At 33.6% G+C, this 141,679-nt stretch overlaps 17 protein-coding genes across 27 annotated transcripts in view; 4 read left to right on the forward strand and 13 right to left on the reverse strand.

The window, feature by feature from the left end:
- LOC132047165 (NADH dehydrogenase [ubiquinone] flavoprotein 1, mitochondrial) overlaps positions 1-2,640 on the reverse strand; it is a 2,754-nt gene extending 114 nt beyond the window's left edge. The window contains exons 1-2 of the mRNA XM_059438087.1: positions 1,138-2,640; positions 1-160 (exon numbers count right to left, since the gene is read on the reverse strand). The exon at positions 1-160 is cut by the window's left edge and continues 114 nt beyond it. Coding sequence (XP_059294070.1) covers positions 1,150-2,625 — 1,476 coding nt within the window. The 5' untranslated portion in view covers positions 2,626-2,640 and the 3' untranslated portion in view covers positions 1-160; positions 1,138-1,149. The remainder of the gene's footprint in view (positions 161-1,137) is intronic.
- A 2,311-nt stretch (positions 2,641-4,951) lies between these two features.
- On the reverse strand, positions 4,952-6,224 carry LOC132047910 (putative F-box protein At1g32420). Its single transcript, XM_059438883.1, has one exon. It carries the CDS (start codon positions 6,062-6,064, stop codon positions 4,952-4,954), a length of 1,113 nt encoding a protein of 370 aa, XP_059294866.1. The 5' UTR covers positions 6,065-6,224.
- A 3,001-nt stretch (positions 6,225-9,225) lies between these two features.
- LOC132047166 (ferredoxin-thioredoxin reductase catalytic chain, chloroplastic) lies at positions 9,226-13,043 on the forward strand. The gene is made up of 6 exons (XM_059438088.1): positions 9,226-9,425; positions 10,111-10,223; positions 11,274-11,323; positions 11,452-11,523; positions 12,202-12,262; positions 12,661-13,043. Exons 1-6 carry the CDS (start codon positions 9,320-9,322, stop codon positions 12,703-12,705), a joined length of 447 nt encoding a protein of 148 aa, XP_059294071.1. The 5' UTR covers positions 9,226-9,319; the 3' UTR covers positions 12,706-13,043.
- Positions 13,044-15,232: 2,189 nt separating this feature from the next.
- On the forward strand, positions 15,233-19,294 carry LOC132047168 (uncharacterized). Of its 2 annotated transcripts, XM_059438090.1 has the most exons (8): positions 15,233-15,297; positions 15,429-15,531; positions 15,674-15,801; positions 16,230-16,279; positions 16,401-16,903; positions 17,668-17,748; positions 18,747-18,809; positions 19,106-19,294. In XM_059438090.1, the coding sequence occupies exons 2-8, from the start codon at positions 15,487-15,489 to the stop codon at positions 19,160-19,162; spliced, it is 927 nt and encodes a 308-aa protein (XP_059294073.1). In that variant the 5' UTR covers positions 15,233-15,297; positions 15,429-15,486; the 3' UTR covers positions 19,163-19,294. The 2 variants fall into 2 exon arrangements, with proteins under 2 accessions (XP_059294073.1, XP_059294072.1); XM_059438089.1 differs by lacking the exon at positions 15,233-15,297 and having other exon boundaries at positions 15,381-15,531.
- A 235-nt stretch (positions 19,295-19,529) lies between these two features.
- Positions 19,530-20,883, reverse strand: LOC132047169 (zinc finger AN1 domain-containing stress-associated protein 12). Its single transcript, XM_059438091.1, has 2 exons — positions 20,622-20,883; positions 19,530-20,074 (listed from the first exon to the last, which is right to left on the reverse strand). Exons 1-2 carry the CDS (start codon positions 20,724-20,726, stop codon positions 19,604-19,606), a joined length of 576 nt encoding a protein of 191 aa, XP_059294074.1. The 5' UTR covers positions 20,727-20,883; the 3' UTR covers positions 19,530-19,603.
- Positions 20,884-26,066: 5,183 nt separating this feature from the next.
- Positions 26,067-28,174, forward strand: LOC132047170 (U-box domain-containing protein 40). The gene has a single exon (XM_059438093.1). It carries the CDS (start codon positions 26,387-26,389, stop codon positions 27,824-27,826), a length of 1,440 nt encoding a protein of 479 aa, XP_059294076.1. The 5' UTR covers positions 26,067-26,386; the 3' UTR covers positions 27,827-28,174.
- A 3,319-nt stretch (positions 28,175-31,493) lies between these two features.
- LOC132047171 (peroxidase 31) lies at positions 31,494-33,017 on the reverse strand. The gene has a single exon (XM_059438094.1). It carries the CDS (start codon positions 32,824-32,826, stop codon positions 31,864-31,866), a length of 963 nt encoding a protein of 320 aa, XP_059294077.1. The 5' UTR covers positions 32,827-33,017; the 3' UTR covers positions 31,494-31,863.
- Positions 33,018-37,667: 4,650 nt separating this feature from the next.
- On the reverse strand, positions 37,668-41,460 carry LOC132047172 (mediator of RNA polymerase II transcription subunit 4-like). Of its 4 annotated transcripts, none has more exons than XR_009412812.1 (3): positions 41,273-41,458; positions 39,145-40,489; positions 37,668-38,003 (listed from the first exon to the last, which is right to left on the reverse strand). XR_009412812.1 is itself a non-coding variant. In XM_059438096.1 (3 exons), exon 3 carries the CDS (start codon positions 40,464-40,466, stop codon positions 39,276-39,278), a length of 1,191 nt encoding a protein of 396 aa, XP_059294079.1. In that variant the 5' UTR covers positions 40,467-40,489; positions 40,926-41,113; positions 41,273-41,460; the 3' UTR covers positions 38,835-39,275. The 4 variants fall into 4 exon arrangements, 2 of the variants coding, with proteins under 2 accessions (XP_059294079.1, XP_059294078.1); XR_009412813.1 differs by lacking the exon at positions 37,668-38,003 and adding an exon at positions 38,306-38,564; XM_059438096.1 differs by lacking the exon at positions 37,668-38,003 and adding an exon at positions 40,926-41,113 and having other exon boundaries at positions 38,835-40,489; positions 41,273-41,460.
- A 729-nt stretch (positions 41,461-42,189) lies between these two features.
- Positions 42,190-51,913, reverse strand: LOC132047173 (uncharacterized). Its single transcript, XM_059438097.1, has 18 exons — positions 51,320-51,913; positions 50,642-50,833; positions 50,390-50,545; positions 49,865-50,158; positions 49,360-49,577; positions 49,181-49,255; positions 48,963-49,029; positions 48,063-48,385; positions 46,851-47,084; positions 46,563-46,750; positions 46,333-46,474; positions 46,130-46,238; positions 45,037-45,139; positions 44,773-44,944; positions 43,982-44,080; positions 43,826-43,884; positions 42,907-43,012; positions 42,190-42,648 (listed from the first exon to the last, which is right to left on the reverse strand). Exons 1-18 carry the CDS (start codon positions 51,552-51,554, stop codon positions 42,484-42,486), a joined length of 2,937 nt encoding a protein of 978 aa, XP_059294080.1. The 5' UTR covers positions 51,555-51,913; the 3' UTR covers positions 42,190-42,483.
- Positions 51,914-53,214: 1,301 nt separating this feature from the next.
- Positions 53,215-56,515, reverse strand: LOC132047174 (uncharacterized). Its single transcript, XM_059438098.1, has 4 exons — positions 56,092-56,515; positions 55,255-55,308; positions 54,677-54,736; positions 53,215-53,542 (listed from the first exon to the last, which is right to left on the reverse strand). Exons 1-4 carry the CDS (start codon positions 56,407-56,409, stop codon positions 53,417-53,419), a joined length of 558 nt encoding a protein of 185 aa, XP_059294081.1. The 5' UTR covers positions 56,410-56,515; the 3' UTR covers positions 53,215-53,416.
- A 2,271-nt stretch (positions 56,516-58,786) lies between these two features.
- On the reverse strand, positions 58,787-66,341 carry LOC132047177 (uncharacterized). Of its 3 annotated transcripts, none has more exons than XM_059438105.1 (10): positions 66,269-66,341; positions 65,553-65,703; positions 64,826-64,984; positions 62,810-62,869; positions 62,124-62,222; positions 61,160-61,252; positions 60,937-61,080; positions 59,588-59,695; positions 59,076-59,127; positions 58,787-58,986 (listed from the first exon to the last, which is right to left on the reverse strand). In XM_059438105.1, exons 2-10 carry the CDS (start codon positions 65,649-65,651, stop codon positions 58,952-58,954), a joined length of 849 nt encoding a protein of 282 aa, XP_059294088.1. In that variant the 5' UTR covers positions 65,652-65,703; positions 66,269-66,341; the 3' UTR covers positions 58,787-58,951. The 3 variants fall into 3 exon arrangements, with proteins under 3 accessions (XP_059294088.1, XP_059294085.1, XP_059294087.1); XM_059438102.1 differs by having other exon boundaries at positions 61,160-61,267; XM_059438104.1 differs by lacking the exon at positions 66,269-66,341 and adding an exon at positions 65,795-66,199 and having other exon boundaries at positions 61,160-61,267.
- Positions 66,342-67,588: 1,247 nt separating this feature from the next.
- On the reverse strand, positions 67,589-74,169 carry LOC132047175 (uncharacterized). Of its 4 annotated transcripts, none has more exons than XM_059438100.1 (9): positions 74,056-74,169; positions 73,272-73,430; positions 72,110-72,169; positions 71,374-71,472; positions 70,173-70,265; positions 69,950-70,093; positions 68,457-68,564; positions 68,028-68,079; positions 67,589-67,937 (listed from the first exon to the last, which is right to left on the reverse strand). In XM_059438100.1, the coding sequence occupies exons 1-9, from the start codon at positions 74,152-74,154 to the stop codon at positions 67,900-67,902; spliced, it is 852 nt and encodes a 283-aa protein (XP_059294083.1). In that variant the 5' UTR covers positions 74,155-74,169; the 3' UTR covers positions 67,589-67,899. The 4 variants fall into 4 exon arrangements, 3 of the variants coding, with proteins under 3 accessions (XP_059294083.1, XP_059294082.1, XP_059294084.1); XM_059438099.1 differs by having other exon boundaries at positions 70,173-70,280; XM_059438101.1 differs by lacking the exon at positions 73,272-73,430 and having other exon boundaries at positions 70,173-70,280.
- A 5,253-nt stretch (positions 74,170-79,422) lies between these two features.
- LOC132047178 (xyloglucan O-acetyltransferase 3) lies at positions 79,423-84,049 on the forward strand. Of its 2 annotated transcripts, XM_059438107.1 has the most exons (5): positions 79,423-79,525; positions 79,890-79,993; positions 80,254-80,552; positions 82,924-83,314; positions 83,472-84,049. In XM_059438107.1, exons 1-5 carry the CDS (start codon positions 79,515-79,517, stop codon positions 83,852-83,854), a joined length of 1,188 nt encoding a protein of 395 aa, XP_059294090.1. In that variant the 5' UTR covers positions 79,423-79,514; the 3' UTR covers positions 83,855-84,049. The 2 variants fall into 2 exon arrangements, with proteins under 2 accessions (XP_059294090.1, XP_059294089.1); XM_059438106.1 differs by lacking the exon at positions 79,423-79,525 and having other exon boundaries at positions 79,534-79,993.
- A 116-nt stretch (positions 84,050-84,165) lies between these two features.
- LOC132047911 (alpha-dioxygenase 1-like) lies at positions 84,166-95,938 on the reverse strand. Its single transcript, XM_059438884.1, has 8 exons — positions 95,666-95,938; positions 90,171-90,304; positions 89,776-89,989; positions 89,531-89,676; positions 89,219-89,446; positions 85,830-86,032; positions 85,177-85,420; positions 84,166-84,627 (listed from the first exon to the last, which is right to left on the reverse strand). The coding sequence occupies exons 1-8, from the start codon at positions 95,936-95,938 to the stop codon at positions 84,399-84,401; spliced, it is 1,671 nt and encodes a 556-aa protein (XP_059294867.1). The 3' UTR covers positions 84,166-84,398.
- Positions 95,939-106,425: 10,487 nt separating this feature from the next.
- On the reverse strand, positions 106,426-112,926 carry LOC132047180 (alpha-dioxygenase PIOX-like). The gene is made up of 10 exons (XM_059438109.1): positions 112,759-112,926; positions 111,975-112,238; positions 110,712-110,861; positions 110,154-110,287; positions 109,848-110,061; positions 109,308-109,453; positions 108,994-109,221; positions 108,649-108,851; positions 107,968-108,211; positions 106,426-106,845 (listed from the first exon to the last, which is right to left on the reverse strand). Exons 1-10 carry the CDS (start codon positions 112,870-112,872, stop codon positions 106,620-106,622), a joined length of 1,923 nt encoding a protein of 640 aa, XP_059294092.1. The 5' UTR covers positions 112,873-112,926; the 3' UTR covers positions 106,426-106,619.
- Positions 112,927-128,443: 15,517 nt separating this feature from the next.
- LOC132047179 (alpha-dioxygenase PIOX) lies at positions 128,444-134,160 on the reverse strand. Its single transcript, XM_059438108.1, has 10 exons — positions 134,010-134,160; positions 132,953-133,216; positions 132,107-132,256; positions 131,886-132,019; positions 131,307-131,520; positions 130,940-131,085; positions 130,622-130,855; positions 129,977-130,179; positions 129,123-129,366; positions 128,444-128,876 (listed from the first exon to the last, which is right to left on the reverse strand). The coding sequence occupies exons 1-10, from the start codon at positions 134,127-134,129 to the stop codon at positions 128,648-128,650; spliced, it is 1,938 nt and encodes a 645-aa protein (XP_059294091.1). The 5' UTR covers positions 134,130-134,160; the 3' UTR covers positions 128,444-128,647.
- Positions 134,161-139,273: 5,113 nt separating this feature from the next.
- LOC132047181 (WAT1-related protein At3g28050-like) overlaps positions 139,274-141,679 on the reverse strand; it is a 5,292-nt gene continuing 2,886 nt past the window's right edge. The window contains exons 5-7 of the mRNA XM_059438110.1: positions 141,351-141,509; positions 139,906-140,057; positions 139,274-139,807 (exon numbers count right to left, since the gene is read on the reverse strand). Of these exons, the coding sequence (XP_059294093.1) occupies positions 139,645-139,807; positions 139,906-140,057; positions 141,351-141,509 (474 nt within the window). The 3' untranslated portion in view covers positions 139,274-139,644. The remainder of the gene's footprint in view (positions 139,808-139,905; positions 140,058-141,350; positions 141,510-141,679) is intronic.

The raw sequence follows: 141,679 nt of genomic DNA on the forward strand, positions 1-141,679 counted from the left end.
CCGAAACAAATATTATCCATTGTACCAACAATGTAACGATAGTTTACACTTGACAATAAAAAGCAGCTGGATATAGGGAAGCTTTGCGTCCTGCTTTCCCCTCCCACATTCATACTTCTGGTACTTAATCAAAATTTATTCCATGGTATCAAACAGCAAACTGAAAAACAGAGACATGAAAAGATTATCAATAGCCACGACAAGTACAAGTAATTTAGTTATTGCAGACGCTGATGTATGAAAATTAATATTTGAAAGATATAACAAATGGGAAAGGCAGGGGTGTGGCGGTGGGGGTGAGGGATGGAGGTGGGGGCGAACCAATCTATTATAGTATTGTTTCAAAAATGATCAGAGTGTGAATGCTTCAAAATTAGACATCAGTGCTTAAATTTGTCAAAACGCGGAGCTGGTTACAGGAACTGTATAGCAACACAATAGGATGACTATTGACGAGATATACACGAAGATGGAACATGCGAAATGTTGAAGATCGTTGTGCTGTTTAGATCATTTTGATGTATTCAATCAGTTTATAACTAGTCACACCCTTCAGGCGCTTTTTCATTAGTTTCTAATTTTTTGAAGAGACATGTCTCTCAATTTCAGTGATCAAAGAACACATCCCCATGCATGCTTGCACAGGGTTGTCATGCAAAATCCACTAAAGCCGCCAGTGTTATGACTGTTGTCTGTTCCTGCCTTTTTTTGTTGGTTTTGTTTCTCTTATATTGGTCCCAAGAAGAGTTGCTTTCTCTAGGTTGGGTAGGAATTTTGGAAATTCATTGTCATGACAGAAATAATTGAAGTTGCAACGGTCAAGGAGAGGTCAGAAGTACTACAAAAGGGCAAAGGAGATAAAGTTCCTGAGAGGAATACCTTGGAGAACGTTGTATATGTTGCTATGTTTTTTGATAATCCAAACAATAAGAGCATCAAAAAGATCCATTTATCCCAACAAGAAAAGGGACCTAGATAAAAAGGGAGAGTATTTTACTGATTTGGAATTCAATCTCACTTTATTAAAGTTCACAGCATGCAAAGAATAAATCTTTTTAGATGAATGTTTATCACGTGTAGAATCCATAGTTATTATCAACACTATAATGTAAATGTAACACTGGTTTAAGAACCAACCTTTTAAAAAACTCAAGCAGCAGCAGCCTGTTGTAGCTCCCTATCTGCGTGCTCCCTGATCCTCCTTTCTAGCTCTGGTCTAAAGTGCCTAATAAGACCCTGCACTGGCCAAGCAGCAGCGTCACCCAAGGCACAAATGGTATGCCCTTCAATCTGTTTCGTCACCTCTTGGAGCATGTCAATCTCTTCCAACTTTGCATTGCCAACCTTCATTCTTTCCATGATCATCCAAAGCCACCCTGTGCCTTCCCTACATGGTGTGCATTGACCACAGCTCTCGTGCTTATAGAAGTACGAGAGCCTTGCAATTGCATCTACAATATCAGTTGACTTGTCCATGACAATTACAGCAGCAGTCCCCAACCCTGACTGCACAGCTTTGAGTGCATCAAAATCCATTAGTACATCCTCACACACGTTCTTGGGAAGCAATGGAACAGATGAACCTCCTGGTATTACAGCAAGCAAATTGTCCCATCCTCCACGAACACCGCCACAGTGCCTTTCTAACAGCTCCTTCAATGGAATACTCATTTCCTCTTCCACTGTGCAGGGCCTGTTTACATGGCCTGAGATGCAAAACAGCTTTGTCCCTGCATTGTTCTTCCGGCCAAAACTAGAAAACCACTCTGGCCCACGCCTTAAGATGGTTGGTGAAACAGCTACAGTTTCAACATTAGTGACAGTTGTTGGACATCCATATAGTCCCGCATTAGCTGGAAATGGAGGCTTCAGTCTTGGTTTGCCTTGTTTGCCCTCAAGGCTCTCCAGAAGAGCTGTCTCTTCACCACAAATATAGGCACCAGCACCAAAATGAATATATACATCGAAATCATAACCAGATCCACAAGCATTTTTCCCCAACAATCCAGCTTCGTAGGCTTCTTTCCTAGCCTTCGCAAGGCTCAACCTTTCATTCACATACTCTCCCCTGATATAAATATAAGCAGCTCTAGCCCTCATCCCCACTCCAGCAATCAGACAACCTTCCAACAACTTGTGTGGGTCATGTCTCATGATTTCCCTGTCTTTACAGGTTCCAGGTTCACTTTCATCAGCATTGACAACAAGATATGAAGGACGGCCATCTGTTGTCTTTGGCATGAAGGACCATTTGAGACCAGATGGAAAACCAGCACCACCACGTCCTCGAAGACCAGATTTCTTCATTTCATTCACAATCCAGTCAGAACCCTTGATGACAAGATCTTTTGTTCTGTACCAATCTCCTCGCTTCATGGCACCTTTGAGGTAAGGGTCATGCAATCCGTAGAGATTTGTGAAAATACGATCCTCATCTTTAAGGCCGCCAAAGTGTGTCTTCTCAGGAGGTGGTGGTGGTGGTGTAGGTTGGGGAGTGCCAGCAGTTGATGCAGCCTGAGTGCTAAATAACCTACCATGTAGGCCCCATCTTTCACCAGAACGCTGAGCTAATGCAGTCCTTTGCAGAGAAAGAAGGCCCTTTATAGGTGCCTGTGAGAAGAACATGAGACACGTCACTACATCACTAATTTTACTCTCATAAGAGGCGAGATTGAGCAAGCATAATTACCAAGAAATAATCGTACTGCACTAAGTGATGGGTATATACATCATGATTCTAGGAGATCATCCACAACCCACCTTTTTTCCTGGGCTTCGGATGGGGGTACACTTTGCTAAACTCACGGAAGCAGAATTAACAGATTGCAAACATAAGATCAAGAGAGTAACACCTCAAAATTATACAGAAAATATATTGTTAATACCTGATGCTAAGGGAATTGGCTAAAAAGGGGAAGAAACAAAAAGAACTTTCCCCTTTTGATGTGTATGTGTCCATTGGGTGGTGTGTGTGGGGGGGGCTCAGATGCAAGACATCTTCCACTACATTGTTTTAATAGTTTAGGTACTAATTTAATTTACATCTACCTCTCTAAAAAATTACATAAGGCTTGGAGCAACGTAAAGTTGTCTCTAAAAAAAAGGGGCAGGGCAGCCCGGTGCACAAAGCGTCCTGTGTTAGCAGGGTCTAGGGAAGGGCCGCACCCCAAGGGGTGTGATGCAGACAGCCTACCTTAATGCAAGCATTGGTGGCTGCTTGCACGGCTCGAACCCGTGACCTATAGGTCACACGGAGAGACAACTTTACTGTTGCTTCAAGCCTTCCACCAAAGTAATAGAGTAAAAATATTTTCTTTCCCCTGAAAATTGTTGCTCATCTCTCGAAAGGGCTTAATTCCAAGTATAGGGGCAGACTCCATAAATTCCTTGTTAACCAATATACATGTAATAACTCATTCTAAACTACAAAGTAAAACACACACACACACAGACAAACAAAGAAAAGAAGACACTAGGTACATGAATTTAAGAGTTCTGATAAGGAATTTAGGTTCAAAATACAAACTTTCATAAGCTATAGCATACTCAAATCTATAAAAATAACCCAGTTTTTTTTTTTTTTTTTAAAAAAAGCAGATCAATGAAGCAACAGCTCTCCCTGATAACTTATCCAAGCATCAAATAAGATCAAAGGCAATTAGGGTTTCTCCTCATTCTTCCAAATCAGTTAAACACTAACCTTAAAAATCCCATCTTTGAGACTATAAATTCGCATTAAAAATTCCTCCTCAAGAGAACCAAAAAAAAAAAAACTAACAAACCAAGAACGCATTAAAATGCATTTTTCACAATATATTTTCATTTCCATTTTGGTGGCAAAAAAAAAATATATAGAAAAATATAGATCGAAGAGAGGGACATACCATGACAGAAATGTGATGAATTGATGAAATTGAGCTGATTTTAGAGCAGATTAGGGTGAGATTGAAGCTATATTGTCTTTCTTAACAACACGAGAAAAAAAGAGAATGAAGCTGTTGTGATTTGTGAATCATGACGGTCCACGTAGTGGGCCTTGATGGGTAGCAAATATCATAATGGGCCTTCATTTTAGCAAGTGTCATAATGGGCCTTAGTGACAACGGCTGATTTACGGATTTAACCAACTAGCCTCTTTTTAGGCCCATCATTTAGAGTTTGTTCCTATTTTAAAAGTTGTATAATCCTTGAAAAATTATCCTTCCCGGACAAGGTTAGATTCAAATTTACTCAACCTTATATACAAAATAATAGACTGTTATCTGACATTTTAACTTACAAATTTTAGATGTCTAATTTTCTCATAAGATTTTCTGTTTGCTCAAAGGAAATTTTCAAACAATGATCTAAAAAAGAAAAATAAAAACAAGAGTTATTTACTAAACAACTATCCCAAAAACGAATAATCGGAAAAAAATTCACTCTGTGTACCAAGCTAATTTCTTTGGGATTTTAAGACATCTAGGGTATATATAGAGTTATTAGTTACATAAGTGGCATTTTTTCCCCATAAATAGTACTCTTAGACTTTGTATCAGTTTTAGCATGTATATATAATTCCATTATTTGAAATTGCATTTTATCTCTTGTGGTCTGCGCTCTTGCTCTCGATATATATACACACAGAGTGTCATACGACTTATACACTTGCAAAAGTCATAATGTTATTTTTTGGCTGCTATAACGAAATGTTATTATAGAGAACATATAATATAACATGCATACAGAGGATCATTGTTATAAAAAATTCTGACGGTATTTGACGTTTACTAAGAAGGCTATTTATATGTTTGCCAAGAAGGTATGTATGTTTGTGCTATATAATTTCCTTGGTAGAGTAAAAAGCTTAGTAATAAATTGTTTTAAACACATGAGACATAAAATTAAATCATACATCTGCTTTATGTTTAGAAATCAATACATTCTAAACCATGAAGAGGCCTACGCGAAGTTATCTCAAGGGCCAAATACTTTCCACAAGATTTAGCAAAACACTAATCGTATCCGTGCGACATTCTTGCTTATAGTTTCTATGTATCTCAACTTTTCTCCATTTCTTGATTCCAATGTCATATAAGAAAACGTGTGAAGTCTCAGTATCTGAAATCGATACAATCTCTCCCTTAGAATTGGCGGTAAATAAAGATGTTTTAGTTAACTCCAATGGTAGCTCAATTCTATGCTTCACCCACACATCTGTTTCACTAGTACCGTTGAGAACATACAAAAGAATTTTAGGAACGACCTGAAAATCCTTGTCATTTACAAGTAGCGCAACTTGTCCCTTTATTTCTACAATTTTTGGTATGTATTCTAAAGTATTCATAGATATCCTATAGGGCAACGCAATCATTCTGATTAACTTTTCCTCTCCAGTAATAATACTGAACACAGCAATGTCTCGTCTAAAAAAAATTTCACAATAAATGAGGCCGTTGATACAGACACAATTCTTCATAGAGAAAAATTCGGTCCAACCGGATATCTCTCTCCACGACTTGTCCACCCCAATGGTGAAAATCCAATATTTCACCCGGCTCCTGTATTCATAAGGAGCCATATACTCCATCAATACTTTATGTTTCTTGGTGGTGGGATCCAAACCGAAGAGGTAAGTAGTCGAATCGGAAACTTTTTCAATGTGTGGTGCTTTAGGAAGAAAGACATGCTCTTTTATGAAAGGATTGCAAATAGCAACATCTCCCTTGTGGTTCCATAGACAAACTAGGCCGTTGATAGAGTGCATATAGCGAAGATTACGGAAACATGGCTCATCCAAATACCGGAGGGGACAATTAGCTAAATCTTGATCTTCTTCTCTCTGGGATAAATTATATATGACATGTTTTGGAATCAAAGCTACGCGATTTAGAAGGAAGAATTGTGCGACCAAACTTTTGTGATGTGCTTCAATGAATGAGGATTCTGATATAAGAGAACAAAAGTATTTCGAAACACACCTAAAACGCATTAGAGACTTGGCAGGAACTCTTTTCAAAATTTCGATGACAGTCTCATCGGGAATGTACACATTATGCATGGCAATAATCTTGTCCTCTTCCATCTTTATTGCTATGTGAAAATTGAGCAAACTGTGAAATATATAAAGGTGTGTTTGAGTTGGACTGGGTTTGTACTTTGTATATTAATCAGGTTCCTTTTCCTTTTCTGGCGGCCAAGGGACTTGTAGGGTTCAATATCATTGGGCACTACACTGTTTTTTTTTTTTTAAAAAAAAAAAATTGTTTTTATTACGTGGGGGTAGGGAAGGGGAAATGGGGAAGGGGATTCTGATGTGGGGATTGAACCCCACCAACGTGAGGTGAAAGTTCAGGTAATCAACCAACTGAGCTACTAAATCCCTACCACTACACTGTTTCAAACGCTTATTAAACAATTTCTTTCCTTTCGTTTATTTTTGGATTGTTGATATTGAGAGTTAACAATCTATATAAAATATAAAGCTAGCCATAAATAAGGTGACGTGACACGTCTCTATGGCCACCATTCTCATTTATCTTTTTTCTCAATTTTTTGCATTTCTTTGCATTTACTAACTAATTGGATTTTAAAAAAAGACATGCATTAAATATTACTTTGCAAGGTTTACCTACGTACATGCAGTAAATCCTAATTCTCATTTCTTAATTGTTGCATACCAATGGTAGTTTTGTATACTTCTCTTATACTAAAACGTTACTTTGAAATTAGATTTTGAAGGCACTCTTAATAACTTGTAAATGGATCCTTAAATAACCTGTAAAGGGGGTCTTTATTTCCCCTCCACTATGCATGTATGTACATTAGCTATTAGTGCTTTAAATAATGAGTAAATAAGTGGTTTATTTCCCATTTTCTATGTAATCTGTACATATTTCAAACATCATATACTATAAATAGAGGCTAAGGATATATTCAGACATAATTTTTGCATTTTCTATTTATGCCATAATCATTTACCCATTTATCTTTTTGGCTTTCTCAATTTCAACTTTTCTTTTTATATTTTCTTCTTGGCATATTTTATTCCCTTGATCTTAAATTCTTTATCTTCCTCAATTTTCTACCTTATTGTTTGATTTTTGTTTTCTTGGTAATAGTATTAGAAATTTGTAAATCCGTTTTTCCTCCATGCATACTTATCATCGAAAATTACAGAGGCAAGTTCATTCATCTGCTTATAGATACTCTATTGTTGGCCCTATATATCTTTTTTTATCTTTTAATTGGTTATGATATTCTTCATGTATTGGGCCTTCATGTATTTTTTATTGTGCACTAAATAGTATTTACTGACAAATATATCATGTATGATTTTACTTTCTAAGATTTTCATCCAGTAAATTAGTTTTTTTGTATCCTATAATATTGATCCTAACTCCTAAAACAAGAACATAACATTTATGTTTTTAATTTGTTTTTTGACAATTTTCATTGGTAGTGCATCATTTTTTGCGATGCATTATTTCTCGCAGGATAAGGAGAAGACCAAACAATGGATTGATGAAAATAAGACTAAAAGATGACTATGGGGAGATTTCAGGAGAAGGACAGAGGCATTAACTACTTGACATGAATGTCTTTTTCGGTTATGCTTTTCCATTTGCTTTCTCTAAATAGTTTAAAATTAGTATTCTTTAAATTTGACTTCAAAAAAAATCATTTGATAATATCTCTTTCACCCAATGTAAGTAACCAATTTTCTTATAATTGAGATATTTTAGACGGCCTAATTTTATTTATACTAATTATTTAATTATTTGCTTTTTCTACTTTTTCTTGGCTTGATCTCCTCTTTGTTAAAATTGCTTTAGTTAGGTAACTAATTCTTTTTCTATATTTATTTTCCATTATTTTAGTAGGAGATTATTAGAGATGTAATAAACTGTCAAAGACCAGGAACATTGAAAAAGAATTGTCTCAAACAATTAGCTAATTATTTATTTCATCATAGTCTTTTTGCATGCCGATTAATCAATTATTACTAAGTTTTATTACTTAACTGAGAAGGTTTGGTTTAGTTTAACATATTATTTCAAAAATTAAATTCTATTTCTCAATATACAACTAAAAATTGAATTGAGTGTTTTAATTTGTATGGTTATTAGTAATAATATATAAGATGAAATCTACAAAATAAACCAGGAATATTGAAAAAAAAAATTCTCAAAAAATTAGCCAATTATTTATTTCATCACCTTTTTTTTTTTTGCATGCTAGCAAGAAGGATTTTGATGTCCCATATATTCTTTCAGTCAAAAGATTCTGTATAAATTATCTAAAAAATTATGAATTAAAAAAATGGTAGAGTAATGAAAGATGTTTGATTACTAAATTTGTTTCTTTTATAAAAATTCAACATTAGTATATGTTCAAATTTAATATTTAAAACTTTAATCCGTTAAGCTAGAAAAGCTGACGCGAAGTAAATACATTTTACAAAGAACAAAAGTGAATTCACTAGTGTCATATAAGGAGATGCTATTCTCTTTCGTTTTTGCAAATTATATGTCTTTCTGTTAATGGTAGATGAATCAATTATTACTAAGTTTTATTACTAAGCAAAACATCAAGTATACAAGTGTTAAGATGATGCTGGAGAGGCCCCAAATGACATTATAAGGCCTTTCATTTTCTACAAATGTTTTAGTTTCGTAAATAAAGTCCTCTTTTTTTAAGCCACCAATCACCATTTAGATTTTCTCCCTATTTTTAAGGGTTGTGCAAATATAGCCCTTGAGAAATTTCATTTCTAGACAATGTTAGATTCGGATCTAATATTAGCTCCTATATTACTCATCCTATAGACCTATATTACACTGTGGTCTACATTTGCAATAACTTACAAAATTTTAGATCATGGTCTAATATTTTCTCATCAAATTTTTAATTTGCTCAAAAAAATAAATTATAACTATGATTTAAAAGGTCTATAAATTGCAAGAAAAATAATACGTAAAACTTTTTTTTTTTTAAAAAAAAAAGGTCAATTACTAAATAAATGTTGTGAAAATTTCACTCCATATGGGCCACTTTAAAAAGCCCATTGATAAAAAAGATGTCCAAAAGCCCAATCAAAGTTGCCGTAACGTAATAAAGAACGGAAGCGGGTGAACCGAGTGGCTCTGTAATTTTGTCCGATGATATTGCAACGAGTGGCGCTCACACAACCTTTTCATTAATTAATTAATTTATCCTCACAATATATTATGTGAAAAAAACAACAAGAGAACAGATGGTATATAAATATCATTCTCAGTACCATAGAGATCTTTTCCCTTCCAAAATTGTGGTGTTTTAACAAAATCAACACTTAACGATGACAACTCTTCAAGCGTCCACCTCATACAGTGTTAGCTTTGGGATTTCATCTTTAGCCACTTTTCCTAAGCCTTCTACTCGTAGCCACCTTACCGTAGCCAAAAGTAAGTACTCATTTCCATTCCGTTGCATATTTTTGCAAATAAAATGCTTTGATTTATTGCTCGTGTGTCATAACTAGCTTGTATTTTCAGAGTTCGTGCAACTATTATGAATATTTTTTTTTCCGATTTTGAGATATTAATTTGTCTATGGTGATAAGATCCTTAAATTGGATCCACTGAGACTAATTGAATGTTAATAACTACCTCGAGCTTTTAAATTTTTGGAAATAAAATGCTTTGATTTATTGCTCCTGAGTTGAAACTAGCTTGTGTTTATAGAGTTCGTGCAACTATTAATTTGTATTTATTTTTTTTGGTTTACGTATTCACTGTTATTTTGATTTTTGAGTTATTAGTTTGTCTATGGTGATAAGATCATGAAATTGGATCCATGGAGACTAATTGGATGTTAATAACTGCCTCGAGCTTTTAAAAATTTTCTTCACATTTTAGTCTTGAGTTTAGAATATATATACTGCTATTATAGATCTTGAAGGCTCATTTTAGGCACTGTGGATAAGCATATATAGATTTACTTGTGATTTTTTCTGCAAAATGAAAATACGCCTTCATTCAGCTACATCAGAATATAATTGGGAAGATCAAATTAACAAAATCAGTACCAGTTTATATATTGATTTTACTGAAATGGCTAATTTCATTGACATGTTGTTTGTATATGTAGTGGAACCATCAGAGAAATCTGTTGACATCATGAGGAAATTCTCGGAGCAGTATGCTCGTAGGTCAGAAACATATTTCTGCAGTGATAAAGGTGTCACTTCTGTGGTCATCAAGGTACTTTCTTTTCCCTTCCTCATTTTTTAATGATCATTCGATTGCTTGTACCTGCTATAGTATATACAAACTTGTGTGTTTATGACTTTAGCACGTGTTTCAGATCATTTTTCCTATTTCAATCTCTAGGCATGGCACTTAAATTATTCTTTTCTATTTCACTTATTGAGATGGGATTGAGTTTGGGACAGGGCCTTTAGTCTCCATGAAAGCTGTCTTCTGTAGCTTCTTAATTTTGTTTTGTATTGCCGCTATAATTTTGTGACTGCTGCATTAGCAACTAAACAAAGTGGGTCAATGTCAACTCACTATTTCAGCTTGTGGGTTTACTGTGTTAGCTGGTAAGTAAGTTATTGTAGAGGTAATAATTTTTATGTCGAGAATTACCATTTCTTGCAGATACTCTTTTATGCTGTTAAATTGACCAAAAGTCATCAGAAAGTACAGTACAGTCAGAGGATGACAAGTTATACAATGTTTGGAACTTTAGAATACTCTCTCCTAAGCTATATAGTGAGAATTTATAGTAACTGTTTGGAAACTCTATTGCGATTTTCTTTCTCCAAGATAATAGAATTCTGTATTACATGCAGTTTTGGACAAGCTTTAAGTGTGTGGTATCTTTTCAGTTCCAAGAAAGTTGCTGTAGATGTTTGATTATTGTTGACTATTATTTTGTTGCTCAGAAGTGCTACCTTGGTTATCAAAAAAGTGATACCTTGGTTCTAAAGCTTTAATAGTTTTGCCCAGGTATCCTTCAGTTTATATTTAGGTTGAGGTTTGTTTTTGTGCATCTTCTAGGAACATATTTCTATGTTGGTTGGTGTATGTATAAATTGTAAACTGTGGAGCTGTGGAAATTCTTGAACTGAGGGGATATCAAAGACTTATAATGAGAGATAAGAGAGAACAAGTACAAACTGTTTATATAATAAAGGATGTTAGGATGTCTGAATCCCTACTCGCAGTGGTTTCTATATCCTTATTGAAACATCTGTTTCTACATCGAGAATAGAATTCAACTAATGGCATTCGTTGACCTATGCTTAGGGATTGGCAGAGCACAAGGATACATTGGGTGCGCCACTCTGCCCCTGCAGGTAAAATATTCATTCCTAACACATTTGTTTTTATGGTTTTCATGCTTTGCTTCTTACCAGTTACCACAATACCTTTATAATCATTATTACCATAACTGTACCATATTGTTGTCATTTTAATTTTCCAGGCATTATGATGACAAAGCCGCAGAAGCTCAGCAGGGCTTCTGGAATTGTCCATGTGTACCAATGAGAGAGAGGTAAGATGTTTTTGCTTGTATCCATAGACTTGGTTGTATTTTGGTCATGTCACACTTCGTTTTTGCTTGCTGGGAGTAAAAACAAAGCAGAAATAGGAGATCCAATAAATAGAAATCAATATTTTGGATTCTCTATTTTCTGTAATGACATTTTTCCTCCTTTCTCCCGGCGATACTGGATGTTGGGTTTGCCTCTAACTTTATGGTAAGAAAAGGCTTTTTAAGGGTGTTTTGCTTTGAGTTTTTCAGACCTTGAATATCTGAATAATAAATATTTAGAATGCATGAGAGACAATGATCACCAACTATAGTCATGGGTGCATGAATTTAAAATTAACTTGTCGGTTTCCCTTGTATGCTTTGGCTGTTCAACATGTTAAGGTCTTAATTGTAAAGAAGGGTTTGATTATATTGTGGTTTCTGTATGTATCTGCAAATAAAATCTTGTCCACTTGACAAGAAAAGGAAACCTTGATCGAAGAAGCCATTCAGTGTTTCTAGCTCAGTTACGTGTGCCATCATGTATATGTGGTTGTCACCATTTTAGTCTGAATTGTCTATTCAAGTAATCATGGATTTTAGTATTCTATCATCTATAAAATCGATTTTAAGCCTTGGGGTTAATCAACTTTTGTTGCTTTATTATCTTTCTAATCCTCCTTCAAACCTGCATTACAGGAAGGAGTGTCACTGCATGCTTTTTCTGACGCCTGATAATGATTTTGCTGGAGAAGAACAGGTAAACCAAATGCAAATATGCTAAGCTTGGTCTCTAATTACCTTCTTAGGTTTGAGTATTTGATCAATAGCTCTTTTCCTCTTTGTTGTTTTAGCTACCTTGAGAGGAGAGTGGGTTGTCTACTGAGGTAGGTCACTTCTAGTCATGATGGTTAATAATAATGAGGCAATGATTTGATATAAGAGAAAATGGGAGTCACAATTGGGAAAAAGTTATTTTAAATGATGGCATGTGATAGCATGAGTTTGCTTACTCTATCATTGATATATCAGACTCCCTGAATCTATGGTAAAAATAAAGGGTTACTATCATATGCTGTCCGTGTCTTATGACGCTTTAGTGTCTGTTTTGCCATTATATATGCTGCTAAGGTGAGTCTTCTCCCTTTTGTTTCACAGACAATTACTATGGAGGAGATTAAGGAAACAACAGCAAACATGTGATGCTCCAACATCTTATACTTGCTATGAACGTTACGTTTTTGTTGTACATGTATATTTGAGTAGTAGATGAAGAGCACATATCAAAGTTCTGATGTGACATGTTGCTGAAACCCCATCCAGTATATTGTCGAGGATTCTGATCTTGTCAAATGAGCTTGGATGGGTGAATGCCAGTGCAATTTATGCTAACTGTCGTGTGATGCATCTTGATTGTATGAGTTGTAATAGGGAATTCTGGGTGGCTTCAGCTAATGCATTTTCCTAATTTCTAAAAGCTGCTTAGTGAAGTTTTATGCCTGGTGCGTTATGTATTAATAATGAAATGGAGATATCACTCACCTTCCGAATGTAAGCCCGTTTATATGCAACGTCTCTCAAATGTGTTGTTGGCTCTTATATGGGCTGGCGAAAATGGGCTATGATTTTGCCTGTTTGCACTCAGCAAATGTCTCCCAAACGCGAGGCCAGGGAGAGAAATTTTGTGTAATCATCTTTCTTTGTTCGGTTTTATGAAGGGAGAAAAGGAAAAGAAAAAAAGGACCAATTTATTAGGTAAAGAGCTAAAACCGCCATCAACAACAACAACCACATACCCAGCATATTCCCACATGGTGGAGTCTAGGAAAGAGCTGATACCAAGTAAGAGGAAAATAAGATACAATCATGATAAAATTAAGGATCCAAATCGGTCTTCATTTTCGTATTTTGATTTTTCAAAACTGTTTGAAATGCTTTTCTTGAGCCAAGGGTCTATCGGAAATAGCCTCTCAACCCCATACTATGGTTGGGGTAAGGTCTGCATCGGTTCTATCTCAAAGAGCTTCACAAATCACCACATGGGAACCATTCTTGTACATTTTACTTGACTGGGAGGAAAATTGTTTCATCTTAGATGAGATCTGCTGGAGTAATTTCACCTTGAGGATCATATACCTGCATTTATAACTTAAACAAAAAGCACATTTCACAGTTGTATAATGAGTGAATTAATAAATACTATGATTAATTTTCCTTTTTGGGAGCTTGGATGTGTTACTTAAAAGGAAGTTAGAGAAAACTAGTGATTGTTTTGAAGTACCAATTACACTTGCCGTTATTTATGGAGGTTTCACATTGACCCCTATCCGGTGAATTAACTTTCCAAGAAATCACAAAAGAGGAGCTTGTGCCCAAGAATAAATGTTAAGGACCAAAATAGTTATAAAGGACCATTTAGATTTTTGTCTCTCCAAAAGCTATACTCAAAATTTAACTTCTTATGGGATCAAATTGGAGAAAATAAAGAAATAGAAATAAAGAAATAGAGCTAAGTGGGAGTAGGAGTGAAAATTGTAAATACTCTCTCCGTCCAGTTTTAATCGTCACATATTGACTTATACATATATATATATATAATATATAAAAATAGAATGACAAATTTATCATACTACCCCTAGTTATTGCTAATTACCTAATGATTAAAAATTAAAGCTTACCGAAAAAATGTGCAACCAACTAATTAAGTAATGAGTTTCAATAATTCACATATTCCCCATAAAAAGTTAGTTTTGAGGCCAAAATTTTCATATTAAGCTAAGTTTGTCTAGTATAATTTCAAAGTGTTGGAAAAGGGTGTTGAAGTTTTGACTTATTAATACTAAGGACCCGTTTGGCCATGAGAATTATTCACTTTTTTCTGGAATATTTTTCACTTTTTTCACTTTATAGTGTTTGGCCATAAAAATTTCAAATACAACTTAAAGTTGTATTCGGAATTTGGAAAACAACCAAAACCAAAACCTTGTTTTTCACTTTTTCCATTTTTTGTTTTGGACCCTTACTTTTGTTTTCAATTTTTACACTTAAAAAGTTTTTATGTTGATCTCCACTCCAACAACATTGAACATCATGTGCTAAAAGCCTCTAAAAGAAAAGAAATAGGTGAGAATTTTACAACAAACCCATATTTAAAAATGCTATATTTTTTGTGTATAGCTTAAGCCTCTGGTTATGTTTGTTAATTCACGTGTTTTGGGAGGGTAAAAAAATCAAATTAGGATTATTTCATTTTGATGGAAAGAAACCATTAATTTTGAGAACTCCATAAGCTAATCTCAAGTATAATTGCTATATTTCTGTTTACACTGGTTATGTTTATTAATCGCTTTGGGAGGTTTTACTAGTTTTTAGAAATTGGGGGCATATTTCATGTTTTTTAGAAAAGTACATTTCAATAATCAAAGATTATTTTGAATAAAAGCAAAAACTACAAACACATTCCTTGAGAACTAAGAAAACCCTAAAATTTCAAAAAAAGTGATATTTTTTTTTTTTTTTGGTTTTCTATGGCCAAACTTTTACTAAGGATAAAATTGGCAAAAAGTGGTGGTTTTTTAAAGTGGACAAGTAAAATTGGATAATTATTTTTTTAGTGGACAAGTAAAACTGGAAGGAGGAAGCGGTTAATAGTAGCGGCACAGAATTTCCAAGAATAATGAGTGGCGCAGTGCGTGTCATGGACTAGGGTAGACGCGCTCTCGACAAAATAATAAATGTGGAAAAAGAGAGACAAAAACTTATAGCGACCTTGACAAGTCTATGGAGTAAACCCAGGCATCTGATTCTCTATCAAAGCCCTAGGGTTCTCTCGTTTTTACTCTCTATCAATTCATCTTTTTGCTGTATTCCCAGGTTCTCTCGTTTTTACTCTCTATCAATTCATCTTTTTGCTGTATTCCCTTCAGATTTGTGTGTGTAAGCATTTGATCAAATCTCAGAAGCTATTAGCTGGGACAATCTCAAATGTCAAGGCCTCAGGTCACCATCACCTTAGGCCGCTCTGGTCAAGTAAGCTTTCACTCTTATTTTGCATCAGAATGCTGTTTATCAAGCATCAGACCTATGTTATGTTATTTAGTTTCGCCTTTCTTTTACATTCTCTTAAATCCGTTTGTTGTACATATTTTTGCGACTCTTAAATTTGCAGAAGGTGGTGAAGCGATCATCAGCTTCTCAGGGTTCTAGTTTTGGTCAACGGACATTGTCAAGAGGGAAAAGGTCACTAGGAGAGACCTACAGGACTGACACTGAGGATCCTTCTCTATCCCTTGGCAAACGGTACAATCTTTTGTTTATTGTTCTGGTAGAGCTAAATGTGAGCTCTGTCTAATTTATCTATTCAGATTAATGCAACAACAACACACCCAGTGTAATCTCACAAGTGGGGTCTGGGGAGTCTGGGGAGGTAGGATGTATGCAGACCTTACCCTGCCTTTGTGGGGTAGAGAGGCTGTTTCCTATAGACCCTCCGCTCAATGGAGGTGTAATTAAAGCAGGCTATTTCGGACTAATGCAAGTGATAGATAAAACTGTCAAAGACTTAATGAGCACCTTATACTTAAAACTGATTGTCAGTAGCATTTATATTGATTATCAGTCTTCCCTTTTTAAGTCTTTCTGTAATGACTGATGATAGTTGTGAAAGTTAGAGTGGTGTGTCTATTATGATTTTATCTGATAAAGGAAAATTTGCTGTCATTTGCAAGTGTGCGAGGGGAGAAAGATGCAGGAGGTTCCAGATATGGCAGACTGAATGGTATTATCTGAAATATTTGTCGTTTACGTGTTCTTTTAGTTTTTGGATGATTCCAGTTTCCTGTGTTATTCTTTGGTCTATCATGTTAGCTCATGTTTGGTACTGTTACTGTTATGTGAAGATGCACGTGTTGGGCAAAATGATCTCCGACTGAAACTAATGCGCAGAAGAAAGCAAAGGGAAATTCTTCTGGAGATAGAAAAAAGAAAAAAGGAACAGCGTAAGAGGATGGCAGGAAGTGTTCAATCTGCAGAACAGTTTCATAGGAGGCTTGTCACTGGCAGCCAACCATCGTCAGGAGCTAGTGAATTGCTTCAGAGGGAGGCAATTAGATCCTCCTATGCATCACAAATTGCTGGCGGTGTAAGGCCAAGATCTCCAAATAGACTTGCAAATAATTCTAAAGAAGTCTTTTCTTCGAGGAATATAACTGCAGCTCAGCATGTACCATCAGTAAGGCCAGCTGAAGCTTCAAGAACGGTTCGTATGCTGGGAAATGACCTCTTGGACCCTTTTCAGCTAAAAGGTCTTGCCCCTATGACCATGATGTCAGCATTGGCTGCCAGGAATCCATTGTCAGGTCTTCCCTCTGCAAATGGAAGCTTGCTGCAAAGCGCATATCCAGTATGAACCTACTTATTATTTATATTACTGGTTTTCTATCTTGAGTATTGCTGGTTGAATGCCAGTCTTATCTTGAACTGGATAACTGAACTAGGCATTCTATGTTGACATTCAAGATCATGAGCTCAGCTCTAACCTCTTTAGTTGTTGTCTTTCTGGGGATCAACACAAACAGTGTTACTTAATTAGCAGATCAGTTTTTATGGAAGATATTTTATCTGGTTCTAATCCACTCTGAGATGCTTCCTAGTATCTTTTGTCAGGCCAAAATGTTGTTTGTATTTTCTGTATATGCTGGAATTTAGCACTGCCTCTATTTAAAGCATTGGATTGCTGATGAAAGTTAAGTTGCTATGGGATTGTTTGATCATGTTTAAGAATGCCTTGGTGCTAATGCTCATTTGAAAAATTATATTGTCTGTTATCTGACTGATTTTCATCATTCTTGCTATTTTTCCTTCCTGCGACATAGCATTGTTTGCATTCATTTTCCTGGTACTGAAATTACAGTGAGTTTTTCTGTGTTGAAATCTTCCAAGTTGTTTATTCATGTGTTAATTTCTACATTGCTCTTCAACAAAGTCCAAATTAGTTGTTAGTTCTAACAATTTATGTCTTTCTCATTACACCATATTTTCTTAGCCACTGTGAATTTTAGTCTCATTTCCCCTTATGGCTGGGATGAAGGAGAAGGGAAGAAATATTTGAAAATGGACAGAGTATTATGTGAATATCTGAACATTGTTCTATCTGGTTTTGTACAGGATCAACCTCCTGCAAGTGTAGCCAGTCTATTAAATTCGCTCGGTTTGGGGAAGTACGCGGTCCTATTTCAAGCGGAGGAGGTGAATAGTACTCTTGTTAATTGATATCAAGTGTTTTAGTTTTTTATTTTTTCTTCGTTATTACATTATCTCAGCATTATGAACATTTGTAATCTCAATACTAATGTACTGTGGCAGAAAAAGTTTGAAGGTGGAACTAGATTTCATTGCAAAAGTAACAAGGCCATGCATTAAGTAGTTCCGTATTGGATAGACAACCTAATATTCTTTGTAAAAGAAAGATTTTTTTATGAGGAGCTAGTTAGAATGGTACTTAATATTCTGCATTAAATCCTTTCTCCTAGTGTACTGGATTCCTAATTGCAAACATATCTATAGGCTGCTCATTATTTGGAGAGATACCTTGTGTAACGTGATGAATATGTAACGTGACAAATCTTCTAATAGTTTGATCATTTGTCTGTATCACATATCAATTACTAGGTCATATGTTATCCCGTGATCTTTCTTATTTACTCTGTTTGATCTACCTCTTTGTCTGTCCTCCCAAGTCCCAACTAGGGATCTTGTTTTTAGGGCATTATGGGCCTTTATATTCATTACATAAATGTGTTTTTTTTTTCCTTCTTATTTTTAAAGTGTGCAATAATTATCACTGCTCATAAATGTGTTTTGTTGTTTATTATACTTCCTGAGAGGTATTGTGATTATGTGTTGAAGCTCTTCAGCTCTTTTATTGTCCTCCCTTTCTAACCATATGCTCATCTTGGACTTCTAATCCGACATTATTACTTGTGTAAAAGATAGTAGCCTCACTGCTATTCACAAATTAAAAGTTGCACCATTGACCTATAACGTTTTCAATAATCATCTATTTTGCCCAGCCATGTCTTTTATGAGATAGTTCGACTGAATAATCAGTCCATCTCTTTTATCTGTTTGTTCATATGCCTCACTTTATGTTTTCGTTTGAGTGATTTAGTATACTTTGCCAAGAATTTGAGAGATCCTAGTTCAACACCTTTCTTAGTGACGTGACGTCTGTTTACCCATTTCAGGTAGACATGGCTGCATTAAAGCAAATGGGAGATGGTGACCTGAAGGAATTGGGGATACCAATGGTACTTGTTTCAGTTATCTTATTTGGAAAATCACATTGTTCACAAATTCTACTGCAAGTCACTATGCTAATTTTGCTAAGCACAGTGACACCCATTCCCTTACTTCCCAGAAGATAAAAGGGATAATTTTCTCGTTCTGGGTGGGGAGAGGGCCAAATTTCTCTTGATTATACGCGAATTGTAGGCTAGGATGTGGAGAAGGCACAACGGGTTCCATGTGCCTCGTCAATTTTTTATTTAGTTGCTACTCTTATCCCATGTTAGCCTCTCATTGTTGCACTCCGGGTGATTTGCAGGGACCAAGGAAGAAGATTCTCCTGGCTATGCCTTCCCGAACCAGAAGGCCAATGTAGTATGGTAGTTATGTTTGTTGAATGCAATGCCCCTCTGTTGTTTTGAAGCTGAAGTTTTCAAACTGGCTGTTCTTGTGGAAATGTATATAAAGGGTAGTGGTAAATGCTCGAGTATATTGAAAGAATATATGTTGTACAAAAGATGGTATATAGCAGTGAAGTTCTCTCTTTGTTTTAGGGGAAGGCTGATATTTTCGATAGAATTATTCCAATAGAAAAAAGATTACTGTATTAAGTCTACATTGATGTGAGTCCAAATTGTTATGTCTTGTGAAAGTTGAGCTTATAATTGAAATGGAGTGCCCTTCTATGACTTATGAATTTATACCTTTTCCAGCCTTGTTGAAGAAAGGAAAAAAGGAACATATAACAACATTGTTTTCAATTAATAAGCACTTAATAGTGTAATTACAAAAGGACATAGTAATGTATCTGAAACAATCAACAAGCTTTAACAGATGGGTTAGTAGGGGGTGAAGATGATGAGGCACGATTCTTGTTCCCACAATCATTTCCACTTCTTGCCGCCAAAGCAGTCAAAAACTTGTTATTTGCTTCCGTTCGATCCTTAACCAACGGCTGTGATGTTGAAGAATTCCGTTTACAGGCGTGATCAGCAGGAAAGCGGTGTTTGAGGCAAACTTGAATCCGGCAAGTCTTGCAAGTGCTAGTGTTCGAGAAGGTCAAAACTTCCTTGCATCTCTTCACCGGGCAGGTAGGTTTCTTCTTCTTCTTAGGGTCACAATCCCCAGATTTCTCGTGTTTTTGTAATATGGCTTTATCATCTTCACCTTGAAAGCCGGTAGTCTCAATAGACACAGAACAAATTTCGCAGACCAAAACCTTTCGACTGTTATAGTCGGATTTTGGACATTCATGAGACTTGCAGGATCTGTGCTCCACACAAAATACCTGTATGATGGGTTGAATCACAACAATTAAATCAAAGGCATCCATAAGCTTAAATGCTTAATCTATATGAAAAATCTTCGATTACACTTTAGGCGCATTCATAACCTTGTAGTCAGGGTCGTTTGGTAATTGGTTAATATTATGCAGGTATTAGTAATATAGGGATTAGTTATTCCATCTTCTATCTACATAGATCATAACTTATATATATTGGTTATGCGGGTTTCTGAATTGCAAATGAGATATTGCATTAGTTTGAATTTTATACATGGCAGACGAATGCTACCATGGTATTACTTATGCAGGAGTTAATATATGAATAATTTGGCTTCTAATCAGCTGCCAAACGATCCCTCAATAAATTGTCTAGTTTAACAAATTATCTCGGAGATCCAACCTGAAGTATACTGGATAATTTCAAATCAAAATCATAATTCAGTGATTTATGTTGGAGCTCCATTAAAGTCAAAATCAAATCAGACCAGACGAATTGCTAATGCCAAAAATATGAATAATCATAGTGAATTAAGGTAGAGAAGTAGCAAACCTTTTGACAGGCATGGCAGGTAAAGGGTAGAAAATCGAGCTGATGACAGTCAGATAGTTGGCAATGTCTTCCTAAATCTGGGAAAGCTTCTGTTCCTCCTCCCATCTTCTTCTTTGCTTTTCTTTCTTCTCTTCCTTTGTCAGATTTTTTGTTTTTCTACTTGCCTGGAATGGAGTTTTCATGGCCATATATAAGAATTTATATTATAGGACGTTAGGGTGCTGGCTTGGGAAATAAGGCAGAACAATTTACAAGGCGGCTTTCCTAATGCATGTGTGAAACGAAATACATCAAACGAAGCCGTGAGGTAAGGCATACGCGCTTTCGTCATCAATTGGATCCGGGTCGGTCAATCTGCTCCAGAACGATCCAGAAAGTTCATGGGCCTGCTCTTCGGGCTGAAGCAGTGAAGCTTTCGTCCTGAATGATTAGTTAGTTAGGTGATGGAAGCCTTGGAGTCTGGGCTAAATTTTGGTGTTCTATTCTGGGCCTGAACTTTCACAACAAGGACCAGATAGCAAACACTGTACCCATTCAAGGCCCAAGAATGCCATAAAGTTTTGTTTTCGTCTGCGGGTATGACAAAGAAAATGTTTTATGAGATACTCTTGAGTCATTATCTAATACTTCCTTCGTTTGATTTATGTGAATCCATTTGATTTGAACGAGAGTTTAAAAAAAGAAGAAGACTTTTAAACTTGTGGTGTTAAATAGAGCACATATGGTTTGTGTGGCTATAAATCATTTGATGAAGGTAAATTGTTTCCAATTATAGAAAGAGGTCATTCTTTTTGGCACATACTAATAAGAAAATAAGTTCACATAAATTGAAACAGAAGGAGTATTTAGTATGGCATGGTGGAAACTATTTATTGAAGAAAATATTTTCTATTAAAATGAGAAAAATAACTTTCTTTACTTGTGAATGAAAGTTATTTTCTCTGTAACTATTTTAACATTTGATTACACATTACTTCCTCTAGTAACACTTATACATTGTTATTGATCTTTATTACTCAAAAACTTTTTATCAAAGCACCCTCCGATTTAATAAAATTATTATCGGTCTTTCATCTATATTTTTTCACCAAAAAAACACTAAAAAGATCCACAAATATTGTTCAAGGAAAATTATAACTTTTGTCTTACAAACACAATCATTTGTTATTTCTTTTCCTTTTTGGATAAACTCGGCAAAGGTTTTGGATTGTCAGTCGATTTGTACTGTTAGTTCGAACTCTTTTGCTGAATTTACCATTTCCCAAGTTTGTTACCATGCTTGGCTAATAGCGCAAATTTTTTCAGGCTAATGTATTTTAAAACAAGTTCTATTTTCCCACCCTTCCTCTAATTATTGTGTTGTTCAGTCCTAAACTAGACTACTACTAGAGACAAGATGCCCGTGCAATCATGCATGAGACATCATTGGTAAAATTCATGGGATTTATCAACCATAATGGCAATAGAACTGAGTGACTATGAAACATCATTAGTCAAATTCAGGTGATTTAATAACAATGAAAAAAGCAATTCAATAAGATGCTTAACAAATTCACATACTTCTTGGTCGTATAGTCAATTATAGCTCTTCCATACCAAAAAGAAGAAAAAAGCCCCTTACCAATTTGTAAAGTAGAAATTCCCTTACTTTTATAAAGTTAGTTCGAAAGCACAAATGCTCTCTTGTACTAATTTAAAGTATATTATACTATATCTGTATCTACTTTAGCTTTTAGCTTGGTGTAATGGACCACAGCAACCAAATAAAAAACCCTATTAGGCGCCAAATATGAGTATATGATATTCGGATATGGTAGATCAGATTAATATTACTAATAAAGATTTGTTCCAGATGTCGAGCTTAAGTTATTACCTCAAATGAAAAAATGACTCAGAAATTGGTAGGTGAGTAACTATTAACTTTTTCGAAGCAATTCAAGCCAGTTAAGGCAAAATAATTTATCAAGTATAAGCAACGTGCGTAAAGTTCTACAGATGTACTCATGTTAGAAAATAATTAATTTATTAGCACTAGCACAACAAATCTCTATTAAATGACTACTAGGTAATAGATATTTAATGAATAATTTGATGACAAAAATTTGCCGAGGGAATGAATATGTTGTCTCTTTACATGATTTTGGATAATTCTTATGCAATGGGTTAATTTCAAGTTTCGTTTTATTATTAAATGATATCAGATCATACTCATTCTTGATATTGATCTATGCAATGTTGAAATCTTATGTTATGTAATTCACGCTCCATATGTTTTAGTCCGTTTAAGTCCAAGTATATGTGAGAGAATGTTCACTGTGTCTCACGTATGATTACCTCCTTAAAGAATTTTCGATGTTAATTAGGTTTAAAATTCATTTTCTTTAACAAAATTTACGGTAAGGCAGAGAGAGAAGGCCACACACAAGAACCTAGTCCCACAGTAAAGTGTCCCTTTTCCAAAATCTCTAAACCAATTGGCCATTGAATATAGTTGCAGGTGCTGCTGGTTTAAACAAGGTTAATGTCCCACAATTATTATGAAAATGAATTGTCATTTGTCGTGGTAGAATAGATTAATTGAGTAAAGAATTTGTTTGATTCACTATAAAGTCAAAAAGGAGATCTCGCTTTTAAGCGGTTGTTAACAGATTGAACATTTCGCTTTTGAAAATTTGGGAGGATTTTTTGGTGACGTAAGGTGAATAATGACACTCGAAGCAAAGACAAAATGATGAGGAACCATCCAGAATATATGGTCTTTAATTTACGCTTTAATTGACAATAATTATAGGATTACAAGATAAATCGAGAGGGGGAGATTTAAAGAAGGTTTTTTTAGGCGGAGACTTTGAGCTGATTTAATTCAATTAACTTTGAAGATTAATTATATTAATATTCGATAGGTAAAGGGGTCAAATAAATTGAGATGAAGATACATATAGGAGTATTGGATTTTCCAATCCTCTCGTTTCATTTTCTTTGTGCAATAATTCATCAAATAAACTATTATTAGAAGCTATATATTAGGATAAGTCTTCGAATGAGGTTTCTGGAACAAATTTATAAAATTTATTTTAATATATAAAGTTTGTCCAAAAAGAATAAGTGTTTGGATAGTACGTAACAGTTGGTCTTTGTGAAGAAAATTCCTTTTCGTAAGATTCAAAAGACAATTATCTGATGAAATAGGGACGTGTTTTTCTGCAAACAACTTCTAGATTTATTTTAAAATAGTTGAATAAAACAAAACAATTCTTCCAAAAACATATTAAAACATCATCCTAACTAAAGAACAAACCATATACATTAAATTAGCACAAACTAAATTCAAAAAGCGGTTATGTAATGCATGAACCACCTAAGTAATTGTCCACGGAAAACATGAAGATCAAGAGCAGCATAGCTGGATCTAGTATGTAAGGTTCGAACGCAATAATTTTTGTTCAAATATATATATATATATATATATATATTAATTTTTTTACTAAATATCCTAAATATTTCATTGTAAAGTGTGTATTCAATCATTATTATATGGAGTATTAAATTTATATATTTTATATTTTAAATTCGAGTCTGAAAGAAGTGCACGCTAGAAAAAGGAAGAAAGAAGCTTAGCGCTCAAGCCGAGAAGTGTAGAAGCAAAAGAGCATTAATGAATAGCTTTTGAGAACTTTTTTTTAGGGAGTGCTTGCTTTTCCGAAAGATTTACTCGATGTGATTAATGGTTAATCTGAATTAACTTGGATCAATATATAAATATTACTTAAAATAAAAAAGAGAAAAAGAAAGAGCAATGATGAGACTACAGTCACTACACGAGCGCTGTTTCTTCTTGGAGGTTTCACTCAACAAATTGAAAGTCTCAATGCAAGGGTGTCAGTGCTCTTTTTTGCCATATGACTTTTTAGACTTTTAATATCACAAAGTTTATTTGCTGTTTTTTTCTGTGAAAGGAGCAACTCATGTGGTATCTTTAACCATCAAGAACGTACAAAAAAGTCTTAAAGACACCAAACACTCTCTTTCATTCTGTCTTTGCGCCAATTGCATTTACCTCTCAAGTCTCCCTCATTACATAATTGCTGTTAATCACTCCTTTTTGGTGAAGTTTCAAATACATTATTAAGTCAAAAGAAGTCCAAAATATTTAGTTTGTTGCACTTTAGTAATGGTAAAGTTACTTTGTTACTAATTTGTAGGTTTTCTCATTTTTTGTCAACGTTTAATTTGCTTCTCCTCCATCACATCAGTTCTTAAAAGTTATTCACAACTGCTGGCTGTTTGGATGTTTTTCTGCAAACAACTTCTAGATTTATTTTAAAATAGTTTAAAAAAAGGTTTATAAGTGAACAAAAAACAGCAATTTAATAAGCGAAAAAAAAAAAAAAAATTATGGTAAGCTTGACCAATTTTGTTCAAATATATATATATAATATATATATTTTTTTGGGTTTATTTATTCAATCATTATTTTAGATAATTTGAAAGAGTAGCGAGAGAGCAGAGCATTAATGGGCGCCCAATTATTTTTTTGGGATTATTTTAAGCACAAAAGCTTTAAATAAAAAAGAGAAAAGAAAAGAGCAATGATGGACTAATTAAATCTAAAAAAAATAAGCTGTTTTTTTCTTATAAGCCAATAACTCTTAGTTTAATTGAAAGTATAAATTAACTACAAGTTAGAAAAAGTTCTTAATTTTCATTTTCGATCTATGACTCAATTGGTCCATAAGCTTAAGAGTAGGTCTAGTTTTGTCCATATTACATCATGCTATCCTTTAAATTTGCATTTCGTAAACAAATTTAGTCCAAATAACAAAACTCACAAACAAAGCCCTAAAATTTTATGAAGATAACAATAAATTATCAGGTGACCGGAGTAGTAAAGACTAACCCCTGGGGATTCTCTTCTCCAGTTTCTTTTTTCCCTACGTTTCCATTTTAATCTCTAATTACAAGTTTACAATGAAAATCGTTTGTCTTGTTTTTTTCAAAGGGCTTAGAAAATACAAATTAAAGAAAAAAGTCATATGTGATAGAGCAAGCAATATAATAAGATAAATTAGTTCTGTAGTTCTTTATAAATTCGTATTTTAATTTTCTATTTTTTATATAAATTTTTTATTTTAACACATAAAAAATCTGAAAAATATTATTTTCTTCCATTCAAATTCTAGGTAGCTAATTCTAGTCAATTTATGTGATACACTTTCCTTTTTAACTGAATGATAAATATGCTTTTTCAATAATTTAACAACTTTTTAGCGTTTAAAAAGAATGATAAATATCCTTATTTGATAATAATTTAATAACTTTATTTTTTACATTTATTTCTTAAATTTCGTGTCTAATTAAATTATATCATACAAATTAGGACGGAGGGAGTATAAAAAATCGTTTCCTCCGTAATAAGAACAAGAAAATAAAAAACTGTCTTGAAACATTAGGCGCTACTTGAGTTAAAAAGCTCAATTGCAGTACGTTTGCCAAAAGGACAGGTAAAAACAAAAAATGGTTCAAGAAAATATGAAAACACAGCTCTCAGCTACTGAATTCTATTAACATCCAAATATCTGACAAATTCTCAGCTCCCTCTCTCCAAGTCATAATGTTTTCTTCAACAACTATCCTCTCTGCATTCAGTTTCAATCACATGCACTCCTATCTGAAGCTCAATATTGAATTTTGAAATCTTTTCCATAAACTCAAGGTTTTATTCATTCATATCTGAAGCTTAAAGATTGAATCTTTAAACCATTAACATGGGTACTAACAAGCAAAGATGGAAAATCTCTTTCCACAGATCTCCATCAAAACACCCTCCTATTCCAATAGAATTCATCTGTCCTATTTCTAATTCTCTCATGGCTGACCCTGTAATAGTTTCTTCAGGCCATACATTTGAACGCCACTGTGTTCATGCCTGTAAATCACTATCTTTTACACCTATTCTTCCTGATAATTCCATCCCTGATTTCTCCACAATCATCCCTAACTTAGCTCTCAAATCCACAATCCTCAATTTTTGCCGTTCTTCTCTTCTTGACCCTCCAAAACCCCTCAATTTCCTCACAGCTGAAAATCTTGTTTTTACATTAATGGCCACCCAAAAAGCCCAAAACCACACTAAAGATAAATCAAGATTCAGTAGTATGACTGAGCTAAATCGGGTACCTAGTCACATATCAACGAGTTCAGAGGAATCTGTGACACCAACAAGTGGACCCCTCACTTGTTACTCTTCATCATCTGACGTGGATACCATGAACTCAAATTCCATTGAAGAAGATGAACTTGTTGTAAAACTGAAGAGTTCACATATCTCTGAACAAGAAGAAGGTGTTATCTCGTTTAGGAAATTGACCCGAACCCGAGAAGAAACCCGTTTCAGTTTATGTACTCCTCGTATACTGTCAGCTCTACGTGTACTTATAACCTCAAGGTATGCTTCTGTACAAGTTAATTCAGTAGCGGCATTGGTGAATTTATCATTAGAGAATCGAAACAAGGTGAAAATTGTACGTTCTGGGATTGTTCCACCTTTGATTGATGTGCTAAAAAGTGGATTTCAAGAATCACAAGAACATGTTGCTGGTGCACTTTTCAGTTTAGCTTTAGATGATCAGAACAAAACTGCAATTGGGGTTTTGGGTGCATTGCCTCCACTTTTACATGCTGTTCGATCCGAATCCGAACGTACTAGGCATGATTCGGCTTTGGCTTTGTATCATCTTTCTTTGGTTCAGAGTAACAGGGCTAAGTTAGTGAAACTCGGGGCGGTTCAGGTGTTATTGGGCATGGTTAAAACGGGTCATATGACGGGTCGGATCCTGTTGATACTTTGTAACCTGGCAGCGAGCTCGGAAGGGAGAGCAGCAATGCTTGATGGGGGTGGGGTGCAGTGTTTTGTTAGTATGTTGAGAAAGGGAGAGTTTGATTCGGAGTCGACTCGTGAGAATTGTCTTGCTGCATTGTATGGACTTAGTCATGGTGGACTTAGGTTTAAAGGGTTGGCTAAAGAGGCTGCTGCTGAGGAGTTGTTGATACATGTTGAGGAAACGGGAAATGAGCGGGCCAAGGATAAGGCCAGAAAGATATTGGAGGTTTTGAGGCAGAAGGATGAAGAGGAGGAGGAAGTTGATTGGGAGAAGTTGCTTGATTCCGATGATGATATGAGTCAAACACGGATAAGTTCTTCATAGCTCTTGTTTGTTTTTGTTTCTTCATTGTATGCTGTTTCTTTATTTTTCTGAGAAATGGCTTGTAATTAGGCACTATGCTCTCTTCTCATAGCTGCTGATAGCATGATTTGGGTTTGGATTTTGGTTCTGCTCGTTGTGTCTTCTGAGATCATGTGACAGTTGACAGGGTAAATAATGTTGAAAATGTAAAAAAAAGATTCTGAACGGTGTGTTTTTGTATTTGGAAAAAGAGGTTGTCTTTGACATGAACTCATTGAGGTTGTCTACATGAACTCATTGAGGTTGTCTTTAACATGAACTCATTGTCTCCTAATACTCTTCCAGTAATGCTATCTTCAATTTCTTGTGTGCCTGAGGTTAATTCTATGAACTATTCGTGTTTGTCTCTTCTCATTTTGGTGCTCAAACAATGAACACAAGAAAGAAGACAGTACTAACATTTCCACATTCTTCAATCTGATGTCTTGTGCTTCTGGGAAGGTTAGAATTTCAGCACTAACATTTTTACATCGGGACTTTAGTGTTTGAGCAATTATTAAAATTGTAGGACAAGATGATATACTTGTGTAAGAGTTTAGATGTTATACTTCTGAACTCTGCTTAGCTCTTTTGTTCTCTTTTTTAATTTCCTTATAATGCTGAGTTTTACATGCGAAGACAATTCAGAAGATTCTCATTACAGATTTTTTTTTGTTTTTTGGCAAGTAAAGTATTTTACCAAAGGAAGTATTTACAGCTCAACAGAAGAGAAAAACAAAACTGTCACGCATGGAATGGACATAGTCCCAAACTCATGCACTAACAAAGACTAACACCCTGACTTAGAACCACCCCACAAGGAAATCAGAAACAAAGAAAGGTAAACCTAAAATCAGAAACAAAGAAAGCTAAACCTAAGGATGGAAGTTCATCCTCTGAATCAGGGGCGGCTCAATTAGATTGGTGGCCTAAAGCCAACTTAACGGGAGGCCTTGGGTTTGAGCCTCAGAACAAAAAATCTTGCTAGGGAGTGCTTCCCTCTTTAACCGGCCTTGCGTGTCTCGAAATAGAATTAATCGGGAAATTCCATACAGGTACCGAACACCGGATGGAACCGCGCTTTAGTGGCTTGGCCCTCTGGCCAGCCCTGCTCTGAATATATCTAGCTAGTTTAGGAGCTTGACTTGCCTTGAAATAGACTTCCTGTGTGATCAAGTGAAGAATAACATCCTCTGGTCTTTGTTTACTCTGAAAGAACCTGGCATTTCTTTCCCGCCAGAGATAATACACTGCAGCAGCCATGATGATTCTATAAACTCCAGCACCAGCACTCCTTCCTCCACAGAAATGAACTACCCATTGTACTCATCAGTCCATCCTAGAGGTGGCCTGTTTATCCCTTGCCAAACCAGAAGTCTTTTCCAAATTGAACCTGTTACAGAGCATTGGAAGAATAGTTAGTGAACACCTTCCTCCTCTTGTGCACACATCAGGCTGGTTTCAACACCCCATTTAGTGACCCTATCTCTTGTTGCTAATCTTCCATACATAGCCTATCTCAGTATGAAAATCCACTTTGGGGAGCTATGATTATTGCATATAATCTTCCTTCAATGCACTTTCTGATAGCCTCCCTGCAATGCTTAACTTCTTGATAGAAAACCTTTTCATATTCTGGATATCAGTCGAAGTTAAACCTGCAGCTCCCATACAGACAACTGGTTTCATAAAAAGACTATTGCTCCCTGATCTCTTGTACATTGCACAGTTTGTTCCTTTCAATTACTTGTTTTGATTGACGAAAGATATGAATATACGTTTGTCAGAGTGAAATGGTTGATCTTCATCTCTAGAAGAACCTTACAACTGTGTGATGTGCTTTCTTCATTTGAAGTCTCTCCTTGCCCTTTAGGATCTTTGTGGGAATTTGACTTAAACAGAAAATACTAATTGATAAATGTTCTACTTTATTATCCACATAGTAAGGGGCTGATCTTTGAATAGGAAATGGAGTGGACTGCAGCGTCCAAAATGAATTCGCTTATTCGAAAAAGGTAATTCTTTGAAAAATTATCTTGTGCTTGTGTTACATGGTTCGATACTGCATGAACTTCAGAAGCATTCCTTATTCAAATATACAATCCTGATTTGGGATTCACATGACTGAGAAATTAGAACTGGCAGTAAATATAATTGCAAAGCCATATGACTGAGAAAATAAAACTGGCAGTAAAATGCACTAACATAGTTCCTTCGAACATCTAGTTGGCTTTGATCAGCAGAACATGCATATGATTCTTGAAGATGAGCAATCCTCTAAAGCTTTGAGGTTTTTTGTTGCTCTTACTGGAGTAAACTTCAGACGATGCAACAATTAGGTCTCTTGAAAAAATGAAACCAACTTTAGTTATATTTACATTAACTTAGCCTACTTGTTTTCCATCAGCCGGTCAAATAGATGCCTTCGTCTTCTTCCTTTCTACATGTTTAATCTATTTTCTTTTCTCTTTTTGAATGTTCTTATGCAGTTTAAGAGTTTAGACCTCTATATTAGAAGATGAACTATTTATGCATCCTAATTTTGTGTATTATATTTGCTTAGATTGGCATTCAAAAAGTCACATATGACAGACAATTGGTCAAAACTTCTCATGGCTCGACAGTGGAAAAATGTTTCTTGATTATTAATCTGATGAGGAAAGTTTTAATGATTGGGGCAGAACCCAGACAATAGGGCGGAGATGACGGAACCGTAATTGAATGGCAATAATTCTCGTTCATTTATGCTGTTTTTATTTAATTAAAGTATTCCGATATAACAAAGCATAATGGAATACACATTATAGTCAGCAAAATCAAGACCTAACGCTTCCATTTATATATACCTTCTTCTATTTCATTTGAAGTAGCATACTTTAAGTTGTCATGTTCTTGCCAAATGAAGATGGATCAAACGGGTCATGTCCCAAGCCATCCAGACTTGTGTTCGATTCAAAATGAGAGTTCGAGCCTAGATTGATCAAATTCAGAACTCAACGCGCCCAAAATGTCTCAACATCTCATCCTTTTTTTATTTTTTATGTTGCTCATCAAAAAGAAAAAAAGTGAAAACTTACGTATTTTCCTATAATTTTTCCAACTTCTGAGTTTATATAATTCTTAATCTCCAAATTTAATTTTGTATGTTTAGATTTGAGTTATATTTTATATAAGTTGGATTACACTATTTTGACCCAATGATTTGATGACTTAGTTTTGGGTTCAATCCATCGAATCAACGAACAGGTTATAATACAATTTATTTAAACTAGTTTTGGGTTCAATCCATCGAATCAACAAACAGGTTATAATACAATTTCTTTAAACTTTGACTTAGCGACTTAACAAAATTGATTTGATTTTGACACCTCTTCCAAGAATCAATACCAAAGCACGTTATGTATCTCTAGCTTATTATTCATTTGGTTAGTGCCAGGTTAACTTGAGTTGGCCATGCCCCAGTAATAATCTGTGACAAAGGAGACACCCACCGGAAAGAAAGATCCCACCTTTTTGAACACTTGCACTCCAACTATAAAGCAACAAAACAATCCATCAATCAAGCATCTTGAACTGAAAAGGAAACATTTGCACACTAATTTCAAAAGTTGCAAACTGGAAATATATCATCCTAGCTGCAAAACAAAAGTGAAAAAGTTGCAAACTTTATTTACGGTTTCATTTCTTATTGAATCAAATTTGAGGAACAAACAACCTCGTACGTGCATCTCACCTGAATCAAATCAATGATTCAGTTTCATTATACACCATTCCAATATAATGTAGTAGTTCACACTAATCACAAGTAGTAGTTTCCCTCGAATACAATACAGACTCCAATGAGCAATTTAGCAGAACTCAGGGCAAAAAACAGAACTATAGGAGAGCTTTCTGATCTAAATAAATGATAAAAACATTGTATACATATTATAAGTTTCATCTTGTAAGTGATTAAATGCAAAAACAAATTCGAACCCAAAAAACATAAGATAATTAATCAACAACCCCTCTCAATTAATTCAATTGTTGAAAGCATCACACCTGTGCCTGATCTCACCATGTTTGCCAAATTTAACACCATGCTCACTTAACTTCTGCATAGCTGAACCAAACGCCTTAAAAAACACATTTTGATCTCTAATATACTCTTCAACAAAAATCTTCGTCCTCGGATCTGAAAACAAACCCCTATCTGAAGACAACAAACCCAAACCCTTAGGCAAGTTCTGATAATACATATTATCAAACTTATTAGGACTCATTACATCATTAAACACAGACAACGTTGGATCTTTCTGATAATTACCACAAGCATTTCTTAAAGCTTGAGCAAATCGAGGATTATACGAAGGGTCAGATAGATTTGAGCTGAATTCTTTACAATGTGAGAAACCAATTGTGTGAGCACCAGATAATGCAACCATTTCTTGAACTGTAAACCCTTTAGATTCAAAAATCTTAATCATTTGATCCATTGGCATTGTGGGTCGGGGCAAATTTCCTTCAACAGAATCAGCTTTAGAAACAAAAGAATCTTTACGGCCCAATTTAACTTGATAAAACGGGCCCCCAGTTTGGACAACAAGGTTACGAGCAGCAACAGCAAGTATGTCTGAACAAGAGACAACACCTGGACACGTGAGTTCAAGCGCGGTTTTGGCGCGTGTGATTACATCAAACCCATCACCAGGTAGAGATAAGTTGATTTCAGCGTCACGTTCAGCTTTGTTAAATGGTGTGGATGATATTAAGACGGAACTGTCACAACCGCCGACGAAACAGTCGTGGAAGAAGAGACGGAGAGTGGCGGCAGCGGTGGTGGGGGAAGTGATCTGTTTGTTTGTAGTTGTTTCTTGCATTATTTGTTCGAATCTTGGACATGATTTAGTGTAATAAGCAGTGTTGAGTGGTGAATGGGGGTTGGATAATGATGGCGTTAAAAAAGCAGAGAAGAAAAGGAAAAGCAGAACTGTTAAACCCATTATACAGTTTCTTGGCTTTCTGCTAAGCTATTTTTGATGCTCAACTCACTTGGGTTTGAGTTGAGTAGGTTAGAGAGAGAGAGGGAAGGGAAAGTGGAGGTTTTTTGGGTTTTGAGAAAATGGCTAAAAAGGGAGAGGGAGATAGGTAATGGGAGCAGCTGAGAAGTGTGGATTTGGGGATGGGAAATAATAGCTGGAGGGCTTCAATGGGGACTTCATATTTTTCACCTCTCTTCATTCAATGATCTGTTATTTTATTTTGTTTTTAATGAGACATGTTCTACTTTGAATTTCTTCCATAATTCTAAGTGCTTTTCTGTTTACAACTCAGCATTAGGTACATTTGAAAAAGGATTATTAACATCCAAACATTGTCGTGGAGTAAGTAAATAAATACTACTCCTATTACTTATTCATTCTAAACTAGAAGCCTTAAGTTTGAGCTTTGAAAATGAAATTGATTTTTACAGAAAGTGCTTCTAAAACAAATACCGGACATTAAAAGCTGAAAAACAAAGAGAAAAAGTCTACTAAATAGATGTTTTCAAAACCTTTTCTTAAGGTACATGAGTAAATGTTGTTAGCAAACTCCACTGTAGTGGATTAATTTAATCTATCAGTATTGAGGTAAATAAATTTAAGCTAAAAAGTTTTGTAAAAAAATGTCTTAGAAAGTCTCCTAAATAAGGAGCAAGAACGAAAATGGAAGGATAAAATATCCATCAAAGAAATGATATTCTTATACGTGAGTGAGGCAAAAGGAATATGGACAAAGCCACAAAGGAAGGGAAATTAGTGAAGTTTTTAGCAGACTGTCACATGAGTAAAATTTGTCAAGAGTATCCTATGAGGAAAGTAATATGGGGACACGCGCCATTACATGAACCACCAATCACGGGAAGTGAGTCGCTAGAAACATGGGTCCACATGGGAACCCGATACTCTGCATTGACCCGTCGGTGCGTTATATTTGGGTTCTTGTTTTTTGGACTTGATGAGATGGCAATTTTCAAGGACCAGCTAATTCAATATACTTAACAATTAAAGAAATAAAATAAATATTAAGTTGGACATGATAGGGTATTTGATCAATTTCCGACGCTACAACCGAACTTAAAACGTTTGGACATAAGTTGGTTCAAATTTGAAAAAGATAATATTTAAAGTTGAAAAATGGTCATCAAATATTTGAGTCAAGACGCTACACGTTACATTTTATGTAGATGTATTACTTTTACTGTTTCAATTTATATGACATAGTTTAACTCGTATAAAATTTAAGAAAAAATGAAGAATTTTGTAACTTGCAGTTTCAAATGTATCATTTTGTGTGATTCTAAAAAATTTAAACTTGTGATTGTAAATATTACATAAAATTTGTTTGATTATATAACTTCTTATTAAAATAAATTGAAAAGCTTAAAGTTAAATATTTTGCAAATATATAAATTTATCATTCTTTCGAGAACAGATTAATAAGAAAATAATGTCATTTAAAATTACAACAGAGGGAGAAATATTAAGGAAGTCAATTTTAACTATGATTTTTCTCAAATTCTTTTAAAAGTTTTGAGTTATATACAATGTTGACTGGTTTGGTTTTTTCAAATATAGTTTAAGTAAAATTTGAAGAATTTATACTCGAGTTCAAACAAAAACTAGGTGTTTCGGCCTCATGTTTTGAATCTCTTCACATAAATTAGGAGTGAAAGAGTATCAACCAAAATGTACCTTGTAATTTTAATCAAAATTCACTTAATTTGATTTTGAACATATAAATTTCATGTCAAATATTTTAGGGTTTAGCATGGAGGGGTACTGGGACAAGGTGAGGATGGGGATGCGTGTCATTAGCAGAACGTAATCCAAGGGTTAAAGCTCTAATTGAAGTTGATGAACATGTGATTTGTGACTTTCAAGTTGTACTATATTTCAGAAATTTCTGAAAAGAACAACCAATTCTTAAAAATGAATTTTCTTTTTTGGGCAAATACGGGACAGAGTATACATAAGAGGAGTATTAAGAACGGACTTGGCGGCGTATGTTGTACCCTTTAATCACATGATCTTATAATGGCCTTGTCCACTTTAATAATTGAGCTTCCTAATCATTTTTCAAAGTTTCATACATTATTTATTTTGTTTTGGGGTTGGGAGTCGGAAGCTTTATTTGCTGTGACATTATTATTCAATTTCTTTAATAAGTAGTCCTTTAGGGGAGAGAGAAGGTTTTTCGTTGGTCTGAAGTTTTTTTTTACCTATCCAGACAGTGTAGGTTTTCAACGTGGGTGTCAATTGACACTTCTTTGCACATGCTCTGTCATTGCAATGATCTATTCCCATGAAATTTCAAAAATTATCAGAGCTTGTCCGCCAAGGTTATAAACTCATTGAATACATCAGTCGCGCGTGCTCAGACCTTTTATTGCTTCAAACTTTCACGGCCTAAAAGGCCGTAGTCACCTAAAATAATAGTGGAATGGATCTATGATATTCCACCTTAACTAGATATTTTGAGTTCAACAACAACAACAACAACAATAGGTGAAAACATGACGACGTTAGCACTGACTCCTACCAAGGTAAAAATTAAAAATTCATAAAAAAAACTTTTCATTAATAGGCCTTATGCGACGTGACTTCGAATTATCGCAACTCTCATATTCCCTCTCTCTTCCTTTATTAAGGAAACGAAAAACATAATTTGTCTTCTCCTCCCTATTTTCCTCCTTTATTGTGGAAAAAGGAAAAAACGTAATTAGTTTTTCCTCCTCCCTTTTTGTTTGGCCCCCTATTGTCGATTAAATTAAATATCATCGGTGTAGGAGCGAAAAGCCAATTATATCACCGAATTATAGTTTGGGTGGCTCTTAGTAGTTTTTCTTCTGTACATTTGTAAGTAGTGCCGAAAAAGAATGTGCCACTCCATTATTGTTGCAGATCAGTTCGGCTGATAAGCTCCAACTTATTCATAGCGTATTTAAATGACCTTATTATTGTACCTTCTTTCCTCTTTTCTTAATTGCCATAAATCTTAATCGACTACTCCCTCCGTCCCGTGGCACTATCTGACTATCAGATTATTTCACAAGTTTAAGCAAAATAATAAGACTTTTGAGATTTATGGTCTAAAACAATCTTCAGATATTTATGTGACCATAAATTATTTCACAAAAGTGAAAGGATAATTCTATAATTAAGTCGTTTCTAATTATAAAAATGTGATATACATAGTAAAAAAAAATGATCTCTTATGACTACTTATACATTGAATAGCAGAAAATGGTCTTTTCAGAAGAAAAGTGTGCCACATAAATTAGGACGAAGAGAGTAGTATTGTTAACAAAGTGGAAAGAAATGAATATTAGCGCAATAAGTGGCACAAGCAAGATTTCTAATAAGGAAATTCAACAATATTTTCTCAATATGTTTAACTCCTAGAAATTCAAAATTATACCAATTCTCTTTTTCTCTATACATGTAGTTTTTGACAATGTGAATTTTTTTTTAAAAAAAATATTAAAAATTAGATGTGTTGCGTTGAAGGGGGATAACAGACAAGTCTTGGGGATAGGACGATAGGGAAAAAAAGAAGCTGGTCCCATGCCATGAGAGAACGAAACGTCCAGTTTCGTATTGATGACAGTTATCTAACAGCTCATGCACGGTTTTCTCTTATTGACAGCTACACATCTTGCTTGTCTCATTCTCCTTTTACTCATAAAATTTCCTCATCTTGAATTAAGTTCAGATACCTTTCTGTTTGTTTTCTTAAAATCCGAATACGTACAACTAAAAGAATTATTAAATACTATAAAATTTTAAAAATATAAAAATTAAATATTATTTCAGCAATATATTTGAAAAAAAAAATCAATATAACATAAGTAGATCACTAAATTGATAAGATATAAACTATTTAATATAGTATATATTTGATAACAATTTATAATGTATCTAAACTACAGACTCAAACAAGATTTGATTGAAAAGCTAATCGTTGGAGACCTCTCTCCCTCTTGCTCACCCCTCTCTTTCTTCCTCATCTTCTCCTCTTATACTCCACATACCCAACAAAATTTAAGAATGAAAAAAGTCAATATTCCATCATAAATTAAGAGAACAAATAGTAAAGAGAAGAGAATCAAAATCATGGAAAGTCAACGAATCACAATTTGCCATGATTTTTCATCCGTGGTATTCTTTATCAGACCCAAAAATATATATATTCATGGTATTCTTTAACTTCAGTGGTAATATTTAACTCACATAAAAGAAATTGTCTTTTCACTGGAAGAAACAAAAAACACGGACTCCAATGAGCATATGAATCTATGTTGTCTTATTCTTCCAGATAGCAGCAATAGAGTTGTGGGTTGTGGAAGAATTCAGGTTGGGTTTGTGGAAGAAAGTGTTAGTTGTTAATACAGAGTTGAGAAATTGATGTCTGAATGGTTATAAGACTTCCTCACAGATCTGAGCGAATCAGACCTCTTAAGATCCAATAAATGGTAAAAAAATTTAAAAAACAAATGCACTTAATCTGTTGAAACAAACAAATGAGGCCTTAGTCCCTTTATTTTAACCACACCAAAAGCCAATAGTACTACTATAATTTTGTTGAGATACAAGTACATTATTGTATCTTGTAGCAGTCCTTCAAACAAACTAAGGTTAAGAAGAGTATGAAACTATGTCTTGCTTTTCCCCCGGGTACAAGCACATTGTATGTTGCAGAAGGATACTATATTTTAGACTTGTAGTAGTCAGCAAGAAGTCAATTTAATTTCTTTTGAGAGTTTTGACTAGTTAAAAATCATTACTCAAGTGCCTGTAACACGTTATTCTGAGAACTCGCTACGTAGTTATCTTAATTGGTCAAAAGAATTGATTACAAGCAGAATGATAGAATCAATTTTTTGTCTATCACACTTCTATTTCTTTTAATAACTTTTTAATTACATAGAGGATCGAGAGAAGGGAAGGGACTGTAAGCGTTGGCATCACATCTTTTAGTTTAAGATTTGATAATCCCCAAACACACTTCAAAATTGATGGCTTAGTCTAACTGAACATAGAACTAGCTTGTTTAACCTGTCCATCAATTCCGATTTCTTCTAGCTGTATCCTTGCTTGAAGGTGATCCATAATACTACACTCTTGCGACGTTCAAGCACCTGCTCATAGTGATTAATCAAGAAAGATGTCTTTGGCCCTGGGTATAGGCTCTAAACAAAATTCCCGAACTGATTCAGGTTTCTCAAAACAAGAATTCTGACTCTGTGCACGGCATAAATGTACAATATGACTTGTAAATACAAAAGGAACAGAATCAGCAAAGCTGTTATCAGATTGATTGTCTATCTGTGGGCTGGATCTTAGTTTGAGACTAAGCGTAAAAAACATGAATTCCATGTCTGACATTCTAATATGACTTGTTGGAAACCATCATCACCAAGAGGAGCGAACCAAAAGTGAAGCAGAATGCGCAAATTATTACCAATATGACTAAAACAAACTTGGCTTCCTAAAGCCTAAATTTATCACATCAAATTAAAGGCATCAGAAAAAGGAATCCCTACTGGTCCTATTGAATTTTAAGTTCACTATCTGGATATCTGCTAGCTCCGACAGATATTTTTTTTCCTGATAACAGTAATTCCATGCCACCTAGCACACAGCTCAATTGTTCCATCAGTCACTTGCCACCTCCCACTCGCACCCGATACCGAGTAACTCTGTCCACCAAAGTTCAGATAAATGGGAATAAATCACTCAATGTTAGTTTAAACCTCCGAGATTTGAACCTGAGACCTCATGGTTTTCACCCCCACTACACTGACTACTAGGCCACACCATTGAGTTCTTGTCAACTCCGATAGAATCAATGTTGAAGATGCATTACTTTTGTTTTGTCTTCAAATATAAACTTGGAATAACAGAATGATCTTACTCTTCGGAGCGCAGAACGGAGAGCAGAATCATGACAGCTTTTACAGGTTAACTGGTATAAACAAAGAAAGAAACATTTTTTATTTTCCAACTGAAGAGAAGCTCATAGTTTGATCTTGACTCCACAGAAAACTGTTGGGATGAAATATGGCACATAGTTAGCAGGGAAGAGTTTGTTGAGACCCATATAGTTCCTGTTACTAACATTCTACCCTAGCTCTCTTTCTTTCTTGGGGACATCATTTTCAACAGGCATATCGAAACTTATAAAGAACCTAAACAACACATGCAGTAGAGAAAGCTAAAGACCTTGAAATTGAAACTAAAATGGCCCCCAATTTTGCACACAGAAGAGAGCAAGGGTACCTGTTGTTTGAGAGAAGAGAAGTCATCCAATAGTGAGGCAAATAAGAGAAAACGCTGCTCTGTGCAAGGAGAAGTAAGTATCAAGGTGCACATGCTGAACCTTTATTAGATACTCAAAACAGCTAACCACATCAATCTTCACTATCAGAGCTGGCGTCATCAGAACTATACTCGCTACTATCATCCTCAATATCAAGCTGCACATGCCGAACCTGTATTGGCTCGGGCATTCTTGGCAGTCCTGGAGGAGGTACTGGTCGTGCTGGTGCCTCCTCGACCTTTTGAAGTGGAAGAGAATCCACTGGAGGAAGAGCAACTGGATCGCCAGGCTTCCACCCAGGTGGAGGAAGTGGGAGATCAGTCGGCAACTCAACAGGCATACCAGGTTTCCAACCAGGTGGAGGGAGGAGGCCCTGAATTGCTGAAAGATTGGCAAGTGGGTTGCTTTCTGCAGGAGGTTCAATGAGTGGCTCCAAAATATTTTCTTTGCCTTCATCTGTTTTAGGTAAACCAATATCAAGATCAGCAAAATTATATAATTGAGATGCACGCATTTGCTCGTCCTGTGGGGCCGGTGGGAGTGCTCCCCGAAGAGGAGCCTGTCCACCACCAAATTCAGGTGGTGCAAAAGTAGTGTAGCTTATCCTATGAGCATATGACAATATGTCGGATAATTTCAACTGAGTTGCCACAGTTGTTACTGAAGATTCTTCAGTATCATTTTCCAACTTGGCCCGTTTGGGACGACGATAATCGGAGTAATCATCAACAAGATTGTCAAGAACACGCTCAGCTCCTTTGAGTTTGTTGGCAAAAGCAAGAATTGCAGAATCATTTGACCTAATTTCACGGGTGACTTTGTGCTTCTCATCTTGAAGATCAAGAATTTCTTGTAGTTCGGCAACTGCTTCAAACAGCTGTGTCTGGAGAGAAGTAAACACAGAGAGGATTTCTTTTGAGGATGACGGGCAGGAACCTTGTGGAGCCGGTCCCGCCGAAGGCAGAAATGAAGGAAGAGAGCCACGAAAAGCACTAAGCCAATGGGACCGGTTAGGTGAGACTTCAAAGAGTCTTGAAGAAAGAGATGCCATTTGAATGAGAAGAGACTGAGCTCTAGAGAGAGGTGGGAGAAGAGGAAGTAGCGTTGATGAGGTGGTAGTGGTAGTCAATACATTTGTCTGTTGATTGGATTGAGGAGTTTGCGACACTTGCGAGGAGAACTTAGGAGGAGGGGCTGGGTTTTGTACAGAAGGTGAACCGGGAGTTGGCAGGCCCAGCCGGGCAGGCGATTGCAAAAGTTGGTGTTGAACATTCTGTATCATCTTCAAAGACCCCGGTTGAAAAACTAGAAGAGGTGAAAAAACATGGTCAGTAAACAACTTTAGCAATGAAAAACAGTAATACTAAACTACAGAAAGAACAGCATTGTTTAATTGCCCTCCAAGGAGAGAGAGAGTTAGAGAGGGATAAGCACACACACATATGAAAGAGGAGAAAAGACTTCCAAAATTCAAACTTTTAGGTTAATATACTGAACATGCAAATTTTTTTATATAGCAAATATATAATGATTCAATTAGCCTGAAACAGAGAATTTAGGACGATATAAAGGACAAGCAGAAATAATATAATAAACAGCAGCGAAGCCAGGAATTTCGCTAAGGGTGTTCAAGATTTAATATATATCCATAAAAAGTACTTTATAAAATATATATATATATATAGAAAAAGTAACATAGCATTATTTAGTATAAGTTTCCGATAAAGGGTGTTCAACTAACCACTGGTTGGTCTATGTAGCTACGCCTCCGATAATAAAACAATTGGAGACCATCGACTGGCAGTAATCAGAAGCAACAGCAGAATGGAAAGTGATGTTGTAATATGCTCCAAAAACAAGTAAAATTTTCAGTATCAACATTCAATTTCCTAAGAAACAAGCGTAAGATTCAATTTCTGGAATCTGTATCTGTTACAAATTACAATGAATATTTATCATTACCATCAAATTTCAATTACTTCTTGCTCTCAAACCAATATAACTTAATGCCCATCAAAACAAGAATTAAGGCATTTCAAAGGCAAATAAAATAAGTAAAAACCATACATCTTTAATAATAGGGCGTACCTTCGTTTGTTGAAGAAAGCTTCTTTCAGATCGAACACAGACGAGAGAGATCTCAAGGACAGTATGATTTGAGGAATGATATGGGTCAAGCTTGGAACGGGTTGAGTCGGGCCCAAATTAACCCATTACCGATACTAATATTTACACAAATAGCCGATCAAATTCACTATTTACTTTTTTAGCCTATTTGGATTAATAGACATCTTTTTTTTTTTTTTTTTAAACCCGTTAATTCTGCAGTATAATCCTATTTGGTAATATATAGGGCAATTTGCACGATCAATTTTTTTTTTTTTTTTTTGACGAAGAAAGCTTGTTCAAAACTCCAAAACCTCGTATTTTCGGCCACCTTTTTAAGCAAAGGCTAAAAATTAAAGACCAGCAATTTGAGGGACAAATATTAAAGACCACCCCAAAAGAAGGGCCAATCCGCGCAAAAAAATGAAATATATACTTCGGTAAATATTTTCTATATATTTTCTTGTTATGGGAAAAAATATGTGAAATGTGGAAGTAAAGCACAAAATATGTTGGAAATAATATACTGTATTTGAGAAATGAAATACTACTATAGAAAGGGTAATGTAATTCAGTGTGTAACTGGTGAGTAAATACAACGTCCCATATTTGTGAAAAGTATTTGAATCAAGACATATAGTATGACATTAATCATTATCATAAATCGAATTTAAAAGAAATATCTGAACGCTGATTTAAACAAATGAAGTACTAAACTTTATAGGTAAATACTATAAAATTGGACCAGGAAAGACACTGCCAACCAAACGGATTAAAATGGAGAAACTCCAAGTAGGAAACACTCTGTAAAACTATATTAGTCGGACCAATGAGTTCTGGAAATTAGAGGCATAACGGTTTTCTTTTACCCTTCTTTGCTCCTGCAACTCAAGGAATGATTTCACACCTCGAAATCTAGAGTAAAAAATTAACCAATTCTAATCCAACAAAGCAGCTAAACACTATTTCAAGTGCAAGTGGAATTAATCATCTCATCATCAGTCATTCGATACAAGTATCCACTCTCCTTTGGCAAGAACTATAAGCTTGCCACCCAGAATATGGGACATAGAAAAAATGATTTACTTCATGTAGCCTAGCCCAATACAACGATTCGTGTGACCTAATTGCTACTCTAGCAAAACTGTCACTCGAAAGAGTGGGATCTCAAAAAGAATGAAGCATCAAATGAATCACATCTTTTTACGAGAAAACTGCAGAGCTGATCTAACTTGGATGTCTTTCGTGAATACATTTGTAACAGCAAAAAGCATGAGGACAAACACAACTTGAGCACTCATGATTCCGAAATGACTAATGCTATTGCCAATTTCCATCCAGCTTCCTTTGTTTTTGACCTGATACCAATCAGAAAACAAGTAATAGGAGTCAAATAGATGGATCCTAACCATGAAGAATCCCAAGGATCATATTCCTAGAGATAATTCAGTCAGAATGCATGAAAGAGAAAAAACTAAGAGATGTTAGAGATTGTTACAGAGAAGAACATATTGGTACTGGGAACCCTACGTTTTTCAAGCAAAACGCATTGGAATGACTATAGGTGGAAAATCATATGAGAATTGCACCATAAGAAGAATCAGATGACTGCTTACCAGGAAGAAGAAATGAATTGTCATTACATCGGAGCACAAGATCACTAGAAAATAGCATCCCAACAATGGAACTTGCACCAATTTAGTGATTGCACTAAATGCACATCTGCAGTTAATACCCAACAACAAATAAAAAGTTATACGTGGTGCACAACGAGTCTCAGCGAAGACAAGAAACTCCAAAATGCTTATGGTTGCATATCAATATAATTCTTCTTGGTCTTCTAATATTCTAAAAGCTTCTACTCATGTATCAATATAAGTTCCTATTATGTACTTTGTTCTCAGTGAAGATCAGGTAGTGCTTGTGCTCTGCAAATAAGACTAAACAAGATATGCTAAAGCTAAATTATGGGAGGATAAGGATACCTTGACTCAAGGGACCCCAAATGACCAACAAACCATTATCAGAGGACATCTGAATGTAAATGTAGGTAGATATAATGACGGTTCCGACAGCCACCAGAATGAAGATAGGAAAGCTTACCCTTTAGTATTAGCTAACATTTATTTTAAAACAGAAAGATGGCCCAGCATGTGAAGCCAAAGTGCAGTGGAAAAGGAGAAGAGTCGCATTGAAGGAGGGAGCATGTGATTTAGAAGCTAACATAGATACCCTGTGGAAGGAAATACAACTACAACAACATATCCAGTGTAATCCCACAAGTGGGGTAAACCCTGTGAGGGAAATAATATAAAAAAAATCGTTATATGAAAGTCGCATATGAAGAGTGTGTCTGAAAAGAGGATCTCGACCACAAGATTCATAATGCTGGAATAGTGAAGTGTAAATAGTTACTAAAGCAAAACAGATTAGTATAGGAATTGAGAAGCTTTGTAAAGTAAATGAGAGCCAGAGAGAATCTGAGAGGTTTTTCATCGACGCCATTAATAAGGAAAATTTGCAAGTTGTACTTACATGACAAGTATGAACGGTATCAACAACTTAAAAATAAGCAACGCTGCCATCAGAAAAGGCTGCAAAAGACAGGAATAGTCCCATGTATCACCATATACAAATGAAAGGGAAATAAAGAATAAGAGATGCAGAATAAGGATGTTTAGTTCCACTTACACTGAAAACAGTGATGAACCGATACACGGAGGAGATCTCAAAGCTTGCAATACTTGCAAAATTACCAGTTCCAAAGAATGCAATATTGAAAAAGACCATCTACAAAAGCGAAAATTACATCAGATTGGTGCAGCATATTACTAATATTTCAATTAACATTCCCTTTCTTTTTTCTTTTTATTTTTTTTTATTTTTTATTTTCTGGGGAGGGGGGGTTACTAGACTATATATAATCTTAAGAATTTTCCACCAATATTAAAAAAAAAAAAAAAAAAGAGATGATACAAAGAAGACAATTATTTGGTTCAAAACCAGAAGCAATTACAAAAGTTCAATTTCCAGAAGAGGTAGACATGCTTTTAGAATGTGTATTGACGTTTAATTTTGTGAGTTACATTAAATTGAATGGAAGCAATTACAATAGTTCAATTTCCAGAAGAGGTAGACATGCTTTTAGAGCGACTCAAACTCAAGGTTAAATTTGAAATTGTGAAGCCTTTTTTCCCTAGCTGCACAATTAGTTATGTGGTACCTTAGCATGTGGTCATGATCTAATTATCAATACACTGTACTGGTTATATAAGGAACTGGCGCGCACATGGAAGCAAGGAAGATGTACAGTAGCCTAGGAAGTTTCAATATAACTATTTGGATACAAAGACAACAGAGCTGGACGAAAACCCTATCACTACTCCCAAAGAGTTAAATTAACAAGGCTGAAAATGATGTCGCTGTCTTTCTTTTTCTCCATAACTATAACATCATTAACAAAAGCAGAACGTAAAACTTACAAAGGTTAATGGGATTCTCATATCAGATAACTCCAGGCACCTATTATCATCCTCCATGGATCTGACTGGAGTTGATGATAATCTGAACTTACTTATATGGAGATAAGCATTTTCCACCAGTATCCATGCTATAAGTGCAAGACCGAGAGCACCATAGAAGACTGCTTCATAGCTGCAGGAGATTCAAAAGCTTTTGACTTCTGATTCATAATGTTATAAAAATTGAATCTACTCCTAGCCTAAGCCAAAAAATGATGGAGATACCCGATTGATAGAAGCAGGAAGGGAGGTGCAACGCCGAGGAAAATGGAAGTCAGCCTGGATAAGAGACCAGTAGCTGAAAAGAGCGGGAGTATCATCGAGAAGCCTAATGAAACAAGCCAAATGATAAATACAGGGTTGTTGAAATGCTCACAAAGAACAAAAATATGTGAAACTTTCAATCAGGCTGAAGAACAGTAAAAGGGGAAAGGAATAATTACACAGAAAAACCAAGTCAGGAAAAGCTTCATAAGAGTTTATCATTAAAATGAACCAAAAGAGCCTGAAAAAAGAATGCAAGTGTAACAAAGGACAGTCTGCTATGCAAAATACATTACCATAAACTAGTAGATGTTTACCAAAGACTGAAGGAGAATATTATTTCTTTATGACAGGATGCAGCAGCAATTATTCCTAAAATCACATGGAAGGAAGTATTCAAAGAAGTCTTACAATCTCTTTGGAATATATGCAGACTTGGCAAAGGATAGGCACGAAGGAAGATAATGATTTGTATAGGCAATACCAATTAGTTGAGAATTTATTTTAGTCATGTTATCACATTTACTTTAGGTCCTATGCTTTCTAGGAGTCTTTTAGCCCTATTAGAGGTTCTTATGACTGTAGGAAATATAAAAAACTTCTAGTTTCGTAAGATGTTGGCCTTAGAGGAATTTAAATGGGCAACATAGCCAGCGAGGATTCATATAGAGAATCCCAATTTGTTTGGGCCTGAGGTGTAGTTGTTGCATGACAGGATGCGACCTACATTACATGGTCTCTTGTTTGAGTTAATGCCATATCTACCATAGGAAGCAGTTGTCCCAGAAGGGCAACTGTAAGACACAATGCCAGCAGCAGAAGAGAAATTCTGAAAAGTAAGTTTGGATAGTATGCCTTTTACTAGAACAATTATAAAGAAAAATGTAGAATCTCACCACTTTGGATTCAGTGTTCAACATCCCATTGCATTAATGAAACAAACAATTGAAGGAAAAATGAGTGTAAAGGTTGCATTAATTGTGTCCATGGGACATCCCAGAACAATTCTAAGACTGAGCTACACTAGCAGACGGATAAAAGCAAAAAAGAATACCAGCAATGGACCAATTCACCAGTTGGTGTAGGACTAACAATTCCTGCTTCTCTGTTCTATGGGTAGTTGAAAGCCAAACCATCAGAGATGCTAATCCAACCAAAAGGATCTACTCCAAACAAAGAAAAAAAAAAAATCCAAAATCTCTCAGTAAAAGTTTAAGATAATTTTAGACAACATTATTCGAAAACGTCATTGCTTACCTGCAAGTGAAAGAGCATGGGAAACTTGAGTTTCGTAGAGTCATGTGCAACGAGACTAAGCCAGTATCTGTTATCTTTAGCATGCAGTTCCACATATCGAAGAACTACGCCAATTGTGATAATCATCATCGCGCCAGCAACCCTATATAAGGAAGTTCAGTAAAACGAATTTCAATCGATATACAACAACTGGATCGGCAAGTTAAGATACTCAATAAGAAGTTACTTACACAAGCATGGTATTTTCTGGAATTTGAGGGGGCATGAGAGTAAAAGCCGACAAAAACCAACATGCCATCCATACAAAGATTGGTATTCCAGATCTTGTAGGTAATGATCTATACAGATAAAAAGGAACTGCAACCCCTGTGGTTAAGAAACACCAAGTATAGAGCTTTCTCTCAGTGAAGCTCTTCACCTGTAAGGTAACCACACACAATGATTAAAGAATCCAGGTGCTCAAGAACAAATCGGCTGCTGCCTAAAGAAACATACATAGACTGTGGGTAAAGCCTCACCAAAAGCTCAAGAATGATCACGGAGAAAACACAAGTTCCAATGAGTTTAAGATAGTAATCAGTAACTTTCCTGCACAAGTATCTGCACAATGCCTTAAGAAATGGATATTCACTAAATATTTGAGTCCACAGAAACATTGTCATCACGACATATGCGTGATAAAGGGGAGGAGATTTTTCAACCAACAGAAGAGTGCACACTACTCCCATTAACAGCCCTCCTAAAAGATGTACCTGCCATAGAAAAAGAATATAAGCAAGAACTGGGGAATCAATTGGTCAGATAACAATTCTTTCGACTATCACCTTATGAATGACTATCCAGAATATTCATCTTTTTTGTGGGAGGAAGGCACATGTTCTAATAACATCAATTTGTAAATGCCAAAATAATATAGTAAAGAGAAAGAATTAATACGCCAATAGAGGACCATGATTAAGAAATTCCCTTAAGAGAAATCCCGGATGAGGACATGATTCAATAGCCTTGGAGATCAGGCAGAATAGAGACAAAATATAAGCAAATATGGTCCTGAAGCGGGGAGCGACTGTCATGGAACATTTTAGAAAGAGCAGAAAGGAAAAATGTTTGGAGGTTGAAAGAAAAGAAAAGGCAAGAGGATTAATGTCAGGTGTCATTACTCCCAATTTTCCCTTAGATTTCAGTTTCTTTCCTTGACAAGTCTAACTTTCTAAAGCTTTGGTAGAAGACCCCCTCCTCCCACTTACAATGCATAGATAAAGTGATTACAATATCTTTCCGGCAATATGAATTAGATTTTCTTATACGATACAGGAACATGGGTAATTTTGGCGTATCAATATTTGCCATTAGATGTACTCTTATCTCGAAGAGGCAGCAGAACACTGGACAACCCTTTGAATATCTCCGCCTCGATTTAGAATCATATATCAACAGTTAGGATATTTTTATTGGTTTTAGTTTGAATTAAGAAAATTACTTGAACTTGCAGAACACAAATACTTTTCACGCAGAAATGCATTTATATGTCCAATTTCCTCCTCTCTTTTTCCTACCGATCTATCATCTCTCAACACCAAATTTCCTCCTCCCTTTTTCCTACCGATCTATCATCTCTCAACACCAAACAGACATATAATTTCTTTTGAACCTCCCTTTTACAACCCTCCTCTAACCAATGCATACAAAGAAATACACAAGGGCATGTGCATATAGAGCAAAACAAGTACCTTAACTGTACTTCTTTGATTAGGCACTTGCTCCTTGCTAAAAATATATGCAGGTAGGGATGTATAAGATTGCAAGACATGGAGTATCACATAGATCATCCAGCCAACATAGCCAAGAGTAATTACAGTCATCAGCATCAACCAATCATATGTCTGGAAATAGTGAAGTCCTTGAAGTGCCAAGCTCCTAAGCTGTTCAGATAGTTTCATTGCAGTTTCATACTCTTTGAGAGAAATCAGATGCTCGATTTGACGCAATAGTGATGAATAACTAGCCAAGGGTTTGAAAGGCTTGGTGTATAATGAGGTTGACTGCTTTAATTCTATATATTTGTCAAGGATGCTCAAAAAAGGAAAAGAAAAATCAAGACTGTTCTCCTTAGTGTTTAAAAGGTGAAAGCAGGACAAGCCCCATTTACATTTATGAAGCAGTTTGGCATGACAGTGTAAAACTTAATTTTATCACCTTTCCCCTATATTGGTCTAAAAATCAGATGCTCGATTTGGCGGAATAGTGATGAATAACTAGCCAAGCTTTTGAAAGGCTCGATTTGACTGCTTTAATTCTAAATATTGGTCAAGGATGCTCAAAAAAGGAAAAGAAAAATCAAGACTGTTCTCCTTGGTCTTTTAAAAGGTGAAAGCAGGACAAGCCCCCAGTTACATTTATGAAGAAGTTTGGCATGACAGCGTAAAACTTGATTTTATCACCTTTCCTCTCTACTGGTCTAAAAATTGATAACTTGTCCTAATTCTAATATATGTCACACTTCAATCGAAATTGTTCTACTGAAAGGTGTAATCACAACAAAAACAAAATTAGGAATATACACATGTAAGATGAGGGAGGCAGAAAGAGATTATAAGTGAAAAACAATCTAAGTTACTAGGGAAGGATACGTGATTTTCGAAGGAACTGATTGAGGATTTGCTTTGTATTGGCTAGCACGGCTTCAACTTCTTCTGCCTGGAAATAGAAGTGATTGTAAGACCTGCATTCAATCTCAATACAAATAACACAACAGTGCCAAAGAACCAGCAAACCGGTACATCTCTCCCAATCCACCACACAGTCATACTGTGCAAAATAGACTGGAAACTTATAGTAATGCAGCTACCTTGTTCAGATTCATGTACTGACGAGGCAGATTGCCAACCGAATTGACAGGACATGGCAGACCAAGCAGAGTGGACTGCAATTTTTAGGTATCATATCAGAGTCAGATTTTAAAAGAAGTTGATATGATAGAAAGGCACTGCAAAGATAAGACTTTTAGAAGAGGACAAGGTAATCGACCATCAGCGGTGCTATGTCAGCTTGATTAACATCCAACCTCGTCATGCCACTGAGGCCCCATTCTGAAGGTGTTTCTGTATCATGCAGATGGTCATCAATAAAGCGAGCAGTACTTTCATGATGGTCACTGCGGGAAATTGGCAAGGGATGCCCAACGCCTGCTCCCCATGCCACAAGAGGTGTATCCGTGTTTGTTGGGTGTCCATCTCCATGACTCCCTATACCAGAAATTGCTATGAATCAATATGCTACATTACACTGTAGTTGCTCAATCACAGAATAAACTTTGTAAAAGATCCAGGTAACTAGAGACAAACATCACTTGCTGGGAAAATGAAAAGAATTTTTCTATCATGGAAACAGTTCAACTTGTGTGCGTAATATATATATATATATATATATCAAATGATCATATCTACAAACAGTTTCCTATGCTGTGTTTACATGGTAAATATCTATTTATACTCATTAGGCAATTGAAAAACAATTGAGCGCCAAGGCCAACCTTTGTCGCTCATTCCATGATCTGCTGTAAATATATATGCAGTCTGATTGTCCTTGTAGTAGTCCTGCATAAGATTGTAAACCTTTTCCGCTATCTTGTCAACCACTTTAACATTATTTAGATAGATGGACGAGAAGGGCTTATGTGCATGACCATTGGAATCACAGCCAAGAAGGTGCAGAAAAACAACAAGCTTGTCTTGTTGTAGTAGCTGCTTCAATTTTGGGTCTTCATTGGACCTATTCAAGAGGTTCTGGAATTGATCGAATGACCACTCATCCAAAAAAGAAGCATCTGCATATAAACACTATCGAATTTGGTAAAATGACTAACAAGAACTGAAAAAGTTTGGTGGGCAGGTGGCTACACTACTAATATGGAGTAACTGATTCTTTCAAGGAGAGGAAATCAGGGCTCTACTAAATGAACCATAAAATTATTTTCGTAAATCACATAACCTTGTGAAAACTACTTGCATGTATGATATGTTTAATCAAAACAGATACTTTAGAAACTGTAACGCACCAGTTGCGAAATCCTCAAAATCATGTGGATACGAGTTCCAAGTGCTATGGGGCAAGGCCCCACAGAATATGGGAACAATATCTGGGCTACCATAGGAAAATGTATGCCGGCTTTGATTAAATACTGAATCGAACTCAACAGGATTTGCCTTCCAACCTGCGAAATTATTGAGCTTGTTGAGGTTGAGAGGCAGTTGCCTAAACAAGTAAAGGCATATTCTAAAGCAGTTCAAGAAATATATAAAAGACTTACCTTTAGTAACAGCACTAGGATCTTCATAGAAGCCAGCAATTATAGCAACATGTCCAGGTCTAGATTCTGTTGGAGGACGAGCATGTGATACTCCCCATCGACCTTTTTTCCTTATAATGCTCCTCAAAAATGGGGCTCTATAACCCCCCTCTGAATCTGGCTCGTAAAACTTATCAGCCCGTAAACCATCCGCTGCAATTTATCAACACAAGAAAAAGGTAATCACCCACTGGCCAATTCAATGCAACAACGACTACATACCCAATGTAATCCCACAGGTGGGGTATGGGGAGGGTAGAGTGTACGCAGACCTTACCCCTCCCTTGTGGAGGTAGAGAGGTTGTTTCCGAAACACCCTCGGCTCAAGCAACACATATCAAAGCAGTTTTTCGCAGTTTGAAAAAGAAAGAAGAAATAAAGAGGACATAGCAAATAATAGGGGAAGCATTACATAGCATTCAGAAAAAGAAAAAAAAAACAGTAACAACTAACAACAATCACATAATACATAACCGGAACACAAGAAACAACAGATAGTAACAGAAATCAAAGGACAAGAAAATGGCATTGCGTCAATTCAATGCCACTGGCCAATTCAATGCAAGAAAATAAAACATGAGCTTGAAAAATTTCATTGCGGCAAATCATCGAACAAGTTGTGTGCAAGCGCAAACGCACCAACCAGAAGAACTAGACGCTTAGCTGGAGCAACGAAACGAGGTGGGACGGGGTCCATGCCATGAACAATGGGAGTTTTGAAGTAAATATCGAAGATACTGAGCATATACACTGCATGAAGTACAACTCCAAGAACCACCAGCCATTTCTCTTTTCTGCTCAGCCATTTCTGCTTATTTTTAGCAGTGTTAATGGCGGATCTTCTACCATCTCCCAAGATCCCATCTGTCCTCATTACTATAAACTTGAAACTTTTCCAAGAAGCTACTATCAGTTAATTGGATCACAAAATCTCCAAGATTTATTATTTTATAACTATAAACTTGAACTTTTGTAAGTATGTTGATCTGTTGCGGTTCTTTTTGTTTTGTGTGTAAGGAATTTTTGTTGGAAAAGTTAGTGCAGATTAGTTACTAGTATTAACAACTCTGTTAAACCCAAAATTCCAGTTATTAGTGTGGTGATTTTGACTAATTCTGCGAACAGTTATAGGCTCATCTTGCGGCAATATTTTTATTCAAAGATGACCCAAAATTTTTAGACAGATTCAACTTTTGAAGAAGCGAACAATTAAAATTTTCTACTAACCGTTCACTGGAATATTTAAATAACTCCCCTGTCCCAATTTATGTAAGTAGTGGATAAGAAATTTAAGAAAGAAACGATTTTATTTCATATTCTATATGTATTTTATTTATTACAGATTTTTTAAGCAGTGTAACCTTAGCGTACATATTGTATTTTAGAATATTGTGTATAATTAAAATTTTCTGCAAAGCAATTAAGTAAACATCACTTGGTTTGGATTTAGAATTTAAATTTTAAAGGTTTCTACGTTAGTCTTAAATTAGTACATATTAACAATGGGATTCACAATCAAATATATATCTATATATATATATATTTAGTGAATTTTTAATACAACAGGTTTTGAGCAAAGTTCGTGAGTTCACGTGAACTCGAAGGCTCAAGGGTAGATCCGCCCATCTCACTAACGAGTCTATAGTGATATCCAAAACTCGCAAAGGTGATTTTATGGAGTATTTAAATAACAGTCGATAGTGTATAAATGTATGCATAGACTGATAGACATAATACGCCGCAAGCAAATTGACAATGGTTTCCACTAACAACGGAAATTGGACACTAACTGAACTTGAATTGATACTTTAACAGATAACAAGAAAACAGCCACAGGTCACACTACAACATTAACTTGCGAATCTTCTAACATTGGACGATCAAAAATCGAAGTGTCAAACTCAGTGTTTGAGGACAAACAGAAACGAGGACATGCCAATGCTCAGAAAACCAAGCAACGTGTGCTGAATCAAAACAAGCTCATTTGGTGATGCATTAGAATTGTCTGAAGGACCGCCTGGAGTTAGGGTAGGTGTTCCTACTTGTGCTCTCACAGCTAAATTAGCTATGAAGACAAGCATAATTGCTGCTGCAACAAACTTTTTCAGAGCCATCTTTGCCTATTTGAAAGAAATTAAGGTTCCTGCTCAATACTGTATGTCCCAGGTTCTCAAACAAGCTATTTATAGGAAAATGCATGCCTTTCAATATTGTTTAATTAATTGAGTCGCTGACATTATAAAGAGACAATTCCTAGCAAATTCTTTTTGTCCTTCTTGATAACTGGCAAAAAATTGGCAAGTGGCAGAAGCTGACGACTCCTTATATTGGAATTTCATTAATAAAGGCCGTTTACTGGCCTGACCAATCGATCGATGGCATAGATTTATTAACTATTGAGAAATGAGCTACCAATTACTGTTTGGATCGATTCCTTCCCAACACAAAGTAATTTCCCTCTTATTTGGATCTGACAAGCTAGTAATATGACTCCCACGGCTCATAAGAGTACCTCCTCTACTTTTGCATACCACTTGTATACTGACATTTTCCGACCACGGGGATAATAAACTTTAAAAAAAATTGATTCTTCTGCTCATCAGTAATTCACAAGTTGAAAAACTAATCAAAGAACTGTGTAATACCAAAAATGTTAAAATATAGGCTGACTGAACTACTTGCATCCATATAGGGAAATAGGATTCTCTTAAGATGTTTGTGAAAGATATCAGCCCATCATGCTTCTGAATCTTCATCCTGAAAGCTCAGATTTAATGTTTGCAACTTGAAGCCTGAACCTTGTATTGTTTCAACCAAACTGGAAGCCACCCCTGTAGCTTGTATTGTCGTTTGCTTTGTTAACTACATCAAATAACAAGAAAGATTAACCATGCTTCATTTCTTACATTCAGATAAAGGACTCAGATTTCAATTCTGATGGAAATAGATGGTAACTTTACCGTCCACTTTTATACGCTTGATCTATATTGTCAATGAAATTCGTACACGTTTTGGATTTTATGTAGTTTGTATGTTAAGGGAATAGCAGCTTCAAAGGTTAGCTTTGACAGTGTTAGGTTTTCTACAGAAATATATATATATATATATATATATATATATATATATATATTTTATTTTATTTTTATTTTTATTTTTTTATGACATAGGAACCCGCGGCTAACCTTAGGATGCGCACGGGAGGTAAACCCAGCCTCAGTGCAATAGCTCGCACACCACACAGGAGAGGTAACCCGCACTAGGCAAGCCCCGTGTGACAAGCTCGACCCAGAAGGCAAATCCCTACTATTGCAGGCAGGGGGTTGGTTCCGAACCTGAGACCTCCATTATGAAAGCCCCATGCTCAACCGTTTTAACTTTTAAGGATTAAAATGTGATAAATACTTTAACAATCATTTTTTTGATAACATGGGAACTCGCAGCCGCTACCTTTCGGATGCGCACAGGGTAACCCAGCTCCTGTGCAATAGCTCGCAAACTACACAAAAGAGGTAACCCGCACTAGGCAAGCCCCGTGCGACGAGCTCGATCCAGAAAGCAAATCCCCTGCTGTCGTAGGCAGGGGGTTTCGAACCTGAGACTTTCATTATGAAAGCCCCATGCTCAACCAACTGAGCCACCCTTACGGGTACTTTAACAACCGTTTTTGACAAATAAATTTTATTCCAGCTCTTCCACACAAAGTTAACTGCTATTGTTCATTTAGATAGACTGTTACACTATCATTGCTAGAGAAGCTCCAAACACGACAAAACAGCACAAGACAATCCTCCTGGTAGTAGTCCACTATGTTGTATATTGAATTTAGAATACCAGTAAGGAACCTAAAGCATGCTTCGGTGATTTATTACTTTATGCACTATCTCGAAGGTGCATTATGCTGATAAAGATGTCAACTTTATATAGCAATTTTTCCTGTAACAGAATATACTACAGTTAATAAGTCAATTTAAGAGAAGTATTCTATATTTAAATCACCTCGACGCTTGCAATACCCTCAACAACTTGAACTTTGAGACCTGTAATGCCTTCTACCTCCTGTATACATATGGACAGACAATGAAGGTCAAATTACAACTGTTCCTTTTATTTTATTTTTTGATAAGGTCAAACTGCAAGTATTCTTTGATTCTAATTATTAGCTAAAATCTAATGTTTTGGAACAGAGATGGAGAAGCAGATAGAGCTCTTCATCAAACATTCACAAAATCAATAGTTCTCTCTTGCAGCATTTGAACACCAATAATCTGATGAATATTTATACCTGTTCTTTGATTTTAGGTTATAAGATTTCAGACATCCCTCATTTTCTTTCTCTAATTGTTCTTTACAGTGTAAAGACCCCGTGTTTTTATCTCCCATTACAATGTAATTGAGAGTCTTTCTGGTTTTCAACAAGTACCATTAAAATTACAAAAATAAAATAAAAATGCAGAGTCTCCTGCAACTTAAACTACATTGTATCTAACACATAGACAACTGAAGTCTTTTGCGGAAGAGTGGACATATTGGTTATGTCCAAGTAAAAAGTTTTGAACTTTACGTACTGAATTTACCTCTAAAGCGTTAGTCACATTAGGAACGGCAGCTTCATTCATTGTTCCTTCTGCCTGTGATAAGAAAGGTATAAATTCAGTTACCATTCACAGAAGAATCCACCACACGTTAAAGGGTTACAAGCGACTTACAATTTGATAGAAAAATGAAGCAAAACTAGCACATTGAATCACTTCTGATTCTTCTCACCAGTATGAGACAATCAATCAATTAATTAACTAAACCTCACTCCCAAACTGTTGGAGTTGGGCTATAATAATCATGTATGCGCGTTCTCATCTGAACCCATTTCATGCCAATATGAGTAGAACAACACTGAGCTTATATTTATTAATTCTAGAAGATTCATTTTAAATCCACCCAAAACGGTGCCCTTTATATTTTCTTTAGTATTATATATATATATATATATATATATATATATATATATATAAAATCTAATTCATTTTTTCTTTTTCCGACATGCTTGGAATTGCATTTCCTTGAGCCGAGAGTCTATCGGAAACAACCTCTCTACCTCCTAAGGTAGGGGTAAGGTCTGCGTACACTCTCCCCTCCCAGGACCCCACTTGTGGGTTAACATTGGTTATGTTGATGTTGTACACTGAGCTACTACCTAACCCTCCTCCTTTATCCGAACATAGTGAATTGAATTTTTTTGACAAAATTAGACACTTGACAAGAACCCATTTCATAACAATATGAGCACAGACTGAAATTCATTACTACCAGATTAACTATTCCTACACTAGGCATCAACCCTCCGAGTTCACATTGGTTGAGTTTTTTGACAAAAATAGGAACTTTCCTAAAATAGAAAAAGAAGAGGGGGAAACCTGAAAGAACATAGTGAGGACATCGGAAGGGGAAACGGAAACAGAAACAGTCTGATCAGTGGTTGTAGTCGGAGCAGTAGAAGCTTCATCTCCACCTTGTTCGGCAACAGCAGTATCTTCCTCAGTTGCAGAAAATATCCTCCAACTTCTCGAAGGTGTCTTCGCTTTCACCAAACTTGAAGAGCAAGAATGACCGCCGTTAATGCTCCTGTTACTTTGAAGTCGAAGGAATTGAATTGGGAAAAGCTGGGGAATTGAATGGGGAATTTGAGAATGAGATTTAGCTCTGCAAACGGAAAATGCTGAGACACTGGCCATTCTTTTGCTACTTCCTCAGAGTGATTGTTTTACTCTTCTTATCCAGAAGCCAAAGCACAAATGGAAGGGGACTACGGATATTTGGGACAATAAATGATAAGTCACTAAATTTTGAATATAATAGTTGGGACTTTGAACATGTGAGTACCAAAAATAAACATTATTCCCTGCATTTTAAATTTCGATTTATCACTTTTCAAGCTTGTTTTTTTTAAAAAAAATTGGGTGTGTTAAAATACTCTGTATTTTAAAATTACATAAAATGAAGGTATTTTTTGTGACATTACATACAATGATTTAGAGAAAAATAAAATAAGACATTATCTTTGTGTTTGATTCAAAATCATACATGTTTTACCCTAAAGCATTAATGCATCATTATGTTTGCGATAAGTGAAGATTTTTAGTAACTCCCGAATATTATGTTAAAAATTTAATGGAAAAGGCAAAAATGCCCCCTGAACTATTAGAAAATATCTAAAATACCTTCATCCATCTATTTGGATAAAAATACCCCTCAGTTCAACTTTTTGGCTTATTTATGCTCTTTGACTAACGGTCAACACTAAATTAAAAAAATATATTTAAATTACACATGTCATTTTATTACTAGTCCAATTTTCTAAATCTGAAAAAATTGGATTTTTATAAAATTTGGAACAACTTAGTTTTTTTTTTAAAATGTAGTAAGCCCCTTTTTTGAAAAAAAAAAATCAGGATTGGATTTTTATTAACAAATGTGGATTTTTTTAAAATTTGGAAAACTGATTTTTTTTTTTTTTAAATATGGAAAATTGAATTTTTTTTTATTAAAATTTGGATATTTTAAATCTGAAAACTGAATTTTTTAAGTAAAATATGCAAAACTAATGCTCCATGGTTTTCTTCTAGATTTAAAAAAATAGTTTTCTGGATTTGTTTTTTAAACACGGGTTTTCCACACTTTTTGTAAAAAAAATAATCATTTTTTCCAAATTTTATAAAAATCCGATTTTTGCAGATTTTGAAAAAAATCCACTTTTTCCTTCTTTTTTATTTTTTTGTTAAAGTGTCCTAAAAATAAAATCATGAAATCTAAATTTTTTAGGTTAGAAAAAAATGAATTTCCCTTATTTAAAAAAAAAATCCAGATATTTTAATTAAAAACATCACGCTTTCCATTTTTTTTTTTAAAACGGGTTTTAAAAAATTATTTATCCTGATTCTAAAAAAAAACCATTTTCAAAATTTAAAAAAAAAAAAAAAAAAAATTCCAGTAATAAAATGTCATGTGTAATTTAAATAATTTTTTTTAAATTTTTTAGTATTGACTGTTAGTCAAGGGCATAAATGAGCCAAAAAGTTGAATTGAGGGGTATTTTTAGCAATATAGATGAATGAATGGTATTTTTAAACCTTTTCTAATAGTTCTGGGGCATTTTTGGCTTTTTCCGTTAATTTTTTCACAAAATATTTGGGAGTTGACTAAAAGTGCACCACTTATGCAAACATAATGGACTATTAATGCTCCATATAAAAAAATATGTATGGTTTTAGGTCCAAATCCAAAGATATTGTACTATTTTGGTCCTTTTCTCCAATGATTTTACTCAATTTTGGCGATTGATTTACAACCAAGGGGGTTTTATTGTCTCATTAAATAGGTAAAGGAATATTGTTTCTCAAACCTACAAGGTTAAAGGTCCTTACGGCAAACAATAATATACCTAGTATAATCCCATAAGTGAGGCCTGGAAAATTCCTTTTAAAGGTTAAAGGTCCTTGAGGAGGGTAAAAGTGATATTGAGCCTGTTCGGATGGGCTTAAAAAAAGCTGCTTATAAGCTGATTTAGATAAGTTAAGCCAAATGAGTCAAATTATTTTTTTGATTTTATTTTAAAGACAACCGCTTATGTCGGCCTACCCAAACACTTAAAAAAACTGAAAACAACTTATAAGCAACTTATAAGCCAATCCAAACGGCTCATTCTCTTTATTTCTTCTTTCCATCACTCTCTCAAGAGGAATTCCTATTATAGTTTTTCTCCTCGTCACTTGTTTTACCGATTTATCTGAAATCTAGCCCATAATTATATATCTCATATTTGAGTGTCACAACATTTTCTTTGTATGAAATCAACTCATCGAAATATTAGTACATTGAATCATATAAAGGAAACCTAATAATCAGTTCGGTACCATTCGGTTGGATCGGTTAAGTCTTGCTTTTAAGAAACCACTGACACCCCTTGATAAATTCCTTTTCACATAAGCAATACAGGATAGACCACCATTTAAATTTAAGTACTAGGGATACTAATTAACTTAGCATAGTGGACAATAGTACCAGTAAGACTTCAAAGTGCTTGAATATTACTTTAAAGAAGAAACCTGGCACTTGGACCAACTAATTTCCATTGCAAATGAGACGAGATTAATTAATCAGATCATATATCTACAAGGAACAAGACATGGTTTTAGACCACCAAAAATACATTACACGTCTTGGGGGTCATTCATCCTTCCCAAAATCCCAACAAGTTGAGGTAGGTGGTGACTTAAGTTATTTCATGTCACATTCCACTTGAAATTCACCATCTGCAAGAAATTTTTCTTATCAGATTCTTCACGGGAAAAGATAGATTTATTTAAGCACAAGACAAGGGGCCACAAGAGAAGACACTTACTCTTGAGATACACGGCTAAATTTGCCTGGGCATCGGCTTCGGTGTTGAATTCCTGATATGTGAAACAAGTAAAACCCTCAGAATGGGATGACAAGATAGCTTTTAATGTCTAAAAAGAAAGGAACAACTATGCGTATAGTGAATATGTATAAGTATAATTCTAGGCTCTTCATGCAGAGGAATGCAGAAACAAAGTGAATTAATAGACTGAAGAAGCAAGATTGTTTACTTCTAGCTACAAGGTGATGAAACCAATTTCATAGAACGCATTAACAAGAAAAGAGAAACTCTATACTGCAAAAATTAAACATGACATTCAAGCACCCACCACTTGCACTGTTTTTGGTCACGGCAGTCTAAAAGACCACACATACAAAATTACACACGCTATTTCATTTTCATCACAGAAACAACATGCAGATGCAAGATATAATGAGGGCATTGAAAATCCAAATTCTGATAGACAAGCTCAGTAAGCTCCAAATAAGCAAAAGAGGAAAAGTTGGCCATACTCTGTCCATATGGTTGATCTGGAATGACATAAACTGATCTTTAAGCTCTTTGACAATCTTGCATAGGTCAGCCATATTCTGGTTCTTACATTTCCAGATTCCTTGAGCCTGTTCCAAGATATAAATTTGTAAAGAACGAGAGAGATCGTCCCAGTCTCCCAGAAGCAGTTCCAGCAAAAACATAATACTGAATGCAATATAAATAGCACTGCATGATCTCAGCAAAAGTTCACACAGGTGCAAGGGGAAGAATAGCTCACTTGTGAAGTGGTTTAGGTATCTCTAAGGATGGAGTGGGTGAGGTACCATCAAGAAGGCAAGCTTATACCAAATCGTATAGGGTCTTTATACTCACTCTTAAACCTGTCACTGTAAATTGCAAGGGATCTCTTTTTTCCTATTTTTTACTTTCTTTATCTTTTTCAATTCAGCTGTTGCTTTTCTTCTCTTTCTTTTACCGTTAAATCATTTCTTTTCCTTTTTTATTTTCTGTTTCCATTCCCTAGACCCCCTCTCTTACATAGATTGTTGTTCTATTTTTCCAATTCTTTTTTTCTCTGTTTGCATTTTTTGGTTTCTCTTTTCCTTTTTTAATTTCTTTCCCCCAAACCCCATATTCCCAAAATAGTCAAAACACTTTCTTCTGCGCAACATAACAAATCCTTTTTCTTTTTGTCATAGTTTCTCCAAGCTTAACAATCTTCTTCTCCCTCACGTTGGTTTAAGTCGTTTTGACTTATTAGCTGAGATAATTCCTCTTTCACCTGTTATTTTTTGGAAATTTTTACCTGGTCTATAAAATTATTAGGACTTATATGTGTATAAGAATAACAGGATTTTTTTAATATTACAAATATAAAAGATTTTATTATAAATGTAGCCCTATGGGATAACAAGGGATAATTGCAATCCCACTTTAAATGCTTTGAACAAGACGCTACTACCCTTAATTAAGCTAATAACTCGGGAACAAAATTTTCACCATCTTGTTGAAAAAATGAGCATGTTAGCTTACAAAAGTTTTCAGAAACCTTAGACCACAGAACCACAAGGTTAATTAGTGAAAAACCATGTTTCTCATCATTTGGAATGGCCCACTTGCTTGGCACATTGGTGTCGCCCGGTATTTATGAGCATGTCTTAGACAGTCTCCAATGGCTAGCACATAGCCGGAAAAAGCTCTTTAGCAATTGCTCCAGAACACAGTGGTCTCGTCAATTACCGAAGGGATGAATTTGACAGGATATTAAAAGTGAGATAGCAGAAATAGTTGACTAATTTGCTGAAGGGAAAATGGAAAATAAAACAAAAGCAAAAAAGCAGAAGTAAGAAGAAAGAGTAAAGAAGACCTGCATGCAGACAAGTTTTGAGTCGCCCTTAACTTTTATGTGCTTGAAACCTTTCTCAAGAGCATATTTTAGCCCTAAGATTACGCCTCTATATTCAGCAACGTTGTTAGTTGCGTGTCCCACACCTTCACGCAACCGGAAAACCTACAGAAAAGAATTACAAGTCGAAACCCTGTAAATTTGTAGTGACAAATCACATCTTCTAAATGGATAGGGAGCATACCATACTTCCATCTGCAGCACGTAGCACAGCCCCAGCCCCAGCTGGTCCAGGATTCCCCTTTGAAGCCCCATCAAACTCAAGAATGCATGAGCACTGCATGTGGGGGGGCTGAAGGTATCAATTTACAAAATGTTCCTCCAAGTTAGAAGCAAAGATCAGATAGATATAGTAGACATGATATCATGACTAGGGTAAGTGCCAACAGAATTAATACACTATAAAATGGCTCAAAACATAAGTTCCAAGAACCTTTTTCTAGCACATAAGAACAAAGTCCAAATAGAATCTTTTATGTTGTTTTTCTAATCAAGTAAACCCAATTTTGTGTGTTCTACATTCAGGATAAGTAAGCTTGAATGTTATTTCAACAGAAAATTTCTTTTCCCTGTGTTCTTTTTGGCTCCTAATGGGAGTGCTCCATGTGAAATAGGTTAGTATGCTGCAAATCCATTTACATTCTAAATGTTGATGAGTGCGTGTCGGATCCATCAAAAGTAGTTTGGAGGATCCAACACGGGTGCGGCACTTTTTGAAGAATCTAAACAACATATATTAAAGTAAATTTTGCCACTAATCTTCCAACTTTGGAGCAAAGTTGCACATTGTCCTTCACAGTTTGATTTAAGAGTCACTTGGTCCCCCTTGGTTCAGCAGTTGCCGAATCAGGACTTTTCAACTTTATAGACTGAGAGAATAATCTCTCGTTCTCAAATTACTTTGAGTTCTTTAACCTTTTATTTTGCAAATTAGCTCCAATAAGCATCACTTCCCTCACTACTGTGCGTCCATCAGCAGCAAAATATAGGAGCAGCCCTTTCCAAGGCTAACTCCACCCCCCCCCCCCGCCCACACACAAAACCCCAACACACACACACAAAGAATGTCAACATGCAGATGAAGCAGACAATGGCAAGAATTTAAACATATTGATACAAAGAATTATTAGACAAAAAAATTAACTTACACAATATGACGAAATTGGGGGCACTTCTAGGAAATTGTCTAATTTGGCATGTTTTTGCTGACCAGCAGCTGAAAACGAAGGAGATGCCACCACCTCCATCTGAATGTAAGGAAAAAAAATCACGTGAATATCAAAGACACTACACACGCCTTTTCATAATAAGTTAATAACAAAACTTTTTTCACACGCTGACTCAGTTTAACTTAAAAGAGTATATTAAACAAAATGAAGGACCAAACAAATTATCATAAGCCCAAGACAAGATTAACTAAAACTTGTGAGTTGAACCATCAATAAATTTGAGCTCTTCGGTTAAAAAAATCAGTGTTATACTAAAAACGATAAATGTGAACCATAACTTTATTACTAGAAGCAGCAAAACAGGCTTATCCTCGACATTTATACCGCCATAGATGTGTATCCTAATTTCACTTCAAGAGCTATTGAGGAAGCCACCATCCCTATTAGTTTCTTATTCCAGGAAAAGCACGAGCCTAAGAATACACAATATCCAAAATTTCCATCCATCCTACTTCATAACATGTTAAGGCAGTAACTGATGATACAGTTGCTTTGATGACTGAAGGTGGGCAAAAATTAAAGTATATCAGTTATGAACCTTTCAAGGAAGACATACCCCATCTAATTATTGCAAGAATAATCTGGATTGACCATTAAGAGATTACCTGAATCCTCTTTTCCTGAATATTCTTCCCGATTATTTTATCTTTTGAAGAGCCAGGTTGCTGCAGAAACAGAAAAAAATTAAAAATCTCCACGCATGAAATGGTCCTTAATGTAAAATAATTACTAGAAAAACATGCTATATGTTTCTTTTTTCAAGGCACAAAATGTAGTATATACCATAGACTGCTGAATTTGACAGAGCAAACGGGGACAGACATTTCAATAATTGATTGCTAAAACATCTAAGCCGTTCAAGTTGGGTAAAGCTGAAAAATGTAAAAGCAGTACTATGTACACTCCGTAATTACCAGTAAGTGCCTGGAAGACATGATGGGGGAAGATGGCAATGACAAAGCAAGGAAAAACTAACAATTCCAACAAGTGAATGAACCTATCATCGATATCAAATTCAGATCCCAAGAATTTCATATGCAAAGCTATTAGGAAGCTCCCGTGACCATAAGGTAACAGTAGTACAGTTCTGCATCTGAGACAGCTCCATCCCCCACCCCCAAATACCGAATTAGACTTGAAGCAATACAACATATGCCAGTAGCATTATCACCAAGAAGGTGTGCGCCACAAATAATAGGCAGGTATGGCAATGCTACCATGTACCACATAATCGGATAAACACTTCAGAAAAAAAATCTACTTCAGTTTATTCACATTAAGCTTTTCAATAGTATTCACCTTTTTTCTTAGCTCTCAATAGTATTCATCTTGGTTTGCTCTCTTATCTAATGCAGCAATGAAATGATTCTTCCCAGTCCTCCACCTTTCAATTTTTAATTTCCTATACATAGAAATCTGATTCAATATTCACTTCCCTTCTCATGCATCTTAGCTCAAAGTTCTGCTGAGGTAAAAATTTATCCAATCACATCAATGTTATGTGTCATCAGTTCAAAAATCACCTTAAAGAATCATTGCTAGCAAATATAGTATTAATTTAAACCTCTAATATTCAGAATTTTTTTGACCAAACACAGGCCTCGGTTCCTTGTTCATTAAAAATTGTATAAGCTAAGAATATAATCATTCCGGAGCAATTCTTCGAGTTACGCTGGTCCGCATATGATTGTAGATGACGGAGTGATATTCTCCTCTTACAGAATACAAGGCACTTTATTATTTGGAAGTTATCCTACACCGGAAAAGTTAATCTCATGAGTTCAAAACCATTTCTGCAGCGCCAGATAGTTGTGTTATGAGAAGAATTGGAAGCGCACCCCAGGGTGTGGGCCTAGTAGTCAATAAAGTAGGTTGAGAACCATGAGGTTTCAAGTTCAAGTCCCAACAGATAAAATCACTAGTTGATTTCTTCCCATCTGTCCTAGCCTTGGTGGACAGAGTTACGTGGTACCTGTTGCTGGTGGGAGGTGACAGGTATCCCGTGGAATTATTCGAGGTACGCGCATGCTGGCCCGGACACCACGATTATCAAAAAAAAAGGAATTGGAAGCAAAAGATAATAGAGAATGCTGAAGAACTACACGAAGTTGTTCTCTTATGTCAACAATCAGATGAAAGTGAAGCAAAGAGGAATAATAAGATGGATATTATGTCAAAGAAACAAATAGCAGTTGCATTCAATAACACAATTGTCCAATTCCTTTAGAAAAAAGAGCTACATGGGTGCACCGGTGCCACACAAAAGAAGATATCAGAGCTAGGCAAAAGGCATACATCTAAACATGTAAAAACACACCAAATGGAGTAGATACAACATGTGAATCACTAACACTCAGTTGCCGAAAACATAGTTGGAAGATCAAAAGAAGGAGCAGTTCAGTCTGACCGAGAATAATCATGCAGTCAGTCAAGGTTAGCGGCACACTACTATGTGTCTAAATCATGACAACAAAAGGATTGTTATGAAACTTAAAAAGCCGGACAAGTTTAGGCTGTTTAGCATCCACCATTAGCCAAAATTCGACCCAACAATCATCAAATAGATACGACAGCCATGTCTAATGCCAGTTCAATAACAGTAAAATGATCAAGTTTCTAACCCGAAAAGGGCATGGGATGAGTATCCCAAAGAGATCATCACGAACATCACTGAAATCCATAGAATACATTGCATTTTTGAGTCCATGAGAGGCCAGATACTCTTCAGATTGCTTAGCCAGGTGATACCCTTTATAAACATTTATGGTTGGTTCACCGACCTGAAGGATTAGGAAAAATAAAAAATCTATTCAAAAAAGAAAAAATAAAGCACCTAATAATATTATCACTTGTATCTAATCAATCAAGCAACTAAGACTCAACCCTGAACTAGTGGGGTTGACTAAATTTTACCCATTTTGCTCTTATTTTTTCATCATTGTGCAGAAGTGGAATAAGGGCCCGTTTGGCCATGGATAATCTTCACTTTTTTCCGGAATCCGGAATCTTGTTTGGACATAGAATTGTTACAATTTTCCGGCATTTGAAAAACCCCAAATAGCCGTTTCCACATTTTTCACTCCAAATCACTCACAAAGATTCAACATCTTTCCAAGTTGTATTCATGTCCAAACACAACTTCAATTTCCAAATACCATTTTTCAGCTTTTTTCCAAATACTACTTTTCCTTTTTGCAAATTTCAATTTTTTTATGTCCAAACACCCCCTTAGGATCTTCTTATACTTGAGCTCTAAATGACCCAAAAAAGGTAGCAGTCCAATACATAACCCTGTCTATGGCCCAAAAGCATAAAGTATTTAACCATAGAAGGTAAAGGAAAACATACAGATGTTCGTAGCAGAGCTTGCAAATCACTCAGGTTCTTATAGACCGCGATCACATCCCCTTTACGCACCACATAAAAAGCATCCTTTTCGTCCCCCATTTATGAGTCCCAACTCCAATGCCTTTACTTGGCTTTGCAAATTACTCCACCACTGTATCAACACAAGACGGTATTACTTAGTAAAAGAAACAGAAACAAATACAAGTCCAAATTCCACTCGTGATAATCGATTCTAGACCCACCGAGCAATTTAGTGGCCGTTTGCCCATGAATATATTTTACTTTTTTCTGGAGTTGAATTGCGGAAATCATGTTTAGCCATAAAATTCTGGAATTCAACTTGAATTTTCCGGAACTTGGAAAACACCAAAAAGCTTTTTCACTTTTTTAACTCCAAATCACTACTCAGAAAAATTCAAAAACAAGTCCAATTTGTATTCATGGCCAAACACAAGTCCAATTTCCAAATACCATTTTTCCTTTGAAAACCAATTTCACAATTTTCATGGCCAAACGGGCCCTTACAGTCTACATATAATGTATGCATGTATGATCAGTGTAGTTGAGATAGTACTACTGATAGTGTGTGATACTCAATTACTATATGATTTAGGGCTTTTTTGTAAAAAAAATCCCCCGTCTATCAGGCAGAGAGATAATGAATTAGGGTTTTAAAAACAATGGAAAAGTGAAAGAATAGAAGGGAAGATGCTTACCGAGCAGAGGAGGAGAGTGAAGTGTAATGGAGTTTTGTCAGCACAGCATCTCTCGACTCAAACTTTCAGTTTCTGTTTAACGGGTGACGTCCCTTGATTTTGGGGCAATTTGCAGGATTGCCCTTCGCTGGAGGTGGTCTTTAATTTTTACCCCTCAAAATGCTGTTCTTTAAAATTTGCCCTTCAGGCATGGGCACACACAGAATTTTTGCCCATATATGGGCTAAGGCAGAATTTGTATGGGCAGATTGGCAAAAATTCTGCCTAGCAAAATTTTAGCTTGCGATTTTTATTTTTTTTTAATTGAATTGTGGTTCTAACTCACAATCTCACAAGTAAGAATTTAGTTCGAATCAAAGGTTAATACTTAAAGGATTCTCCAAGAACCAATAATTTGTCTAACCATCCAATTTGAAGGGCAAAAATTAAAGACCACCCCAAATGAAGGGCAATCCGCGCAAAAAAACAGCTGATTTTGGTCCGAAACTGAATATTTGGGCTGCTTGGTGGTTTTTGGGCTATCCAGGTACGTCCCTTTCCGGCCCAATAATTATTACACCCCAACAACATACATTTATGTTTATCTTTTTCCTCAGTTTTTTTGACTCATTTTTCTGCTAAAAAAATTACTATATTTACGAAATTACAGAAGAAAAAAAAATGTTTACCGACGGTTATATCATTCCAAAGAATTATTGTTACTATACCACCCGTTCATATACAGTTGTGTCGTTCCCTCTTAATAATTAAGCAATTACACTTTAATCACTAATTGGTAGAATTCAACAGCAAATTCAACTACTACACTTTATTTGCTTTAATAAAAAATGTGTAATTGGTAAGCTTCCACATCACAGGGAAAAACTGAAAAAGAAAAACCATTTAAATGCGTCTCGAACCATAGCCAATGGTTGATTATTCATAGTTCCCGTTGATTTGAAATCCCATAGGGTTATATGTCACCTGTCTAAGAACGTGCCAGAGGGAACACGTAAAATAGTTGTCTAATTGTGACGCTTATCTTAGTTCATAGTGAAGCAGCAGACTCAAGACTCACTTGTAAGCCAACAAATTTCCTTCACATAATTCAAGTGTTCTGAAGGCAATACAGAAACCATTTAAATGTAAACACTATGGATAGAAAAAGAATTTGCAGCAATGTCAAAAACGCAACCCTCTTTCAGTGAGTATTTTCTTTCTCCTCCTCTCGTCTTATCTCTGTGGTTTATTTGAATACGTCAGTTATACTAATTTAACTAGGCATACAGTACTAGTAAGACAGGTTTCAACGTGCTAGAATATCACTCTAAAGAAGAAATCTGGCACTTGTCCCAACCAATTTCCATTGCAAATGAGACCAGAATAATTAATTCGAGCGTGCCCTAAGCCTAAGCTTCTCCAATCCAGATACATAATTAGGTTAGAACAGAAATACAGATACATAATTAGGTTAGAACAGAAGCTACTAAAATCCAGATACATAATTAGGTTACATGCACATAATTCAGATCATATATCTACAAGGAACAAGACGTGGTTTTGGACCACTGAAAATCCATTACACGTCTGTCTTGGGGGTCATTCATACTTCCCAAAATCCCAAAAAGTTGAGGTAGTTGGTGAGTTCACATTTAAGTTATCATGTCACATTCGACTTGAATTTCGCCATCTGCAAGAAAATTTTCTTATAAGATATCTCAGGGGAAAAGAGAGATTTATTTAAGCACAAGACAAGGGGCCACAAGAGAAAGACCCTTACTCTTGAGATACACAGCTAAATTTGCCTGAGCATCCGCTTCGGTGTTGGATTCCTGATATGTTAAACAAGTAAAACCCTCAGAATGGGATAAAAAGATAGCTTTTAATGACTAAAAAGAAAGGAACAATTATGTGTGTAGTAAATATGTATCAAGTAAAATTCTAAACTCCTTATGCAGAGCAATGAGAGTTGACAGACTGGGGAAGCATGATTATTCACTTCTAGCAACAAGGTGAGACAACCAATTTCATAGAGCCCATTAACAAGAAACCACTTGCACTTTGGTCACAGGAGACCACACATACTCACACTATTGCATTTTCATTACAGAAATAAGATGCAGATGCAAGATATAATAAGGACTAATCAAAATTCTATAGACAAGCTCAGTAAGCTCCGAATTAGCAAAATAGGAAAAGCTTGGCATACTCTGTCCGTATGGTTGATCTGGAATGACATAAACTGATCTTTAAGCTCTTTGACAATCTTGGATAGCTCAGCCATGTTCTGGTTCTTACATTTCCAGATTCCTTGAGTCTGTTCCATGATAGAAATTTGTAAAGAACGAGACATTGGCCCACAAGCAGTTCCAGCAAAAAACTTAAAACTGAAGGCAATAAAAATAGCACTGCATGAACACATACGATCAGCATAAGATCACATAGGTTCCAAGGGGAAGAATAGCTTCACTTTGGAACTGGTTTAGGCATCTCTTAGGATGGAGTGGGTTAGGTACCATCAAGACCCATAATTTCTATCGAACTAGGTGGCCTGAATATGTCTCAACTCTCAAATCCTATAGGGTCTTTATACGCACTCCTAAACCTGTGACCGTAAAATCTCTTCTGCAAAACAATCAAGTTAAATCCAAAATAAACGCTACGTAAAATAAATTTCTTGCGCTAATTATTAACCTACACCTTTGTTCTCCAGCATTCAACTTGGGATGTTGAGAAGCAAGTTTTCCCAAGACAATATGGGGAGCCAAACTGCTCACTTGCTGCTGCTCATTCTTCTACGCCACATCATCTCTTGGCTCTGTCATTTTTTTAATATAACCGAGGAATCCCCAAGGGTCAACGACGCGCAATTAGAAACATGGTGGACAATTCTTAGCTTTTCTCATTTCTTTTTAAAAGCTTCCTTTGATCATTTCTCCCTCATCTTTTCTTAACACCTTGTTATAGTATTTTATGACTAGGTATGTCGCTGACCTAACCGAAGTTTAATTACGTTTTAATATCTTCTAAGGTTGTTTTCAATGATTTTAAGTGATTTTGAAAAATCTAATTCTAAATAATTTGGGATGCAGGTGCCCCAAAAACTAGTAAAAAACCATGTTTCTCATCAATTGAAATGGTCCATTTGCTGGGGCACAGTGGTGTAGCCCCGGGTTTGTGAGCATGTCTTAGAGCCTGTTTGGATGGGCTTAAAAAAAGCAGCTTATAAGCTGGAAACAACTTATAAGCCAAAAAAATAAAAATAAAAAATTGGGGTAGCCCAACTTATTTTTTTGGGCTTATAAGCTGAAGCTGTTTTCAGCTTATAAGCTGCTTTACATAAGCTAAGTCAAACGGGCCCAATTAATTTTTGGGCTTATTTGAAGCACAAAATGATTTTAAGCTAGCCAGCCAAACACTCCAAAAAGCTGAAAATAGCTTATAAGCAACTTATAAGCCAATCCAAATGGGCTCTTAGTCTCTTAGATACTCTCCAATGGCTAGCACATCCCTGGAAGAAGCTCTTTAGCAATTGCTCAGAACTCAGTGGTTTCAACAAATTACCAGAGATATAAATTCGACAGGATATTAAAAGTGAGAAAGAAATGATTTAAAGAAATATTTTACTAATTTTCTAAAGGCAAAACGGAAAATAGAACAAAAACAAAAAAGCAGAAAGTAAGAAGAAAGAGAAAAGAAGACCTGCATGCAGACAAGTTTTGAGTCACCCTTAACTTTTATGTGTTTGAAACCTTTCTCAAGAGCATATCTTAGCCCTAAGATTACACCTCTGTATTCAGCAACGTTGTTCGTTGCCACTCCCACACCTTCACGCAACCGGAAAACCTACAGAAAAGAATTAAAAGTCGAAAACCTGTAAATTTGTGGTGACAAACCACATCTTCTAAATGGATAGGGAGCATACCATACTTCCATCTGCAGCACGTAGCACAGCACCAGCACCAGCTAGACCAGGATTCCCCTTTGAAGCCCCATCAAACTCAAGAATGCATGAACACTGCATGTAGGGGGACTGAAAGTATCTATTTACAAAATATTCCTCCAAGCTATAAGCAAAGATCACATAAAGATAGTAGCACTTAAAAGAAAACTGGACATTCATCATATTACAAGCGAGTAACTAACCACCCTCTTTTGGCAAAAATAAGACAAATTCAGCTAATCAATGTCTTATCCACGTCCCATATAAGACATGATATCATGACTTGAAGTGCCACAAAATTAATACACTATACAATGGCTCAAAACATAAGTTCAAAGAGAATCTTTTTTTCTCTTTTAAAGCACATAAAAACATAAGTCTAAATAGAATCTTGTACGTTTTTTTAATCAAGTAAATATAATCTAGTGTTCTTTATTCGTTACATGCATTGGACTTCATTGGTTGAGATACCTTGCATTCTGTCACATGCTTAAATTATGCATATTCATGAATGCTTTATCTGTGCATTGATAATGTGTGATGGACGTAGGACATGTGGTTAGATAAACGGTACTATTATTGTTATAATTGTACATAGTAATTGCACAGATTTGAAAGTGAGTACTTCTACTATTGTCTCTCGCCACTATGTTGTTGGAGGGAGTCAATGATATTTACCGAGTACTCACCCTGCATTTCTACACCATGTGTGCAGATACGGATTCGAGCATCAGCGGAGTTCATGAGTGAGCATTGTAAATCTATCAACATCCAGTAGTGCGCTGTCAGCTTGTTCATGGTAGCTAAGGATTTCTTTGTTCTGTTTTGTACTCTAGACTGACTATGTATTATTCTTATAAAGAGTTGTATCTCCTATTCTTGGTGGCTCATGACTTGTGACACCAGTTCCTGGGGGTTTGTTTTAGTCTTCGACTGTATCAGATATTGTTATCTATGTTACATTCCCTGTTTTAGACTTTTATTACTTCTTCTTGACATGTGTCTGAAGAATTATTTATTGTTGGTTAGCTCACGACAGGCTAACATCAACCCCTCCACACACCCCCCCCCCCCCACACACACACACAAAAAACCCGAGAATATCAACATACAGGAATAGCAGACAATGAAAATATTTGCACATATTGATACAAGAAATTATTAAGCAAAAAAATTAACTTACAGAATATGACGAAATTGGAGGAACTTCTAGGAAGTTGTCCAATTTGGCATGTTTTTGCTGACCAGCAGCTGAAAATGAAGGAGATGCCACCACCTCCATCTGAATGAAGGGAAAAAAATAAAGTGAACATCAAAGATACCATACATACCTAGTCATAATATCAAAACTTTTTCACATGCTGACTCAGTTCAAATTAAAAAAGCATAATAACTACATCAGGCAAAAGCAGTCAGAGATCAAGAAAGACCAGCAAGACTGAGGAGCAAACAAATTTTCATAAGCCCAATACAAGATAACTAAAACTTGTGAGTTGAACCAGTAATAAAATTTGAGTTTATATGACCCAAAAAAAGTCATTTTTATACTAAAAAGGATAAAATGTGAATCAAAATTTATTGCTAGCAGCAAACAGACAAATCGTCGACATTTATACCACCACTAGATGTGTATCCTCATTCTACTTCAAGAGCTATTGAGGAAACCACCATCCCTAGGCCAGACAATTAGTTTCTTATTCCAGGAAAAGCACAAGGCTAATAATACATGTGGCCAAAATTTCCATCCCATCCTACTTCAAAACATCTTAAGGCTTTGCAGTAACATGTTAATGATATAGTTGTTTTGATGACTGAAGCTGGACCTAAAACAAAGTATATCAGTTACTATAATTTTTCAAGAAAGACATGCCCTATTTAATCAACACAAGAATGATCTGGATTGGCCATTAAGTGATCACCTGCATCCTCTTTTCTTGAATGCTCTTCCCAATAACTTTATCTTTCGAAGAGCTGGGTTGCTGCAAAAACAGGAAAAAGTTAAATCTCCACGCATGAAATGGTCCTTGATGTAAAATTATAGCTGGAAAAACATGCTAAATGTTTCTTGTTTTTTTTTATGACATGGGAACCCGCAGCAGCTACCCTTCGGGTGCGCACAGGGTAAACCCAGCTCTTGTGCAATAGCTCGCAAACCACACAGGAGAGATAACCCGCACTAGGCAAGCCCTGTGCGACGAGCTCGACCCAGAAGGCCCCTGCTATTGTAGGCAGAGGGTTTCGAACCTGAGACCTCCATTATGAAAGCCCCATGCTCAACCAACTAAACCACCCGTGCGGGTTGCTAAATGTTTCTTTTTCTCGAGGCACAAAATGTAGTTTATACCATAGACTGCTGAATTTGACAGAGCAAAAGGAGAAAGATATTTCAATAACTGAACATCAAAAAATCTAAGCCTTCCAAGTTGGGTCTAGCGGAAAAATGTAAAAGCAATATTATGCGCACTTTGTAGGTACCAGTCAGTGGCTACAAGACACAATGGGGGAATTAGTTGGACACGACGGCAACGACAAAGCAAGGAAAAACTAACAAATCATAAAAGGGATTGAACCTATCATCGATATCCAATACCAAGAGTCTCATATGTAAAGCTATTAGCAGGCTTCTGTGAGAATAAGGTAACAATGGTACAGTTCTCCATCTGACACTCCCTCAAATACTGAATTAGTCTTGAAGCAATATAACATATGGCAGACATATGGCAGTAGAATTATCACCAAGAAGGTGTGCGCCACAGAAATAGCATGAATGACAGCTCAAGGCATCTGACCCTCCCCCCAAATACTGAATTAGTCTCAGCTCCATGTTCATCAAAACTTGTATAAGCGAAGTATATAAAGGGCACATCATACCAGAGTACTTCTTCCAGTTATGTACTACTGTGTCTGGATCATGACAGCAGAAGGATAGGTATGAAACTTAAAAAGCCGGACAATTTTGGCATCCACATCAGCCAAAATTTTACCCAACTGTCATCAAATAGTTATGATAACACTAGCAAATAGATAAGACAACTATCTCTGATGCCAGTTCAATAGCAGTAAAATGATCAACTTTCTAACCCGAAAAGGGCATGGGATGAGTATCCCAAAGAGATCATCTCGGACATCGCTGAAATCCATAGAATACATTGCATTCTTGAGTCCATGAGAGGCCAGATACTCTTCAGATTCCTTAGCCAGGCGATACCCTTTAAAAACACTTATGGCTGGTTCACCGACCTGAAATATTAGAAAGTTTTTTGCTCTAATCAATCAATCAACTAAGCCTCAACCCTGAAATAGTAGGATTGGCTATATTGTAACCATTTCGCTCTATTTCTTCATCATAGTTCAAAAGCTCGAAAAATTTAAAGTCTTCTTATACTTGAGCTCCAAGGGTGTGTTTTGTATGGAGAAAAATATTCTTTTGAAAATGTTTTCCAGTTCTCCCATGTTTAGTTGGTCAAAATATTTTGGAAAACATTTTCTCCAGGAGAACAAGTTCCTTAGAAATGAGAAAAATGACTTCGCTAATGGAAGTAGGGAAAACAAGTTCCATAAGTGACATTTCAAGTTCATTATCTTCTAACCCACCCATCCAAATGCCCCCACTTCCCACCCCATCCGACCCCTATAGTGTTTTGCAAGATTACATGTAAATGTTCTTAGAATAATATTCTTTTGCTTACTTAAAAAACACTAGAAAAATAAGTAAGAAACCCATTTATTTTCCAAGAAAACATTTTTCATTCATACTGAACACACCCTAAATGACCCAAAAAAGTTAGCAGTCCAATAGATAACCCTGTCTATGGGCCAAAAGCATAAAGTATTTAACCATAGAAGGTAAAGGTAAAAAACATACAGATGTTCGTAGCAGAGCTTGCAAATCGCTTAAGTTCTTATAAACACCGATCACATCTCCTTTACGCACCACATAAAAAGCATCCTTTTCGTCCCCCATTTTACTTGACTTTCCACCGCTGTATAACCAACACATCATAAATTTAGCAAAAGCAGAAAACGGAACAACAACTACAACACTAACCTAACAATGTACGGTCTACCATAAATTTCAGGCACATAAATACAAAATTAGGGTTTTATGGAAATATGGAGGGAAAAAATAGAAGGAAGATTCTTACCGGACAGAGGAGAGTGAAGGGAGTAGTTAGTGGGTGGGAAAGTGAAGAAAGGGAAGGTATTAATGGAGTTGTTTTGTCAATCTCAGACAGCTGATCTCTCAACTTTCAGTTTCGGAAGTCGTGTAACATGTCAGCTCAGTTTTGGTCCCAAACTTGGGCTGTTTGGCGGGATATATTGCTATTGGGCTCAATTATGTATCTTTACGGCCCAATGTGTATCGGCCCATTAAGGTGTATATATCAGTATCATCTCAAAATGGGTCATTTGCACGATTGTTCTTCAAAGGCACTGATCTTTAATTTTTGTCCCTCAAATTGGTGATCTTTAATTTTTGTCCTTTGCGAAAAATTTCTTGATTTCAGGTTTGAACTACCGCTCGGTCAAAAATTTCAAAAAAAATCGCAAGGTAGAGTTTGGATTAGCAAGGCAGTGTTTTGCATTCATGCAGAGTTTCAAACTCTACCTTAAGGTAGACTTTTGCCTTGAGGCAATTTTTTTTTAATTTAGTTGGAATTTGACATTTTTTATTGGTCCACGTAAATTTTTAACTCAATAAAAAGACCAGACCCGAACCAACACCCAGACCCGTTTCTCACTCAAACCCGGCTTTTCTCTTAATTTTGGGGCTTCTTTTCTTTGTCCCAGAATGTAATCATCCAAACAATATGGAAGGTTTTTACAAAGTGATCCTCCTCCAAGGTTTGTGCTTTCTTTCCTATTTTTGGTCAAAAAATTTGTCTTTTAATTTCTTAATTTGCGAGTCCCATGTGTCAATTTAATAAACTGTGGAAATGGGTATTTGTAATTTGAATGTTTCTGCTAGTATTAAGTACACTCTGTTATAAATTCTTGTATGTAATGGTTAGTTTTTCCGTTTAGTTTTAGGATTTGCTCTTCATTTTTCTTCAGGAAAAAAGAGAATTGAAGTGAATTCAGTGTTTCTGCTAGTTTCAAGAATTTAGTTGTCATTGTGTCAATTTATGTGGAGTGGGAAATTCAATAATCTTCATTTCCTATTAATTTTTTCTGTGACTAGCTAGTTAATAGATTTTACCTTCAAATTTTGCCAAGTTTGTTGTATTTTTACAGCTTCAATGGTCAGCTAGTTTATCTGATATTCCTCTCGGGGAAAGAAATAGGAGGTAATCCAAGTCTTTTTCTTTATGCAATCGATTCTACTGAGTTTTATTTGAACAAGATTATGAACCGAATGTTATTTTCAATTTCAAAGATGCAACACTGAAGGAGAGGGAAATTCAACCATCAGTAATTCAGTATCGTTAAACAATGACTTGAAATGTAATAAGATTGTTGAAGGCAGTGAAAATCAGAATCTCAATTTTGCAACCCCTCCAAGGTTGTTCGGGACTAAATTGATGAAACAAACAATCAAGTCGAGCGCAGAGAAGAATGAAAAAGAAGAAGAGATCGTTGCACTCTTTTAGCTGGGAATTTATTTGCTGGTGGGGATTTGTTGCACAAAGTATTTGCTCGACGACGGGTTTTACTTTACTACTATATAGAAACATGAGTTTCTACATAGGAGGATCGTCGTCACTCACTTAAAAAAAAAGGGTGGGCTCACTCTTTTTTAATAGTAAATAAAAAAAAAATTAAAGTGGAGTCCAATCTTCTATAATAGTAGGAGTGAAAATAAAAAATTTAAGGTGGCTCACTCTTCTATAATAGTAGAGATTAAAAAAATTAAGGTGGGATACGCGTGGAGAATTAGGAGACAAAAAAAAAAAAAAAATTAAGGTGGGGTTCACGTGAAGAAGTATAGGAGACAATCTTTAGAAAAAAAACGAACAAGTAGGAGATAATTGCAACAAAAAAATAGAATATTTAAATAATGATAATAAGTTCGTAGAAAATGGTAAAGGACGCTTAGAGAAAATGTAAAGAAAGAAGTTCGGGAAAAAGAAATAACGATTTAAATTGAATCCAAAAATTGATAAAGAAGTCATAAAACCAAAAGATTTAAAACTTATACCTTTGGGTATAAGTTTAGACACATACGTCTCACACTAATAATGAGGAATAATATTAAGAAGACGAAATATAAACAGTCTTATATAATAGTAAATTAAAAAAAAAAAAATTAAGGTGGTGCCCACTCTTCTATAATAGTACAAATTTTTTAAAAAAAAATTAAATTGGGCCCACTTTTCTATAATAATATAAATAAATAAAAAAATTAAGGTGGGGCCGACTCTTCCATAATAGTAGAGATAAAAAAAAATTAAGGTAGGATCCACGTGAAGAATTAAGAGATAATTACAAAAAAAAAAAAAAGTGGGGTTCACGTGAAGAAGAAAAAAAATAGGACATTTAAATAATGATAATAAGTTCAGAAAATGGTAAAGGTATGCTTAAAGAAAATTTAAAGAAGAGAAATTCAGGAAAAAGGAAATAACGATTTAAAAAAATTAAGTTGGGTCCACTTTTTTATAATAGTACAAATAAAAAAAACAAATTTAAGGTGGGGCCCATTTTTTCCATAATACTAGAGATAAAAAAATTACAATGGGATCCAAGTGAAAAATTAGGAGATAATTGCAAAAAAAATAAAAAATTAAGGTGGGATCCACGTGAAGAAGGAAAAAAAAAAACCAAAAGATTTAAATAATGATAATAAGTTTAGAAAATGGTAAAAGTACGCTTAGAGAAAAAATTTAAAAAAGAAAAATTGATGAAAAAAGAAATAAAGATTTAAATTGAACACAAAAGATGGCAGGTGCTGACACATGAAAGTGTTTTTTAGTGTTGTTCAGTAGAAAGAAATGATGGCATGAAACTCGGTAGTAAGAATATTTCAAATCTTTCAATTGGAGAACCAAATCGGGAAAAGTCATATATGGAGAAGTGGTAAGTAAAATAATTTATTGATAATTTCAATTAATTGAATTATAATACTTACGTAATAAAAATCCCATAATTATGTTACTAAAAGGCGCTCTCTCTGTCTTAATTTATGCGACATAATTTGATTAGGCACGAAGTTTAAAAAAGAAAGGAAAGATCTTTGAAAATTATGGTCTAAAACAAGTCATCGATATTTATGTGAATTTAAATAATTTCATTAAAGGTAAAAGAAAAAATTTCAAGTTAAATAATTTCTAAACATAAAAATATATCTTTTTTTAGACAGTCTAAAAAAAATATGATATTATTTTTTGTGTTGGGCTCGTGATAAAACGGGCTTCCATCATCTGGTAATATTAGAAATGGGTTTGGGTGTTTGATTCGGGTAGAATCTTTTAATTGAGTCAGAAGTTTATGTGGAACCATAAAAAGTGGCCACTTATTTAATGAAATTTCATGTTATACTTGTGTTAACTAAAGGGCATTTTTGAGCCTAAAGAAAACATCAAGACCATTTTTAATCCAATAAATAAATAACGGGCAATTTTGATTCATTTTCAATAGGTTAAAAGGACATTTTTGAGCCTTTTCTATAAAAGATAAAAGAAAGTCTGTCAAATCATGTAGAGTGGAGAATTCTAAGGTGTGAACTGTAAAGCAGCATGCATGGAGTGTCCCTACTCCCCAAGGCATGTTTATTGAACAACTCAAAGCGTATAGCGTGTACTAGGTCTAGGAGTGGGTGTTCTTTCAAATTTAGGGTGTTCGTAGTTCGGTTTGGGTCGATTATTAGTTAAAACCATAACCAAATCTTTTAGTCTTTTTAAATATAGAAAACCATAACCAAACCAAGTAAAATAATAACCACCGATTTAGTTATTGTCGGTTTTTATTTGGTTCAAAATTTATGACTGGCCGTTGACAATTCAAATATTCTCTCTCTACATTCTTCAAATTTTCAGTTCTTTTTTCCCACAAGGGCGAAAAAAATTTGCGAAAGACATGCGGCAATGTAAAAATGAAAAGAGATAGTAGAGGTTTTACTTTTTACCCTCATCTTAATTTATTAGAGTTGGGCTTAATTTTGACTTGGACATATTCTTTTAAGACATGCCTTAAAAATAAGTAATCAAAATTAAATTAATAATTAAAAGGTATAAAATATCTTTAATTATTTATGAAAAGTTAATATTATACATATAAATAATTATAAATTTTATGTATATAATTATCGGTTTGGTTTTATTTATTCAATGCTATTTTTTACTATAACCATAACCAAACCAAATATTATCGTTTTTCAAATTTAAAACCAAACCAAACCAAATCAAATGTCGGTTTTTTTATTCGGTTTGGTTAAATTTTCGATTTGGTTTTGATTTTAACCGTCTAGGAATGTACTCTACTTTCAGGTGCTCGAACACTGAGAAATTGCTTGTTCCAATGCGAGTCAAAATGACCCTTTTGTGTACACGAAATATTAGTCAATCCCAACAAGAAATTGCGAAATTTGTAGTTCCTATGGATGTCGGGTCAACTGATGATATTATTCCCTCCGTTCGTTTTTACTTATTCAATAGTTTAAAAATAAATTTTCATTTTTAATTATAACTTATAACATATCAAGAGAAGAAAATACTCCCTTCAGATAAAAAAAAAAGTCCACTTAAACTTTTTTTTGAATAAAAAAAGTTTTCTTAATAAATTAAGAAAGAATTAATCTTATTTTTTGATCCGGAGAGAGTATCTTTTTTTGATCATGAGGGAGTATCTTTTTTCCTATTTTAGCCATAATATTAATCACTCATTTCAAATCATCTTTCCAATTCATTAAAAATATGCACCAATTAATATGGATATCATGGTAAATTAAGCATTTTATTTATTAATCCCTTCGACTTTTACTTATCCACTTTTAACTTTATACATCCCTTAAAAAATAATAAATGAAGTGCATAATTTACTAATGTACCAATTTTAATTGGTGTATATTTTCAGTTGATTTGAAAATTGATTTGAAGTGAATATTTAATACTATATATAAAATAGAAAAAAAAAATTGTCTTATTTTTGATAAGCTAAAAGTGATAAGTAAAAATGAAAATCTGTTTTTAGAATATTGGATAAATAAAAGTGAACAGAAAAATATTTTTTTAAGGAATGTGTAAAGTCTATAGTGGATAAATAAAAGGGAATGGAGGGAGTATTATTTTGAGGGGTTTGGATTATGACCTGTCATGCAGTTGGATCACTGAGGGCGTTTACCTAATCAGTGGACGTACTGAAGAAAAATGAACCGGCAATGGCTTATCAATGGCCCATCTGTAAGAGGTTTTTTCTTTTTTTCTTTTTCCGTACCATCTGTAAGAGTAGGGCAGTAATATTTTAACCCAGTCCAAACATCTCTCTCTGTTTCCTCTGATCCCACGTTCTTCCCTGCTATTTTCTTCTCACATTTCCCATCCTAATTCAAAGGAATGACCATTTTTTTCTCTTTAATCTACTTCTCTCCTTGTACCTATCATTGTTAACGTGGCTTAGCTAGAGAAAATTAAAGATGGATTTGCGTAATTCTGCACAGACCCGAAAAAATGCTCAGGATTATCTTTCCAAGGGGGAGAAGTTTCTTAACTTGGGAAGCGCAGGTTTTTTATTACTCTATTCATTGTTTTTAACTCTGATTTTCAGCTTCTACATGCTTCATTTTCCCTTCAGCCCAATCCTCAAGTTCACAAGCAAACAAGATCCAGTTCCTCGTACTAACTCCTTACACATTAATCAACCTGAACTTGGTAAGTTTAAATACTCATTTCGTTTTTATTTCTCCATTTTCTATATAACGACACTCTTTATAAATTATTCACTACTTTTACCTGGTTGTCAGCCTCTACTATAATCCTTCTCTTTTATCCGAGTTTGAGACAGGCATTTTATTCTTGTAATAATACTGGAGATATAAATTGAGCGACATGATCAGTGAAAATTCATCGCGCCGGCTCCATAATTTTTGTACATGCCCCGATGCCAATGCTAATTAACTGTTACTCTGCAGATTATAACACGGCAGATTACTGTGACTTGTTCAATGGTAGTTGGGTTGTTGAGGAGAAGGATAATTCCCTGTATTATACAAACTTCAGCTGTCCAACTATTCCATATTCGAAAAACTGTTTGTTGAACGGAAGGCCAGATGAAGAATTCATGCACTGGAGATGGAAACCTGATAAATGTAAACTACCTCGTTTCAATGCTAAAACGTTTTTATCATTTGTTAAAGGAAAGACGATGGCCTTCATAGGTGACTCCCTCGCAAGGAACCATATGGAGTCCCTTCTCTGTCTTTTATCTTCGGTTAGTGATCCTACTTTTCTTCCCTACATTTTTATGCTATTTGACAACAGAAAATAATTCTTGAATGAGCTCAGGATGAATCGGAAAAGAAATTTTTATTGTTATCTGGCTAATTTCCCTGAGTTCAAGTTGCATACGTTTGATAATGTAAAGATATTTCCACTTGTGTTGTGGCTATGTTTTTCTCATAGTCAAACTTACAGATTTAGAAATTAGTACTAGAAATACTCTTAACTCACAATAGTCAATCATTAAGAAAAATATGAAATAAACATTACATTTTTTGTGTAATTTAACTAGTTGCAGTAAGTTAGTAGCAGTGGTTTATTTTGTAACTTACCTCATCAGACTTGATACAGAGATGTCAAATTAACTTAATAGTCTAAATTTCTTATATTTATCAGTCCACAAAACAAAAAATCAATTTCATTTAGCAACGAAAAAAATAGGAAATCTCAGTCAGATACTAGTGAATCTGAGCAAAAGGATGAATATTCGTAATTCGCGTCTGTTATGAAACTGCGTCATTTTGATTAAATAGTTGAGGATTAAAAGAAGGTTTAATTGAGTTTACACAATTTAAATGGCGCTATGATTTTAATTGACCTACTAATCCCGTTTGGCATCGGTGTTGGATTTTTGGTCGTCCGTTTGCAAGCACAATTTGAAATATTGGAAAACAGAATCATTACCCAAACATGGTTTGCAAATTGAAATCTAGGTTTTTTTTAAATACAAAATTTAACTTATAAGTTAATATTTTGTAAAAAAAATATGATAAATATTTTTAACTGTTCAAATAGTAACAGTTCGCATAAATTGAAACAAACAGAACTTTTTTTTGTCCAACTTTTAACTTTTGTTGGAAGATTATATTAAATAGCGTAGTTTATTTTATAATTTGATTTCATCAGACTTTTACAGAGATATCAATTTAACTAGAAAAATTGTCTAAATTTCTTATATTTGTCAGTTCACAAAACAAAAAATCAATTTCATTTAGCAATGAAAATTGAGAATGTTTTGATAGTCAGATAGTAGTGAATTTTTCTGTTTAAAGGATGAAAATTGTAGTTCGCGTACATCTCGTGGAACTGCGCGAGTTGGTGCTCCGACTAATTATCGAAAGGATTAAAAGAAGGTTTAAATCGCATAGAGATGCGAGATCTTCGGCACTTTTAGGGTCTTTGAATAAGCTAAATTGTGAAAAGGTGTAGTAGGTTTTTGTTGTCAGTATGACACTGACACTTGGAGGACAAGGACAGACATTTTCTCCGGATGTTCCGTTTATTTGGACGCTAATTTCGCAATCAAGACATTATTATACCTCCCATTTTTCTTTCTTCCACAAATGCTCATAAGAAAATACTACGAGTACAGTAGTTATTTTTGTCGTTTATCTCTTTTATGTGATTAATGGGCTAATATACTGAAGGAGAATTTGTCTTGTGAAGGGTAGAGGCTGCAGATTATTACTTATTATCAAAAAAAAAGAAAAGGTAAAGTAGTTATTTTTTCTGCATCCAAAGGTACAGTCTAGTTTTTAGTCAATAAAGTTGATTAAGAATCATTACATTTTAAGTTCAAATTCCAACGATTTTTTTTCTAATCTATTTAAGTTTTAATGAACAAAATTACTTGATACTTTTTAGTATAAATGTGTCCAAATATTTGATGCGAGTGTATTCCGAAGCAAATGAAAGATTCGTTTAACATATCATAGAACCCTCTATATAAAACACAAACTTTCTTCTGTTTTATTCTTAAAATATATAACTGTCAACTGAATAACTTTATCTTCAACAAATAATAATCAAATTATTATGTTACTATACTTTATTTTACTACTTGTGCCCTGTCAAATTAGGAGGAGTAGTTGAACAACATGTGTGACTCTTGACTCATTCTCTAACTGCTCCAGTCTCTTGCCATTTTTCATAGATGTGATATGGATTTTAGATTTGACTATTGCTTCTTCGATTTTACAAATTATTTGTTGTTAGTGACTTTGGCGGTTAATGTTAAAGTTTACAATTTTAATCATTTGATATTAGATCTTTTATAATTTTTGAAGTACATTCACATGTCAACCATTTGATATTTGCATGTTAACCATTTGATATTTGATCTTTTATAATTTTTGAAGTACATTCACATGTCACTAGTATTTCCCATAACTAATGGAGTAGATAGATCCAGTAATTAATTAATACACCCTTCACACACACAGCAAATATTTTATATTAAAACTTATTTTTAAATTATGCCTTCTTTGATAATTATTACACAAACATCATGTGAATTTCTGCAAGACAACTAAGTCAGCATCATTTTTATGCAACAAGTGAGATTTTGGCTCAACAATTTGCAGGAAGAAAGTCCAACAGACATGTACAAAGATGCCGAAGACAAATTCAGAACATGGTTGTTTCCTCGTCACAATTTCACTCTCATGGTCCTCCGCACAGAATTCCTTGTCTTTGCCACTGAGAGAGTTATCAATGGTTCATTCACGGGTGGATTTGACTTGCAGTTGGACAAATTAAATGGCAATTGGACCCAACATTTACCTAGCATTGATTATGCTATTTTCTCAGATGGGCATTGGTTCCTACGGCCCAATTACCTTTATGAAAATGGCAAACTTATTGGATGTGTTTATTGTGGGGAACCAGGGGTTCAGGATCTTGGCCCTGGCTATGCCATCAGAAGAGCATTTCAAGCTGCTTTCAACTACATAAACGAATGTGAGGAATGTTCAGGTACATAAACGGATTCAGTTTTTAATCTTGATGAGTACAATTTTAAAGATTTTAGTACTGAATAAAGCATACATTTGAAATTATGATGTTTCATTCGAAAATACTAGGTTCAGTTAAATTAAATTCATTGCTAAAAGTCTGGACCGTCTTTGATTAGGTATTGTTGTACTTTTGAGGACATTCTCGGCGGGTCATTTTGAGCATGGAGCATGGAATGAAGGAGGTAACTGTAACAGGACAAGACCATTTGCTAGAGAAGAACTTAAAATTGGTGATCAAGATTGGGAATTTAGGAGTATTCAAATTGACGAAATTGAAAGAGCAAGAAAAGATGGAGAAAAATTTGGGAACATGTTTGAACTTATGGATGTGACAAAAGCCATGTTAATGAGACCAGATGGACATCCAGGAGCCTATTGGGGAAATAAATGGATGAAGGGCTTTAGTGATTGTATCCATTGGTGCATACCAGGGCCTATTGATGCATGGAACGAACTTCTATTGGAAATATTAAGGAGAAAACTCTCCACTTTCCACTGAATTTCGTCGAGAAATAATTTCATTTTTATTCAATTCAAGATTTTGCTCTATTAGTTGAGGTAGGGAGGATATGAAATATAAGTAATGGAAATGAGTAACAAGTGTAAATTATGTCAAATTGACGTATACAAGGATGTCAACAGTTCGATTCAACCAGTTATATCACTTTATTGATTAGCATCCGTTTAACTAAAATTAGACTTAAGTTTCGATTTATTTGGTTAATTTTCGATACCTTATTTACAAAATTGTCAAATAAAAATAATGTTTACTAGGATTCTCTCTTGTTACATAAAATATATTAAACTTCAACATAAAGGGATTACAATTCACTCGTCAAGAAACATTACATAAAAGATGAACAACATTAACTTCAAATCAGGAAAATCATATTACAAACTGGAATGGTTTTATAAAATGGCTTACCAAATCAAACAAGTGAGCATAGTACATGGGTCTTAATACAAACGTGCAGGTAAAAAAGTTAACCAAAAACGCAATTCACTTCTTTTTATTTTGATAAGTACACTGATGAGGGAGGGGTCTACTGTTGAGGAACACGAAAGTAGACGGGAATAGGATTGTGAGGTTCTGGAGAAGAGTCCCATACAGAGAAGGCGCTAGTGGAGTTCATCCATTTCCCAGTCATTTCTGGGTAATGTCGATCTAGTACATTTTTTAAGCTTTCAGTTGTATTCACCCATTCAAGTCCCTTTTCCGTGTATGTCTCCTTGTTGTAATTGCTAGTGAAAAATCTATCTGCCTCTAGCCTCCTGTTGTATTTTAAATCAACTTTCTATTAGCAATTCTATAAATCATAATACTATGCATGAAAATTTCTCTCCTTTGTTGACCAAATAGAGTGGAAAATGAGTGATTTGACTCAAATCTGGACTTGTAAAAAATGTCAAATTAATAAACTGGTCATAAATCAATCTGTCCAAACTTAGCTTGGATCAACATGGATAGAATAAAAACGAGTCAGACAATGAGTCATAACTCAAACTGCCCGGCACGAATCAACACTTCTCATTTTTTTAATTTTTCTTTCTCACATAATCCTTTTAAACTGATATTTCTCGAATTCTTTCAAATTCATATAATTTTCAGTTCCTGAATTTTTGTACGCTTCTTTTGGGTTGAATTTGCCATGTTCTTTTACATTATTTTAACCAATTTGACTAGATATTTTGATTGACTATATCGTATTTGACACATTAAGTCAAGTTAATAAATGAATTTTCACTTGATACGCTTAACTTGACTGGTTTAGTAGAAGAGTTTCATATAAATGGACTAATTTTGTCATTTTGAGTACGAACCTTGCTGCCATGACGAGGAATATGAAAAAGGCAGTTTCAGAAATGGCAAAGCCTTTTATCTTTTTTTCTGCCATGAGTCCCACTAACAGATCCAATTCTTGCACATTATCATCATAAACTTCACGAAGCGTTTTAATAGCTTCCTCATCATCCGTCAAATCTTCCCATTTAGAAATTGGAATTTGCAGCAGCCCCCTTCGGAAGTCATTGTACCGAGGAACACTTCTTTCTCTGTCCCTATAAACTGTCATTAAACATCATGATCAATTAATACCGATTACTCAAAAGACCAATTCTCTAATATTTTCAATAAACTTAAAAACATTTTAGTTAAACAAAAAAAAAGAAGGAAAATATAATAAATATAATTTTAATTGTCTTTTCTTTAAAAATATAGGTACGTTGTAAGAAAAATAATTTCCTGACACGGAACTTATTGAGTAGTAAATCATTGAAGTGACGAATGAAGTGTTATATCTCCAAAAATATTTGTCCTTATGATCATTTGTATTTTTTTAGCATTGACGTATAATTGAATGTATGGTGACACAAATAGTTTTATAATTGTATTGTTCTTCTAGTTAAACAGTAACTGCCATACATGAAATTATGGACACTCTTTTTATTATAGTTTTAATGTAAATTGAACTTACTTTCAAGAGCTGCAAGGTCGACATGATCTGGCCTATCATTTCCATCGATGTCTTGGGGAACAAGATCCCTCATCCACATTGGATAATTCCAAAGATTAAGAGCTCCACAAGCTTGGTGGCCCATTGAAACCATTTGCTTAGTAAATCCAATTCTTGATAAATTTTCCTCTCCTTTACCCCCAATCAAATCTTCCATTGGTATCCTACAGTTTCAGAGCAATCGCATTAAGATTAACTACTTATAATAATACCAGATACAAAACCCAGTGCTGTGCACGAGCTCAAACGCAGGTCAAAATATTGAAATTGATGATTAACTTTTTTTTTTTTGGATTGATAATATAAGATAATCTTATTTAGTATTATGATAGGGTAATACTTATGTTACATTATGTTTCTTTTTTCAAATATCAAACATTGCAATATTAACTTAATACTGTTTTTCGCTTTTCTCTCTCTATATTTTCCGTTATGCAGCAATCCCATCTGAGTTATTATACAGATCCAAAAGTGAATATATGCAACACCAAATAATAGGAAACCAAATAAACAAGTTAGGTGATAAAGTGGACCCCAAATCAGCACATAAAATTACATCAATTTTAATGTACAATGCGTAATGAAAGATCAATTTTAATACGCCAAAGTGAGCTTCTGTTAACCCGAAAAAGTACTTCATTATTATTTTTTGTATGATTTTACAAATGAATATGGTAAAGTTAGAACAATTTTAATTAAAAAAATTTAGATCAAATTTAATTTACACAAAGGAGCTTTTTAATGTAATGTGAAGTTCATGTTTAAGAGGGAAAATTTTGGAAGTACATCTACCAAATCTATGCTGGGCCTGAAAGTTTTGGATTTGTGAGAGCATTGTCACTTTCACGTGACATCAGCATTTACAAAAAAAATGTCTTTTTGGGCATAAAAAAAGGCAAAATGAAACTTTCAGCTTGGATTGACAAAAAAGCTGTGTGTTCTAAAAGGATTATTAATTGTACTAATATCAGGCCCAAACTATTTCCAATATATATTTATAATTTTCTCCATATATTTAATTTTATTTTTATATAATTATAAAAAGAATTGATATATTTTATAACATTTCTAAAAATTAAAGCTGTAAATAAAAAAAAAATAATTTGTGATAACTATTTGTAAAGATCATTTTTTTTAAGAAAAAAGCTAATAGATAAACTATGTTAATCAAATTTATTTCAAACTTACGTATCTAAAAAAATGTCATTTGAATTACTATTGTATATATATGTATGATTATGTATATGTATAGAAAATGTATCATAGGTTTTTATAATTGTTGTGTAATTTGTGTATAATAAATGTATCATCAACGTATACTGGCTAATCATACATATATTATGCATTAGTATGTACATTATACATTGATTATAGACTAATGATTCACATATTATGCATATTCCATACATATGCATATTCCATACATAATATGTATCATCAACGTATACTCGCTAATCATATATATATTATACATTAGTATGTACATTATACATTGATTATACGCTAATGATTCACATATGTATCGAAAATGATAGAAAATGTATCATAAGTATAGAAAACGTATCATACGTAAAGAAAATGTTTCATTGTTGTATAGAATATGTATCCCTACTGTATATGTATAGAAAATGTATCATAAGTACATAAAATGTATCATTGTTGTATAGAATATGTATCCCTTCTATATATGTATAGAAAATGTATCATAAGTATTATTATACATGTTTTGAGATATTTCTTGAAGGCTCAATTAACGTATAAATATACACATATTATACATGTTTTGGAATATTTTTTTAAAGTTCAATCACTATATAAGTATACACATATCATACATGTTTTGAAACATTTGTTTAAACAAAAAGGCTCAATATGAATTTTAACCTTTAGTGGAGATTATATTTTTAATTGCCATTAAAAAAGTGTGGTCCCCAGTTAAAGTCAATAATATTAAAAAAAAAAAAAAAAATAGTCCAACCAATTTTTTTTTTTACGGAGAAAAAAATTTATTAACAAAAAAGCAATTGAACTTTAAAAACAAACAATGTCAAACTATTTTTTTTTAAAGGCATTTGGAAACTTTGATCAAAAAAAAAAAGTGGAACTCCACCATCTCCAAATAGTTTGTGCATAACAAATCAAGCAATATAAAAAAAAAAAAAAAAATTAGCCTAAATGTCATATTAAAAAAACAAACAATGTGGGATTACTTTGGCCTGATGGCCATAGTATGTCTTTTTCCCTTACAAAAATGAACAAGTGTCTTTATTGTGAATAAATACAAAAGAAGGGGCAAATGAAACTTTCAGCAAGCACGCATGTTGACGATCAGCTGTGTGTTCTAGACTCTTATTATTGTAGTAACAGTAAAATAATAATAATTAGAGGTGATGAAACATTTATTGAAACTAATTCATTTTTAATAAGTCTCCCAATTCATTCAAGTTGAAATTGGTTGTGTCATATGATGTCTGCAGATTTGACCCAACATGTTAAACAAAAATAATCCATCACATTATTCTATTAAGATAAGCTAAACAGTGCAACTCAACGGGTCAAAATGCAACGCAACCCAAACATATTAAGTCAATTATTTATAAACATATAGCTTTTACACTTCTTTTTTCAAAAAGCAAAGTAACAAAAAGTGGAGATGTTGGATCATACATGACAACTTGAGTTATAAACCGTTATTTGATCCATCTTTACCTAATTAGTAAATTTTGGACGATTGATTCACTTTTTAATTTAATGGATCCGACTCATCTCCATTTCTATTCTCTCTATTTTTTTCAATTTCTTGCTTAGATTGGAGACACATGTTATAGTTTAAAATTAATGACTGAGATTTAATTAACTAAAGCAAAACCCTAACTATGATTAAAAATACTTCCATATTTTCTCCCAAAATATATTTACAATCCCACAATTTTAGCTATACATTATATCTTTCCTAAATATATTAAAAACTTTTCTTACTTGCTTTGAGTAAATTTTTGTCGTGCTTCTTTTTTTGCTATTTTTTTTCCATCCCTCCATGTGTTTATCTTCAATCTCATAGGGATCCGCTCACATTCTCATTCAAAGATAGAAAATATTAGAAGTAAACTCTAGATTCAAGAAGTGCTTATCTACTTTATCTTTGTTATATTTCAGCGATGGATTTAGAATGTCTCTCATCCAAGTAAGAACTTGAGAAAAATGGAGTGAAGAGATATAGAGAAGCCAAGTCCTAGTTTAACCTACCTAAATTTGACCTAACTCACCATTTACCACCCCCACCACCCCGCCGCCCACCTACGCGCACACATATATATGTGCAAAGAAAGAGAGAGTCGATGATAACTTACTCATCGGTCAAAGGGAGAGATTTGTTTGGTCCAGGAGTAGCATCGATATTCCTCAACTGAAGTGTATCGGGCAGGAGTTGATGCATTCGATAGACACTCACAAATTCCTCTGTCAAGGAATAGGGCACTCCATGATTCTCAGGTTTCTTCATTCCCACATAACCACTCAAAACGAAACCTCCAATGTGCCCAAATGTATCCTTGAACTTCTTCCCTAGCAATCCATACCTGCGATATAAATTAATTCTAGTTACAGTCATACTAATTAAAAGTATGACAAAAGAAAAATAACTAATGTGTGAGAGTGCTGACCAATTGGCACGCATTCCTGCAAGAAGGGTGTCGGTTTTAAGAAGCTCAACAGTCCAATCTATAGTGTGAACTTTTGCAATTACAGCAGAAGTAACAAGCCTTGCGTGACGATACAAGTCTTCATCCTCCAATTCTGGATATTCTTTCTAAAAATTTGAATATCAACTCTAGTTGTAAAAATACTTAAAAATTCATAATCTCCAATATAAACATACATAGAAGTAAAACTCTAATAATATTATTACCTTCAAGGCGTCACAAACAACATTGTGCTCTTGAACAAAGAGAGCCTGCAGAGCCAAAAGTCCCGCCCAAGTGTTGCGAACATCACCAGATATGATTTTTCCATTTTCGTCTTGTTCGAGGAGCCCATCTGCTGATAGTTTCAACTTCCCGTCTTTAAACGTTCTTACTTTCTTCAAAACATCTGTGTTGCTACCATATACTTCGCTTACATCCCTTCATCATGTGAAAAATCCAATCAATAACTGTCTAGATACATGCAATGCTTATGTGAGCAAAATTAGAAAGAATAAAGAATAAAGAATAAATGATACAATTTCTTTGACTGAGTTGATATATAATCAGATAAATTTCTAGGTCATTAAGGAAAAAATGTTATTGTAGTATGAAATCTTACCACCAGGGGGTACGCCTGTTCAAGTAACCAGTCTTAATTTCATAAGAGCCCGTAGGAATTTCCTTGGACTTGTAAAACTTAAAGGACTTGAGAGGGCACTCACTTGCAACTTCTTTAGGTGCACTAAGCTCAATCTGTGCACAAAATTTACAGTGCCAAAATAAACCTTAATATACCTCAAATATTTTTCACAAATTGAATAACAACTGTATAGAAATACTTGGATTGGGCTCCTCTCCATTTCTCCTCTCTCCATTTTTCCCAAGTTCTAGCTTAGATTAAGGAAACTTGGCATAAGTTAAAATTAATGACTAAGATTTAATTGACTAAAATAAAGCCCAAACCATGGTCTAGATAATAAAATCTTTTCTCTCTCTTCCTATTTTTTCTCCCACAGCCATATCACTAATGGAATCTCCCCGTTTTACTTGAATTAACAACTTATATATTTATCTTTTTTTTTTTAGTTAATCATTTAATTGCCTTTTTTTCTTTGGAATTTTCTCTTTAAAAATAGATATCGCAGGGATATCATGCACTTCAATATTTTTAATAGTTAGGTGCCTTAACCATATGACTAATATGATTTTCTTATTCACATGTATTCTTGTTCAATCTATTATTAATATTTTTGTAATAATTCATCACTAACTTTAGCAACTCAGATTTTATCAACCTCTTTGCTACACAGTTAGCCTAGCCAAATAAAATATGTGAAGAAAATGTCATGAAACTTGCCCCATAGCAGCCTTAATACAGTGGCATTTTCATGTAGTCAGGATCCTCTCAACAACATTAAGTGCCTAAAGCCAACTTCAAACAGAGGTCCTAATTTTTATTAAAGAAAAGATGTCACATATATTTTTATTTAAAGTCTACTTTTATATTTTTTTAGACGTGAAGTTATTAATTACTGTTTTATAATCGATTTTTTCAAATAATTTTCAATTGATTATATAGCTTATTCATCAATACATAAAATAAATCTTTAAGAAAAAAATGGGGCCCTCAAAAAATTGAGTCCCAAGCGATTTCTTTATCGGCCTTATAGTCGAGCCGCTCCTGCATGCATGTAGCGGAAGAAGTGCTATCTATTCCTAGAAGCACTATAGCATTGGTTAATGTGCATGGAGTGTAAACTATCTCTGTCATCATTTTAAATCCTTCATTTGATAAGCCAGCTTCTTTGGAGCTGGTTTCCTCAGGTGAATAGTTCATAAATATAAGAGTTCAGGACATTATATTGTAAACAACATAAGAAAAACTAAGCTTGGTTATATATTATGTTATATGTATAGTACTTCTGGTCAGTCAAGTACAAGATATTCACCGAAGAATTGATAATATTGAAGGTGCTTCCACCATTATACACAAGACGTTCTGTTGGAAATTTTTTACGAACCCATTGTATACAATTTTCTACTTGTCAATTACCACAATGAAAAACACACAAACTACAAGTATTGGATTTCTAAAAAAGTCGAAAATGGATAAAGAAGGAAGACTATACGGCTGAGGGAGAAAAAAAAGGAAGAGAGAGATAAGTTTTTAATTTTATGGACAAGTTATTAATTATCTAAACCATGGTTAGAGCTTTGTTTTAGTCAATTAAATATTAGCCATTAATTTTAATTTATGCCATGTGTCCCCCTAAAGTGTAAACTTGAAATGGAGTTGTTCATCCGAAATACTGACCGTGTCTTAAATTAAGACATAGTCACTTTAGCTCAAAAATATTATCTCAAATTAATTGTCACTTTAGAAATTTAAGATTACAGCTGGCAATTGTTTTCAACTATGCCTTTGATATTAAAGGAGCAATTCTTTTTAATAGTGCTCAATTTTCAAAGAAAATTTATTAAATAAGGGTAACTTAGTAAATTATGCCTTTATTGTAATTATTATTTTCTTAATGGGCGTGGAAAGAGTTAAAGCGACAATTAAAATAGGATTAGGGTACTATAATTATAAGGTTGTTATTGTAAATTTTATTCTTTTCTTTCCAATATTATACTGTATATCTCTTAAGTTTCTTTTTTCGTTGGTAGTTTACACCATTTGCTCTTAGGTCAAATTAATTAAAAGTTTAATACATTTTTTAATATGAACAGCTTAACTGCTTAATAGAGTGTTCAATTTTTAAAAATAAAAATAAAAATACAAGAAAGGGACCTAGCTTCATCTTTAATACGAAACATTTCATTGTCAAATTTGCTTCGAAAAGGGCCTAATTGAAAACAGAAAAGAGTCATATTTGCACATGTATTCTCAGAAAAGGGCTATATTTGCCCTTCGTTATACTTTTTTGATATGTTTGTCCTTCCAGCCAACTTTAGGGTCACATTTACCCCTGAACCGTTAGTACCCTTATCCCTACCTTTATTATCCTACGTAGCGTCTATGTGGATATTTTTTTCTCACAAATTGGATCAAGTCACATCAAACCCACCCAATCCATATTAAACCGACCCATCCAACAAACCGACCCAACACAAATACATGAATTTGTGGTGGGCTTTGCCCAGCAACTTCACCTTCAACCCCACTACTAGTTCCAGCAATACTAAGGTTACGAATTGGGTAGTTAACATGTTGGCAAGTGCACAAGCTTGTGACTAAAAATGGAGGCCTAGCCATTTAAATTTGCGATTGTTTCGTAAAATTCAGCTAAGATACATGAATTTACATAGAATGCCTTTGTATATGCACATTTAAGAATGTACAAATAGCAATATGAGATATAATGCAAAAAAGAACTTCAAATCAGCAAATTCTTCAATAAAAAACCAAATAGGTTATCCAGAAATTCCAATTAAATACTCAGCTAAAATACATGAATTTAGCTGGAATGCCTCTTCATATGCACATTTAAGCACATAAAAATAGCAATATGACTCATATGAGATATAAATGCAAGAAAGAGTTTCAAGTAAAATTCAAATGGGTACCCACCCAGTCCAACAAATTTTAGCTTAACACATGAATTTACACGAAATGCCTTTCCATCATGTCTGGACTAGGTGTAGAGATGGGGAAGGATACTAGTGATGAGTGCTCAATGGTGATTTTGCTGAACCAAGCATTAATTACTCAGGGTGAATTAACACGAAATGCCTTTCCATTATGCTGATTGAATTGAAAACTCTTTTTTATTTCGGGTTTAGTGTTTTTGGAGTGAAGAAGATGATGGAGGCAGGGCCGGTTAAGCCAGTGACGAAGAAGACAGTTACAAGTGTTGGGTTCGGAATAAGCAAGTTGGGTCGGTTTCGCTGGATGGGTTTGACAAGATTTAATTTGTGAGAAATAATATCCACGCAGGCATCACGTAGGATAATAAACGTGGTGACAGGGAAACTAACTGCTCTGGATGGGGTAAGAAATGTGAGACCCAAAGTTGGATGGAACTGCTTTCCGGGGGTAAATATATCAAGTTGGATGGACTATAACGATGACAAATATAACTCTTTTCTGAGAGTGCAGAAGCAAATATGACCCTTTTCTGAATTGAAAAAAATACAAGTAGGCTTGCCTGGTGAGTGTCTTCCAAATGATCGACCCAATCATGAATCATAAATTGTATCCAAGATGCAGCGATCATGTTAAATTGTTTTCCTGTGTCCACAAAATTTCTGCGTGCTAGCAGCTTTGTTGCTACAATCATAGGATGTGGCTTCTTTAACTGCATTAATGAAAAAATATTTTCAATTTTTTTTTTTTTTAAATAAATGAAAAAGTGAAAAACAGTTTGAAACCAACACTTGATCCAGTTTGAAACCAACACTTAATCAAAGATCAAATAAGCTCTCTTGAAGTAATTCCTCATGTCCAATTTACGTGATATAGTTTGAATAGACTATAGTTTAAGAAAGAAATAGTGATTTTTAAAATTTATGGTCTTATCATGTTATAGCATTTGTGAGTATAAATTTTCTGAAACTTGTGACTGTGGCTATAAATTTTCTGAAACTTGTGACCTTAAACATGTCATTTAACATTTGTGTAATTATAAAACTTCTCCTTAATTAAGGTGAATGAACATAAACGTAAAGTTAAGGGTTGTTTCAAATTTAGAAGAGTGTCATTTGTTTTTGACACGGACGAAAGATAAAGTGAGGCAGCTAGAAATGGAGGAACTAATATTTACACAAAACTAATTATTTATAAGGTAATATATATGCTAGGGCGTTTTTATGTATGGATTTTGAGGCACATGAACACATGGAGTCTTTCCGCAATACTAGATATCTTAAACCGATGTAATATTACCTGATGGCGGTCATGTTACAAAAAGACTTAATGATGCACTTGATTAACAGCATTTTTATTCATCAAGAAGAACAAGAATCAATTCCCCCTTAATGTATTTTTCTTCTCTTTTTTTAGTAGTGCACCAACCTCTGGCAGTACATGTAACTAAACTTTGCTATAGGTATAACTTGATAAACTGTTAGTCAATTTTCATGCATTAAGATATACCGCTAGGAGAAATTTTATTTTGGGTCTAACATGCCACATCATAATTGTATGAGGCTGCTCACTAATTGACATTTGGACAAGTGAGTCCCACTGTCACCACCATTTTTAAACACTCTCTCCTCCCTCAATCCCCCCTCGTTTTTTTCTTTCTTTTTCTTACTCGCTGAGAGAGAATAAAACTAGTAATTAAGTTTTCCCCTCCAAAACTAGTAATTGCAGGCTGCAATAGTTATGTTTTTTAATCAAGTTATTCGTTGTTTAACATAAAATTGGAAAATTCAGTCCACAAAATTGATATCCTTCAATTGTTTTTCAGTATTTGAAAAAAGAATAAAAAGTTAGAAGCAGAAATTTCGTCTACAAATAACAGGAAAAATGTCAATTATAACTTTTACTAGATTCAGACCTTTATTTAACGATTTTTCTATCACTAATGCTGCTTCATGATCTTGAATTTTTCCGGCAATTTTCCCCATAGTGACATTGCAAAACCCCCAAGGCAAAAATAATAAAAGCAAAAGATTTGCCAATACTTGAATAAATTTTTAAAATGGATTTGAAAATGAAAGAGAAGCAAAAGAAAAGTAAGACTATAAATCCTATATTATCATAATTACGATTGTATTATAATTTGAATATTACACTTAGAATAGGGTTTTCTCATACCGACGTGATCGGACACACTGGTCCGGTTTAATTCCGGTCATAATAGAAAGAAATTATGAAATTAGAAAAAATTATTATGAAATTACAAAAAAATTAAGGATAAGATAGTTAAAAACTTGGTCAACTGAGACACGATTATTAGTTAAAAAATCATAAGTTGAGGATAACCGACTTATTAATATAATATGATAGGAGTCAAGCCAAACCCGCTACACCTTAGACTCACAACCTAATGGCGATGGTTTGTTATATTAAATAAGAAAGAGTGTTTATCAAACGCTACATAAACTAAAGATTACTTATAAGTCAGTTTGACATGCTTATAAACTAATAAGAAGCAGTAGTCTATATACCTCGTTAAGCTGATCAACAGGTAGCATATTCCTCCCGAAAAATGAAAATTCACTGCCTGCCCCTTTATTGAAAGGGTCGTTGTATTTTCCATCAGCCGTTCGATAAGGGTAATCCGCCGGATTTGATCTGATGCCGGTAGGTTTTTCACCGACGTTGATCAACTTGTATTTCTTTAGAAGATGTTGCCGGGCTCCGAGATAAAGTATCCCCAAGAACACCGGTAGCCGGTGCCACAGATTCAGTTTATCAACGAAATGAACCATCTGCATCATGTCACTTTAATTAAACCGTAGAAAAAAAAAAGATAAAAAATAATTGTGATTGAGTAAAATTATCACTAAGAACATGACATTGAAAGATAACGCCAAGAGGTAAGAGATTATTTTGACCTTGACTCTTTAACAGACAATTTATTTTCAGATCGAGGAGCACAACAAACAAATTGAGCGATAATAGGTGAAACAGATTCGTAATCAGCTTAATATTCGTATCTCAAAATATTCTTCAAATTCAATATCGTTTAAAACTCAGTTTGGGCTCACAAACAAAATCATACTACGTACCTTGCTGATCAATATCTTTACTAGTACTAGAAAGCCGCCATTTCACGCGAAAGGGGTGTTCACGGGTGGTATTTAGTATATATTGCTCAAAATCATAAACTAAACCAACTTAAGTTGATTTTTAACTTTGAAAATAAACCAAACCAAATATAATATATATTTATCGGTATTGGTTCATATAATATATATGGCTATATATTATTCGATTATTTAACTATATATAAATATATATACTGTCCTTTTATCTATATATGTTGTTTCACCACATTAAACAAACAAATAAAGTGACAACATAGTATATAATAATATATGATATGTAACATATTGCGTTAAAATATATTCGTAATAAATCAAATATATTCAACTATATAGTGTATATTTGGATATATTCTATGTAAGTTAAAATACTATAAAAGCTAAAGATTCTTGAAACTTTATCTTCTTATGGCACAAGAAAGATTGGCTAATCCTTATGGAAGAAAAATTGTGATTAAACTTCGTGAATATCCATATATATATATTCGATCCAATATTAATATATTATGCATATATATATATATTATAAAAGTTGAATATATATTTGTCTGCTAAAACCAAAACCAACCCACATATTATCTAACGCTTTAAAAAAAAAATTTAAAACCAAACCAAATCAAATCCAAAAAATATCGGTTTATTTATATATTTGGATCGATTTAACCAAACCATGAACACTCCTACTTGTGAGTCCAATTCACACATCCTCTGTTTTTTCAGATTTAATATATGCAAAGTGTAAAAAGAAATGTAGAGGATATGCCCTCTTTTCTCAACTTGATATGTAGGGGTATTGGTGTAATCCTCTCTATTGATCAACATACAACATACGCAGGATAATCCCACAGTGTAATCCTCTCTACTGATCGTTGTACCTTTTTTCCTTTTTAAAAAAATAAATAAACATTAATTAAAGGAAAATAGAACCCAAAAAAACAAAGCAGCAAAAGTTTATCGTACGAGGCTGTCTTCCCATCAGTTGAAAAGGTAAAATCTAGGTGTTTCTAAATCATTAAGTCAATCAAGAATTGGGCAATAAAATTAACTAAGTAAAAAATTACCAGAAAAAAAAGTTTGTCGACGAGAGTCATTCTCTCAACGACATCATGAAAATCTTTGTGAATGAACCTACGGAGAGGGATAGTCCAAAACAAATTCTTGAGGGATGCCACAACCAACGACATGTTTATATTATGGAACTACCACTTGTAATATGGGGCTCTAAGCTTAATTTGGTGTGTACATATGGAGGAAACATCCTTTCTATATATAGAGATAACAGAAGCAGAAGGTAAACGATCCTACGATAGCTTTGACAATTCTAACAGTGTTAGCCAAACAAAGCAGTTCCACTTGAAATTTGCAAGGTGGGAAATCATACCGTACGTTGCAGAAAAGGACCGCGAGGAAAACAATTAAGATTTCAGACCGAAGAAAATGAAAGATTTGACGCAAGAATTGGAAAATTTTCTGCTTGTTTATTTGCAATAATAAATAATTTGTTTTGTTGGATTTTTTGTGTAAAAAGAAAGGTGAAGTTAATGACTTTGTTTTGTTTTCTTGCTGTCAAAAATTTGCAATAAATAGTTTATATACTAGTCTTGGCCTACTCTTTGCTTCCTCGTTGGGTCCCATATGGATTAGACCCTTGTGGTGGTGATAAGTGGCATGGTGTACTTTGGTCAATGCCAATGTAACTGGAATGTAAGAATTCGCTTTTATTGCTTGTGTATATCATATTGTTAGATGGCAGTCTACAATAGATTTCTTTATTTTTTTGGCAGTGTACTAAATGATTCAAATTTGGGAGGTGAATTAAGTGAAGGTTAGAAGCTTTGCTTTAAGAGCTAAAGCTTTACTATAAGTCAGTTTAAATGCTTAAAAAAATTATAATTCTGGTGTGATAAAAAATTAGTTTTAGCATGTCTAAAAAAAAATTCACTGCCTACCCCATTTTTTTCGTTTATTCTAAGGGTACTTTTTTTACCTTATGAAGCTTGTTTTACCCTTAAAATGCCAGGATAACAATTAAATTTGTACGCGGTTCAAATGATATGCGATTTAATTTAACACGAATGATTATAGAACGGTGAATAACAATTATAAAGATAAGTAAGAACAGCCAAACCACGAATGAGCAATGATGGATCCTCGAAAGTTACGCCAAGAGGTCGGATTATTTTAATCGAGCTCGTATCACAATATTACACAGATGAACAATTGAAGAAATTTAAAGATATTCGAGGAACACTTAGAATCAGCTTAATATTGTGTATGGCTTAGAATGCTTGTTCGTGTAAAAAAAACTCATTTAAAAAAAAAGGAGTCCTCCTTTATATATAGAGAGCCGCCATTTCACTAAGGGGGTGTTCCTGGTAAGTCTAAATAAGACACCAAATATTCAGTTATCTGATAAGCGAAATCGGCACCATCATATCCGGTTGATGACGGATATTTCGGGCCCTCTTCTACCGTTGCTAACCGCCTCTTGTCCTACTCATTGCATTTGGCTCCGACAAATCAAGTTTCGTAGTCGGGATTATCTCGATCTAAAATGTCCGGTTATGATTCCTTCCCGATCTCAACCCCGATCGGGATCTCTTCCAAGAAAAAGAATAAATATCATAATCTTTAGTTTTTTCATGGGGTAATATGCATATATATATTCCGCCTCGATAATTTCGCTTAAAACCAAACTATACAAAGTTGCTTTGCCAAACACCTAAAAAATTGAAAAACAGCTTATAAGCTTGTTTGACCACTTATAAGCCAATCCAAACGGGCTCTTATATAGTCATACAAATGTTGGTGCCATCTTTATCTTTACGAATGCATCGATTTAACTTCATGAAATACACGTAGTGTATACCTCTTAATAATGTGTAATTACCAGGGAATTCTTGAAATGGAGTATATTTTTTTAAAAAAGCTGTAACATTTAGCCACAGTTAAACCGTAGCAAAGCGTAATTTTTTTTCCCAGCACATCAAATTACCCACGGTTCTCTGTGTGGCAAATTTTGAGATTTGAATATAATTTATTTATCACCAACAATAATTAGCAACGGTCTAACCGTAGCTACCTATAAATATAACCGTGGGTAACGCAATTTAACCACGGAGCGAATACCGTGGCTAACTTGGTCGCGACGCCTCTGTTGTGCACGGACCCAACCGTGGCTAACCTACCGTGGGTAACATGATGTAGCCACGGTGTTAGCTTAATATAGCCACAGTTTTGACCTTGGCTAAAAGGCGTGTTTTTTGTAGTGAAATTCCCATCAGTTTAACATAATCGAGAATTGGGGAAGAAAAATTAACTACGTAATTAATAAAGAATTACTGTACCAGAAACAAAAAATTGTCGAGGTTCATTCTCTCAACGACAACAAGGAAGTCTTTGTGAGTTAAACTATGGAAAGGACATAGCAAGAGATTCTTAAGGGATGCCATAACAAAAGACATTTTCTTCCTACTAGAAATAAACTGTGTATCGCTTGTACTTATGGAGGCATGCAACATCTTCGCTATGTATATAATATAGAAATAAGAGACAGGAGCAGAATGCAGGATAAAAATAAGGGTTAATCATACTAAATACCTTTTTTTAAAACAAAATAAAACATGTATACCCCGTATACAGTAATGTCGTGGGTGTTGGCGTTCCTTTACCTTAAAGTTGCTACCGCTCATAAAATAGAAGTGCAAAATTATTTGAACACAATAATAGAAAAACTAACGAAGAACATTAAGAAAAAGTAAAAAACAAAACATAAGAAGTGGAAAAAAAAACGCAAAATAAAGAATATAAATATTTTGGAGAAAAAGAAGGAAAATTCAGCTGGAACAACTAAGAAACATGATATTTTTTAAGTTATTTAAGGAAAAGTCAAGGAAGAAAAAAAGAGGGGAGCTCTTAAAATTTTGTGGTCACTGGAAATTGAACCTACATCCTCTGCCAACCGTGCAATTTCAATAATGTATATAAAAACATAGTTCGCGTCCGGGTTAATGGGTGCTCGAGCACCATACCACAACACGTGGGTCCGCCCCTGCCCCTATACTATTGAAATCCTACATTTACACTCCTATGGGGTATATCTGTTACTAAGAATATTAAAATCTTATTATTAAAAAGTAAATTAAAAGTATAAAGAAGTAGTTTTTATGTGTTTATGTTTATGAAATTTAAAGAAGAAGACAAATATTTTTGTTGAATATCTTTAGTAACGCATTTGATTAAAAAAGAAAATAAGTTTTTTTTTTAAAACATGTATCTTTCGAAACTTATAAATAAAAAATGAACTCAAATTACTTAATAAGATATACTGACTATTAGCAATAACTTTCTTACACTTTAAACATGCAATTTGTTTGTACTTTTATTAATTATACTCTCCTGTTTATTTTGAACCTATTTTCTTAGGAATACACAGACAAAATAAATAACCTCTTTCCTAATTTGGAAACAAATTATTTATGAATGATTTACAGCCACACAAATTTTCAAGGCTTATTTTTTAAAAGTCTCCTCTTTCTTAAAATCTTGTCCTCATATAATTCAAACGGAGGGAGTAATATTTTACTAATTTTTATAGGAATTTAATTTTCTTATTTTAGTTTGTTTATTTATTCTTCCGCTCTAAAATTATCTTAAAATTACACCACAAAGACATTTTTATAATTCTAATATGTATTTTAATATACTTAGTCTCGGATATACCTCACTGGGGTGTAAGTGTAGAATTTCTATAGTATAGGAGGTATTTGATTTTAAAATATAGGGGTATATTTAAAACTGAGTTATAGTACATGAGTATTTAGAGTAATTGACCTTAAAATAAATAACACTTTTTTTTTTTAATAATAACACGTTGAATAAGAGCTTTGATTATTCTAATATTGTCAGCCAACCACGAGAAATTTGAAAGGTGGGAAATCATAGCGTAGACGTTGAGAAAAGGACCACTGCGATGCATATGATGTTTTAATATTTAAAAAGCAGTTTTTTTATAAACCACGAGATTTTTGGGGAAGAAAAATTAACTACGTAATTCGCCCTTCTTTGTACCAAACAAAAATTGGGAAATTTCTTATATTTGAAATCTTTAAATTTTTGAGAAAAACATTTTCCATAGGTTAAAGTTCGAACATGGAGGCATGCAACATCTTCTCTATGTATAGAATATAAGAAATAAAAAGAAGCAGAATGCTGGATAAAAATAAGGGTTAATTATATTAAATACCTTTTTTTAAAACAAAATAAAACATACAGACAATATCGAGGATTTTAAGTTAGTGTTAAGCCGTTCCTTTACCTTAAAGTGCTAGCAGAGCTCATAAAATAGAAGTGCAAAATTATTTGAACACAATAATAGAAAAATCACGAAGAACATTAGAAAAAAGTAAAAAACAAAACATAAAGTGGAACATTAAAAGTAAAATAAAGAAGATAAATATTTTGGAGGAAGGAAGGAAAATTCAGCTGGAACAACTAAGAAACATGATATTTTTAAGTTATTTAAGGAAAAGTCAAGGAAGAAAAAAAGAGGGGAGCTCTTAAAATTTTGTGGTCGGCATAGAAAGTTCGAACTGAAAGTATGCCCCAACCCTGCAATTTCAATAATCATATAAAAACATAGTTCACGTCCGGGTTAATTATCAAAGACTGCAACACGTGGAGTACACCCTCTTTCTACCCAAACCTGGGGTATATCGACTTCCCGATTTTTTTTATTTAAGTAAATTATGCTATAAAGAAGCGGGTTTTTATGTGTATGTTTAAGCCGAAAGCTCAATATTTTTGTTGAATATCTTTAGAATGGGCAAAAATTAAAAAAGAAAATGATTTTTTAAAGACCACAAATAATATGGACCTTAATAAGGGACAACATCAATGCAATTTGTACGATGGAAGAAAATTTTTACATTTATTCTTTCTAAAATTATCTTAAACGTGTTTAGATAGTATTGTAATATAGGGGTATATTTAAAACTGAGTTATAGTACATGAATATTTAGAGTAAAAAAATAAATCGTAGTCCAACTTATTTTTTTTTTATGTTTTCACGTTTTAGGCTTTTTGATTATTCTAATATTAGATCAGGAAATTAATATTTTTGAAGTTTTATTTAGACAAAAATACTTTTTTAACCCAAACACTCAAAAAATTTTTAGATTTTAGGCTACAACTTATAAGCCAATTTCGCTCATAAGCCGTTTTCAAAGAACTTACGTGGTTCATATACTAGCGTTACCAATATGGATGACAACATCAAATACGACTAGAAGAAAATATTTACATTCAGACGTGTTTAGATAGTTTGTAATATATATAAAGTGGAATTTTCCCACATTAGAAGGAAAAAATTGTTTGAATCATTTATATATTTGGCATTTTTAGATTTTAATTAAAATCTGAATTTAAATGGACATGTATGTTCATAAAATAAGATGACTATTTAGAATAGTCACTTTGCTAACTCTATAATTAAGATCTTCCTTCGCGATTAAGAAAAATCTGCAGGTATAACACAAGCTTTGTTATATTTTTAAGGAAATTACTTATATTTTTTTCAATTTGTATACGAGCAAAAAGTTGATCATTCTCGATTATATTTTTCCTACTTTTTCTGAAACTCTTAAAGAGATATTATGTGTGAGTGGTGGTTGTCTAATGAAATCTCTACAAGCAGCAACGACTAATTTTGGTGGCCTACTGCTATTAAAAGGTTAGGCGAGTATTTTCCTGATTGAAGTAAAATTGGAGAAGATACGTTGGTCCTCTGTTTTCTTTCTCCTTCCAGCGGCTTCAAGAATCGAAGCAAAAATGCTTCCTTAAATAGTGTATAAGAATTGGAAACAACGACTCACACGAAATATTTTAAAATTCCGGATAAACAGTTTAAAATTGTGTAACTTGGAGAGGAAGAATAATAAAATGTAGATATGATATCATGTCGTGTGACTTTGTGCAGTTTCTAGTTATTGAGTCCGGGGCCGAGCCAGTTTAGTACTTACGGGTTCGGCAGAACTCAATGATTTTGGTTCATAAGTTGTATTTGCGTTAAAAAAAATCATTTGATATGTACAATTAATCTAGTGAAAAGGGGCAAATTTGAAATGTTGGTGTAATTTTCACCCAATTGCTCTGCCTTGTAAACAGGGGACTGGTGGTTGCCAAAGGCTACAAGGAAAATGTTTCCAACAACAAAAGCAGCAGTGGATGAAGTAGCAGTAATTTGATTGTCACTGATTTGTTCAAAATAAAGTAGGCAAAAGCGATGTTTGAGATGAATTGTATAGATCCTAAAGCTGCTAGAAGTGATTGAGCAGCATATCCAAATGAAATGAAATTGAGACAATTTCCTATTGCAAAGAACAGAATGCCAACTCAACAATACTGTTACTGAAGCACAAGAAAAAAGAAATCCATTCTTCAGTCAACATTTCACAAGATTTATGTCAACAATACGCAACTTCAGCAAAATATGAAACAGGGAGAAAACAGGCAGCAACAGTGAGCCTTTTATTTTTTTTATTTTTTTAACCCCTTCCCCAGGAGCTCGCTATCTTCCCTTACACTCGAACTCGCAACCTTCGGGTTGTAAGCGAAAGTCTTAAAGATCGAGCAAAACTCTTGCATCCAAAGCAGTGAGTCTTTTTTCTTGTGGGTTGCGTTTGGTTCGTTTCACAAAATGGGTGGGCTTATTTTTTAAAGCCACGTAATAATTTTTAAATTAAAAAAAAAAAGGCAAATAATTTTTTAATTCGATAAATGGGTGGGCAGATGTGCTCTATTTTCTAGACGGTGAGGGTATATGTGAGCCAATTTTTTAACGAGGGGTATATTAGCTCTAAATCACAAAATTGAGGGGTATATTTGTCCTCTTCCGAGTAATCTATTTAGAATTCTGTGGTCTAGAACCATGAACTAAAATTCTGCCTGCGCCTCTTTACCTAAGCAATAGACTAAACTAATATACCATCCGTTTCGATTAATGGTATCTTAGTTACTATTGGAGAGATAAATAATTTTTTTAACATGGTTTTTCAACTACTTTCTTAATATTTTGAATTGTTAATTATTATGACTTATAGTATTTTTATATAGTTTTCAAATATGTAAATTTTATTTCAAAATTAATTTAACATTCTATGTTTGAATTCAAATTATCGGCGAGTCAATTTGAGCATGTAGCATGGAATGGAGAAGAATTCTGCAATAGAACAAGACCATTTGCCAAAAATGAAGTTAAAATTGGTGATCAAGATTGAAGAAGTTGAAAGAACAAGAAAAGATGGACATAAAATTGGGAATATGTTCGAATTTATGGATGCGATTAGAGCCACATTAGTGTGACCGGATGTACATCCAGAAGCTTATTGAGGTAATAAATGGATGAAGGCCTGAAGTGGTTGGCGGTGGCCATGATGCTTATATACCGAATATCATATTGAAATCGAAATTTTGATATCGCGATTTTGGTATTATGAAATTTGGTATATATTTTTTAAAAATTTGAGATTCGGTATTTATAAAAAATAATCGAAATATCGAATACCGTACCAAAGTATATAACTAGTTACATATACAATTCATATATATTAATACTAACAAATATATAAACTAGTGTTAGTACAAAATTAATTGTTTAGATATTGAAACGCTGACTACTCCATCTTGATTGAAATGTCCTTTTTGTGTAAATAGATTAATGAAGGGAATTGCTTATACTCCTTTCTTTTGAATATTTCTACATGTATAAGATATTAGTAAAATATAATTGGGGAGCTTCTTGAAAAGTCGAAGTCATAATTCTCTATCATATGAGTATGTAAGTTGAAGTCGAACAACTATGGTTACCGATCTATCATACCGCAAAACACCGAAACCGAACTTAAAAATATCGAACCATACTGAATTAATTTGGTATGGTAATGGAATAGCATTTTTAAAAATCATAAACCGAAATTACCGAATCGAAATTTTCGATACCGTACCATTTCCACCCCGAATAGTGATTGTATCCATTGGTCCTTGCCAGGGCCCATTGATACTCGGAACGAACTTTTATTGGAGATTCTAAGACGGAAAATCCCTACTTTCTATTGAATTGATCAGAGCGAAATAGTCTCGTTTTATCGGTTCATTGATTTCTTCATACACAAAATCCTAACCTGGGATATCGGATTAAGGATGAAGAAGTATCATCCATCCCACCACGTGATTAATGGGATAAAACAAATTTACTTCCTCACAATCATTCTATAGCTGAATAATCTGGGCTTGTGAATCATGATTTACGGAAGTGGCTCTCTAGGGATACTGTTCGTGATTCGGTTCGGTTCGATCAAATGATTAAATGGGCCTCAAAAATCATTATTTGATTTTAATAAAGGTTAATTTATTGTTGCAATTTGCACGATTACCCTTATTCCGGGGTGGTCTTTAATTTTTGGCCCCCAAATTGCTGGTCTTTAATTTTGCCCTTCGCATAAAACTCCTGGATTCGGGGTTCAAACCCGGCGCAGTCAATTTTTTTTAAAAAAAATTCGCAAGACAGAGTTAGCCTACGAAACTCTACCTTAAGGTGGAGCTTCAAGCTTTAGCTTAAGGCAAAGTTTGACTGCAAACTCTAACTTATCAAGCAGAGTTTGACTGCAAACTCTACTTAAGGCAGAGTTTTTTTTTTCACACATAAGACAAACTCTACCTTAAAGTAGAGTTTTGCCTTCAGGCATAAGACGTTTTTACTAGGCTAAAATTTTGCAAAACCGCCTGCGCTCAATCTCGTCGAATAGGCCTAATTTTAATTTTCGAAACTCGCTTGTTATTTTTTTTTTTTATTTTTTATCTTTGACTGATCCGGAGTTCGAACCCCAAACATCAGGATATTAGGCGAAGGATAAAAATTAAAGAATAGTAATTTGAGGGGAGAAAATTAAAGACCATCGCCTTTGAAGGGGCAATCCGCGCAAGAAAATGAATTTGTTGTTCATAAATAAAATTAGAATTGTCTACCAACTCCAATCATTGTAATTTCTGTTCGATTCAGTTAAATTTTAATACTTCTTTTAAGACGTCAAATAGGAGGATTAATCTTACAAAGTTTCCTACTTGGTACATCACTACTTGGTACATAAAAATATTGAACTTCATTATAAAGTAAAAATGCAATTCTCTTATTAAGAAACAGTAGTTAAAGATGAATATCATTAATAGTACAAACTGAAACAATTATGTAAACTGTCTCAACAATAGAACAAGGAACCTTAAACTTGTAGGTAAACATTAATAGTCAAACACACTATTTTGGATATTTCAACTTCGTTAAGTATAAATGAGGGGTCTATTATTGAGGAACACGAAAGTAGAGTGGAATAGGATTGTGAGGTTCTGGAGAAGAGTCCCACACTGAAAAGGCGCTATTGGAGTTCATCCATTTTTCAGTCATTTCAGGGTAATGTCGATCTAAAACATCTTTCAAGCTTTCAGTTGTATTCACCCATTTAAGTCCTTTCTTCGTATATGTCTCCTCGTTGTAATTGCTGGTGAAAAATCTATCTGCCTCTAGCCTCCTGCGGTTTTTCAAATCAACTTTCTATTAGTAATTTTATATATACAAGTAAAAGTAGACGGGGAAATAAATATGTGTGTCGAAAATTAAAATTGGAAGTGCGTACGTATACAATGATACGTGAGAAGAGAATAAATATTCGGCAAAGAATGTGAAAAGTCAAAAAGTGAACAAGTAAAAGTGCGGAGAAAATAAATTTGTGTAGGAGAATTAAAATCGAATTGCATAACGCCTAAGTAAAAGTGCATTTAAAAAAATAAATGTGTCGGAGAATTAAAATTTAAGTGCATACGCCTATACATGAGAATAAATAAATATTAAGACTATTATGACATATGTCTACAGGGATATAAAAACAAGGTTGGATAAAGTGTACAAGTTATATAGCTTAGGATACAAGCATTCATTGCGTGTACAAATTGTGAAGCTCATGGTACAGCTATTGGAAGCTGTGTTCGTACCCCATGGCACTTATATATATTGTAAAAATCATAATACGTACTATATGTATGAAAGTTGTTTTCCTTGTTGACCAACTACAGGTGGAAAATGGGATAATTTGAGTTAAATTTGAGCTGATAAAAAAGGTCAAGTTAATAGACAAGTCATAAATCAATATGCGCAAAACCTTTTTTGGATCAACATGGATGGGATGAAAATAAGTCAAATAATGAGTCATAACTCAAACTTCCAGCATAAACCAGCAACTCCTCATTTTTTTAATTTTGCTTTCACATAATTCTTCTAAATTGACATTATTCTCAAATTCTTCCCAATTCATATAATTTTCAATCTCAAAATTTTGGTCTGTATGCTTTTTTCGGGTTGAATTTTGACACGTCTATTATATTATTTTGACCAATCTGACTAGATATTTTGATAAAGCAATAAACGAACCAGCACAACAAAACGAGTTACAAATAAATGGAGTAATTTTGTCATTTTTTGTATTCCCTCATTTTCAATTTGTTAGTCTTAATACTTTTTATGTTGTTTCTAAATGTGTAAATTCTTTTTTAAAAAAAACTGAAGATGCTATGTCTAAATTAACACCGATTATTAGTTAATTTGACATTCTTTCTTCGAATCAAGCTATATAAATTGAAACAGAGGGAATACTAACCTTGTTGCCATGAGAAGGAATATGAAAAAGGCAGTTTCAGAGATGGCGAAGCCCTTAATCTTTTTCTCCGCTGACATTCCTACTAACAAATCTAATTCTTCTACATCATCACCATATACTTCACGAAGTGTTTTAATCGCTTCCTCATCATCAGTCAAATCTTCCCATTTGGAGATGGGAATTTGCAGCATCCTCCTGCGAAATTCATTGTACCTAGCAACACTTCTTTCTCTATCCCTATAAACTGTCATCCAAACATAATAATCAATTAACCGTATGGACTAACATTAGAATATCTAATTTACTTGTTTTATATATATATACAAAATAACATTTAAATGAAACATAATAGAAAGAAGTTTTTTATATTGTCTTTGCTAAAAATATGGATTGTCAATATTTTTACATGGAAGAAATTTTATTTGCTAATGCTGAATTTATAGAGTGAAAAAGTGTTGAGGTGACAACGTATCTGGTATAATTCGATGCAAAAACTAGATTTTTTGATCATTTGTATTTTCAACAATTTGTATATAGTAAGTAACTTAAGTTAACGTGACGAATATAATTAAATAACTTTATTGTTATAGCGGATAAAGTTGATTAATCATACTTGAAATTGACATTATTTTTATTCTAATATGTATAAAATGAACTAATATTAGTATAAAATTAACTCACTTTCTAGAGCTGCAAGGTCAACAGGATCTGGCCTGTCAGTTCCATCAATGTCTTGGGCAATAAGATCCCTCATCCATACTGGATAATTCCAAAGCTCAAGAGCTCCACATGCTTGGTGGCCCATTGAAACCATTTGCTTAGTAAACCCGATTCTTGATAAGTGCTCCCCTGCTTTGCCCCCAATTAAATCTTTCATTGGGATCCTATAATTTCATGACAATTACTAATCTCACTTTGTACAGTTAATTGTGATTATTATTATGTGATTTCATAGTATAAAAAGTATTCACAATGTTACTGTGTAAAAGTTAATATCAAGAAGATTTTATACACAAAAAGGCTTACTCATTGGTCAAAGGGAGAGATTTGTTTGGTCCAGGTGTTGCATCTACACTCCTTAGCTGAAGTTTATCAGGTAGAAGTTGATGCATCCGATACACACTTACAAATTCCTCTGTCAAGGAATAGGGCACTCCATGATTCTCAGGTTTCTTCAATCCCACATAACCACCCAAAATGGAACCTCCAAAGTGCCCAAATGTATCCTTAAATTTTTTTCCTAGTAAACCATACCTGCAATATGAAATATTTAGTCACACAAAAACCTAATAAATGAGTCGCGTGATAAATAAAAATAACTAGTGAATGAAAGTATTAACCAATTGGTTCGCATTGCGGCTTGCATTGTCTCGGTTTTGAGAAGCTCAACGGTCCAATCTATGGTGTGAACTTTTGCAATGACAGCAGAAGTCACCAATCTTGCATGACGATACAAGTCCTCATCCTCCAATTTTGGATATTCTTTCTACAACAATACAGATCAAGTAATTATAAAAAGGTTAGAAAACACATGACAAATTAAATCTCCAATGAAAACATACATAATAGTTAACGTGATGGGTTTAGGTTCACTATATTTTAACATGTTGTGCTAGGTAATAAATCATATTTATTATCCAATTTTTTATTTACAATTAGCTATAATTATCTTTATGTAATCCAACAGTGTATTTTTTTTTTACACCGATAGTGTATAATACTAAAACTCTATTCAGGCACGAATTTAATAAATTTGCTACTGATTTATCTGAATAAATTTGGCTTAGATCCTGTATATGCGTTAAAATCCTCATTAAAAAAGTAGCAACAATAGAAGTATAAAATCTCGGATCCGCCTTTGAGTCTAATATGATTAGTACCTTCAAAGCGTCACAAACAACATTATGCTCTTGAACAAAGAGCGCCTGCAGTGCCAAAAGTCCTGCCCAAGTGTTGCGAACATCACCAGTAATGATTTTTCCATTTTCGTCTTGTTCGAGGTGCCCATCTGCTGATAGTTTCAACTTTCCGTCTTCAAAAGTTCTTACCTTCTTCAAAACATCTGCATTGCTCCCATAAATAGCACTTCCATCCCTTCATGTACAAATACGAATAACGTAACATCTAAATACATGCATGTATGTGTATATATATATATATATATATATATGAGCAAGAAATTTTACCACCAAGGGGTACGCATATTTAAGTGACCGATTTTGATTTCGTAAAAGCCCGTGGGAGTTTCCTTGGACTTGTAAAACTTGAAGGACTTGAGTGGACACTTACTTGCAACTTCTTTTGGTGCACTAAGTTCAATCTGTGCACAAAATTTACGGTACCAAGAAAATACATCACGAATTAATTTTCCAAATTAAATGAAAAACACAATTTGTTTTGGTACAAAAATCTATGAAAAGGGTGTTGCCGAAACTTTCTTGTTTCCTTTCAAATAATATACAGAGTATATCGCTAAGGTTTTTTTTTGGGCAGTATACATCATTTGCTATTAGGTCATAATACGGAATTTTTAATATATTTTTTGTTTAAGCTAATTAAATAGGACTTTTTTGCAATAAAAATATAAAAGAGAAATACAAAAAGGGACCTAACTTCATTTTTGATATCAAATTTTACTTTTTTGGTTCTACAAAGATAAAAATAGAAATGATATTCTCGATTTAGAATAGGAAAAGATTATCATTAGAAAATTGCTTCGAGAACAGGCCTATAAATAGCAGTACCTGCTTAGTGTCTTCCAAGTGATCGACCCAATCATGAATCATAAACTGTATCCAAGAGGCAGCGATCATATTGAATTGTTTTCCTGTGTCCACGAATTTTTTCCGGGCTAGCAGCTTTGTTGCCACTACCATTGGATCTGGCTTCTTTAACTGCATTTCATTTTTTGATCAAAAAAAAAAAAAAAGAAAAAAAAAAGGAAGGTGAAAGCCAGTTTGAAAAACACAACATTCATTAAAATTAGATCTCTTGATTTTGCCTTTACAAGAAAATTAAGGGTGTCAAATGGGCATGTTGAGCTATATTTGAGCGGGTCAAAATGAGTTGAGTTAATAAATAGGCTTACTTGGGTTGAAACGGGTTGAGCTAAAAAGAGGGTCATAACTTAACCCGCCAATTCTTACTAAATTTTAATTTCTTTATTTGTTATTTGATAACTAAGTACCTTATAAAACTATTCTTTTTCTTATGGCTATTTATAACATCTCAAATAAAAATATCTTTTTGAAAATATTTTTACAAAGTCTCTATGGAATAATTTGGGCTACATATTAGTACATTCTAGGGTATACATCAGCAATCAATTTTTAGATGGGCTAAAATGAATTGGCTAAAATTGACCGAGCTAATAAATGCGCTGGTCAAATTGAACCCGTTGGGTGGATCATATTTTCATGGGCTAATAATCTAATTTTGTCCCAAAAAAAAGCTATAATATCCCAACTTTGAATTACAAAGCATGAAACATCCTAGCTAATACTATATATGATACGTAGTTCAGTGCTATGATATCGATTTTAATGCAGTGATCAAGTCATGTATGTGGCCTGTTGTGGATGTTCTATTATAGCTTTTGAGTGCACCGTGCACAGCAATGAAAACAGGAGTACCAATTACCCATACCAGTGAACCATAATTAAATTATTATCAAGGAAAGAGCAACTTCGTTTCCATGCACCCTTGCTATCATATGTGCTGATGAATAATTTTTTTTATATATATATAGCCCTATAGAGTTCAACTTCTATACCGTACCGACAGCATAAAATAATTTTTATATCATTAAATTACCTAAAAGTATATATATATATATATAAAAGCATTGTCCATAAGAAGTGAGATTACATATAGTATTCCTACTATATATATTAAAATACACTGATAGCTAGTGTAAAAAATATTAACACCATCATAGTATACGTTTGACTTAATTATAATTTAATTTATAATCCCATTACACAAATTGGCAATAAGCAGTCATATACCTTGTTATGCTGATCAACAGGGAGCATATTCCTGCCAAAGAAAGAAAATTCACCGCCTACTCCTTCATTGAAGGGATCATTGTATTTACCATCAGCAGTTCTATAAGGGTAATCTGACGGATTTGATCTAACGCCGGTAGTTGTTCTACCGACGTTAATCAAATTGTATTTCTGATGAAGGCGCCGTCGCGCTCCAAGATAAAGTAGCCCAAAGAACACCGGTAGCCGGTGCCACAGATTCCGTTTATCAACGAAATGAACAATCTGCATGCATGTCATCACAGTTAGGACTAAAAAAAAGAAAAAGAATGGAAAAGTTGGAAAATATTTCTATAGGAGAAGAAATTAATCAAAAAAGTATGAAGTAATGGTAAGCTTTGAGGATCTAGAATCAAACCTTATGATTTTATCTAGAATCTTCCTTTCAATGGACGAATACTACAACAACGTAACAACAACATACCCTGTATAATCTCACACTAGAGTCCGGAGAGAGTAGTGTACGCAGGTAAAGAGGTTATTTCCGATAGACCCTCAACTCAAAGGACGCATCTCTCGTAAAAAGTTACTCCAATAATTGAAGTATAACACTTTTTTAAAAGAATATAACCATTCAAAATGAAAGAGTGGTTTCAACAAACCAAATACTATATGACATATGCTTACTGCAACACCAACAATAAATTTATCATAGGAGGAGTTTTCCAGCAGTTCTAAAGGTAGTTTTAATCTAGTTTTTCTGAAGCAGTAATGCATTAAGGAAATTTTAGAAGTAAAAAATTACCAGAAACAAAGGTTTGTCGACGAGAGTCATTCTGTCAACGACCCCATGAAAATCTTTGTGGATGAAACCACGAAGAGGGGAGAACAAAAGATTCTTGAGCATAGACAAACTCATGTGTTTCCTACGTTATACGAGAAATATCACTTGTAATATGATGTTGTATGCTTAATTTGGAGTACATATGTTGGCCACATCCTCTCTATATATAGAGATAAATAACAGAAGTACAAGCTGGCACGATTCTACAAAAGAAGGTATCATGTTGGATATGGTTTGACAATTCTAATGTATAGCCAAATGAAGCAGATCCACTTGAAATTTGCAAATACTCCCTCCGTCCCAATTTATGTGTATAGTTTGACTGGGCACGAATTTAAGAAATAAAAAAGACTTTTGAATCTTGTGGTCTAAAATAAGCCAAAGATATTAGTGTGGTTATGGATATCTCGTTAAGTGTAAAAGTTAAAGTTTAAAGTTAAATTGTTGTCAAATAAGGAAATGTATCATTCTTTTTGGGACAGACTAAAAAGAAAAGTGTATCACATAAATTTGGACAAAGATAGTACTTTTTTTCTTTACATTTTATGTGTTGTGATCCAGTGTAATAGAAATTTTCTGTGTCTTGCTACAGATTTGAACTTATAAGTTTTAGATGCATGATTCAATTTCCCTATGTGGCTCAATTAATAGCCCCTTTTTCAGAACCACCAAAGAATGTGTTGGAATGATGAGATTCCTCTGCCCTTAATTAGAAGTCTCGAATTCGAATTGTGAATGGAGAAATTCTTGATAAGTAGCGCTTTTTCCTTAATAAATGATGCGAATATGGATTAATAGAGCTAGTAAATTTGAATCTCATATGATTATATTTAAAAAAAAAACACACACACACACACACACACAAAAATAGCTGATCAAATTCATTGTTTACTTTTCGCAGCCATTAGACATAGATTATACACTAATTTTATATATAATTGTACACATATTATACATAAATTATATATATAAAATAAATTATATATATGTTATATTATTTTTAATTTAAGTTGGCTAGACGGTTATTTAGATTACTTCTTTAACCAAAAAAAATTGTAGAAAAGAATCGCACATGAGTCGAGTCAGGCACTGGCAGTGAGGTTCGCAGCGGATTAAGATCCAGTCCAGTACATTTCCATCCAGTATTGTCCGGTGGAGCATTCGATTTTCGACATGTGTCCGAATGTAATTTAAATGGACAAGATCTATTTGTTTTAACCATGATTAACTTCCCTCTCTTACTTCTATCTTCCTTCTTCCAAAATCCAGACCAAATATTTGTCTTCTTAACCTTCGTCACTTTCTTCTCTCTTGTTCCTTCCTTTTTCAAAATCGAGAGCTCTCATGTTATTCTCCTTTTCTCTATCTCACTCTCTCCTTCTTCCCATTTCATTGCTCTTTATAGATTTGGTAATTGTCGGTTTTTCATTGTTCCCAAATATTTAAAGCCCATGAAGGCATCATTTGATGACGTGATCTTGGATAGTTGCAAACCAATGTAGTATGAAATCTTGTCCTGAATGATATAAGGCTGTTTTGTGCACAGAATGTGAAATTGAATTATGAAAGACACATAATCCTTCAGCATCTAAAAAAAAAAGAGAAATAAACTAGAACATATCATGTCTCCTATAAATTAAAAAAGAAATTATTACACTGTATGTTAGTTAGGGTAACAATGCTATCAAAATTGACCCATATTTTTAAATCTTACAAAAAAATGACCCACTCCCTCTTCCTTCTCCTCTCTCTCTCTGTCGCGCCTCCTCTCTCTCGATCACCAGAAAATCCACTCAAATCTAGTGGTGGTGAGCTAGGTGGTGTGGCTGGTGGTTTTCGCCGGAGCTCTGGCGTGATCTCGTCGAGGGAGAGATAGAGATGATCGGAGAGGGAGAAAGTCCGCTGCCGCTCGTCGGATGTCGTTTGTGGTGTTGGAGTTCATCGGAGAACGAAACTCCGGCGATGGCTGGTGGCTGCTGCTACTTCATCGTTGGTCGTATTGGAGTTAGTTTCTGTATAATATTGTATAATAGTGTATAAAAGGTGTGTATGTATACACCCATATACACACCTCTCATACACTATTATACATTTTTATATGTCTATATACATAATGTATCTGTCTTGTATAAAAGTGCAATTCTTGTTCATACACCCCGTTTTATGTATATAACCCGTCTTTTGTATATAAGTATATAACATTGTATAAAAGTATTTTTGGGCTATATTTTTGCAGTGTAAGTTTTGAGCTATATTTTTACAATGTACAAATTGTACATTACTGAAATTTCCCAATGAAAAGATGATTTAAATTATAAGCCTAAAATTGACATTCTTTTTAAAAAGCCAGAAATAGACCCATAAAGCTCGGAAGTAAACTTGGAAGTAAATGGAAGTGAGACATCATTGAAATTGACGAAAGAGGAATAGATGAGAGGGAGGGAATCAGAAGTTAACCATAGTTAAAACAAATAGATCTTGTCCATTAATTTACATTAGGACACGTGTCAAAAATCAAGTGCTCCACCGGACAGTACTGGATAGAAATGTACTGGACTGGATCTTAAATCTAGTTTTGGCAACCGTTAGAATCGGACGGTTAACCGGACCGGTTAAACCGGAACCCGAACAGTAGAACGGTTAACGGTTCCGGTTAACCGTGTTTTTGTTTACCGGTCCGGTTTCGATTTTTGGAAACCGGTTAAACCGGTAAAATGAACGGACAGTTAAACGGTAAAAATTAAAAAAAAAAAAAAAATGAAAGTATATATATATATATATATATAAATATATATAGTATATATATAAGTATATATAGTATATATAGTAGATATGTATATATAGTATATATATAAGTATATATAGTATATATATATACATGTATATATAGTATATATATAAGTATATATAGTATAATATATATATATATATAGTATATAAGTATATATATATATATAGTATATATATATAAGTATATATAGTATATATATTAAGTTATGTATATATATAAGTATATATAGTATATAATATATATATAGTATATATATTAAGTATATATATATATATATATATATATATATATATATATATATATATATATATAGTATATATAGTATATATATATATAGTACATATATATATAAGTATATATATATATATAGTACATATATATAGTATATATAGTATATATATTATATATACATATATAAGTATATATAGTATATAAATATATATAGTATATATATAGTTTATATAGTATATATAGTATATATATATAATATATATATATATATAGTATATATAGTATATATATATATATACATATATATATAGTATATATAGTATATATATATATATAAGTATATATAGTATATATATAAGTACATATATAATATATATAGTATATATATATATAGTATATATAGTATATATAATATATAGTATATATAGTATATATATATTATATACATATATATATATATATAGTATATATATATATATATATAGTATATAGTATATATAGTATATATATTAAGTTATACATATAGATAAGTATATATATATATATATATATATATATATTAAGTTATACATATACATATATATATATATATATATATATATATATATATATATATATATATATATATATATATATATATATATATATATATATATATATATAGTACATATATATATATATATAGTATATATATTAAGTTATATATATATATATATATAATATATATAAGTTATACATATATATATACATATTAACCGGACTGTTAGTCGGTAAATATTTAAACTTTAATTATAACTTGTATAACATATGTAAATATAGCTACAATATACTAATAAATACTATAATATATATATATATACAAAAAAAACAAAAAAAATAGATTTTAACACTCCAAACCGGACCGGTTCAGTTTGGGGTTTTTTGTTAAACCGGAACCGATTAAGCGGTTCGGGTTTTAACGAACCCTTAGGTTCATAACCGTTCCGGTTGGAACCGGTTGCCACCTTTACTTAAATCTTAATCCGTTGGCAGCTAGCTTAAGTCTAACAACTATATTTACATGCATATTCAAAGTGAGCTACGCGCGTCATCATTTAAATATGGCAGTGTCAATTGTATATCACGAGAAACGACAAACACGAAATAATTTAAAATTCTATATAACATTTTAAAATTGTGTAACTTGGAGAGAAGAAGAATATGATGATATCATCTCGGGTGACTATGTCAGTCTTAGGTGAACAAAATTTTATGTGCCGCAATTTTATAGGAGTATTAAAATCCGAAATATTAATATTGACATAGTTTGTGAATCTATTTAATTAGAGGAAATAAGATTTTTTACCCTTTTACAATTTGAATAGAAGAAAATGATTTTTTTTAGATCTCTTATGTGTAAAAAATAAAATCTCTTGTAAAAGGGTCATAAAACTAAAAAAAGTTTGTAAAGATTGAAAAAATCATTTCTCCCATCTATTTAGTATGTATTATTTTTTTATGCAGAATAAATTAAAATATGAAAATATCTTGTAATATATGACATATGCTAACTGTCTCTATTTGTTGTCCCGTGTACCCAAAGATAAAGTCACATTTAAAATTAGCTCCTCGCTACTATGTTGTAATTCATGTATTACATTGATCATACAATCTCTACGTATTATTAACCAAATAAAAGTTCATGTATTATTATTCATTGTATAATAATTCACAAATTGTAGAGGAAGTGAGATCTCTTGTCTCTTACAATTTAAATAGAAGAAAATGATCTTTTCAGATCTCTTATGTATAAAAAATGAAGACTTCAAACTTTTTTTTTTTTTGTAAAGGCCTAAAAAGTCATTTATCCCCATATTGCATGCAATTGCAACATGATCAACTAGTTCTTGAACCAAAGATACCCGAAATCTTTCTTTATGATAAATTGGTAATTAATGGTGATTATCCGTTCGAAATAAATCACTTATTTCATTTATTTGGTCCTCATGCACACATACATCGATGACGTTCGCTTTCATTTGGATAGAGCAGCTGCATCCGTAAGAGTTAATTAATTTTGAGAGGAAAAAAAAAGAATTGTTTTTCATAATTGAATGTCTTTTCAACATGCAGTAATACTTTTCAAATTGAATGGTGCAACATGCAGTAATACTTTTCAAATTGAATGGCTAACACGAAACTTTAAAATAGAAAAAAAACAAAAAAAAAAACAGGGAGTAATAATTTAACCAAGAAGGAAATTTGCTCCAACTTCCAAGTTAGAAACTATCTAACTTGTGGATGACACGGATTAAGATAGAAGGTTAGTAGGTAGTAGAGCGTTTTCTAGCGGATCCTTCCATACTAGTAGGCGTAGCACTATCTTGATAGCTTATTGCGTTTCAATTTTTGTCACTATTTGTTGCCCTAGTACTTCAATTATCGTATTTGTTTGTTGTCTTAATTGTTTCTTTTTTATGTTATATGCTTTGTTATGCTTTTTATTGTATTTTGCGATGACTTCTTTACTTCTGTTAATTCTTATCTAACCTTTCTTGAAATATCTTTTCTTGAGCCGAGGATCTATCGGAAACAGAGGCGAATCTAGGATTTTTACAATATGGGTGCGCCACTTAAAAAAGAAGGAAAAAAATGTCTTAAGTGAGAATTGATCACTAGTCCTCCAGTTAAATAACTCAACATTCAACCAAGTGTACTATTTGGCATTGTAGCATGGGTGTCAGCAGTCCTAAATATATCAATTTTATAAAATATACATAAAATACCTAATTTTACGTAGAAATTATGGGTGCACGTGCCCCAAATTTAGGCCTGAAGTTCGCCCCTGATCGGAAAAAAACTCTACCTCCACCAAGTTGAATAATGTACGTAATACTCCAACTTGGCCAAATATCTTTGGGTATGTTGTTGTTGTTCTTCCAAGCTTGAAACTGTTCTGAAATAAAAAAAAAAAAAATATACAATTAAAATGGTCTCTAGACGCGTTAGGTAGACAGCTACCATGTTAATCCAAATGGATTATCAGTATATGAAAAACATATGCCCCTCTATGTCATTAACTATTATAGCTGATATCTACATTCTACCAATTTAACAAATATAAACTGACACGAAAAAGAAGACTGACAGCGAGAGTATCTTTTACTAGTACATTGTACTAAGATTTGAGCGCCCCTTGGCTAAACAACGGAGTGTTCATCTGCTAATATTTTTCGTACAGGCGATAACTTGAGAAAAAATTATTATTAATAAACGGCTTCGGCCTAATTCAATCAAAAAAGTTAATTCAAGCTGTGATGATTTCCAAGTCATATCCGCTATCCTCAAGAGATAGCTGTCAAATACGACCACTAATTCATTGACTCGCCTAACGAAGCAAATAAATTAGGGTCTTATGTACTTTTAATTTATCTCTGTTGGAATTTGAACCACAACTTTTAAATGACTTTTCTACTTCATTAACTATTAGAATACTCTCTTGGGTGTTGATTCATTTTGAGACATCAGCAAATATAATTCAAGTAAAATTATAGGGAAAGAAAAGAAAAATGATAAGATTGTCTTCGAATGACGAACCAAAGAATTTAAATACATCGGAATCTGATTAACGTCTTAAATATTGCCAATCAGAAGACGATGAATTAATGGTCTCAAGTTTGAAGTTAAAACCGATTAACAATTACGTTAGTATACTGATTTTCTAAAAGTACGAGGCCAACAATTGTAATAAGTAATCATTTAATCGTTTTCTCCCAACTAATCCTCATTCAAACTCGTTATATGAAGCCATTAATTTGGTTGGTCGCACAATAAGAATTTTGCTATTACACGGATGAATTGTTGAAATTTTGCTTCTCAAGCCCATTCAAATATTGATACTATATAGTATAAAGTAGTAATATCTTTTTTTTCTTGAGTAAAAAAACGTTGACACATAACACGGCCAGTTGGTATTATTGAAGAATAGTTTACCGAGGAGTTAACTGTTTGAAATGTGTGAGGAATCAAATGAATAAAGGGAAAATTTCATAAATGACTACTATTTGGGGTTTTTTTTTTCCGCATAGCTACAGTTTAGCTATTTACTTTTCGTGGCAAACATATAGCTAAGCGCTTGTTTCATGTTGTATTTGCTATTAAGTGTCCATTTGTATTCATGAATACGGTCATTAAAATTTACTAAATTTTGTATTCAATTTAAATGTATTCAAATCAACCGTATTCATTATGGTTACTTTTACGAGTGTATTCACTTTATTATATTTAATCGATTGTATACAAAACACAAAATTTTACACTAAAAAAATTAACAAATACACTCAAAAAATTGAATACAAAGAAATAAAATTCACTCTTTTCATTTGTATACACTTCAAAAATTAATGTATTCATTTGTATACAAGAAATAAAATTAACAAATACACTCAAAAACAGAATACAAGAAAAAAAATACACAAAACATTTGAATTGTACACCAAAAAATTAATGAATACACTGAATTGTATGCCAAAAATTTAATGAATACACTAAAAAAAATTGATTTTCCAGATTCGAAGAATCGTAGGAAAAACTCACCGCCAGGGATTCGACAAAGCAAAATCGACTAGAACTAAGTAGATCCGGTCGGAATCGGCCAAGATCTGCTTGGATCGACCGTGAAAACTCCAAAGCCACCGCGTCAACAACCTTCATCCACTTCCAATGAGAAATGGTGCAAATACCTTAACATCTTGACCTTGAAACATGCTCAATCATAATTATCTTGCAACATATACTTTTCGTTATCTTTATTATCTATTTAACACATTACTTACTACTTCATTAGAAAAAGATTTCAGTGAATCATCGGAAAAATATTTACACGTACCCGGTTCATGCACCAAGCTAAGAAGAAGAGTAACCAAAAGTTAGAGAGAGGAGGAGAGAGTAAATCGGAAGAGATTGAGAGACAATGAGAGAGAAAATGAGTTGATCAGAGGAAAAATATGAATACAAAGCCTTATGTTGCGGTTGATTTTTAATTTTAACTGTGTTTAAATGTTTTAGTTATGTACAGTAATTGATATACACCTTTTAGTTATGAAATGTAATTAATTTAAAGTATAGCTACTAAATATAAATAAGGCCTAATGTTATCTACACCATGTAGATTTCCCATGAATAAATCTCCTAATGCAAACTAAACATTATCCAAAGTGCATTCGTTGAATTGTGAATTGGAAAACAGCATTCCTTGGCTAAATGTCTAGTTAACATGAATATTCCTAAATGTTTTCGGAGTCACTTATTAATACATTTTAAGCCTATTCTAATAAAAAATTCAAACATATAAACTATAACCATATATAGACGTTAATCTTATTTTATGTAAATAAGATTATATTTTTAGTTACTGTATGCTTTAAGCAACATTAAAATTTGGACAAATTAATTGGGAAAATGCTATTTACTTGTTCAAAATTTGTCTGAGGGGTAAAATGGTGTTTACACTTTAAATACTTTTGGTTGGTTGATTACAGAAAACAAATCAGTCAAAGAAGCAAGATATATATATGTTCACACTTTAAAGAAATCACATGTTGGAGCAAAATACAGTTCACCATCTATTACAGTCAAATACTATATAATTGTCATTCGTTATAACAACGTTTATTATAATGTGATGCGATTTTCTCTAAACGAGCTTTTTCATGTGTTATACTTTCTTATATAACGACATTACTGCTTGTGACAATAAAGAATACATTCATTATAGCGGTACACTCTTTGTAAAATTACCTCTCTATAATAACCTACTCAAATATTGTGTAATAATATTTTGTAAGAAATATATTATCTACAAAATAAAATATTAAAATATTTATGATAATCATCATTAATGTCATGTACATAGTATATTTCAAGTACAAATATCTAAAGATCTTCAATTATACTATTAAGCTCTTAGACAGCCTTTAAGAGAAAGCTATTGAATTCCCTTTTGCTGAAAGTTTGAACAAAAATCTTCATCAGTTCAAACGTTATATTATTACTAAGAGGCTGAAATTTATGGAACAATTCACAATTTTAGAATTCGTACATCAAACTTGAAAATTTAAATTTTCAATTAATTTTAAATGCATAGGTTCCTTAGGTTTTAATTCTTTATTGGTATGGTATAACTAGTTATGGATTTCTTAGTAATTTATTAGTCTTTTCAATTTTTAATTAATGAAATATGAAAATCAATTGAGATTTTAGTATTAACAAGTATTTTTGGTGTCGTTTATACTAGCATAAAAAGTAAAAAAAAAAAAATTAAATTGCGTACTTTTGTGTATAACAGCTAAATGAAATCTAAACATCAAATGCCAGTATACATACGTAGTAGCACCTCACTATAACGATTATCATGAAATTTTCGCACAAACGCTGTCATTATAGAGAGGTTTGATTGTATAAGTAATCATTAAACTTTGAGTTGTTGCTAGACCTATTCAAACACAACGATTTAGTTCACATATATTGCTAGTAAAATAACATACCTAACTTATATACATTAATATTTGATTTCATATCTTCCATAGTACTGTCTCAAAGTCCCAAAGAAAAATACTTATTGACTTTTATAACCTAGAAAACTAAATTAAGATACTATTGTATATCCTATATTAGATTATATTCTATAATCATCTTTAATATTTTAGACTTTGAATTAATAAAAGGTTTTGTCACTTTCATGACTTGTTTACAAAAAAAAATTATCCTTTGAATTAATCAAAGATAATTTTACTTCCTTCTAGATGCAAAATATATGGAGTGTGAGAATTTTATTTTCACTTACTTAATTGGCACTTCTGACGCTTCCAATCAGTAAACAAAAGATTTTAGTTTCTTGTGCAAGCAAGTTAAGTTTTTGGCCAACTCTTCCCTCTAATAAATCCAGAGAAACCTTCTCGATTCTGGACCATAATTAAAATGGCCCATGACCCTATTGTTCGTGGCTCAGACTAATTTGGGTCAGATTTTGATTCTTATACCGACTCAGATCATCAATATTCATAATACCCAATTACGGGGTAAATTCCATAAATGGTCACTTAACTATATTTTCTAATACAAAAGTCACACCTATTAAAAAATTTAACTTTCGATGGGTAATATTTTTATATTCTTTTTTATTTTTAATCTCATAGATACAAACTCAAAGAATCGACCCGGTCCAAAACTCATGTGATATTAAAATACCAAAAGGGTGAAATTTTGAAAAGAATTTATCACAAGATTATTACATCCGATGCAAATAGTAATAACTATTATGTACGTCGTATAATTCAATTTCCTACTATCCAACATGTAACACTTTTCAATATATATTCGAAAAAATGGTCAATAAAATTCACACATATTTGGCTTGAGAGCTTCTAGAGAGAAGGATCATATATTTGGTGAAGGACTGGTTTTGTTCCTTTAGTATTTTATTAGCATCGGTTTGATTCTTTTTAATTGATTGTATCTATTAGATTAAAAATAAAAAAATATTACCCATTGGAAGTTGAATTTTTCTATAGGTGTGATTTTTGTGATAGAAAACATAGTTAAGTGACTTTGGTGGAAAAAAGTGATAGTTATCTGACTTTTGTGTTAAAAAATATAATTAAGTGACTTTGACGAAAAAAAGTGATAATTAAGTGACCATTCATGAATTTTACCCAATTACCTGTACTATATATTAAGGGACAACTACGTATATATACATCTTAAGGAGAAATATTTACTAAACGTAGCGATAGTTTTATATTTACAAAACATAACATTACAAACCCTATACAAAACATGCTTTTTTTAAAAAATATATATTTTTTTAAAAAAATATTTTTTTACTTTTTAATTTTTTTTTAATTTTTTTTTAAAAAAAAATATTTTTTCGCTCAAAAATTTATGTATGAAATGTGTATATCTCGCTCAAGGCTTAAAAAGTTCGCTCAAAATTTAGTGTATGAAAATGGTATGAAATATGTATATCTCGTTCAAGGCTTAAAAAATCCGCTCAAAATTATGTGTATGAAAACAGTATGAAATTTTGTATCTCACTCAAGTCTTAAAATTTCGCTCATATTTTCGTATATAAAGTTCATGTTAGATTTCTGTAAAATTAATATAACTACAACAATATTGTATACAACTTTGATACAACATTCAAGACTTAAAATAATCGCTCAAATTTTTGTGTATGAAATGTGTATATCTGGCTCAAGGCTAAAAAAGTTCGCTAAATTTTATGTATGAAGAACGTATGAAATGTGTATATCTCGATCAAGGCTTAAACATTACGCTCAAAATTTTATGCATGAAAATGGTATGAAATGTGTATATCTCGCTCAAGACATAGAATTTCGTTCACATTTTTTGTATATAAACGACATTGTAACAACTTTCATACAATATTCGAGGCTTAAAGTTTTCGCTCACAATTGTGTATGAAAATTATATTAAAAATTTCGCTCACATATACACATTTCATACATGTTTCATACACAAGAAATTGAGGTAATTTTTTAAGCCTTTGAGCAAAAAATAATAATAATAATAATTTTTTAAAAAAATATATAAAAATTAATTTTTTAAAAAAAATTAAAAAAATTAAAAAAAATTAATTTTTTTAAATAATATATTTTCTGGAAAAAAAAAAAAAAAAAAACGAAAAATATATGAAAATCCGTCATGTTTCGTAATATATCATTATATTTTGTAAATAAGGAAAACTATCGTCACGTTTCGTAAATAATTCTCGGTATATATAAGTAGTTTTCCCATATATTAAACGGGTCCGGAACCAAAATAACCCCAAAAAAAAGGGTATGAACCAAAATACCCCAGGAAAAAAAACAGGTACAAAAGTACCTTTAACGCATGAAAATCATGCGTTAAAGGACTTAACAGAGACGGACCCGTTAAGTCCTTTAACGCATGATTTTCATGCGTTATTGGATGTTCTCTTTTTTCTTTTCTTTTTTTCTTTCTTTCTTTCCTTTTTCCTTTCTTTCAAACTTTTTTACATACTTTAGCCATAGATTAATCATGCTTCGAGACTCCAAAACTTGAATATTTTGTATAGAACACGATATTTTTTTTCGTACAATAATGTAGGCCCAATACATCAAGGATTCATAGACGTTCGGATAGTCATTTTAGAGGTTGAAAAGGTGCCGTAAGTTTTGTTTGAAAAAACTTAGTGTTTTTTTCATACTTTGACCAACGATTAGTCGTGTGTCAAGACTCGAAAACGTCAATATTTTATATAGAACACGATATTTTTTCGTACAATAATGTAGGCCCAATACATCAAGGATACGTAGATGTTCGGATAGTCATTTTAGGGGTTGAAAAGGTGCCGAAGTAAGTTTTGTTTGAAAAAACTTAGTGTTTTTTCCATACTTTGACCAACGATTAGTCGTGTGTCAAGACTCAGAAACTTCAATATTTTATATAGAACATGATATTTTTTTGCGTACAATAATGTAGGCCCGATACATCAAGGATACGTAGACGTTCGGATAGTCATTTTAGGGGTTGAAAAGGTGCCGAAGTAAGTTTTGTTTAAAAAACTTTAGTGTTTTTTCCATACTTTGACCAACGATTAGTCGTGTGTCAAGACTCGAAAACGTCAACATTTTATGTAGAACTTTGATATTTTTTTACTGCGTACTATAATGTAGGCTCGATACATCAAGGATACGTAAACGTTCGGATCGTCATTTTAGGGGTTGAAAAAGGTACCGAAGTAAATTTTGTTTGTTGTAAGGTTATTTTAGTCAACTTTATATGTCGAGAAAATTAGTCGGCTTTATTTTCAAAAATTGAAACCGCCTTGAGAAGTGAAATTGATATTCACAACTACATTACCCTGAAATTTTTACGTTGAAATCTATTGCGTATCATCATCTTATAAGTAAATAAAACTGAAAATTTCACGCCAATTTGGGAAAAATTGAAATTGAATGGGATAAAAGGTGTTTTTTTAAAAATCGGCTCGGCCAAACCGCCTTGCGGCTGTTTGTCCGCATAGATCTCGAAAAAATACGCAAGTTCAAAAAAAAAAAAAACGCGTAAATCGGACGTCGGCGCAAAGTTATGACCATCTAAAGTTTGACCACTTTACAACTAGTTTTTCACCTTATATTTTTAGAATTAGATTTATATTCAAAATAAAGTTATGTCTTGATTAAAAAATAACACGCTTAAATCAAAACCTTAAAAAATAAAATACTTAAACCTTAAACAAAATTTACTTCGGGTACCTTTTCAACCCCTAAAACGACGATCCGAACGTTTACGTATCCTTGATGTATTGAACCTACATTATAGTACGCAGAAAAAAATATCAGGTTCTATATAAAATGTTGACGTTTCGGAGTCTTGACACAGGACTAATCGTTGGTCAAAGTATGGAAAAAACACTAAGTTTTTTCAAACAAAACTTACTTCGGGTACCTTTTCAACCCCTAAAACGACGATCCGAACGTTTACGTATCCTTGATGTATTGAGCCTACATTATAGTACGCGAGAAAAAATATCAGGTTCTATATAAAATGTTGACGTTTTGGAGTCTTGACACACGACTAATCGTTGGTCAAAGTATGGAAAAAACACAAGTTTTTTCAAACAAAACTTACTTCGGGCACCTTTTCAACCCCTAAAATGACTATCCGAACGTCTACGTATCCTTGATGTATTTGGCCTACATTATTGTCCGCAGAAAAAAATATCAGGTTCTATATAAAATATTAACGTTTCGGAGTCTTGACACACGACTAATCGTTGGTCAAAGTATGGAAAAAACACTAAGTTTTTTCAAACAAAACTTACTTCGGGCACCTTTTCAATCCCTAAAATGACTATTCGAACGTCTACGTATCCTTGATGTATTGGGCCTACATTATTATCCGCAGAAAAAAATATCAGGTTCTATATAAAATATTAATGTTTCGGAGTCTTGACACACGACTAATCGTTGGTCAAAATATGGAAAAAACACTAAGTTTTTTCAAACAAAACTTACTTCGGTCACCTTTTCAACCCCTAAAATAACTATCCGAACGTCTACGTATCCTTGATGTATTTGGCCTACATTATTGTCCGCAGAAAAAAATATCAGGTTCTATATAAAATATTGACGTTTCGGAGTCTTGACACACGACTAATCGTTGGTCAAAGTATGGAAAAAACACTAAGTTTTTCAAACAAAACTTACTTCGGGCACCTTTTCAACCCCTAAAATGACTATCCGAACGTCTACGTATCCTTGATGTATTGGTCCTACATTATTGTACGCAGAAAAAATATCAGATTCTATATAAAATATTGACGTTTCGGAGTCTTGACACACGACTAATCGTTGGTCAAAGTATGGAAAAAACACTAAGTTTTTTCAAACAAAACTTACTTCGGGCACCTTTTCAACCCCTAAAATGACTATCGAACGTCTACGTATCCTTGATGTATTTAGCCTACATTATTGTCCATGAAAAAAATATCAGGTTCTATATAAAATATTAACGTTTCGGAGTCTTGACACACGACTAATCGTTGGTCAAAGTATGAAAAAAACACTAAGTTTTTTCAAACAAAACTTACTTCGGGCACCTTTTCAAGCCCTAAAATGACTATCCGAACGTCTATGAATCCTTGATGTATTGGGCCTACATTATTGTACGCAGAAAAAAATATCAGGTTCTATACAAAATATTCAAGTTTTGGAGTCTCGAAGCATGATTAATCTATGGCTAAAGTATGTAAAAAAGTTTGAAAGAAAGGAAAAAGGAAAGAAAGAAATTAAGAAAGAAAGAAAGAAAAAAAAAAAAAAAACATCCAATAACGCATGAAAATCATGCGTTAAAAGTACTTTTGTACCTGTTTTTTTTCGTGGGGTATTTTGGTTCATACCCTTTTTTTTTGGGTTATTTTGGTTCCGGACTCTATATTAAACCCACAGGTCAACGGATACTAGACAAATTAGAAAAACTGTTCAATTTTACTTATCAAATAAGAATACACTAGGATTTGTTTTATCTAAGGCTACAAGGCTATTTTTCTTAGTACACCAAACCAGACGACCCCAAAGGTTGTATTGATGGAGTTCCATTATGATACGTCATAGTGGTAGGTTCATTGAGGATTATACCTAATCAGTAATCAGTACGGACTACGGAGTGAAAAAAATTGAATCACCCATGAAAATAGAAGTAGATTTTGTCCAGGCCCAACATGTAGCCTCACTGAGCTGGCCAAAAAATTTAAACGAAAAAAAAAATATAATACGTAATTAATTTAACGATTGATTCGATTATGCGCGAAATAAGGAATAAATGATTACCGTTGTCTCTCTCTCTCTCTCTCTCTCTTTTTTTTCTTTTAATTTATTTTCTGGACCAATAAAAACTTGTTTCGACCACTTCTATTTTTGGTTTGACACTTTTGGGTTTTGATTAGATATAAGCGTCTTATAATTAGAAGAATTGATCAGTAAGCAGCCTCACTGAGCTGGCCTATAGTATTTACAAAAATAAAGTAATATTGTAATTTTCTTATTAAGAAACAGTAGATGAGATGAACAACATCAACTCTAAACCAGGGCAGTCATATTAAAAATAAACTGAATCAATTTCATAAACTGGCGCAGGAATAAAACAAGTAAAAGTAGAACAATGTATCTTACAAATACAAACTTTCAGGGAAAAAATAATTAAACATACTATTTTACATATTTAAATTTTATTATACATGCACCAATACTGTAAAATTGCAATATGTGGTTGTCTCGATAAGTATATATACTGATGAGATATCTACTGCTGAGGAACGCGAAAGAAGAGTGGAATAGGATTATGAGGTTCTGGAGAAGAGTCCCAAACAGAGAATGCGCTGCCTGAATTCATCCATTTCTCAGCCATCTCTGGGTAATGACGATCCAGCACATCTTTCAAACTTTCAGTTGTATTCACCCATTCTAATCCTTTCTTTGTGTATGTTTCCTCGTTGTAATTGCTGGTGAAAAATCTATCTGCCTCTAGCCTCCTGCAAATTCACAAAACAAATTTTCTCTTAGTAATTCTTTAAAAGAATTAATGCTTAAGATAATATTAAGACAAATTACCTATTATAACAAGTTACAGTATTGTAGTTGTGTAAAAAACTTATGTCTTGAAAATCTAATCTGTAATTACTTTATAATTGACCTAGTTGTGTAATATATTTTTTAGCAAAGCTTAAGTTATTTAATCTTTATAGTATCCATGGAAATTTTCTTCTTTATTTACAAACCTGGCTGCCATGACGAGAAATATGAAAAAGGCAGTTTCAGAAATGGCAAAGCCTTTTATCTTTTTTTCTGCCATGAGTCCCACTAACAGATCCAATTCTTCCACATCATCATCATAAACTTCACGAAGCGTTTTAATAGCTTCCTCATCATCCGTCAAATCTTCCCATTTAGAAATTGGAATTTGCAGCATCCCTCTTCGAAAATCATTGTACCTAGGAACACTTCTTTCTCTATCCCTATAAACTGCCATGCAAACATAACCAATGAATTGAGTGGATTACCAAAATAGAACTAATCTAATTCACTAATGTTTCAAAATATTTTTAATGAAACAACGAAATGTTCTAATATGCATTTATTTAAAAATAAAGGTAATCAAAATTTTACATTGGGGAAGTTTTTTCCTTTTTGACGTAGAATTTACAGAGCGACTAGCGTTTGGCGTGGTATAACCAAACGTCAAAAATTTGACCTTCTGCTCATTTGTGATATGTGAATAAATTACATATATTTTAATTACTTTAATGTGGTAAAAAGTACTCTCTCCGTTCACTTTTACTTGTCCACTATTTACTTTGCACGTCCCTTAAGAATTAATAAATGATGTATGTATTTTGCGATAATACCCATATTAATTGGTGTATAGTCTCATTGGACTTGGAAAATGATTTGGAACTGAATTATTAATGTCAAGGGTAAAACTAGAAAAAAAAAATTGTCTTTTCTTGATATGCTAAAAGTGACAAGTAAATGTGAACGGAGAGAGTATTTTATAACTTCATTGTGATAATAAATAAAGATCATTGACATACTTCATTTATTAGGGTTCTAGTAGAAAATGTGTAGTACTTACTTTCAAGGGATGCAAGGTCAACATGATCTGGTCTATCATTTCCATCGACGTCTTGGGCAACAAGATCCCTCATCCACACTGGATAATTCCAAAGATCAAGAGCTCCACAAGCTTGGTGGCCCATTGAAACCATGTGCTTAGTAAACCCGATTCTTGATAAATTCTCCTTTCCTTTGCCCCCAATTAATTCTCCCATTGGGATTCTGCAATTTCATTTAATTTATATATTAAGTTTATGTATAATTATTAAACTATATGCATTATAATAGTGTATTCATAATATCATTCTTATCACATTAAGACAAATGATCTTTAACCACTATAATATATATTAAAATCACAAAATTACTTTTTTCTGATTATATTAACTGAATTTTAACCCCACTATAGCATTGAGGACACAAAATTTTACCCATATATAAAAGCAAGGTTAACTACTTGATGGGTTGGTTTGGACCTTATTTGGATTAAGTTAAGTGACAATACTACTGTAATGGATAAATTAATTACAGTTATTGCGATGCGACCAAAAAAGTTTGAATCTATACTATTATAATGTATAAAATACAGAAGTTTTATTGTTATAGCAAAATTAACTACTAAATATCCACGTAAATTAATTATATACACAAAATGAGGCCTTACTCATTAGTCAACGGGAGAGACTTATTAGGTCCAGGTGTGACATCTATATTTCTCAGTTGAAGCGTATCGGGCAGGAGTTGATGCATCCGATAGACAGTTACAAATTCCTCAGTTAAGGAATAGGGTACTCCATGATTCTCAGGTTTCTTCATTCCCACATAACCACCAAAAACGGAACCTCCAATGTTAACATGACCAAATGTATCCTTGAATTTCTTTCCTAGTAATCCATACCTGCGATCAAGATTATTTAGTCACAACGACTAGTTAAATCGTGACAAAATGTAAGAATAACCAGTGTTAGAGATCAGCACTAACCAATTTGCACGCATTCCTGCAAGCATGGTGTCGGTTTTGAGAAGCTCAACAGTCCAATCTATTGTGTGAACTTTTGCAATGACAGCAGACGTGACAAGCCTTGCATGACGATACAAGTCCTCGTCCTCCAATTCTGGATATTCTTTCTGAAACATTGAAATCAAGTTTTAAAAAGATTCGAGAGTTCTTGATAAACACACATAATATGTATGCTAGGTTAAACTTATATATATTGTTAGCGTATTTTTATTATGTCGTAGCAGATAATAACCAGCTTTATTTTTTACGTTACTAATTTCTATTCTATGTAAAATTAATTACAATTATTTTTTTTAATACAGAAATTAAACTCTTATATAATTACTACCTTCAAAGCGTCACAAACAGCATTGTGCTCTTGAACAAAGAGAGCTTGCAGTGCCAGAAGTCCCGCCCAAGTGTTGCGAACATCACCAGAGATGATTTTCCCGTTTTCATCTTGTTGGATGAGACCATTTTCTGATAGTTTCAACTTTCCGTCTTTAAATGTTCTCACTTTCTCCAAGACCTCTGTGTTGCTTCCATAAATTACACTTCCGTCCCTTCATATACGTGCATGTATATGAGACAAATATAAATAAATAAAGACAAAAATATGCTTTCTTTGATTTGATAAGTAGCATTTCGTCATTGTTCAAAGTAATATCGTTTAAGGTTTTGGTACACCCATTAAGAAAATTATGTAATATGTTAAAGTTATTTGATCGAATTATACCCTTCTTTAGACTTTTTAGATCACTAATTATTGGATTAAGAATACATGTTAGAAATTAATTAACACCCCTCTTTCTTTTCTAAAGCAACACTTAGTTTGGCTAAATTGGACGGAAAGGAGTATAGTTTTTAGGCCATAATTTTGGTGACAAGAAGGCAGATGATTGTAGCATGAAATTTTTAGAGCTCTTACCACCACGGGGTACGACTGTTCAAATGACCGGTTTTGATTTCATAAAAGCCCGTGGGAATTTCCTTGGTCTTGTTAAACTTAAAGGACTTGAGAGGGCACTCACTTGCAACTTCTTTAGGTGCTCTAAGCTCAATCTGTGTACAAAATTAATGTTACCAAAAAAGTACATAACAAATTAAATGAACACATTTCATTATCAAACGAAAAACAAGTAGGCTGACCTGTTCAGTGTCTTCCAAATGATCGATCCAATCGTGAACCATAAATTGTATCCAAGAGGCAGCAATCATGTTAAACTGTTTTCCTGTGTCAACGAATTTTCTCCGGGCTAGCAGCTTCGTTGCTACTACCATTGGATCGGGCTTCTTTAACTATATTTAGTTTTTTCATAAAAGAAGAAAAAGAAATGTTAAAATAATTCTTTTATCATTAAGTTACTGAAAACTAAATCGTCTATAAGGAAAATGAATTTTGTAACGCGAAAAAGGGCGCATGTTATTTTGTACAATATGTAAAATTAAAAATGCTGATAGCTAGTAGTAGAAAATCTTCAGCTCTATTCCTTATCTCTTAATTCTGCAGTATATATTCACTTTGACCGCTTGCCTATAGGTCATAAAGTCAATAATAGCAAAGAAATTATGTCATCTATAAAAGATTACCAGACCTATTAGCGGCGGCTCAAGATCCTGTCATTAAAATAGTGATTTTAAAATGCAGCGTTTACTTTGCCTTAATTTTATTATGAACTACCTCCTTTTCTTATCTCATCTAACTTATTGAACTGCCTATATAGAAAGTCAAAGATGATTTAACAGGATTCAAGAAGTAAATAAATCTTAATAAACATATCTAAATAAATCTTAATAAACATATCCATTAATAAGTTTTGACCAACGAAGAAAATTTCGGTTAACAAAATTAAAAAAAAATTAAAATGAATGAAAGAGAAAATCGCCTCCTAATAAATAATAATATTAATGATAAATAACAAAGAGTTGATTATAGTAATTTATAATATACAAAATAAAAAAGAAGGCAAGAAGCAGTTATATATACAGTAGTACCTTATTATGCTGATCAACAGGCATCATATTCCTGCCAAAGAAAGAAAATTCACTGCCTGCTCCTTCATTGAAAGGATCATTGTATTTTCCATCAGCAGTTCTATAAGGGTAATCAGTCGGATTTGATCTAACGCCAGTAGGTGTTCTACCAACGTTGAGCAAATTGTATTCCTGATGAAGGCGCCGTCGCGCTCCAAGATAAAGTAGCCCAAAGAACACCGGTAGCCGGTGCCACAGATTCCGTTTATCAACGAAATGCACAATCTGCATGCATGTCGTCACAGTAAACTTAAACCAAAAAAAAAAAAAATTACAGTGGAAAGTTTGTCTTATGATCGAGGCTGTCTTCCAAAGGTAAAATTTATTTTTTCTCAATCAGTAAGGCATTAAAGGGGTGTTTGGAATGATTGAAATTATTTTTCGATAATATCTTATTTTCTGTGGTTGGAGAGTTGAAAGATATTTTTCGCAAAATATCTGATTGATAACTATATAAATCATATTGTGTTTTGATAAAACTTTTTAGTATTAAAGATTGATAATACACAATATCTAATGGTAAATTAAATGACAAGTGATCCAGTGATTTTATTCGGGATTCGAAAAAAACAACAAAAGCTGAATATAAAAAACTATGTTGTCCCTGGGGATCAAACCTGTGACGCTAACTAGTAGACATAATTTTAACACCCCGGATCATTGAGCTAACCTTTTGCATTTTTTCAGGATGTTCAAAAGTCAATATATGTACATAAACACGAAAAATTTATCCTATACATACACTGTAATTTTTTGCCGAGGGTTTTTGGGTGAACACCCTCACTGCCATCTAAATCCGCCCGTGGGGGCAAAGCAATGATAGAAAGTTATAAAATGAGATAATTATGAAGGAAATTAGCAAACTCGGCCAAAAAGCCAGGGTCGACGATGTGTTTCCAAAAAATATTTTTTGACAACCAAACAACAGAAAATATTGGGAAAATACTTTCTTGGCACCAAAAAGCACACACAGAACAATCATGAATTAGGATACACAATAAACTAAGTAAAGAATTACCAGAAACAAAAATTTGTCGACGAGAGTCATTCTCTCAAAGATCTTATGAAAATCTTTGTGGATGAAATTAAGGAGAGGGGATAGCAACAGATTCTTGAGGGAGTCCATAACAAAAGACATGTTTTTACTAGAAATATCACTTGTAATACGGGGTTCTATACTTCGGGGTTACATATATATATATATATTGAGGCAACAATATCCTCTATACAATATTATGTTCGATGCATTGCTTTGACAATTCTTATAATGTAGCCGCCTAATGAAAGCAGTTCCACTTGAAATTTGAAAAGTAAAAAATTATAAACCGTGCACGTTGAGACTTGAGAAGAAGACAAAAGAGAAAATTATTACACGAATATATATTAGGTTACCAACTAGTCCTAGCATAGATAACAATTTCAAATACGAGCAAAAAAAAAAATTAAGTTACATATGATATGACGCGTTGTCTCTTTTAGATGATACATATGACCTAATAGCCAATTATTATTATTATTATTATTATTATTATTATTATTATTATTATTATTATTATTATTATTTATTTTTATTTATTTTGTAAAAATGCTAGTAGTGTGGTGGGAAAATGAGATTTTTCCATCCTTAATAAAAGGCTTCGGCTTCGAGTCAAGGACCGATGTACAATTCGGCCTAAATTTTGTATGTCAAGATCTATTTAGTACGTAGAAATTATCAATTTAGAATTCAATAGATTATAAGGACTAATATCCTCACCCCATAAAATCTAGTCCTAAACACACCTCTGGTTCGAGTCCTCACAAACTTGAATTAGTTAAACCAGTGAGTTTTTGATAGCAGATGGTTATACTAAACTGTATGTCTTTTTTGTTGCAGAAATATTAATCGCACAGTCAAGGCAGCTAGCTTAAGTCTTAAACTAATTTTACGTTCATAATCAATGTGAGCTAATTTTCTGTATCATCATTTAACTATGAAAGTGTCAATTGTGTATAATGATTGAATGTAATGACATACACGAAATATTTTAAATTGCATATAGCAGTTTAAAATTGCGTAACTTGAAGAATAATAAAATGTAGGAATCATATCATGTCGTGTGACATAAATTTTTTCAGAGTCTACCCAAAAAAATTGAATACATCTGAATCAAACTTCTCCAATGCCAACCAGAAGACGATGAATAATTAAGTTGAAACCAATTTAAAATTGGAATATTCTAATAAGCACGTGGCCAACAAATAATTAAGTAATCATTTTTCTTCACAGCTCTTCGCATTCAAACTAGTTAGGTAGCTATCAGAATGGTGGCACAGTAAGAATTTTGTGAATACACGGATGAATATATGTTGAGATTTCGGTTGTCAAGCGTATCCATTGAAAAGTTAATACTAATAGAAACATGCTCCATATTATTTTTTCTTGAAAAGATAAAGTTGACACATTACATATGTAGCTATTTGGTTGAGGAATATTTAAGGGAGAAGTCAAATTAATGAAATGCATAAGTAATCGAATGAACAAATTTCCTAATACAAACTAAACATTTTTTATTTGAAAGCGCAGGGTTCTATATAGATAGTTTTCATTTCTTTGATCTACATAACAAAGCCAAAATGACAGGAAAAAAGGAGAGCAGAACAGTCCTTCCATTCTTTTTGTTGGTCTTCCCATACTCATTCTTGATCCTAAAATAGTGAGAAAGATCTATATTGAAAAAAAAAAAAAAATCAGCACGAACTAGTGTGAAAATCCAAAGGATGGTCAATTAGAATTAAGAAGTCAGCTTCAACAATTTCATCAGAAAAAGGAGGCTATTTGTGATGGCTACGAGCCTACGACTTCACGTGTAACGTGTTTTTTTAAGTAGTGGTTCAGTCAAACACGTCTCTTTCTGTACCTTTTTTTCCTTCTATTATTTTAATTTTATATAATTTGACAAAGCCATATTATTTAAGATTATAAATAAATACGAAACATATTCGTTTGTAGAGATTGCTCTTCGAAGACTTTGAATGTTCTGATATGCAGATACTGCGGTGATTGAAGTACAAGTGTTCGGTATGAATTCCAATTTTGTCATGATCGTTTGGTATAAAAATTTCTATACCAAAAATAAATTTTTCAAAAATGAAAAAAATGACTTTCCTAATAAAAGTAAAAAAAAAAAAAAAAATCCACCAATCACCCACGACCACCCAACCCACCCCCAAACACTCCCACCAGTCCCCACACCCCGCTACATTAAATTTTAAAAAAATAAGGTGCAATTATTTCGATTTTAATAAAAAATAAAAAAAAAAATATCCTTGACGTTATAAAAGACATATCCACCAACAAATACCCCGGATTTTAAAAAAAATTATTTAGCTTATTTTTTAATTAAAAAAACCACCCTAAAAAAACCCTATTTTTTTTAGTAGACATACTAACCCACCAGCCGGTGGATCCCTTAAGAAAATACACCCCGTTAAAAAAAAGTACATTACCCATATTTTTAAGGAAAAGATAACTAATTGCCCACAAAATACAAAAACATGCCCCTCCCAAACTATTTTCTCGTCACCCACCGACCGAAAATATATTATTAAAAAAAGGGCAAAAGGCAAAGAATTATACGACGATATCATGCGATTTAAGAAGGATTGTCCTCCATGATACTATCTAAGTATATTTATATGGGCAAAAAACATATATGTACATGATAAGAGGCTATATTCCGTTACAATGATAAAATATATCAAATATCATTACAAAATCTATACGAATTAGGTAAATTAAAAGAACCAAATAAAACACATTAAATAATAGAAATCCTTTTACTTATTTTATCTAATTTTCTCTCTCCATTCAAAATTTAGACATATAGTTCCCTTATTTTCTTAAATTTTGCTTCCTTCAATCCACTTTTCTCTCATTCAAAATTAAGAGATATTTTTTATTTTCTCTAACTTTTACTCAAAAAGTCCATTATAATCGGTAATTTTTATATAAAAAGTTCATACATCAAAAAACATATATGTTTTTTCGTATGCAATATGTTTTCTATAGATTCTTATAATTTTTATATATGAAATAATAAATACTATATGTGTATTTTGATTATTATAAAGTACATATAAATTGTATAAAATCTAATCAAAGTATGTATAAATTTTGAGAAAAATATGTATAATAAAATAATTCGGTGATTCCATACAAAGTTTAAAAATAGTATTAATTTTTGTATGCTAATATATATTTTATAATTTTTACGGGAAATATGTATAAAAGTTGTATGTATATTGTGATTATGAAAGTACATATAAATTGAATAAAATTTGATCAAAGTATGTATAGATTATGAGAAAGTTTATATAGTTTATACAGATTTTCAAAACACACAATGATCATATATATCTCAAAACGATACAAATCAATTTTTATATACAATTAATACACAAGTTAGAAATCAAAAATACTTTGTAATATCGGTTTGAAAATTTATACTAGGAGAGAAGATGGATCTTAGGTATGAAAATGGTGTCATCCAGAGAGAGAGAGAGAGAAATATTTTTAAAAGAAGAAGAAGTTGAATATCATAGAATTAAGTCCACATTTAAAATCGGATTTTCTTCCTTAAAAAAAGCCTAAAATCGTGGGTATCTCATCTCAGTATACTTTTATTTTATATGTTTTGTAAATAAGGAAAAGTATCCTTATGTTTCATAATATAGAGTCTTAAATAGGTATTATTAGGTCATTTTCCCTATTTATATACCATGATGGTACCATGGTCTTGAGGAGTGTCTCATTGAAGGACTGAAGCAGTCCTTCATGATACCATCACGGTATATGTATATAAGACGATGGTATCATAGAGTTTTTTTTAAAAAAAGTGTGTCATTTTTAATAAATGAACATGATCATTCATAATACCGTCTCGGTATATTTATATATGGAGGGAGGACTAAGAGAAGGAGTGAAGCATTTTTCATGATACCATCTCAGTATATTTATATATCATGTTGGTATCATAACTGGGGGGCATCTCGGGTAAATATTTTTAATTTTTTTACGGGGGTATGGGCGGGTAATTTTTTTTATTTGAAGGGGCATCCGTGATCTTCCCCTTTTTTTAAGCGAACCAGACCTGACCCACCAGAAAAAAAAATTATCATGTGGCTTTAAAAAAACATGTCTATTAAAAAAAATGGGTAAACTTTTTTTATAGCCACATGGTATTTTTGTTAATAAAAAATAAATTAAATGATTTTTTTTAAAAAAATCCGACAGTAAAAAGGGTATATTTGTACCATTTTGTAACGGCAGGGATATATTTACACCACTTTTATAACGAGGGTATATCTGCTTTAAATTGCAAAGTTAAGGGGTATATTTGCACCTTTTCTCATAAAAAAATCTAGATGCTTATGATTTAGTAGTAGGAGACAAACCTTATCTCCCCCCACTCTCTCAAAAAAAGTTTAATTTTTTTCTTAAAAAAAAAAAGTTTTTAAAAGTTTTTTTTTGTTTTTCTGAAAAATGTTTTCTACAACCAACCGAACATGAGAAAATAAATAAGAAATTCACCTATTTTTCACTACCCAACCGAACATGAGAAAATAAGTAGAAATTCACTTCTTTTTCAAGAACACATTTTCCTGAAAAACATTTTCCTCCATACCGAACACACCCTAAGTTTTGCATGGTACACTCTGCAGCTTTAGTTTTTTCCTTTTCAAATTCACTTAATTCCCAATCTCCAAAATCAATTTTGCATGTTTGAATTTCGGTTACATTTTGATCCGTCACGTTAAACTAATTTGACCCAATAGTTTGATGGGTTGTTTCGGGTTTTACAGGTTGAATCAGTCAACAAACGGATCATAATTCAATCAGTTAAAACTTGGACAGATTGAACAGGTAAATTACAAAAAAAGTGAGTTGATTTTGCCACCTCTAGCATCATATTCCGGCAAGTTTTAGTGTTTAATTTGGTGAGAGAGCACTCTATAGATAGATACTGCAATCAATTCTGGATACTCTGTAGTAGAACTTTGTCTATGTTAGAACATGACCAGTGATTATGCATCTCACTCAAGTTTACAACAAGAATGGGATGAAAGGAATTTAAATCCTGTAGTCTAATGTCATGGGGTAGATCTAGATAAATTTTGGCACTGTAGTAAAATCAAGAATCCCTACCCTGCAGACTCATTGAAGTTTAATATTCTTTCTTAGTATAAATTACTACATTAGTACCCATTGAGTTACACAAAGGATGCACATGTCCTGTTCAATTGAGATTAACTAGCAAGGCCTTAATTACCTTTTTCATTTTTGTTCAGTTACTGTACTAAATACTAACATAGGCTTTAGTTCATTCCTGAGATACAAGTGGAGCATTCTGTTTCTCCTCTAGTGACTTTCAGACTACTTTGAAGCCACTGATAAAATGTCAGTGGCAAAGAAGTCTTTTCCAGAAGAGCTGTACAGAACAAAGGATATATGCCTACAGTTTACTGATCTTTTTTACCCACAGAAGCCTTTTGTTTCTTCCTATACAACCCGCTACTCGATTTGTTGATAAAAGATAGCGTCTTTCGCACATCGCAGCTACAGCCTACAGCTTTTTGTGCGACTTCCCTTTCTGCACCTTCCTACTAATTGTTTACTTGTTTGAGATGCCTTCATTTTTATAATTGTGTAACAAGGGGAACTTTTGAGCTGGAGACGACTCGAGATCACTAGAATCATCGTATTCTGGCATCTCTTTTGCCTTTCCCCACATTACGGTATAGAAGCCAATGGCAATTACTGTCGCTCCCAGGATGCTGATTGTCAAAGCAGAAAATTTGTAAAAGAAAATAAATGTGTTGTGTAGAAAAATATATAGTATGCAAAATTGGGCACGTGATGAGTTAGTTCATACCTTCCCAAATAGAGAGTATCTCCTAGGAGAACGACTCCCATGGCAACTGCAATGGCAATGGACAGTGGTTTGAACATTGCCACATAGACAGGTCCTTTCACGCGCAAAGCCCAGGTGTGAATTGTATTATTTAGGGATGAGCCCAAAATTCCCTGTGTAATGCAAAACACATCATTTCATCATACAAGAACAGAGGTGGCAAAATCAACACATGTTTTAGTAATATGTCCAAGTTTAAGTATGTCGGGTTATAATACGTTTGTCGACTTGACCCGGTGGATTGAACTCAAAATGACACATCGAACTAGGAGTGTCAAATGGCGGGTTGGGCTAAATTTGGGAGGGCTAAAATGGGCTTAATTATTAATTGGGCGGGTCATTACTTGAGCTGAAATGGGCTAACTAAGTTTTAAGTTCTTTGTTTGTTTTCTTTTAATTTGTTTAAGTACTTAGCAAAACTTTTTTCCTATATTATGGCTTTCTATAACATATCAAATAAAGAAATATCTTTTTGAAAATACTTAAACAAAATTTCTCAGGGATCAATTTTGGGTTGTATATCAGCCTAGTTTTTAAATGGACTGAATTAAACAGGTCAAAATGGGATTAGTTAACAAACAGGGGCAGAGCTACAGTATAACACGGGGGTTCGGTCGGATCCAGTAGCTTTTACGTAGACTATTATATTAGAAAATCCAGTAATTGTATATATCTATTTAAGTGCGAACCCACTTACCAAAGTAAGCTGATGGTCCAATGGCAAGAAAGAAGGGTAAAAGCCTTCTACGGGTAGTGTGGGTTCGAGCCCCACCTTCTGGCATCCTTTTCGCTTATTTGCTAAGCACATAATATGTACATATACTTCTTCCCTTTGCTACACGATTTTGCCCTTTATGCTATGTAAGCATTTTTTTAATTTTTAAAAACATAAGATTGACAATTAAAAATGCAGAAAATAACGTTCCACTCTAAAACAAAAGAGGCTCTCCGTTTCTTTCACAAACATTAAACCAAAAATCAGATTTCTACAAAGACCCAAAACCTATTTGGTCTTTTTCTTCTTCAAAACTACAAAAGTTTTTGCCCACCAGCCACCATCCTCTGAAGGAGTCCAAATCTTCGGCCGGTGACTGATACGTACAGGAACTCTTTCAATTTTTCGCTATTTTAAATATATTAAATCCCGGTACTTGTACGTTAGTTTGGGGGTTGTTAACATTAACTTGAGGTCGTTGTCATGTCTTAAAATTCCGAACCCCAAACCTCGAATCCTAGCTCCGCCTCTATTAACAAATAAGCGGGTCATTAACATTATGATTTTACGGGCTGATTTTGCCACCCCTACATCGAACTATAGTGTCAAAATTGTGTAACTCGACAACAATTAAGGCCTAACATATACTGTATAAAAATGGAAAATCAAACCTGTTTCTCGATTTACTTACAGAGCAGAGGATGGAGGCCATTGCAATATCTGGTTTAATTATCCATTTGTTGGAGTCAGGTTCAGAGAAAATTCCAACAATACCAGCTAGGATGCTCACACACAAGTTGTAGAAGAAAACTACAGTCACTTCTGCTGGATACTCCTTCATAATCCACGTCTGTCATCACATGACTCAACTAAGTTACTTTCTTTTGTTGCAAGAAAAAAATAATCCCTATTCAGGGACAAAGTTTGTGTTTGGAAAATACTTACACGCACTCGGTATATAGACCAAATTAAGCAATTTAATAACAAGAGTAGCAAATTAAAGTGAGAATATATATGCTT

Source organism: Lycium ferocissimum, chromosome 2 (genome assembly GCF_029784015.1).
Source record: "Lycium ferocissimum isolate CSIRO_LF1 chromosome 2, AGI_CSIRO_Lferr_CH_V1, whole genome shotgun sequence".
NCBI lineage: Eukaryota > Viridiplantae > Streptophyta > Magnoliopsida > Solanales > Solanaceae > Lycium > Lycium ferocissimum.

Bases quoted from the DNA above. Each gene is read 5' to 3' on its own strand.
- LOC132047910 (XM_059438883.1), bottom strand. From the start codon at position 6,064: ATGGAAGAGGACAAGATTATTGCCATGCATAATGTGTACATTCCCGAT.
- LOC132047166 (XM_059438088.1), top strand. From the start codon at position 9,320: ATGACAACTCTTCAAGCGTCCACCTCATACAGTGTTAGCTTTGGGATT. The intron at 9,426-10,110 runs GTAAGTACTCAT...TTGTATATGTAG, and splicing joins CCACCTTACCGTAGCCAAAA to TGGAACCATCAGAGAAATCT. The intron at 10,224-11,273 runs GTACTTTCTTTT...ACCTATGCTTAG, and splicing joins TCACTTCTGTGGTCATCAAG to GGATTGGCAGAGCACAAGGA.
- LOC132047168 (XM_059438090.1), top strand. From the start codon at position 15,487: ATGTCAAGGCCTCAGGTCACCATCACCTTAGGCCGCTCTGGTCAA. The intron at 15,532-15,673 runs GTAAGCTTTCAC...AATTTGCAGAAG, and splicing joins CCTTAGGCCGCTCTGGTCAA to GTGGTGAAGCGATCATCAGC. The intron at 16,280-16,400 runs GTATTATCTGAA...TGTTATGTGAAG, and splicing joins CAGATATGGCAGACTGAATG to ATGCACGTGTTGGGCAAAAT.
- LOC132047169 (XM_059438091.1), bottom strand. From the start codon at position 20,726: ATGGGAGGAGGAACAGAAGCTTTCCCAGATTTAGGAAGACATTGCCAA. The intron at 20,075-20,621 runs GTTTGCTACTTC...CCCATCATACAG, and splicing joins CCTGCCATGCCTGTCAAAAG to GTATTTTGTGTGGAGCACAG.
- LOC132047170 (XM_059438093.1), top strand. From the start codon at position 26,387: ATGGGTACTAACAAGCAAAGATGGAAAATCTCTTTCCACAGATCTCCA.
- LOC132047171 (XM_059438094.1), bottom strand. From the start codon at position 32,826: ATGGGTTTAACAGTTCTGCTTTTCCTTTTCTTCTCTGCTTTTTTAACG.
- LOC132047172 (XM_059438096.1), bottom strand. From the start codon at position 40,466: ATGATACAGAATGTTCAACACCAACTTTTGCAATCGCCTGCCCGGCTG.
- LOC132047173 (XM_059438097.1), bottom strand. From the start codon at position 51,554: ATGAGGACAGATGGGATCTTGGGAGATGGTAGAAGATCCGCCATTAAC. The intron at 47,085-48,062 runs GTACTTGTTTTG...TTTCTATGGCAG, and splicing joins ATCAAAGAAGTACAGTTAAG to GTACATCTTTTAGGAGGGCT. The intron at 44,081-44,772 runs GTAAGTTTTACG...TCGCTTTTGTAG, and splicing joins TGAGAATCCCATTAACCTTT to ATGGTCTTTTTCAATATTGC.
- LOC132047174 (XM_059438098.1), bottom strand. From the start codon at position 56,409: ATGGCCAGTGTCTCAGCATTTTCCGTTTGCAGAGCTAAATCTCATTCT. The intron at 55,309-56,091 runs GTTTCCCCCTCT...TTCTTATCACAG, and splicing joins TCCTCACTATGTTCTTTCAG to GCAGAAGGAACAATGAATGA. The intron at 54,737-55,254 runs GTAAATTCAGTA...ATATGTATACAG, and splicing joins ATGTGACTAACGCTTTAGAG to GAGGTAGAAGGCATTACAGG.
- LOC132047177 (XM_059438102.1), bottom strand. From the start codon at position 65,651: ATGGGGGACGAAAAGGATGCTTTTTATGTGGTGCGTAAAGGGGATGTG. The intron at 59,696-60,936 runs GTCTTCTTTACT...ATCTTGGAACAG, and splicing joins CAAAACTTGTCTGCATGCAG to GCTCAAGGAATCTGGAAATG. The intron at 59,128-59,587 runs GTATGGCCAACT...TTCACATATCAG, and splicing joins AGATCAACCATATGGACAGA to GAATTCAACACCGAAGCCGA.
- LOC132047175 (XM_059438099.1), bottom strand. From the start codon at position 74,154: ATGGGGGACGAAAAGGATGCTTTTTATGTGGTGCGTAAAGGAGATGTG. The intron at 70,281-71,373 runs GTAAGTTAATTT...AGATACTTTCAG, and splicing joins CTCCAATTTCGTCATATTCT to TCCCCCTACATGCAGTGTTC. The intron at 68,080-68,456 runs GTATGCCAAGCT...TTAACATATCAG, and splicing joins AGATCAACCATACGGACAGA to GAATCCAACACCGAAGCGGA.
- LOC132047178 (XM_059438106.1), top strand. From the start codon at position 79,759: ATGGATTTGCGTAATTCTGCACAGACCCGAAAAAATGCTCAGGATTAT. The intron at 79,994-80,253 runs GTAAGTTTAAAT...GTTACTCTGCAG, and splicing joins CATTAATCAACCTGAACTTG to ATTATAACACGGCAGATTAC. The intron at 83,315-83,471 runs GTACATAAACGG...GTCTTTGATTAG, and splicing joins CGAATGTGAGGAATGTTCAG to GTATTGTTGTACTTTTGAGG.
- LOC132047911 (XM_059438884.1), bottom strand. From the start codon at position 95,938: ATGATGCAGATGGTTCATTTCGTTGATAAACTGAATCTGTGGCACCGG. The intron at 90,305-95,665 runs GTATATAGACTA...TTTTGTGCACAG, and splicing joins CTGTTGATCAGCTTAACGAG to ATTGAGCTTAGTGCACCTAA. The intron at 85,421-85,829 runs GTAAGTTCAATT...GTTTAATGACAG, and splicing joins CGACCTTGCAGCTCTTGAAA to TTTATAGGGACAGAGAAAGA.
- LOC132047180 (XM_059438109.1), bottom strand. From the start codon at position 112,872: ATGAGTTTGTCTATGCTCAAGAATCTTTTGTTCTCCCCTCTTCGTGGT. The intron at 112,239-112,758 runs GTAATTTTTTAC...ACATGCATGCAG, and splicing joins TCGACAAACCTTTGTTTCTG to ATTGTTCATTTCGTTGATAA. The intron at 110,062-110,153 runs GTAAAATTTCTT...TTGTACATGAAG, and splicing joins AATATGCGTACCCCTTGGTG to GGATGGAAGTGCTATTTATG.
- LOC132047179 (XM_059438108.1), bottom strand. From the start codon at position 134,129: ATGTCTTTTGTTATGGACTCCCTCAAGAATCTGTTGCTATCCCCTCTC. The intron at 130,180-130,621 runs GTAAGGCCTCAT...ATGAAATTGCAG, and splicing joins TCTCTCCCGTTGACTAATGA to AATCCCAATGGGAGAATTAA. The intron at 128,877-129,122 runs GTTTGTAAATAA...GTGAATTTGCAG, and splicing joins TTTCTCGTCATGGCAGCCAG to GAGGCTAGAGGCAGATAGAT.